This window comes from Vipera berus (assembly GCF_964194415.1).
Source record: "Vipera berus genome assembly, chromosome: W".
In the NCBI taxonomy this organism is placed as follows: domain Eukaryota; kingdom Metazoa; phylum Chordata; class Lepidosauria; order Squamata; family Viperidae; genus Vipera; species Vipera berus.
Genome location: NC_138210.1, coordinates 54796235 through 54936674, shown reverse-complemented (window position 1 = coordinate 54936674; position 140440 = coordinate 54796235). Strand labels below are relative to the sequence as shown.

Sequence of the window (140440 nt, the reverse complement as noted above, 5' to 3'; positions counted from 1 at the left end):
TTATTTATTTACTTATTTATTCATTCAATTTCTATAGCTGCCCAACTCAACCAAGTGACGCTGGGCAGCTTACAGTTCTAAAATTCTAAAACAATTAAAACAATTTAAAAGACATTAAAACAATAGCATGTTGCTTAAGCCTCGGTGGGCCCCAGGCAAGGTTACACCCATCCATCTGGATGGTTTTTTACCACAACCAGTAGCCCTTAAGCCCTAATTTCAAATTTGCATTTGGATAATGATCCCAAGGACACACACCCATTTGTCAATGTGGAAGGGAGGAGGGAGGAATAGCACTAGTAGTTGTGCCACTGGACTTGCCAAAGGCTACTGGAATGAGAGCAGAGTACAATACTGACTCTTGGCACACTCTGATCTGAGTTAGTGGGCATTCCTTAAGTATTTTTTATTATGATGATCAAAAGCTTTGCCTCCCAGCAAGATGAACAGGAAATGGCAGTGACTAAGCATGGAGCAATGAAGTTGCTAATGAAGGTTACCAGGATGGTTTTCAATTGTTCTAACATCTCAGCAGAAATGAGGGTTGCCAGAGTAGCTTAAATTTCTAACAAGGAGACCTCTCCTGGGTCCTTTAAAAGGTCTTCTACTGCTTTGTATTAGCTTAGATAGGTAAGCATCTGAGAAGACCTGCTCAGGTTCTGGGGCAAAGGCTGAGGAAGTTCTTAATAAATTTTTCCCAACCTGGAGCTCTGCAGAGTTGGTATACAGTGCTTGGTATACAGTGCTGCAGTTCCTATCAATCCCAAGCACACTGCTGGCTGGAGATGATGAAATTTATAACCCAATACACCTAGAGGTCACCAAGCTGAAGAAGGAAACAATGAAATCTATGAGCCATGTTCCCAAATTTCATCAGATCTTGACTTCCAAAGTATTCTACAAACAGCAGTTGTCACTGCTGAAAAATTAAATAAAGGGGGGGAGAGATGCTGCCTAGGGAACAATTAGATAAGAGATGGCATAACCCTTGGCTGCATAACAGGTCGAAAAAGAAAACGGGAAAAAAGAACTCCTTATCCTAAACGTGGTAAAAGAAGAGGGAAATTTGTACTTTCGGACTTGCAACATTCTGCTAATGTAGCCTTACAATAAAGTAAAATTAGTTCATCTGGACATATTTTTTTTTGTCTAGACTACCTGGGAAGGCTGACAGCTTTTGTCTGGAGGTTGAGTCATGGCAACTGGACTTCTTTTCCTTTTTTTTTTTTGGTTTGAAACATTTCTCTGCTTATTCAAGTAGTGTATTCTGTCTTCTTCTTAAGCTCCTTAGATAAGCAGCAAAATGTTTGAAACAAAAAAAAAACCCCAAACCCGCCCAGTTGCTAAGACTCAACTTCCAGACAGCCCTACCTGGGTGACTGAGAATCTTCACCAACATACTGACAGCGATCTGACTATAGCAGAGCTCTCCAAACTTGGCAACTAAGGCTTGTGGACTTCAACTTCCAAAATTCCCCAGCCAGCCAGAATTCCCCAGCCAGGCTGAGGAATTCTGGGAGTTGAAGTCCACAAGTCTTAAAGTTGCAAAGTTGGATGATGCCTGGATTATAGGAACAATAGCCCTGCTGATGAAGTATCTCCTCCATCTAATTTTATCGTAGCTGCTCTGAACCCCTAAAAAGGCAATGCTGTTTTATTTATTTTTTATTTAATTAGATTTTTATACCGCCCTATTCCTGAAGGACTCAGGGCGGTTTACAGGGCAGCATAAAATACAATATAAAGATAATATAAAATTAAAATAAATTAAATTAATTAAGCCCAACAATTAAAACAATATATAAAAAGCTAAAACCCCTTCAGTCCAGGCCTGATAGATCGAAAAACCAGGTTTTCAGGTTTTAGCCAAGTGTGTTGCACAAATCCAACACAGTCAGTTTCTGGTTCGGTGTTACCATGCCAACTCTGAAAACTGGATTCATTGGGAAGGGTCTGTGCTACAAACCAGTCGTAAAGTTGCCAAGGTTGGAGACCCCTGCTATAAACAATTCTCTTATCTATTCCAATGTGTGATAATTCTCCAGATAACATTTAGAAGTTTTTTTTTTTCTCCCAGATCCTAAATATTTACTAAACAAAAGTGTTTTATCACACTTCTTCTGGGGAATAGGGCACACACTGAGATCTTCTGTGATACTGAAAACCAAGGCTAGTTTTCATAGAGTGGATCTCACCAGCAGAAGTAACCAGAAGGAATCAGATTTATTTATTTATTTTTATTTTAATCCCATTTATATCCCGCCCTTCTCCAAAGACTCAGGGCGGCTTACAATTTAAGCACAAACCAATGTGCTTAGCAATAATCAGAATCAGATTCCATCACAGGGGTACCTCTATCGGGCAATGCCTTGGACAATGCTTAGTCTATCATTTGGGTAGAGCTGGTCCCAGAAATTTTGTCGTTTATTTCTTTAGCCAAGCTGGTATTAAGATATACTTTTTTTTCCCCTTACACACTTACCTTCCTGAGTCACTCATGATGTCAGCAACTTTAACTGAAATTCACACCACAGCCTTTTCAAAGGAAGAGAAGAAAATCAGCAGTCTCTCCAAGTACAGTTGGCTTTTGTCTCACAGCTAAAAGCACAGCAGCCAATCCCTGTTGTCCCACTGCAAGAGCATTATGGTGTCAACATTCAAAATAAAACCAAACTCAAACCACAGTACCAAAAGGTCCAAATAGAAAGTCAATAGGTTTTTGCTTTGGGGGGGGGATCATTTTCTGTTCAGTGCTGTGTCCCCAATCTTTACCTGCCCAGTCCATTTGATCTGGACTGAAGTTGCCTAAATAATATTCATGGGAAATTCAATCTGGGAACTGCAAGATTTGGTGAAGCATTTTGCATCGTAGCTTGGTGTAGTGGTTAAGGCACCAGGCTAGAAAGCAGGAGACTGTGAGTTCAAATCCCACCTTAGCCATGAAAGGCGACTAGGTAAATTAGGGGCAGTCCCTCCCTCTCTCAGCCCAACCCACCTCACAGGGTTGTTATTGTGGGGAAAATAGGAGGAGGAAGGTGTGTTAGATATGTTCACGACCTTGGAGTTATTTGTAAAAATAATAAAGGGGAGATACGAATAAATAAAAATAAAAATAAATAAATCAGTTCTTCATATCAGAGGACTAACATGCTACTTAAATTTAAATCCAAGACTTTTTCCCCTGGAAAATTCTGATTTCAGGTGCCCAATCTGAGGAAAACAGGAAATGCCAGTGCCAAAAAGATATATTGTTCGTTTCCACATTCTTTAATGTCTTCATTAACTGATCAGTTGTATTGATTTATGGGCTAGTTACGTTTCTTCAGTTACATTTCTACATGCTATTTTATACTCCAAAAGGCTCAAGGTGCCTTATACGGCTTTCCTTTTAACTTCACCACAGTTCTGGATGGCAGGTTAGGTTGAGAAATTGTACCTGGCTTGACTTTACACAATGAATGAAACTCTGAGCTTGGTTTTGGTCAGCTTTGGTCAAATATAGCTTCAGTTCACACAACAGGCCAATCCATAACATAATTTGCTTGGTTTCAAGTTGATGCATTTGACTGAAGCATTGCACTTTGTAAACAATAGTTCACAGTTGAATTTGTACAAACCCAGCTAATAGGTTGTTTGTTGTTCCCAAAAACATGATGAAAGACACCCCATAGCTTAACATAACAGTTCATTTAGCAGTACTGCTGGTGTGGGGCCTGGCCCAAAATTACTGTTGCCTAGGAAACACAGGAAAACAGATTACTTAAAATAGCCTTTTATTTGTCCCCAGAATAAAGTAACACTACTCTACTTTACTAACAGATAATTAATTCCTCATTGCTGGACTCCATTAGATCATCCTTTTGTGACTTGAACCTTCTGAGTTTGTTGGTGTGCAGTTCCCATGAGGAGTAAACATTGGAGTCCAACACATTTAAAGTTCACCCATTTTGGAAATGCCACACATTAAACCAGTGTTTCCCAACTCCAGCAAGTTTAAAATATGGGACTTCAGTTCCCAGAATCCTCTATGCAGCATTTGTGGATGTCAACTCCCAGAATCCCCTGGCCAATATGTGGACTTCAGTTCCCCAAATCTAGCATCATGTTGGCTGGAGAATTCCAGAAATTGAAGTTTAGATATCTTAAATTTGCCAAGGTTGGAAAGCAGTGCCTCAAGCAACAGTAATAGTACTGAATAAAAAGCAGTCAAAGATTTATTTTAAAAGCTCACTCTAAACTATCATTTGATTGTTTGTACATTAACTGATGAAACCATTGTAGCCCGGTTGTACACCAAGATGAAAAACTGTAAGCTATGCTTACAAAACTATAAAACATGATTTCAAAATCACAGCTTCTTTTGCACCAACATGCAAAACTGTAAACCGTAGTGTAGAAATCAGAGTTGATAAAGTTCACGTAATCAGGCAGCCAAAACAAACAAATTGTACAAAGGCTTAACACGAAATGAAGTTGATCCATTAAGGAAAAATTTACCAGCATAACTTTTCAATGCAAAAGTTACCTATGAGGATTTTAATCCATATCAGAGTATCTGGAAAGTATGTAACTAAGATCTGTTTCTCACCACACCCACTCTTAGTTTATCAGGCCAACCCCTGTTGTCTTTGGGGGAGAAGGTAGTAAAAACAGTCAGCTTGCTGCATGTATGTATTATCTATTTACTAGTGAGGAAGCCTGCAAAGGTATCAGTAGACCTTTGCAATTGTGTCTTTAATGGTGTCATTTAGCAATAAACTGTGAGTATTCTAACAACTAGCCACCATTTAGCAGTGGTGGCTCAGTGGTTAGAACGCAGTACTGCAGGCTAATTCTGCTGACTGCCAACTGCCAGCAGTTCGATCCGCACAGGTTCAAGGTTGACTCAGCCTTCCAAGGTCAGTAAAATGACCTAGATTGTTGGGGGCAATAGGCTGATTCTGCAAACCACTTAGAGAGGGCTGTACAGTCCTATGAAGCGGTATATAAGTCTAAGTGCTATTGCTATTTAAAACATGGTTAAAAACAAGGCTGAATTAGATACGTTTGTTGTTATAGAAATGGTTAGTATATATACTAAGTATGTAAAAGTGAACGTTGAGGCTGTATTTTATCTGTACTGAAAAAGTTGGAAGTTAATGGGTTTTTTTTCTTCTTTTTTCCCCTCACAGCACACTTCCCTTTTCCCCACTTTCCCCTTCCCCATGTCCCTTTTATCTTTGTTTTCATTGTATTTTATATTACGATAATTTCAACAAAAACCATATGTATGCACACAATGTGCTGCAAATAAGAAAACAATGCATCAGGCGCTTTCTGGAAGGGTGTGTACTTTTGTGCGCCTGCCTGTTAAAGAAAGGAAAATAACTTAGCACTGCTGCTTCCTAAGAATCTTGTAAATTGCCACACCTCTTCATGACACGGGGTGACAACTTTGTTTATTAAAGGTGGGTTTCTTCAATGGCTGACCAATCCCTTGTTTTATAGCACAAGTATTCTTTGGGGAAAGAGAAATTTGCACCAGGTGCTTTGGGCTAAAAGCCTGAAGTAAAGGCTTAAAATACTCTTTACTTGAGGCAAGGAGAGAAAAGGGAGCTGCATAAAAGATCCAGCCACGGATTTGTCCACACAGATCTAGCAACTATGACCAATAATCAATATAGAAGTGCTGGTGATGATGGGAAATGTTGATTTTTTTTCCCCAGTTAGGTGATATTTTGGGTTTCAGGTTCAGGGTGGAGAAAGGCCACTGCTGAACCATCTACCTACCCTTTCTTCTGCTAGCTATCCAAATGAGATGGATTTTAAAGAACAGCGAACCGTCTTTCCTGTCCTTGAGCAGCCTTAGGGATAAAGGTTCAAAGGTGGCTGTGGTGTACAGGTGGTCCTCAACTTAACAGCTGTTCATTTAGCGACAGTTCAAAGGTACAACGGCACTGAAAAAAAGTGACTTAGGACCGCTTTTCACACTTACGACAATTGCAACATCCCCATGGTCACGTGATCAAAATTCAGACGCTTGGCAACTCGTGTTTATGACGGTTGCGGTGTCCCGGGGTGATGGGATCCCCTTTTGTGACTTTCCGACACGCAAAGTCAATGGGGAAGCCAGATTCACTTAGCAACCATGTCATTAACATAAGAACTGCAGGGATTCACTTTAACAGCTGTGGCAAGATTCACTTAACAAATGTTTCACTTAGCAACATAAATTTTGGGCTCAGTTGTGCGCCTACGTCAAGGACATCCCGTACTTTCAATGACACAGAGGCTACATCTTTCTCTGGCATGCAAGGTAATAAAAAGCATAGAATGGTAATCCTTGGACCAAAGGAGGCTTGAATCATTGCTAAACCGTGGTTAGATATTAGTTCTTTATCAGGAGTTGTGGATATTATGCCCAAAACCTATCCTTCATTTTGAACATGCCCCTAATCCTAGGATGGTTGTAATGAACCCACAAAAGTAACAAAACCCCTTTGACCACTCAGTGTGGACTTTCCCAACGTATATTTACTACAGTTTTGCTCTCCATATTTAGTTTTAGTTCCTATTGCCAGTAGTCCTCTCACTTACAACCATTCTTTTAGTGACCATTCAGAGTTACAACGGCACTGAAGAAAGTGTCTTATGACCATTTTTCACACTTACGACTATTGCAGCATCCTCATGGTCATGTGATCATAATTCAAATGCATACCGATTGGCATGTATTTATGACGGTTGCAGCGTCCCGGGGTCATGTGATCATTTTTTGCGAACTTCTGACAAGTAAAGTCAATGGGGAAGCCAGATTCACTTAACAACCGTATCACTAACTTAACAACTGCAGTGATTCACTTAACAACTGTGGCAAGAAAGACTGTAAAATGAGTAAAAACACACTTAACAACTGTCTCAGTTACCAACAGAAATGTTGGGCTCAATTGCGGTTGTAAGTCGAGGACTATCTGTATCTTCCTTCAGGGAATTTAAGGCTACAGTATGCATTGTGGTGTTACTCCCCAATCTTGTCTCTTAGCCTCTTTTCTCATTTTTCAAATGGACGTCCTGCCTTTTGGCCAACATGGGTGCAAACAAAGCAGTACGCAATGTGGGAACTCCAAGTACTCCCATTTATCAGGAGCACTTTTTTCTGTTCCTTGTTCAAACGCACAATGCCATGCACACACACTTTCTCTGAGCTTTAAGGATCTGTCATTTTTCTACGTGCAAATTGTCGGTCTTTGTAGTGGGTTCAGTTCCAGCTCCAGGGTTTTAGAAATAATCTGTTCAAAAGGGCAGATAGGAGCAAGACTATACCCTGTAGTAGTGTGATTGTGACTGAATTAGAACTTTCCGCAGCCTCAATCAAGAGAGGACATTAGGAGCTCCTGACCAGCTCAGTCCCCACCTTACACAATGAATTATCAGACTGCAACAATCACACTTCATTTCAACCTTTCTTTGAGCTCCTGGTTGCTCAACTTCAGAGTCAGCTTTTGATTAAGTTTCCATGATTCAAGTGCAGGGAAGGCAGAGTATTATCCTCGAATGTGGAATGGACAAACGGTGAACACAGAACCTTTTTTTAGCTGAGTGGCCCTTGGTGGGTGCTCTCTGAGCTTGGCAGTTTCCATGCAGATGTTTCATTACCCAAAAGATGTTACCTAGTTTGGGTAATGAAACGCCTACAAAAAAAACCCCAACCAAGCTCAGAAAGTACCAAGGATGCCTCATGTCGACCCTGAGCTACAAATATTCTCCTTTTTCGGTAACTCTTCAAGCTATAATCGCTAACCCCTGATAGCACTCTTCCCACAGTTTTGCAGCAGAGAACATCCCAAAACCACACAGTACATTTAAAACAAAAACAAAAAACCCCAAAACTCAGGGAAAAAGGGACATCTTGGCTGATATATATGATATGATCACATGACTCCTGCCTTGAGCAAGGGGTTGGATTAGAAGACCTCCAAGGTCCCTTCCAGCCCTGATTCTTTATGGCCTCAGCCTTCCTCCTGCCTCCCTATCCCACCCTTATTTGGGCATCATTAGTCTCTCCATTATGGCTCACAATCCCACTAGATATATGAAGCGCTACCCTTGGCTTCTGAAGCCATGTCTACTTCTGTTGAAATGTTGATGACTCTGATCAGTTTTCCTCAGATCTGACGCCCTCCAGAAAGATAGGCGATGTACTCAAATCTGCACTTTTCAACTACTTGGAAGCACGGGGTGAAGGAAAACTACTCTGGTCTCAGTTCAAAGCCCAGATTCCGGAAACTGCTCTTCTGTTATTCCCAGTTTTAATACTCAGAAAAATACCATCGAGGTCCCTGGAAGTGGTGGTGAGGTTTCTAACCACCTCACTCTGTTCCCCAAATCTCCCTTCACTATGAGAGATTCACAAAGAGGTCCTTTTGGTCATATCCATCAGACCTATCCCAAGGAATTTATCTTGGACATCCCCAATATTATTGGAATTACTTACTGCGCAAAACTCTGGTCTTCTCAGCTCTTAGGTTCTGCTTCTATCATTTCTCCTAGGAACATTTGACTGGCATGTAGAAATTATGAACTACTTGTATGACTTGAGAGACTTACTGGTCCTTTCACAAGCAAACCTCCCAGTTGGGCCACACCCCTTTGCATACCTGGACAGCTAGTAGAAGCTTAGTTGCTGAGGTGAATTAAGTTACACTCTCTCTGGCACAGAAACTACTTGAAACACAACTTAAAATGCAGGAAGGGGTGGGCCACTTCTAAATGGCAAATTTCCTGCATGGGTTAGCATACCACTTGAAAACAGATACTGTAGTGATCTGCAGATTTCACAAGCAGAGATTCTGTAATATAGAAATATATATATATAAATACATGCACATTGGAGAGCTGTACTCCCAGCACTTGTCTTAATCAGAATAAGGCGGGAAGGGATCTTGGAGGTCTTCTAGTCCAACCCCCTGCTCAGGCAGGAAACCCTATACCATTTCAGACAAGTGGCTGTCCTGTCTCTTCTTAAAAATCTCCAGTGATGAAGCACCCACAACGTCTGAAGGCAAGTTAGTCAGCTGGTTAATTGTTGTCACTGCTAGGAAGTTTCTTCTTAACTCCAGGTTGGTTCTCTCCTTCATTAGTTTCCATCCATTGTTTCTTGTCTTGCCTCCTACACATCACAACACACCTGAAAATGCAGTCACAGTGCGTGGTGGGTTTTTTAATACATCCCATGGAGTTTGTGAAACAGGAAGCTATCACTTCAAATACAGTGTCCTGTACTTTGTATTAAATCATGGGATGACTAACCAAGGACAAAAGAACAGATCTTCTAGGTTCTTCCTCTGCAATAAAGATGAATTGGTGCACGCAGCAGACATAAATTAGCTTTCCTCACTTAGGCCACGCGGAAAGGTAGGCTTCCTTTAGAGCTGTTGGCATAGTTTTCTTCTTCCAGGTTGCTGTTGAAATTTCTCATTAATCCGAGTGGTCTCCAGTCCTTCTTCCCACAAAAGTTCTTTTATAGCTCCCTTAAAAATGTGTCAATGAGATTTTTAATGATCTTTCTGCCTTCTTTTATAACATGCAATAGACACTGATGCCAGACAAGCAAGTTGTTATGAGAAATGGTGAGATGACCTTTGTATCTTATGGTCATGAGGTTCTAAGGCAGGGGTGTCAAACTCGCAGCGTAAGGTATCGTGACTTTTTTTCCCATTGCTGGCAGTTTGACACCTCTGTACTAAGGAATACTGAAAGGCCATTGTCTGGGGATGGGGGGAAGGAGCAAGTAGCTGAAGAGAGAGAAACATGAATTCCTTTGGTATAGATCAGAAAGAGCCATCTACCAATAGCTATTTATCCCTAGGGGTAGGCAACCTTGGCTTTTTTATGACTCGTGGACTTCAACTCCCAGAATTCCTGAGCCAGCCATGCTGAGGGGAAAGGGAGAGGTTTCCAAGCTGAGCTATGCTGGCTCAGGAATTCTGGGAGTTGAAGTCCATGAGTCATAAAAGAGCCAAGGTTGCCTACCCCTGCGCCCTAGGCCAAAAGAAGGTTTGAGGTAGAAGATCCAGCCCTGCAGCTAGGCAGATAAGAGCAGTGGCCTGCTTGAACCAGAGTCTCCATTGTACATTGTGTAGGGCTCCTGGTTGGATATGCACAACAATCATCACACTAAATAAAATGAAGGAGAACTGCTCCTTCTCATCCTGTAACAAAAGATTAGCTGTTCGGCACTTCAGCACACGGGTGTTTCCACTCATTCAGTTTTGAGTATGAATACAAACACAAAATATTTTTTTTAATGTAATAAAAGAGGCACAGTTCCCATTCTGTTTATTCGTAATGCAGCTATTTCCAGATTAGTCTATTATTAGATGCCAAGGCTGGAGAAGCAAGTCAGACTGCTTATCCCTCCAGGTCTCTAATACCTACTGTGCTGGGAGATGGCTCTTTGCGGCACACTTCCAATTGCAGAGAGGCAAAGATTACATCTGGAGATTTCAGCATGTAAATCAAGTCTCTGCTAAAAGCAGACTTTTTCTTTTGTTTTTGTTGTTAGTTGCGAAGTCATGTCCGACCCATCGCGACCCCATGGACAATGTTCCTCCAGGCCTTCCTGTCCTCTACCATCTTCTGGAGTCCATTGAAGCTCACGCCTACTGCTTCAGTGACTCCATCCAGCCACCTCATTCTCTGTCGTCCCCTTCTTCTCTTGCCCTCAATCTTTCCCAACATGAGGCTCTTCTCCAGTGAGTCCTTCCTTCTCATTAGGTGGCCAAAGTATTTGAGTTTCAGCTTCAGGATCTGGCCTTCTAAACAGCAGTCAGGGTTGATCTCCTCTAGGACTGACTGGTTTGATCACCTTGCAGTCCAAGGGACTCGCAGGAGTCTTCTCCAGCACCAGAGTTCAAAGGCCCCAATTTACTGCATCGTCTTTTAAGATTTTGAATAGCTCAGTTGGAATACGATCACCTCCACTAGCTTTGTTGTTGCTCAGTTTTTCTAAGGCCTTCACATTCTAGGATGTCTGGCTCGAGGTCAGTGACCACCTCATCGTGTTTATCAGGGAAGCTAAGCTCATTCTTGTATAGTTCTTCTATGTAATTTTGCCACCTCTTCTTAATCTCTTCTGCCTTTGTTAGGTCCCTGCCATTTTGGTCCTTTGTCATGCCCATTTTTGCATGAAATGTTCCCTTCATCTCTCCAATTTTCTTGAAGAGATCTCTGGTCCTCCTTATTCTATTATTTTCTTTTATTTCTTTGCACTGTTCATTTAAGAAGGCATTCTTAACTCTTCTAGCTATTCTCTGGAATTCTGCATTCAGTGGGCGTATCTTTCTTTTTCTCCCTTGCCTTTCGCTTCCCTCCTGTCCTCAGGTATTTGCAAAGCTTCCTCAGACAGCCATTTTGCTTTCTTGCATTTCTTTTTCTTTGGGATGGTTTTGGTTGCTACTTCTTGTACAACGTTGCGAACCTCCGTCCATAGTTCTTCAGGCACTCTGTCCATCAGATCTAATTCCTTAAATCTATTTGTCACCTCTATTGTATATTTGTCAGGAATATGATTTAGTTCATACCTGAGTGGCCTAGTGCTTTTCCCTACTTTCTTCAGTTTAAGCCTAAACTTTGCAACAAGAAGCTCATGGTCTGAGCCACAGTCAGCTCCTGGTCTTGTTTTTACTGACTGCATAGAGTTTCTCCATCTTTGGCTGCAGAGCACATAGTCAATCTGATTTCTGTGTTGACCGTCTGGTGATGTCCATGTGTAGAGCCGTCTCTTGGGTTGTTGAAAAAGAGTGTTTGCTATGACCATCGTATTCTCTTGACAAAATTCTATCAGCCTGTGCCCTGCTTCATTTTGTACTCCAAGGCCAAACTTGCCTGTTATTCTGGTTATCTTTTGGCTTCCTACTTTAGCATTCCAATCCCTCATGATGATAAGAACATCATTTTTTGGTGTTAGTTCTATAAGGTACTATAGGGCTTCATAGAACTGGTCAATTTCATCCTCTTCAGCACCGGTGGTTGGGGCATAGACTTGGACTACTGTGATATTGAATGGTTTGCCTTGGATTCGAACTGAGATCATTCTGTCGTTTTGAGGATTATATCCCAGTATTGCTTTTCCTACTCTTTTATTGACTATGAAGGCTACTCCATTTCTTCTTAGGGCTTCTTGCCCGCAGTAGTATACCTGATGGTCATCTGAATTAAATTCACCCATTCCTGTCCATTTTAGTTTGCCGATTCCTAAGATGTCGATGTTCAGTCTTGTCATCTCTTGTTTGACCATGTCCAGCTTTCCTTGATTCATGGATCTTACACTCCAGGTTCCAATGGAGAAAAAAATCTTTACAGCATCGGACTTTCTTTTCACCACCAGACACATCCACACCTGAGCGTCCTTTCGGCTTTGGTCCAGTCGCTTCATTCTTTCTGGCACTACTAGTACTAGCCCTCTGCTCTTCCCCAGTAGCATATTGGACGCCTTCCGACCTGAGGGGCTCATCTTCCAGCGTCATATCATTTTGCCTTTTGGTACTGTCCATGGGGTTTTCAAGGCAAAGATACTGGAGTGGGTTGCCATTTCCTTCTCCAGTGGATCACGTTTTGCCAGAACTCTCTACTATGACCTGTCCGTCTTGGGTGGCCCTGCACGGCATAGCTCATAGCTTCATTGAATTACGCAAGCCCCTTTGCCACGACAAGGCAGTAATCCATGAAGAGGAGACTTTTTCTACTTCCCTTTTTTATAGTAATTTTATTAAAAATAACAATTAAAAAGAGAAAAACTAATACAAAATAAAAAAAATAAAAGGATAAAAAATAGAAAGCACAGAAAAATAGGAAAAAAAAGAATATAATAAAGAATAAGAAAATAAAGAAATGACTTCCCTTCGAGTACTGTATAAACAATTTTAGTGACTTAATCACCTCCCAAAATAAAACAAATAATTTCTTCCCATATCCCATCTCTTATCTATAAACAAAATCCTTAAAGTGTCATCATTTTAGTTCTGAGCAGCAAAAGTCCTTTGAAGGTTAAATGTTATCTATTTTAACCTTGATCAAATAAGCCAATTTTATATTGCTTTTCTTTTTTAAAACAATCTTGATCTTTGCTCCTTTCAAATGTCCTAAACTTTTATTTCATTTTTTTCTTCTCACAAAATACTTCAAAGTTTTAACAAGCTTCTTTTGTAAACCCAATACAGGAAAATTGTCCAGGCCACTCTCTTGATTTGTATCTATCAGAAATGAAAAATCAGGTCCACATGTGAAGATTCAAATTAAATGATTTATTACTAAAAGCCTATGGACAGGAATCTTCTCAAATAATAGCCAGCACCCGGTTAGGGATAAAGGCCAATGGCATTTGGGAGGGTGGTGGCAGTTGTAATGATGTAATGTAATGATTCTAAACTGATGCCTCTTTTAATCCCTTCGACTCTGCCAGTTCTTCTCCTAAAATATCCCTTTTCGTTATTAAGATATCAGATGGGTTTCTTCTGTATGTTCATTGTAGCATCTTTTTCCTTATCATTCTTAAATCTGTCGTTTTTAAATCCACTTTCAGGTTAGTGTCAATCTTATGAGTCAATCTAGAGGCAGACACTTTTAAAATTGACTTCTGAGTCCATATCCTTCAATAGTCAAATGTTTAAATATTTTGCTTCATTCTGTATTAGTAAGTCAAACTGAAGTCTTCTTTACTTGTAATCTTCAGCTTCTTCTGGTTCCCCTTATTGTTTAGAGTTTTTTTATCACTTTTTAAAAACAGAATTCAAAACAAAAAACATTTCCCCACAGGAAGGATTCTTATAATTAATTCTAAAATCCTATTTTAAACATATCTAGACCCTTAATCCATTACTTTCCAAAATCAAAGTTCTAATCACCCTTTTTTGTAGAATAGAATAGAATAGAATAGAATAGAATAGAATAGAATAGAATAGAATAGAATAGAATAGAATAGAATAGAATAGAATAGAATAGAATAGAATATCAGACTTGGAAGGGACCTTGGAGGTCTTCTAGTCCAACCCCCTGCTTAGGCAGGAAACCCCATACCATTTCAGACAAACGGTTGTCCAATCTATTCTTAAAAACTTCCAGTGTTGGAGCATTCACAACTTCCAGAGGCAAGTTATTTCATTTATTAATTGTTCTAACTATCAGGAAATTTCTTCTTAGTTCTAGGTTGCTTCTCTCCTTGATTAGTTTCCATCCATTGCTTCTTGTCCTGCCTTCAGGTGCTTTGCAGAAGAGCTTGACTCCCTCTTCTTTGTGGGTACCCCTGAGATATTGGAACACTGCTATCACGTCACCCCTAGTCCTTCTTTTCATTAAACTAGACATACCCAATTTCAGCAACCGTTCTTTGTATGTTTTAGTCTCCAGTCCCCTGATCATTTTTGTTGCTCTTCTCTGCACCCTTTCTAGAGTCTTGACTTCTTTTTTAACATTGTGGTGACCAAAACTGGATGCAGTATTCCAAGTGTGGCCTTACCAAGGCATTATAAAGTGGTATTAATGCTTCACATGATCTTGATTCTCTCCCCGTTAATGCAACCTAGCACTGTGTTGGCTTTTTTGGCAGCTGTAGCACATTGCTGGCTCACATTTAAGTAATTGTCCACTAAGACTCCAAGATCCCTCTCACAGTTACTATTGAGTCAGGTACCACCTATACTGTGCCTGTGCATTTGGTTTTTCTTGCCTAAATGTAGAACCTTACTGTTTTCATCATTGAATTTCATTTTGTTAGATAGCGCCCAATGTTCAAGTCTGTCAAGATCCTTCCGTATCTTAAGCCTATATTCTGGAGTGTTGGCTATTTCTGCCAGCTTGGTGTCATCTGCAAATTTGATGAGTTCCCCATCTATCTATCTATAGAAAAATGTGGGTTAGATAGCATCACCACCAGATGGATTCGTAGCTGGGTGACAGGCCGTACTCAGCGTGTGGTCCTCAATGGAACTGCATCTACATGGAAGGAAGTGTGTAGTGGGGTACCCCAGGGCTCTGTTCTGGGCCCAGTGCTCTTCAACATCTTCATCAACGATTTGGATGAGGGGATAGATGGGGAACTCATCAAATTTGCAGATGACACCAAGCTGGCAGGAATAGCCAATACTCCAGAAGACAGGCTTAAGATACAGGAGGATCTGGACAGACTCGAACACTGGGCACTATCTAACAAAATAAAATTCAATTGTGAAAAAAGTAAGGTTCTACATTTAGACAGGAAAAATCAAATGCACAGGTATAGCATAGGTGGTACCTTGCTCGATAGTAGTAACTATGAGAGAGATCTCGGAGTCCTAGTGAACAATCACTTAAATATGAGCTAGCAGTGTGCTGCAGCTGCCAAAAAAGCCAACACAGTGCTAGGCTGCATTAACAGAGGGATAGAATCAAGATCACGTGAAGTACTAATACCACTTTACAATGCCTTGGTAAGGCCACACCTGGAATACTGCATCCAGTCTTGGTCACCATGATGTAAAAAAGATGTCGAGACTCTAGAAAGTGTACAGAGAAGAGCAACAAAGATGATTGGGGGACTGGAGGCTAAAACATATAGGGAACGGTTGCTGGAATTGGGTATGTGTAGTTTAATGAAGAGAAGGGTGAGGGGTGACATGATAGCAGTGTCTCAGGAGTTGCCACAAAGAAGAGGGAGCCAAGCTATTCTCCAAAGCACCTGAAAGCAGGACAAGAAGCAACGGATGGAAACTAGTCAAGGAGAGAAGCAACCTAGAACTAAGGAGAAACTTCCTGACAGTTAGAACAATTAATCAGTGGAACAACATGCCTCCAGAAGTGGTGAATGCTCCAACACTGGAAGTTTTTAAGAAGAGACTGCACAGCCATTTGTCTGAAATGGTATAGGGTTTCCTGCCTTAGCAGGGGGTTGGACTAGATGACCTCCAAGGTCCCTTCCAACTACTACTACTACTACTTCTTCTTCTTCTTCTTCTTCTTCTTCTTCTTCTTCTTCTTCTTCTTCTTCTTCTTCTTCTTATTATTATTATTATTATTATTATTATTATTATTATTATTATTATTATCTCCTTGTCCAAATCATTGATGAAGATGTTGAAGAGCACTGGGCCCAGAACAGAGTCTTGGAGAACCCCACTGCATACTTCCTTCCATGTAAATTCAGTTCCATTGAGGAACTGCGGTTGGTCAGCCAGTTATGAACCCATCTGGTGGTGATGCTGTCTAACCCACATTTTTCTATCTTATCTAGTAGTAGGTTATTTCAAAAGTAAAAAAAAGTTAAAAGTCCTTAAACATATATTTAAATTTTCTTTCACTAAGTATTGCTGAAAACCAACCTAGTGCTGTAAAACTTGTTAACTTGAAGGTTCCTAATAACAGAAAGTTAACAATGTCCAAAAGCGATTAGAAAAGGAAGTATACAAATTCAGCCTCCTTTTACAAAGGAAGAAATCATACTTTCGTGGATATGGTTGTAGTATTTTTAAAGAGATCTGATACGAGAGATGGGAGACACAATAAATCTCACCAGACAGAACTTTTAGTAGGACTGGAAAAAAATAATCTTTATAACCCAGAACGCTGCTGTATTTATTCTGGAGTTCAAACGTCTACATATTTCTGTACCCAGACTCTTAGCATAGGAGACATCTATATTAAATATGTAGTAAACCATCTTCAGTTTTAATTAGCCTATTATTTTAAAAATATGTAGCTTTTATTAAGTTGTTCCATATAACATTAACTAAGAATGCACTTCCTCGCATAGCAGAGTATTGACAGGGATTTTGAAAAAAACAAAAACAAATTCAGGGAGCAAAATTTGCTGCCACTTTTTATTTTAAAATGATCGTACAATCTGTGTCCCTCCGAACCACTTAAAATTATTATTCAGCACTAATATTTGGGGAAGTTAAAAATATTATATCAATCAAGGCCGACCAACCTTGGCAACTTTAAGAGTTGTGGACTTCAACTCCCAAGAATTCCACAGTCAATCGCGCCAGCAGTGGAATTCTGGGAGTTGAAGTCTACAGGTCTTAAGTTGCCAAGGTTGGACACCTCTGATATAAATGGACTCGTGTTCATGAAAATACTGAATCTTTAATTACCCCCACCTTTTAGGGTCTATCTATGGCCAAGGGCTGATAGCATAATATTGTAAGCCCCACCCCCAAGGGAGCTTTGGCTACTCTGCAGTTTTAACAAACACAAGATCTGTTCTGAAACCAAATTTGCCTGTTAAGTGATTGCTACCACCTTAAAGATGATTCCTTGCTCCTAAGCCGGGTCTGTCCAACTGGCAGTCTGTGGGCGGCACGCAGCCCTGGATAGCTAGTAATGCAGCCCCACAAGATCTTAAAAAATAAAGGAAGTTTGTTATTTATATATATCAAGCATATGTTTTATACGGCTAGTCCTTGACATATAACAATTCGTTTAGTGATCGTTCAAAGTTACAATGGCACCAAAAAAGGTGACTTATGACTTGTTTTATCACACAACCGTTGCAGCATCCCCATGGTCACGTGATCGAACTTCAGATGCTTGGCAACTGGTTCGTGACAGTTACGTGTCCCCTGGGTCACGTGATCGCCTGCAACCTTCTGAGAAGCAAAATCAATGGGGAAGCCAGATTCACTTAACAACTTGCGTCACTAACTTAACAACCGTGGCAAGAAAGGTCATAAAACGGGGCACAACTCATTGAAAAACTGTCTAGCTTAGCAACAAAAGTTGGGGCTGAATTGTGGTCGTAAGTCAAGGACTACTTGTATGCAGCCCAAGACAATTCAGATGAGCCAAAAGGTGGACACAACTGCTCTAAATCTTGCAATAAGGCACATACATGCCAATAAAAAGAAAAATGCAAAAGCCAAGCCTCTTGGCTTCTGGGAACTGGAAATGGGAGGATGCCATCTCTGTCATGCCCAGAGGGATGTCGAACTGTCATGAGTCATTCCTGGCCAGGGGCCACACCTAGCTGTGACATCTTGGCTGTTCTTGAAATGTGTCCAGAAAAGGAAGTGAATAAGGAAGGATGGGGCCAACCCTAACCACTAATTTTAGACCTAGAACGAGCTTTAAGAGGTCACTGAGTCATCTCTAAATCAGCTTCCAGTCTAACAAATTGTCTTGTAATTGTCCCGAGGGTGAAGTGACAAGGGCTGCGCTATATTAAGCCAGAAGGCTTAACGCACAACAAACAAATTAGAGAAGCCTCTTTCGAGTTGGGTTCAGGTCAAGGCCACGAAATCTTCAGATGTGGAGAAGGTGGGATGGATTTATAGTACTGTATACCAATAACTTTGAAACTATGTTGGGAAGACCTCCTGAGGCCTTGAAAGGAAGAATCTCAATATTAGGAGCAACTATGGCCACAGCTGTGTAGCACATCCAAGCAACGATCTTCTTCAACGGCAACTCGAGTTACCACATGCCGAAAATACCTCTGACTATGGAGCCTTTGTAGAACCACTAATAGGTGTGTCCTCCATGGTTTTTATCTAACTCGGGTGGGCAATTATGGCAACTCTGACTTGTGGACTCCAATTCCCAGAATTCCTGAGCCAGCATGGCTGGCTCAGGAATTCTGGAAGTTGGAGTCCATAGGTTGTAAAATGGCCCTAACTGCCCACCCTGATCTAACTCAATTGTAACCCTCTACCTTTTCAGAAATTGAAGTCCAACACAACTGGGGAGCACATTGCTGAGGAAGGACCACCTACAGCTCTTGTATCCCTACTTTCAGACAGGTATTACGTAACTGATGGGAGAAAAGGCAGCATTCAGACACCAATTTTTAAATTTTGTTTATTATATTCAAACACGGTCATTTCGATTCCCGGTTCTTTAAAACAATGGCAGCTGCGCTGCTGAATAAACAAGTACAATATAGAGACTTCTTTGGAAAAAAAATACTCATGCGATATTGCACATTTAAGTTTCTCTGCATTTTTCTTCTGGTTTTTGTTGGCAATGCAGCCATATAGAAAATACTTCTGTTATGTACAGGTATTTATGGAGGGAGGTGTGGGGGGAGTCCCTGGACGAGGGCAGGTGGAGGGAAGAAAAGTGGGGAATCGGAAGAAGGGGCCATGGCAGAAAAGGAAGGGATTATTTATTTTGGCAAAGGAATCTTGGCTCATGATAGCGCAGGAAAAACACGCACACACGCACGCACGCACGCACACACACACGAACAGGTTTTTCAGGGTAGTACTTTGGACCCGTTTTTTTTTCCTCTTGGAATTACTTCTAGCCCTCAGTTTCACTTTGAAGTACTTCTAGCCCTCAGTTTCAACATTGAAAAGTATTGGATTGCATGCGTGCAGGAAGCAAAATATGGGACAGCCGCTAAGCTGGAGCTCCAGATTACTTCTGGGAGACAAATGGTGCCCAGGGAGCTAGAAAAATGAAAGGTCAAGGAAGCACAGCTCCTGGAGAAGCAGGAGTGAAGGCTGGCAACTTAGGTAACCATGTCAAGTGTGGGCTTTGGCTGTGGCCTCGCTTATTGGCTTCAAACCTCACGGTGACAGTGCCAGCATCATCACCAAGCTGGGGGGTTGGCAGAAGGCTGTGGTCCAAACGGCGGGAGGAAGGAAGGAAGGAAGGAAGGAAGGAAGGAAGGAAGGAAGGAAGGAAGGAAGGAAGGAAGGAAGGAAGGAAGGAAGAGGCAGGTTTCCTTTGGCCTGAGTTAGGTGCACTTCTGGGGGAAAAAAAATCCACCTAACTTTATGGACATTCAAAGACCAGAGAGGGGACAACGCAATCTTTGCACCCGAGGGTTAAGGTGCAAAGAGAAAAGAGCAGAACCTCCACGGCGCTGCTGCCTCTCTCACCCCGCCATTGACATTCGTCGTCATCCTCACAGCTAATCAGGCACGACTCCCAAGCCTCCCCTGGTGAGTGACCAAGGGATCTCTCACAGCTTGGCCCCGGCCGAGACTGCCGTGGATCGCTGCTGCAATCCGTCTGCTCACTTCCTTTTAGCTCGGCAAAGACCAGAGGCCACCCTCCATCCCATCCATTAATGCTTGCCGGCCTCTGGCGGCATTTGCTAGTCAGGATGTGTGCCGCCGACGGAAGAACGCTGGGACTCGCGACCCGAGACGTTTCTTCCACCCAACGGCATGGCCACTGCTGGGTAACCTGTCTCTTGGGCCGCCAAGCTTAACCGTAAGGACCTGGTTTGTCAAGAAGGCCTGTTAATAATCCCATTTCCCCACAGCAACAATGCTGGCCACCCCGCTCCTAAGGGTTCCCAGAAAGACTGGTTCCTATCATCCCTGTGCCCCTTGTTCCCTGGAGGAAAAGCAGCAAAGAGCATCACTCAAGGAAGCCACAAAATAAATACTGTCTCTGGGAAGGGGGAAGGGCTGGGGGGAGGAGAAGCAGGCGTCGAGACAAACTTCTGGGGAAAACAAATCGTTGGTGGGGCCTATGCGGCCAAGCCTCAGAACAGCCCGCGTCTGGAGTGTCTGGGTGGTGAGAGGAAGGGGACCAACCCTATCCTCCATGTATTTCTCCTGTCCCTGCTCAGGATATCTTGGTACATGTGGTGGTGGTGGCGGTGGTGGGGTGTGTGGAGGAAGGTCCCTGCTTCAGACAGAAGCCGGGGGACAGTGACAGCAAATGGTGGTCACTTGGAGAGCTTGCTGATCACACGGATAAGAGCGGCGTTTTCGTCTTTAAGACGCTGGTTGTCGGCCTTCAGATCTGACACAGCCTGTGAGGGGAAAGGCAGATACAAAGTCAAACGCCCAAAGGCACCTCTTTCGGCTACAGGTAGTCCTCGACTTACAACCATTCGTTTAATGACTGACAACAGCAGTGAAATAAGTGACTCGGGACTTGCTCTTCACACTTACAACTGTCGCAGCATCCCCGCGGTCACGTGACCGAAATTCACATGGCAACTGGCGTGTCTTTTATGAGGGTTAAAAGGAAGGTGGGAATCATGTGCTGATCACCCTTTTGCAACCTTCTGACCAGACAAGTCAGCGGGGGAAGCTAGACGTTGGTTCACTTAGCAACCGTCATGCTAAATGAAGAACTGAAGCGATTCACTTAACTGGGGGAAGAAAGGTCTGAAAATGGGGCAAAGCTCACTTAACGACCGTCCTGTTTAGCAACAGAGATTCTGGGCTCAATTGTGGTCGTAAGCCGAGGACTACCTGTATTGCAAACCTACTTCCTCCCCGCCACCTCCTCCTCCTTCCTTGCTCCCAGCCAGAGGAGCAGCTCCCTTCAGCAAGAGAAGAGTCACCTTCAATTCTTCCTCCAGCTCAGCGGCTTTCCTTTCCAACGCTCGACGCTCCTGGTTTGGGGAGAGATGGAAGGTGGGACAAAGAGATGGAAGTAAGAGGGGATGCAGGAAAGGAATCCTAAGCATGCAATTCTGCTGAGTGGGGAGAAATCAACCTCTGTAGAATAAAACTGGGTAAGTTTAATGTTGTGCCGTTTAGAATTCCTACAGGCCACATATACTGGTCAAGGAACTGCTCTCCTTCTAGGGGAGATGCAAATAACCTAGATTAGACATGTCAAACACAAGGCCCGGGGGGGGGGATCCGGCCCGCCTAGTGGTTTCATGAGGCCCACGAAGCCATCCTGGAAACAGTGAGGGAACGGCCCCCACTACCTTGGCCCTGGCCCAGAGACCCTCCTTCTGCCAGAGACCCTCAGATCTGTCCCACTCCTGCCCAGGCCCCCATAGGCACCCTTGATGCGAACGATGTAGAGCTGGCCATGCCCACCCAGTAAGCCATACGCACTCTGGCCACGCCCACCCAGTAGGCCCCGCCCACCATGGCCATACCCACCCGGCCCCCTTGAGGGCAATTGCAATGCTGATGCAGCCCTCAGTGAAATTGAGTTTGACACCCCTGATTCCTAGATTAAAAGCGTACACTCTTTCCTTGAAACCCCAACCTTCAGAACGGGTAAAAATGCCCAGTCAGTTACTGTCCTCTCCTCAACAGCATAGTTGCCTCACTGACAGGCTTCTCCCCAAAGGTGGCATCAACCTGTTTGATCGGTCAGTTCTGGCAAGGCAGGAGAGGGGAAGGAATAGGGAGGGAGGGAGGAACAAATACTTACAAATCTCTCTAGTTCTAGAAGAGCCGGTCGTTCAGCAAAGCGCTCCTGCCTCTGGCCGAACCAAAAAAAAAAAGACTCAAAATCATTTCTGTGCTTTACTTTTTAAACATTTATGTCCCTCCCCCTTGCAGATCTGAAGACAGGGTACGACTGGTAAAATAATAATAAACCATACAATACAGCAATACGCAACCTAGGGAATGGACCGAGATGCCCTATGCACGGTTACCCACGCCCCCGTCAATTCTCGTCTGGATTACTGCAATGCTCTTTACATGGGGCTGCCCTTGAAGAGCACCTGGAGGCTTCAGCTGGTGCAGAATGCGGCCGCGCGGGTGCTTATGGGAGTATCTCGGTACTCCCATGTTACACCACTCCTGCGCGAGCTGCATTGGCTTCCGGTTGCCCTCCGGGTGCGATTCAAGGTGCTGATAATCACCTTTAAAGCCCTACATGGCTTAAACCCGGGGTACTTGCGAGACCACCTGCTGCCATTGTCAACCTCCCATCGCCTGGTTCGCTCCCACAGAGTCGGCCTCCTCAGGGTGCCGTTGGCCAGGCAATGCCGGCTGGCGACCCCCAGGAGGAGAGCCTTCTCTGTGGGCACGCCGACCCTCTGGAATGATTTGCCCCCGGAGCTGCGGACGGCCCCTGACCTTCGATCCTTCCGCCGTGACCTGAAGACCTGGTGGTTCCAACAAGCGGGCCTGGACTGACTACGTTTTTAATTAGCTTTTTACTGGTTTTTAAATTGTCATATAATTATTGTATTTATTGTTTAATTCTTCTTTAAATTTTCTATTTTATGTTTTTAATTTTTATTGTTGTGCGCCACCCTGAGTCCTTAGGGAGAAGGGCGGCATATAAATTTAAATAGATAGATAGATAGATAGATAGATAGATAGATAGATAGATAGATAGATAGATAGATAGATAGATAGATAGATAGATAGATAAAGACAGGAACGTGAACCTCAGGGACAGAAGTGGTTTATCATTGAGGCTGGGGGTGGGGTGGGGGCATCGCTGAAAATCCAGACATGCGCCTCATCCGAAGATCACACTCTACAAGCGAGTTCACAGATGGAAAGGCTGGATTAATGTCGCCTGGACTAGGAGGAGGGCTACGCATCCATTTCTAGTAAACCATTTTACATCTGTCGGTTCTTAAGTCACTTCCTTAAGATACCCACAGGTGAGCCAGAATTGCAAACACTGGGAGAAACAGCAGTCAATCAAGATTACTCAGTACAGTTACTGAGATTTTTTTAAAAAAATTCATTCCAGATTAATTGCAAAGATGGAAATCTAAAGCAAATACACGCTAAAGCTATGTATTTTATTTCTTTGTTAACTTTATAGCTGACCTTTCATTCTGGAGGTCAAATAACGTAATGGCCTGTAAGAATGATGGGCGGGGAGGGGAGGGGGAGAGGAGATGCTGCCTAGGGAGTAGTTAGATAAGAGGGAGCATAGCCCACAGCTGCACAGTGGGTAGAGCAAGGGACCCTCCTTGTGTTACTAAACGTGACCGCGGGAGAACTGTACTTTCAGACTTGCATGAGATTTTGTTAACGGAGCTTTTTAATTAAGTGGTATCAGATTATCTGGCCTGTTTCCTTTCTGGTCTACCTGGTAGGCTGAAAAGGAGGCATATACGGCAGGGCTTTTCAACCAGTGGTACGGGGACCACCTGTGGTACATTGGCACCTGGCAGGTGGTACGCGACCATCCTAGAAAAATGGTAGCGGGGGGAGGGAAGGAGCTGAACCGGTGGCAGCACCGCACAAGCCTGAGTGAGAGATGGCTGGAGTTGCAGGGCTGTCAGGGCTCAGGGGAAGCGCCAGGATCAGTGCCAGGCTCCAACTGGAGCTCGGCGCTGATCCTGGTGCTTCTGAGCCCAGAAGAAGCGCCGATCAGCTGGAATGTTGCAGCATCTCCAGGGTCTTGTGATTTACATTCAGATGCTTGGCAACTGATTTATGACGGTCACAGTGTCCCAGGGCCATGTGAAGTGACCAAAACCTGCTGCAACCACCCAGCAGATGGGGGGGGGGAGAGAATAAAAACCAAACATACCCCCACCCCACCCCCACTGCCAATCCTCAGCAGAAATGCTCACAACAACCTCGGACAGGAGGAATAGTGCCACCAGGTGGGCAGGCAGGTGTCTTGCTCGGCTGTGGCTTGGGGGGGCACTTTTTTCAGTGCCATTGTAACTTCAAACAGTCACTAAGTGAACTGTTGTAAGTCGAGGACTACCTGTACTTCATCACTTTTTTCCTTTTTTTTGTCATCAAGTTTTTGACACCTTGCTAGGCAACTGGTGGTACTCGGATGTTGCCATATCCTAAAAGTGGTGCAATGGGTGAAAAGGTTGAAAAGCCCTGATATACGGTGTTCCCTCCTCCTATTTTTTGCCCACAACAACCCTAAGAGGTAGACAGCAAGAGATTGTGAGTTCAAGCTTTGCCTTCCTTAGCTGTGAAAGCCAGCTGGATGACTTTGGACTAGTCACTCTCTCTCTCAAGTCCAACTTACTTCGGAGGGTTATTGTGGTGCGGCAAATAGGGAGGAAGGTGTGTTGTGCATGTTCGCAGCCTTGAGTTATTTCTACAAATAATAAAGGTGGGCTATAAATAAAGTAAAATAACTGGCCCGGATACCTAGAGAACGTCTGTTGCGTAGGGTGGACCCGAGTATACCCTGCTCCTGATCCTAGATCTTAAGCACATCGCCCCACATTCTGTATCCCAATACCTCTAAAGTAGATTTTGGCTCTACGTTCTCTCCAATCTTCACCAGCGTTGCCTGCTAAGGTTCTCAGTCCCAATACGCCTCTTCGGTCCTCCCCTTCCCCCTTCCATCCAGCTCCCCCACGAAGGGGCCCGCCTTGCCCTGCCCCCTACGTACCTGGGTCACTCTTTCCAGCTCCAGCTTAATCTGCGTGAGTTGGAGCTGCGCCTCCTGCAACTGTTCCTTCAGCTTTTCATTCTCAATCAAGAGATCTTCATACAGCTTAGAGACGCACGCGGGAGGGTGGAAGGAAAAGAAAAAGGAGGCAATGAGAAAGATGAGCCAAGTGCAAGATACGCCCCCCCCTTCCTTTGCAGCTGCTTTTTTTTTTGCCTGCCCCGGTGAGGGCAAAACCCTCCTTCTCCAAGCACTAACTTTCTTGTAATAACTGTCCGGTTCTTCTCTGCAGCCCGAAGGCGCGCTGTTCCCTCTCTGGCAGCCCGGAGGGGCCGTCCGGTTTGGCAGAAGGCTGTTTAAGTGATCGCTGAAAAGAAGCAGCAGAAGGAGGTGGTGAGCATTGCCCTCTGCTGGCTCCTTTGCATGATGCAATAATAATAACAATAACAACAACAATAATAATAACAATAACAATAATAATAATAATAATACAATAATAATAATAATAATAATAATAATAATAATAACAACAACAACAACAACAACAATAATAATAATACAACAAAACAACCATCATCATCATCATCGTACAGTTGATTGATATCGCTCTACCAGGAGATGCCAGAGTCGAAGAAAAAGAACTGGGGAAAATTACGAAATACCGCGACCTGCCCATCGAAACTGCGCGATTATGGATGAAACGCGTAACAGTGATGCTACCCATTGTCATCGGGGCACTGGGAACTAGGTCCAAAAACTTTGCAAAACGCATCAAGAAACTGCAGCTTCCTGCAGTAATAACTCCAGCAAAGCGACAAAAAACTACGCTACTCGGAACATCTTACATTTTAAGGAGGTACCTGGGGTTGATACCTAGGATGCGGGCAGCAACCCGTGTCAACCATCAGTGCCAGTCAACTTGAGTGTTCAGTTGACTGAGTTTCATGTTTAATGAATAAAAGTTATAACAACAACAACAATTTAGGTAGGCACGATATTAACTTGGAGAAAAAGATTGGAAAGGAAAACATAAAAGACCAGTGGTGCTTTAGCAAAACAACAACAACATGTGCCGGTTTCATGTGTTAATGCAGAAATGGGGTTTCTTCCAGCCTGGGACGAGGCTGCTGAGGTTGTAGCCAATGGCAAACCTAACATTGTTGGAATAAAACAGGCTTCAGGAGGGGACAAAATGGAAGAAGCATTGTGGAGGGGGAAGGGCGGGGAGGGTTAGGGTTAGGGTTAGACTGAAGAAGTTACTTGGAGAAGCAGTGAAGCATTTCAGACCAACAAGAAAAGAAGTCCTGGTGCTGTGACACAATTTCCAGAAAGTGCAATCACGTGTAGGCAGCCCTGGACTGTGTAGTTGCCCAAGCCTCCCTCGGAGGCTAAAATGCTTGATCCGTGTTGTGTATCTGGATGCGTTGAGAGAGAGAGCGTTGTTAAAAGCACTCATTTCACTATGGAATTCCCACACACACACACTCACACACAATGCTTCTTCCACTTTGTCCCCACCTGAAGCTTGTTTCATTCCAGCAATGTTAGGTTTGTCATTGGCTACAATCTCAGCAGCCTCGTCCCAGGCTAGAAAAAAACCATTTCTTCCAGACTCAACTTCCAGACAACTCTATCTGGATGGCTGAGAATCTTTTATCCATATAGTGCTCACAGTTCGTTGCTCCACTACAGGGCAATGATGGTGAATCTTTCACACGTGGGTCACGGGTCACACGCCATGTCAATTTTGGTGACATGCCAGGCCTCTAGACCAGGGGTCTTCAATCCCCGGTCCATGCACCGGTACTGGGCCGCGGCATGCCAACAACTGGTCCGCACAAACAAGCAAAGCCCCATCCATGGGATGCAGGCAGCACACAAAACCATGCACTCTCCGGTCCATGGAAAAACTTTTCTCCGTGGCACTGGTCCCTGGTGCTCAAAAGGTTGGGGATCTCTGCTCTCTGGAAGTTGTGCAAGAGGGCCTTGCTCTCACACGGCCTCCGGAGCCTCTGAAAAGCATGCGAGAACGGATGTGATTTCCCCGCTTTTTGGAAGATAAAGGTAAAGGTTAAGGTTCCCCCGCACATGCGTGCTAGTCGTTTCCAACTCTAGGGGCCGGTGCTCATCTCCGTTTCAAAGCCGAAGAGCCAGCGCTTGTCCGAGGACGTCTCCGTGGTCATGTGGCCAGCATGACTAGACACCAAAGGCGCACGGAACGCTGTTACCTTCCCACCGTAGTGGTCCCTATTTTTCTATTTGCATTTTTACGTGCTTTTGAACTGCTCGGTTGGCAGAAGCTGGGACGAGTAACAGGCGCTCACTCTGCTACGCGGCACTTGGGATTCGACCCGCCAAACTGCCGACCTTCTGATCGACAAGCTCAGCGTCCTAACCCACTGAGCCACCGCGTCCCTACAAGGCCACAAAATACAAGATACAAGGCCACAAAAGAGCCTTTTCTGAAATGTCCAGGCCTCGTGCAATCCAGAGCTGCCTTGGATAGGCGTTTTGAAAAATATTTATAATGACAGCATGCATGTATTTATTTACTAAATAATAAATGTAAATAATTTATTACTTTGATATGAGTTCTCTTTTGTCCAGGGGTGTGTCTGTGTGTGTGTGTGTGTGAGAGAGAGAGAGAGAGAGAGAGACAGAGGGAGAGAGGGGGGGGAGAGGGAAAGAGGGAAAGGGAGGGAGGGGGGAGAGGGAGGGAGAGAGGGGGGAGGGGGAGAGAGGGAGAGAGAGAGGGAGGGAGAGAGGGGGAGAGGGAAAGAGGGAGAGGGAAAGAGAGGGAGAGGAAGGGAGGGGGAGAGAGGGAAAGAGAAAGGGAGGGAGAGAGGGGGAGAGGGAAAGGGAAGGAGGGACAGGGAGAGGGAGGGGAAGAGGAAAAGAGGGAGAGGGAGGGAGGGGGAAAGAGGGAGAGGGGGAGAGGGGGAGGGGGAGAGAAAGAGGGAGGGAGGGGGAGAGAAAGAGGGAGGGGGAAAGGGAGAGGAAAAGAGGGAGAGAGAGGGAGAGACAGGGAAAGAGGGAGAAGGAGAGGGAAAGGGAGGAAGAGGGGGAGAGAGAGGGGGAGAGAGGAAGGGAGGGAGAGGTAGAGGGAGTGGGAGAGAGAGAGAGAGGGAGAGGGAGAGAGAGAGAGAGAGGAGAGAGGAGAGGGTGAGAGGGAGAGGGAAAGGGAGGGAGGGAGAGGGAGAGGGAGAAAGGGGGAGAGGAAAAGAGGGAGAGGGAGGGGGGAGAGAGGGAGAAGAAGAGGGAGAGAGAGAGAGAGAGAGGCCAGCAGAGTCACGTAAGTGTTTTCTGAATTTGTGACATGCTCAGCCCATATAGAGGAATCTACCTGCTATGTACAGATGGATCTTCATTGTGGACTTGCTCAGTGTCTTCGTCTTCCTCCCCCTAGAAGCAGGAGGAAGAAAAAATGTGGTTGACAGGTTCTCACCATCAACGTGGGTGCACGTAAAAGGCATCCGCCACCTTCTCTGTAACCTCCTATCTGTGTCCTGAACTCCGCCCTCCCTCCAGTGCACCAGCCTGCTCTTCTGCTGCCCTTCTCCTTCACCTCTGAGTTTCCTCCCAGACCAGTGATGCGCCTCTCTCGCCGGCCTTTCCTGCGGTCTCGGATAGCCAGTCTGTTCCGAAGGTCTGTATCCAGCTCAGAGCCAGCCTTATCAACTTCCGTTCCTGCAGTTTAAAAAAACAAAACAAAACAAAAAAACAAAAAACAAAAGACGAGACGGGCAGCTGAGTTTGGGCTGTCCGCCTCCCGAGTTCCGAGGGTCAAGAACGCGGCGTGGAGGAGACGAAAGCTTTAAAGACCTCCTTGAGATGACACTGTGCAAAGACGGGGAGAGAATGAAATGAGTCAGGATCGAAGGAGATGAAGGAGCTAGGAGTGCCAGTCCACAGTGAAACATGTCAAGCAAGCAAAAAACTGAAAACGAAGGAGGAAAAAGAAAGTAAGAAAGAAAGAAAGAAAGAAAGAAAGAAAGAAAGAAAGAAAGAAAGAAAGAAAGAAAGAAAGAAAGAAAGAAAGAAAGAAAGAAAGAAAGAAAGAAAGAAAGAAAGACAATATTCACCTGAATACAAGGGTTACCTTTCTGGAGCTGCGAATTCACCACTAACGGATTCACAGTATAAACGGAAGAACTGTCTGAACTGAGGAGCCGGAACCGCCTAGCAGAGTCCTGAATGAGGTGTTGGGAGAATGAAGTTAGGGAGAGTCAGAAGGAAGATCAATGACAAACCTGCTTTGCCCTGGCTCAAGGCAACAGGGCCGCATTTCGTAGTGGGCCAAACTAAAGCTTGGGGTGAACTGAAAAGGGTGGTGTGGTGAGTCTCCCTACTTCACAGGACGTGCCAAAATACATCAGATCCTCAACTCAGCCCGGTGCTGGCAGAGACGCACGAGGAAAGACAAGACACAGTGAAAGCCAGGAGTCGTCACCTCCCTCTCCATCCCGTCACAAAGCGTTTACTGTCCTGCTCGGCCTGGAGACGGCCAGTTGCGTCTTTCTTTCAGAGGCCCTTGGCAAGGATCTGCATCCTGAGCAGTAGGCATGTATACCTGTAATCCCACCCCCACCCACCCCCCACCCCCGGCCTTAGATCAGGCCTCATCTTTTCCCTGATCCATTTATCACTAGATCAGATTCTCTCCTGCCCGGGACTTTTTTTTTTTTTACAATGCTGGAGGGGCTGGAATACAACCCATCCGCCTCAAAGGATCCCTACCGTGGTCTCCTGAGATTGCTGTTCCCCCTCTTTCTCCCGTTTTTCCTCCTCCTTGTTCCTTTGTTCTGAAGGAGTTTTGGAATCGCCGGTCCAGCCCATGGTCTTCTCAGCCTCCTTGAGGTCCGTAAGGGTTACTCCCTAAAATGGGCGCAGGGAGGCAAAAGAAGGGGGAAAAAAAAGGGCGGGGGGAGAAGGAGGACATGAAGATGGAGAGAGAGAGAGAGAGAGAGAGAGAGAGAAGGGGAAAATGTATCCATCAGAAAAATACCTTACCCTTCAGAAGATGCTGATGGGATTGTGGCCGATGGACAGCAAAACTCTTTGTCAGGCGTTGAGTTAAGGGCAAGAAAGCAGTTGCACCCCAACCTGTGTGGCATCACCTTCAAGCCAGGTTGTGGTGGCTTTTTGTGTGCGTTGTTTTTTTTTGCACCAACTCTTACCTGTGTGGAACGCCTGGATTGTCTCATGAGCCTAGAACGGGCTTTTCTTTGGGATTCAGATTCTTCATCTCGCACTGGTGTCTGGTATGACCTAGCAGGATGACCCTGGTGGTTAGGCAGCACATAAAGGTTTTTCCTCATGCTTTCTATAGCTTCGAGGGGCCCCCGGTTAGTTCCTGCCAAGCCTCGTAGAGCTGTTGCATTGGCAGGACGTCGGGATAGGGAAGGGGAAGGGGAAGGGGAAGGGGAAGTAAAGTAAAGTAAAGTAAAGTAAAGTAAAGTAAAGTAAAGTAAAGGAAAGTAAAGGAAAGGAAAGGAAAGGAAAGGAAAGGAAAGGAAAGGAAAGGAAAGGAAAGGAAAGGAAAGGAAAGGAAAGGAAAGGAGGAATGAAATGTAAGAGGGGGAGGAGAAAAGGCAGCTGGCAGAGCCCTTTTAATTTTGCCAAACTCAACAGGACAGAGACAGCTATCAAGATGGCCTACAGGTAGCATCCTGTATGGAGCATGGAGCACAACATAGAATAAGCTGTCCTTCATCTATTAGACCCAACAATAAGACAAGATCAAACAGACACTGGGCGTAGGTGTCTGGCCAGATTCTCTCCCGTTGACACCATGAAGTGGACGCCTGTGTATCCGTGGCAAAAGTCAATAATAATACAAGCAACTCACAGAAGATCAGGATAAGAACTGCATCAACAGAGACCAGCCTATTTGCCTTTCAGGATCACCCATCTACCATGGCCCTAAGTGCTTTCCGTACTGCCTGCCCCTGGGCCAGCCAACCCTCACCTTCGGCGGTCCCGGGGATCCATGCTAGAGCTGATGGTAGTGGAAGAGAGGGGCTGGTGTGGGGCAGGGGCTGTATCTATCTTCATCTGAAGGCCACCTTCTAAGTTTCTGCGGGGAACGAGCAAGAAGACAGAAAGAGAAAAAAGAGAAAGAGAAAGAGAGAGAGAGAGAGAGAGAGAGAGAGAGAGAGAGAGAGAGAGAGAGAGAGAGAGAGAGAGAGCGCACGCGCAAGAGAATATTTAGAGAGGCTTCCTTAACTTCTGTGAGACTACATGACACCAATCCACTGCTCTCTAAAATTCAGGCTAATGGTCCCTTGGAAGGTCTTGTCTGCCTTAATTTTGATGCAATGTTCCCCCCTCCCCTTCCGAAACCTTGCCGCTTCAGCAAAAATATCTTAACAAACTTTCTGCCCCCCCCCCTTTTTTTTTGCAAAGGCGCAACAGTATTGCTAGGTTTTTTTTAACTGCAAACGGTAAAAAGCAAACTGCTATAGCACCTTGTTCAAAGTCGATAAGGGTGCTCTTAAAAAGACCGAATAAATTGACTAAAATTGTGACGCTCACCGGAAAGCACAACAGCTTCGCTTCCCCAAATATTCCTTCTCTTCCAGTGAATCTTGGGAATCTTATTTTCCCATTCCCTGCTCTGAAACTAAAAGCAGACCCAACGGATCCTATCGCTTAACCCGAAGATCTTCCAATACAAGGAGAAACTTTCCAGAAGTTCCTTCAAAACTCTCAGGAGCCGTAGCCAATACGGCCAATGGCTGGCGATAGCTGGAGTGGAAACCTAACATCTGGAGGATCAAAGATCGCCTAATCCATGTTAGTTTAGTAGTGGGTTTCTCCACTCAAGAACATCAAGAGATGCACCCTCACTAGAGCAGTGTTTCCCAACCTTGGTCACTTGAAGATGTGTGGACTTCAACTCCCAGAATACCCTAGTCAGCTATGCTGAGTGGGGAATTCTGGGAGTTGAAGTCCACACATCTTCAAGTGGCCAAGGTTGGGAAACACTGCACTAGAGGATGAGAAACGAGGCGAATATCCAGCCTGCCTGGGAAAAGCCAACTGCCCTGTCTCAGCTAACCAGCTTCACGTCTGAACAAGATTCCAATCTAGGCCTCTCAAGTCAAAGCGTGCTCTTTTAGTTTATCCATGGTGGATTTTACTCACGCGCGCCGGGGATCCCGGTGGGGTTCTGTGTCTGGGAGGGCAAATATCCGGCGAGTGGGGGTTGGGATTACTCGTGCCAGGCGTGGCTCTTTGTTCTGTAAAAGAAGATGGAAAAAGGAAAGAAGGTATAGATGTGACAGACAGCTGTTCCACTGTTACTTTCTACTCCGGCTAGGAATATGGGGGGGAGGGTGCTCAGAAGCTAGATTCAGGAGGCTTTGGGGTGCCCACTAATGTGAGCCTTGCGTTTCTGTAAAAGGGAGAGTGTGAGCATCTCTCCCTTGATGCTAGAGCAGACATGTCAAACCCGCCACGTCACAGGACGTCGTGCAACGTATCGGGGACGGTTTTGCCATTGCCGGCAATGGGGCGGGCGCGGCTTCCCGATGACGTGTCTGGCCCGCGGCGCCCCCCCCTCCCGGCAGTTTTGACACCCCCTGTGGTAGAGGAACTGCTAAGGATGGAGAAGGACAAAAAAGCTTCGACACTGCCTCTCTAACACAGGGTAGCTGTGGCCCAGACAGAACAAGAAAAAAAATTGTTAAAAAGAGGGGGGAAAGAGCAGAGGCGGAAGGAAAACTCGATGTGATTCCCACCAGAGGCTGTTGGTGCCCTTAGGCATGCACTTCCCTTTACACTTCCATGGCTCTCAAGCTAAGCAACCCCAACACACACACACACACACACACACACACACACAGACACATACACACTTACTTAACCCTCCCCTGCCCAAGCAAAGCAAAGCTAGCAAGCAAGGAATCCAGCCACCCTCTCTGAGGCTCCTACCGGGTCACCAGGTGGCTCAGAAGCTGTGTTCCTATTGGCTAACCATGGGCCAATGGGATTCTTGCTCCACTTCTTCAAGAGCTCCTGGATGTCTTGCTGCAGGGAATACAGGCAATGACAGGATCGGGAGGGAGAGGGCGGGAAAGACAAAGAAAAGAAAAAGAGGGCACAGCAGAGACATACTGGTGGCAAAATTCGGTCTCCTGAATCCCCCACGCTGAAAAGCCGCCCCCCCCCCACTGGAGGGAAACAAACAAACCCCCACCAGAGCTCACAGACAGTGCAAAGCTGCTAGATCTGAGGTAGGAGAGAAGGGAATAAAATAGAAAGCAAAGAGAAAAAAGGAAGCTCTGCTTTTAAAGGGGACTACTTCCGGCTCAAGGGATGACACGAGGGCGTCTGCTCTCCTAAGCTTTGCTCGCTTTCTTGCAGACGTTTCGTTACCCAGCACTGATGACATTTCCTAGTTAGGGGGATGAAACGTCTGCAAGAAAAAAACGAGCAAAGCTTAGAAGAGCACCAAGGACCCCACCACACACCTCGTGTTCTGCTTTTGACCAAAAGAAAAAAGAAAAAAGAAAAAAGAAAAGAAAAAAAGAGCTAAACGTGAAACTGAGATTCAGCTGCGGTTGTCTCCTTTGGCTTTGTTGGCATCGTGGAAAAATATATATATATATGCAAAGATGATCTGCACCCGACCAAGGCTGGGTCCACTTAAACCTTCAGAAACGATACCGATAAGGCCGGCTTTTGAAAACTTAACGCAAGGCAGCATCGTCTGGCATGTTCTCAGGGCAGTTCACAGTTCACAAAGAGAGGTGGGCGAAGTGTGGCACGGCAGAATTTTCCCATCCTAAAATAACCCATCCTGACCTTAGAACAGGTAATTTCAACTGTTTCAGACCTGATCCATTCTAAGCCAGGACCAGGCGGTCATTTTGCACCTAGGGGGCTGTAACGCTAAGGGACTGACAGGGTATTGTCACTAGAAGGAGTAGGGTACATTTTCTTGCTCTTTCTTCAAGCGTGTACAATCTACTGGGGTTTTAACTATTTTGATATTTTAGAGGTTTTGTGTTTGTTTTTTTAAATGTAACAAGCCGCTCTTTGGTCAGCCAGCATAGCTGGCTGGGCAATTCTGGGAGTTGAAGTCCACAAGTTGCCAAGGTAGGAGACCCCTGCTTTAGAAGGCTGAAGGTTGCTCACTCATTATCTAGTCCAGGGGTCTTCAAACTTGGCCCTTTTATGACTTGTGGACTTCAACTCCCAGAATTCCTCAGCCAGCCATGAGGAATTCTGGGAGTTGAAGTCCACAAGTCATAAAAGGGCCAAGTTTGAAGACCCCTGCTCTAGTCCAGCAGCTTCCAGCCTTTTCTATACCCCGTACCGCTAGAACGCTTCCGATATGTTCTCGCGCCCCTTACAAAAGTTTGAAATAACGGCAACAAATTATGCATATACCACTATAATTTTGAAAAGCCCTGGTATATTGGTCCCGCACCCACTAGGGGTGCAAGCACCCCTGCTTGGGAACCCCTGATCTAGTTAACATCATCTCCTCTAAGCTTTGCAGAAGCTTTCCAAAGATCAGAAAGTTCCCGCTCCTCAACCTTTATTTTATTTTAAATACAGGTAGTCCTCAACTTACGATCCCAACTGAGCCCAATATTTCTGTTGCTAAGTGACACAGTTGTTAGCTGAGTTTTGCCCCATTTTATGACCTCTCGTGCCACAGCTGTTAAGTGAATCCCTTCAGTTGTTAAGTTAGTAACACGGCTGTTAAGTGAATCTGGCTTCCCCATTGACTTTGCTAGTCAGAAGGTCGCAAAGCATGATCATGTGATCCAGGGACACTGCGGCTGTCGTAAACATGACTCAGTTGCCAAGGGTCTGAATTTTGATCACGTGACCAGGGGGATGTTGCAACGGTCATATGTGGTGAAAAATGGTCATAAGTCGCTTTTTTTCAGTGTCGTTATAACTCTGAACACTCACCAAACGAAATGTTGTAAACCGAGGACTACCTGTAGTGGAAATGCCAAATATTGCCCACAAGCAAGAGATCTCCTGCACCAGAGCTGCAGCATCTGTCAGCTTTACAGATAGTCCTCGACTTACAACAGTCAAGAAATTCTGGGCTCAATTGTGGTCGCACATTGAGGACCATCTGTACTTTCTCTCCATTAGATATGAAAGTGCTCTATCCTGGCGAGCCGAGTTGTCCTTCTCCTCCTCCTCCTCCTGAGTGACATTTCTGCAATTGCTGTTCATGGGTTTTCAAGAATAAAAGCGAGATCGTTCTACCAAAACCAGTGGGAAGTGGCAAATGAGAAAGTCCTGATGTCCATGACATACCCATTACAAAATGGCTGGCTTGCATACAGTTCTACCTAGGATCACCATAGGTCAGGGGTAGGCAATCTTGGCTCTTTTATGACTCGTGGACTTCCAGAATTCATGAGCCAGCCAAGCTGAGGGGAAAGGGAGAGGTTTCCAAGCTGAGCCATGCTGGCTCAGGAATTCTGGGAGTTGAAGTCCATGAGTCATAAAAGAGCCAAGGTTGCCTACCCCTGCCATAGGTCTACATCTTTTGTCTGAAAATTAAGATCATTTGCTGGTGCCTTACTCCGCATACTTTCTTCTTCACAGATGCCTCCATGATGAAATACTCTCCTTAAATCTGACTCAGTGTATAGCTAATTGAGTTTTTAAAGATCAGGTTAAATCTTGTCTTTTTTGCCCAGAATTATGAGATAAAATGGTGGCTGGATGGAGTCACTGAAGCAGTAGGCGTGAGCCTAAATGGACTCCAGAAGATGGTAGAGGACAGGAAGGCCTGGAGCAACGTTGTCCATGGGGTTGCGATGGGTTGGACATGACTTCGCAACTAACAACAACAACGAGATAAAATCTAGAGCTACTTTAGCTTTTTATCTGCGGTTGTGGGCTCGTTTGGCCTATTTATTTGTTTCCTTTGATGTTACCTCCTTTTTAAATTGTAAATCAACCTTCACTCAGCCTTCCATCCTTCTGAGGTAAAATGGGGATCCACACTGTTGGGGGCAATATGCTGGTATTTGTAAACCCCTCACAGAATGCTGTAAAGCCCTATGAAGCAGTACATAAGTCTAAGTACTGCTGCTATTGCTTTAAGGAGATCAATCAATCAGAATAGAGCTGGAAGGGACCTTGGAGGTCTTCTAGTCCAACCCCCTGCTCTAGCAGGAAAACCTATACAATTTGAGACAAGTGGCTGTCCAGTGTCTTCTCAAATACAGCCAGTGATGAATCACCTACAACTAATGAAGGCAAGCTGTTCCACTGGTTCAGGGGTTAGGGAACCTTGGCTCTTTTATGACTTGTGGACTTCAATACTCAGAATTCCTGAACTATGCTATGCTGACTCAGGAATTCTGGGAGTTGAAATCCACAAGTCATAAAAGAGCCAAGGTTCCTCTGCACTGGTTAATTAACAGAGCCTTGGTGGAGCAGTGGGCTAATGCCTCCTTAAGTAACACCAGCTGCCTGCAATTAGTGCAGGTTCGCATCCCACCAGGCTCAAGGTTGACTCAGCCTTCCATCCTTCCGAGGTAGGTAAAATGAGGACCCAGATTGTTGGGGGCAATAAGCTGACTTTGTAATAATGCCGCTTGGGGGGGGAAAGCCCTAATAAGCAGGCATATACATAGAATGAAGGCTATTGCTAAGCACATTGATTTGTGCTTCTTAGATTGTAAGCCGCCCTGAGTCTTCGGAGAAGGGTGGGATATAAATGGGATTTTAAAAAAAATTATCCCCCCCCTCCCAGGTTAGGAAGTTTCTCCTTAATTCCAGGTTGCTTCTCTCCTTGATCACTTTCCATCGTTTTCTGTCCCACCCTTTGGTGTTTTGGAAAATAAACTGACCTCCTTTTCTTTGGGGCAGCCCCTCAAATACTGGAATAATGCTATCATGTCACCCCTTAGTCCTTCTTTTCTCTAGGCCAGGGGTAGGCAACCTCGGCTCTTTTATGACTCATGGACTTCAACTCCCAGAATTCCTGAGCCGGCTGGCTCAGGAATTCTGGGAGTTGAAGTCCATGAGTCATAAAAGAGCCGAGGTTGCCTACCCCTGCTCTAGGCTATCCATACACAGTTCCTTCAACCATTCTTCGCTAGATCCGTAGTTAACAAAGCTCCCCTCATCCATGATCTGATCGAGGAGGAATGTGCGGATCTAGCGTGCATCACGGAAACTTGGTTGGGTTCGGAGGGAGGGGTGCCTCTCACCGAGTTATGCCCGCCAGGTTTCCGGGTGCTGCACCAGCCACGGGCTCAGGGCAGGGGCGGTGGGGTGGCAGTGGTTATTCGGGAGACTTTGTGTCCCCGGGAGGCCACCATTGTCCAGATGGCCGGGAGTGAATCCCTCCTCTTGAGATGTGGCCCTCGGGTTCAGTTGGGCTTGTTGCTTACATACCTGGCGCCCAGCTGTGTGGCAACAGCCCTGCCTGAGCTGCTCGATACCCTCTCAGGGTTGGCGGTGGAGTTCCCCAGGCTTATAGTCCTGGGTGACTTCAACCTGCCGTCACTGGGAGGGTCGTCGGAGTTAGCTCGGGAGTTCATGGCCTCCATGACAGCCATGGGCCTGACCCAGGTTATGGAGGGCCCAACTCATGAGGGGGATCATACTCTCGACCTGGTGTTCCTGTCTGGACAGTGGTTGGATGATCTGGGGGGGGGTGTTCCCCGTCCATCACCCCTCTGTCATGGTCAGATCACCACCTCCTGAGGCTGGTTTTCCGTCATGCCACCCCCCGCCGCTGGGCGGCGGAACCAACCAGGTGGTTCCGCCCCAGGCGCCTAATGGACCCGGATCGGTTCCAGAGGGCGCTTGGGCCTATACCTATCACCCTTACCCACAGCCCAGTCGATGCTCTGGTGGAGGCCTGGGAAACGGCTGCCACCAGGGCACTTGACTGCGTTGTACCCATGCGACCTCTGACCCGGCGCAGATCCCGTTGGGCCCCATGGTTCTCTGTGGAGCTCCGGGAGATGAAGCGTCGGAGACGAGGTCTAGAGAGCGGTTGGAGGTCCAGCCGATCCGAATCCGACCGATTGCAGTTAAGAACCTTTATAAGGTCTTATCTTGCGGCGATAAGGACGGCGAAGTCTAACTACTTTGCCGCCCTTATCGCGTCCGCAGATAATCGCCCGGCCGCCCTGTTTAGGGTGACTCGCTCCCTCCTTAATCAGGAGGTGAGAGAGGATCCCTTGCAGGGACGAGCCGAGGAGTTTAGTCATCATCTGGCGGACAAAATTGCTCGGATCCGGACCGGCCTGGACTCTGACTGGGCAGAGTCTGATGTGGAGGAATCAGGCGGTCTTGAGCACGTTATCTGGACTGAGTTCGACCCTGTTTCCCCTGATGATGTGGACAGGATCATGGGGAGACTGAGCACCACCACCTGTTTGTTGGATCCGTGCCCCTCCTGGCTAGCTTATGCGGCTCGGGAGGGAACACGAGGCTGGTTCCATGCAGTAATAACTGCTTCTTTGAAGGAGGGTGTCTTCCCTGCCGCCTTGAAGGAGGCGGTGGTGAGACCCCTTCTCAAGAAGCCTGCTTTGGACCCGGCTGCTTTAAACAACTATCGTCCAGTCTCCAACCTTCGCTTTCTGGCGAAGGTTGTTGAGAGTGTGGTGGCGCACCAGCTCCCTCTGTTCCTGGAGGAAACTGATTATCTGGACCCGTACCAATCGGGCTTCAGGCCCGGACACAGCACGGAGACGGCATTGGTCGCGCTGGTGAATGATCTCTGGAGGGCAAGGGACAGGGGTTGCTCCTCTGTCCTGGTCCTATTAGATCTCTCAGCGGCTTTCAATACCATCGACCATGGTATCCTGCTGCGGCATCTCAGGGGGTTGGGAGTGGGAGGCACCGTTCTACGGTGGTTCTCCTCCTACCTTCAGGGCCGCTCGCAGTCGGTGTTGACAGGAGGGCAGAGATCCGCCCCGAGGCCTCTCATTTGTGGAGTTCCTCAGGGGTCGGTTCTCTCGCCTCTCCTGTTCAACATCTATATGAAGCCGCTGGGCGAGATCATTCGTGGTTTCGGGGTGGGGTGTCACCAGTACGCTGATGATACCCAACTTTTTCTTTCCACCCCGAACCAACCCAGTGATGCCCTCTCCGTGATGTCCCGGTGCCTGGAGGCGGTTCAGGTCTGGATGGGGAGAAACAGGCTTCGTCTCAATCCCGCCAAGACTGAGTGGCTGTGCATATCGGCATCTTGGGTTAACCAAGTTATTCCACCTCTAACGATGGGGGGTGAGGTGTTACCCCCCGTTGATAGGGCTCGCAACATGGGCGTCCTCCTGGATTCACGGCTCAATTTTGAAGATCACATAGGAGCCGTGACCAGGGGGGCTTTTGCACAGGTTCGCCTGGTGCGCCAGTTGCGTCCCTATCTGGACCGAGACGCCCTACGCACAGTTACTCATGCGCTTGTGACCTCCCGTTTGGACTACTGTAACGCTCTCTACATGGGGCTGCCCTTGAAGACCACTCGGAGGCTTCAACTGGTGCAGAATGCGGCCGCGCGAGTTGTAATGGGGGTTTCCCGATACTCCCATGTAACACCTCTACTCCGCGAGCTGCATTGGCTTCCGGTTGCCCTCCGGGTGAAATTCAAGGTGCTGGTTATTACCTATAAAGCCCTACATGGCCTGGGTCCGGGGTACTTGAGGGAACACCTGCTGCCGGCTTCAAACGCCCTTCGCCCAGTGCGCTCCCACAGGGAGGGTCTGCTCAGGGTTCCGCCGGTAAGAGATTGCCGGCGGGTGACACCCAGGGATAGGGCCTTCTCAGTGGGAGCGCCTGCCCTCTGGAACCAGCTGCCAGTGGAGCTGAGGACTGCCCCCGACCTCCGATCATTCCGCCGGGGCCTGAAGACCTGGCTCTTTGAGCTCTCGGGCCCAGGCTGAGGAGAAAATTATTTTAATTGGGGTTTTTAATAGTACAGGGTTGGTTTAATCTTTTTTAAATTGGTTTTTAACTTTTGTATGGTTGATTTTTAACTCCCTGTAAACCGCCCTGAGTCCTCAGGGAAAGGGCGGTATATAAATGCAATAAAATAAATAAAAAATAAAATATGTTTTAGCCTCCAGGCCTTTAATCATCGTAGTTGCTCTTCTCTGCACTTTTTTTTTTAAAAAAAGTCATCTAAACTGATGAGAAAGGGGGGAAATGAAACAAAAACCCAATCTGTCCAATATGTGCCTGATCCTTTTACCAACTCTTCCCCACAAACTGAAGGATCTTCCCCTGACTGGATTCAGATGAGACCAAAAAAGGCTACTGTTCAAATACGTGACGGTACTAGGGACAGTTGTGCTGCCTGGAGACCAGAACACTTGGCACCCCTCTCCTGGTTCCTCGTATGAAGAGAGAGCAATCCAAGGCTTTCCCATTTCTTGATGCCACCCTCCTCCACACCTGACTGCAGCAGGCTAGCTTAAGAGGTGCAGGGTGGGCCAAGTCTTACAAAGGTGTTTCCAACAACAGGTGGCTGCCCTCAATTCTCAGAATCAACCACCTGAGACAAATGATATATATTTTAACCGAATGGTGAGGCTGGCCATGCCTGACCTGCCCCAATGGACTTGGTCTCCGCCCAACTCACCTTCTCTTCTGTATCAAGCCGGGGACTGGATGCTGAGCGCTTGATGCCGCTGCCCCCCTTGGGGACCCCTTCATCCAGCTTGGCATCCTGCAATACTCCAAAGCTGCTTGTTTTGCGCAGACTCTGTCTCCATGTGGCCGGAGCTGGCAAACTCCCTGGCTCTGTGATGCGGCCGGGACCTCCAGACAACTGGTGGAGAGGAACAGAAGAGGAAGGGGTAAAGCAGAAAGGGATAAACAGAAGAAGCGGAGAGAAAAGGAAGGGAAGCGAAGGGGAGTCAGGATGGATGAAGGGAATTTTCACTCGGGGGAAAGGAGCAGGGGTGGGCAACCTTGGCTCTTTTACGGCTCGTGGACTTCAACTCCCAGAATTCCTGAGCCAGCATGACTCAGCATGGAAACCTCTCCCTTCCCCTCAGCATGGCTGGCTCAGGAATTCTGGGAGTTGAAGTCCACGAGTAGTAAAAGAGCCAAGGTTGCCTACCCCTGGGCTGGACCAAGGAATTCAAGACCTGAATAACTGAGAATTCCTTAAGACTTGGGGCCTCCAAACCTGGCGACTTTTAAGACTTGTGGACTTCAACTCCCAGAATTCCTCAGCCAGCCATTGGAGACCCCTGCCTTAAGAGAAGAAACAAGCCCAAAATTCTGGTTTGAAATAGATACATCAGATTATTAACTTGGTAATAAAGTGGCAACTTTTCGTTTTCTTCTCTCTCTCTCTCTCCCTCTCTCTCTCTCTCTCTCTCTCTCTCTCTCTCTCTCTCTCTCTCTCTCTCTCTCTCTCTCTCTCTCTCTCTCTCTCTCGGAATTACAGGAGAAGCAGTGCTGTGGGCATGAAACTTTGGGTGCCAACCTGAGAACAAACAGAATTTGTTGGGTTTCAAGGCAAGAGCAGGAGTACTTCCAGTCAGCTAGCTATGGGCTCTGATTTTTTTTGTCTCCAAAGCAGGTGGTGTAAGAAAAGCTCAAAGCATCAGAAAACCCTTTTATCACCTGAAAGCTTTTAGAGATTACCAAGGAATAGCCACTTGGCACATCCTCAGATGTTCCAGAGCACTGACTAAACACGGCGGTAGGATTTCAGGCTGAACTATACCTCAGGTGAAAGGAGCCAGGACTGCAGTCTTCTCAAAGCAGCTCTTCCCGGAAACATCTCTCTTAAAACATGCTTCCAGACACCTGCCTGTTGAGATGAAGACTACCACCAACCAACCGCCCAATCTTCAGAAAGGCCTGAAAATCTTTTATATTTGGCAGAATGCATGAGTCCTGGCAGTTCCTGGTTGCTTAGTTAGCTAGATAAGATCTGTGGATGAGTTTTGTCATTTGTATTGCACTGTAAACTGCTTCAAGTCCCTCTGGGCACTGTAAAAATTATTGTTTGTATAAACAAACAAAGGGGGAAATAATGAAGGAATTACCCTAGTACAGGGGTCCCCAACCTTGGCAACTTTAAGACCTGTGGACTTCTGGAAGTTGAAGTCCACAGGTCTTAAAGTTGCCACGGTTGGGGACCCCTGCCCTAGTGTATATATATAAGCAGCTGCTTAAAATAGGATTTAGAAGCAAACAGTCCTGGGGTTGTTAGCAAGCAACCTCTCAAGCAGGGCTGCCCAATATGCCGTTTACATAAATACAAACACAGCATAAAGGACCACCGAGAACCTCAAGGCTGCCCCAGTGTCTTGCCAGAAGCCCTCTCCCACTTCTGACAGTCCAGCGTCTTTGCGAGACGAGGCGATCTCTTCCTCTCATGCCATCACCAAGCCCTGGCCAACGTAAACTCCAAAATGGAAGAGCTAATGCTCGTGGTGTCAAGAAGAGCTGGCCAGACTCACAATCAGCACAGGCTTTCAAAATGCCGTCAGGGCGGAGGGAGAAGCAAGTCCTGGAAAGCTGCCTCCATGCATTGCTACATTTTTCAGGAAGTTTCAGGAAAAATGGTGTGTGCTGCTCATTTCCCAGGCTCTCCCTTCTGGAAGAACTTCACCTTGGGTTGATGGGATTCCCTTGTCTGCTTCGCACAGATATTACAGCCCAGCTCTATAATTCACTATGATCTGGATATCTCTAGAATTCACTATGATCTGGATATCCTGTCACCAGAGCGGGCAATCTTCCTGCCCGCCCCATCAAGAGTTACATTCCTTCAAAAGTAATGATGGAGAATGCCAATGGCAAGCAGAAGACGGGACCAACGTGCTTCCCTCTTTGTCCTTCCCCCTCCCCAGTTGTGTTATCTGTAACAAGCTGTTTTCTCTCCTTTCCCTCTACCTTCTTCCAGAGAAGGGACAAACTGCTTTGGGCTTTAGAACTCAAACTCAGGGTCCTTGCAGCCCAAGGCCAACCTCCCTACTGAAGTACTACTTGACCCCAGCAGCTTATAATCTTAGCGGCCCTCTTCATTTCCTCCCTTGGGCGTCTTTAAGCTGTTAAACCATTTTCTCTTCCCAAATGCTAGCATTCTTATAATGCACAGATAAAGTAAAAACGCAGCTCCCCACAGTGCGCAGAGAGGAAACTGCAGCCTTATCAACAGCCCCGCATCCTGTTTCACACAGTAGCCAGGAGATGCTTGCAGAATCTTCCCAGAGTGGCATTATCAGTATTTTCCTTTAATCTTATGCACACCAAAGGGATGAACAGCCAAGAGAACAGCAGGCTGGGGTTCCGGTGAAAAAGCTTCTCTCCATTCCACTCAGTCGCTGACCGACTCGGCCACCCACACCTCGGTTGAAGATTAAGAATTTTAAGCCCCACTTTGGGCTTCCTGGAGGCAACCACACAAAAGGCACACCCCTCTTGGCTCCTTCGTCATTCATTTAGCTGGGACACTCACAGCAGCCGTTTGTCCCTTCTGGGGCACCAGAATGATCCCTGTTTTACGCAAGCGTCGTCTCCACGTGGAAGGCCCCAGAGGGTTTGGGATAGGCAGCAGAGGCAAAGTGAAGGCAAACTGTGGCTGGAGCGAGCAGGTGGAATGAGAAAGCAAGGAGGAAGAAGGAGATGCATTTCACAATGGATGGAAGACACAGGAACAAATGTCAAAACAGGGAAGAGGGGGGGAAAAAACAGAAAGTTCAAGGTATTTTATACAGCGCAGATAAGAGATGACATGCAACAGGATGGGGAACAGAGGCAGAGGACCAACAGGAACGGAAAGGCCTCTTTGCAAATGTAGTCCCTAAGACTTGCTTGTGGCAGCATCCCAAGCAGGGGGAAAGTCGGAAGGAAGCAAAAAAGGGCTAATCAAGCATGCTAGATGAAGGCACGTTTAAAAAAAAAGTGCATTAAGTTGAATTTATCACACGCTTTGTGCAAAAGAGCAAGCAACCACGGAGAACTGATGGAGGGCTGGAAGAAAAGAAAAGGGTGACATTTCTAAGGGGAAGATTCTTTCCTATTTAGAGGTGGGCTAGACCAAGTGCAGGACTACTAAGGTCTCTATTTCCTACGTCTTCTGTGAAATTAAGAGTTCAGGGGCTCCTTTTGCAAAGAAAAACTTTGTGGAAAACTTTGCTGAGTATTTGAAAGTTATAAAGGTAAAGGTTCCCCCGCACATGCGTGCTAGTCGTTTCCGACTCTAGGGGCTGGTGCTCATCTCCGTTTCAAAGCCAAAGAGCCAGCGCTTGTCCAAGGACGACTCCGTGGTCATGTGGCCGGCATGACTAGACGCCAAAGGCGCACGGAACGCTGTTACCTTCCCACCGTAGTGGTCCCTATTTTTCTACTTGCATTTTTTACGTGCTTTCAAACTGCTAGGTGGGCAGAAGCTGGGACGAGGAACAGGCGCTCACTCTGTTACGCGGCACTCGTGATTCGACCCGCCAAACTGCCGACCTTCTGATCGACAAGCTCAGCATCCTAACCCACTGAGCCACCGCGTCCCTTCTTGAAAGTTATACAACTCATCAAACATAACCAGCCAAGGCACAGTATTTAGGCCCTGCTAGCCTCAGCCGTGCTACTTACCTCCTTGAGGAAAGTTTTTTCTGGACAGAAATGTTGCCAATGAAATTCCTCTACAGCAGGCATGTCCAACACGCAGCCAGCGGGCCGAATGCGGCCCGCGCAGGCCACACCCACCCCAGCTCCCACAAGGGCAAAAAAGCATCCCGATACATCACAGTACAGATGCGACTGGGCTTAACACCCCTGCTGTACAGATAGTTCTTAATTTACTACCAATTGCTTAGCTACCATTCAAAATTATGCAGGACCCTGAGAAAGGGACTTAAAGCCCAGATTCAAAATTCTGACGTCCGCCCCCGCTTCCATGGTTACATGACTAGATTTTGGATGCTTGGCAATTGGCCCACATTTACGGCCATTTGCAGTGTCACGTGTCCTTGAATCATGACATTTTTGCTGGAAACTGCAAAAAAAACCCTTCCCTTTTCCAGCAAATACCCCACAGAGTTTGCTTAATGACCACAGAGTTTGCTTTACAAGTGCCACGTTCGCTTTATGACCACCCCAAAAGAAAGGTAATAAAATCAGGTGTGATCATGTGGTAATCTGCTTTAGAACCATCACAACTTACGACTCTAAACTGCTGGCTCCATTGTGATCATAATTCGAGGACTACTGTACTTGTACTCTGAAATGGTACAGTCCAGGGTCTATGGAGATTCCCAGTCATCCAGGTCACGGTTGTCCCACAGGTGCTTTTTCAAGAGGCAACTGGACTTTCTTGTTTTTCTTTGAAGACATTTCGCTTCTCATCCAAGGAGCTTCTTCAGCTCTGCCTGGATGGTGGGGAATGGAAGGATTTATATTCCTTGCAGACAGCTGGTCATTTGCATTCTTTTGGAGAGTCACTGAGGCCACTTGGAGCTGAAGAAGCTTCTTCTCATCCAGTCAAAGCTGAAGAAGCCTCTTGGATAAGAAGCGAAACGTCTTCGAAGAAAAACAAGGAAGTCCAGTTGCCTCCTGAAAAAAACACCTTTGTCACAGTCCAGTATTATTCTGCTGTAATATGCAGCCTGTGCTCAGGGGGACATGAATACTAGCCACCTGCAATCCCCATATTAAGTGGCATGAATGAACTGGGATGGCAAAGGGACTGGAACCCTTGCAGGGTTTGTCACCCTCTTATCTTGGGCTCTAGTAAAACCGTTGGATTTCAGCTACATCACAGCATCTGCGATGATCCTGCCCGGAACCACAACTGGAGAAGGAAATTGAGAGACAGTGGAGAGAGGAAGTTCAAAAACACCTGACTTCCTTGGCCACCACAAAGTCTTGCCTTACCTTTGGGCCAAGAGGACACGGAGAGAGAGGCCTAATGGGAGTCACGGACACTCCGTTCACTGCACTGCTGTCTGCTGGGGGAGCAGCCTTCACTTCTGCAAGAGATGGGGGGAAGCAATTAGCAACTAGCCCATTGTGACCTCTTAAGATCAGAACCAGGGCCTTGGCTGCTGCATTTCCCCCACCTCCCCCTCACCATTGGACTCTGGCGTTTCATCCCCCTCCGAAGCCGAACTGGTCTCCTCTTCACCCACAGCAATGGTACCCAAGGTCTTCCGCTCCTTTGACTGGTCTTGGACCGAGATTTTTTCTTTGCTGCTCATGCGACACACGGAGCTCCTAGAAGAATCCAAGCAAGAGAGAGACGGGAGAAGAAGCTGGTAAGATCTCACTCGCTTACCCTACCGCAGATCTATATTACAAATTATGTACGTACGGGTGATCCTCGACTTACAACGATTGTTTGGTGACCATTTAAAGTTCCAGCGGCGTTGGGAAAAAAAGTGATTTCTGACTTTTCTGATTTTTCACACTTATGACCATTTCGGCATCCTCACGGTCACGTGACCAAAATTTGGATGCTTGGCAACTGAGCCACTGACTCATATTTACGATTGTCCCGGGGTCACGTTATCAACGTTTGCGACCTTCTCATAAGAAAAGTCAATGGGGACGCCAGATTCGCTTAACAGCCGCGTCACTAACTTAACAGCTCCAGTTATTCATTTAACAACTGTGGCAAGAAAGGTTGTAACATAGGACATTTTCTTAACAAATGTTTGGCTTAGCAACAGAAATTTTGGGTCCAGTTACAGTCATAAGTTGAGGACTACCTGTATTTAGCCCAAACTAAAGAACATGGTAAGATGATAACTCCAAGCCACCCCTAGTTCTATCTCTTCCATTTTCATAGTTTTCACTGGGTTCAAGTTACAACTTGGTGATGTAGGTAACACTTTGTGGCTTCCTAGTGCTTGGCCGGCATGTTCTACTACAATGATTTAGGCCTGGAATAATTTAGTGACTACCCTAGAGAAGGAATGATTATTTGTTTACTTATTTGTTTAAATATATTAGCTGCCCAACTCCAATTGCTACGATATGAATTTCTGTCCTTGAGTTAATATACTTTTTTTAATTTTCTAATATGGATTTCAGGCTATTTAAGAAGCTGCCAACCAGTCTAGATCCAAGAACATAAAAGGTGGTCCTCATTTAACAACCACTCAATTCATCCAGTGACTGTTCAAACCTGTGACGGAGCGAGTGATAGCTGTGGCTGATCCTCCTACTTTGACAGTCACTCCTGCGGTTATGTGCTTGCAATCTGGGTGTCCTCACCCAGCTTGCAGTTTCAACATTGCAGCATGCCATAGTCGTGTGATCACCGTTTGCAAGCTTGACAGCTTTCCAGAAGCAAAGTCAATGGGGAAGCCAGCAGGAAGTCATAAATGGCGACCACACGATACCCTTGCCTTGTTAACCGACAGTGATTCAGACAGCATCCAGAAATGCTGGAATTTCCATTGCTAAGTCAGGTGTGGCATGACATTGCTTAGTAACAAAAATCCCAGTCCCAAATTGCTGTCAGTAATCAATGACTAGTTGTATTCATGTGTGCTCAATGCTGAAAATGCGACGTATTTCAAGAACAGTAACATCACATATGTTAACTCCAATTGTGATGGTGAGGAAGCACTTGCATGCCTTATACCAGGGGTAGGCAACCTTGGCTCTTTTATGGCTGGCTCAGGGATTCTGGGAGTTGACGTCCGTGAGTCATAAAAGAGCCAAGGTTGCCTATCCCTGCCTTATACCAATGTTTCTCAACTTTGGCAACTATAAGCGGTGTGAACTTCAATTCCCAGCATTGCTGTCTGGAGATTTCTGGGAGTTGAAGTCCACACAGCTTAAATCTGACAAGGTTGAGAAAAACTGTCTTACGCTCTACAATGTTTCCTACGGCAGAAGCCATTTTGGAGAAAATGGCACCCTAGTCCAGGTTTGAACATTCATAAACTGGCCAACAATCTGCTTACAAATCCCAAACCCCTCTATGATGTCCCAGCATGTGCCCAACGAAGTCCGACTCCGAGCACGACAGCAGACGGTTTTTGCTAGGAGATGTTCTTTCCGGATAACAAGACATTTGTAATTTGCACAGGCTCAACATATAACCACAAACAGAAAGACCAATCTGACAGTTGCAATTTCAAACCATAAACATTTCTGCGGCAAACGCTTGTCAAACTTGCTGTACATCAAATAAAGATTCCTCCCTCCAAACTTGTCTTGCCACTTTTTGCTGGAGGTGTGATGGCGTGGATTTCACATATCTGATTCCAGGGGTTAAAAAAAACCACACCTAGATTAAAACCTTAAATTACAAATGTCTGAAAGCAAAGGCTGAGGGAGTTAGGTGGAACTGAAGACTTGGTATTTTCCATAACAGTACAGTATCTAATAATACTCTAGCGCTGACCTCCGATGTTTGCTTGTGTACGAGGGGGCCTGTTCCAAACTGGTGTCAATCACAGCCTGCCGATGGGCTTCCTTTTTGCTGCGCAACTGAAGGATAAAAACGGGAGAGAAGCAAATCAAAACTTTTATTCCACTTAACGCAATGCAGCCTTCATCGTTTTTTGTTTGGGTGGAATGTGACAAAATCTGCTCCTCTGTATGCGAAATACCAGAGGGGCAAACAACCTTTTCAGCAGCTACTGCTCTCTTGGACTGGTCAAGACCAAGGACAGTAGCAAATTATTGTGATTCACACCAAAAAGGCAATAGGAATCAAGCTGAAACGGTGACAGCTAAGTTTAGAGAAGTGCTCACCTCTTTGAAAAGATAGGTCCGTTAAGTAGCATTTCAGCGCAGTGCAAAAGACTATCTGCCCTCTGCAGTATGATACTTGGAAGCAGAGGAGAAGTCCTATGAGCAACATCTAGAAAGATGTGCCAGATCTCAACCAACCACTAACTTCCCTAACTAGTATCCTCTTCCAGATGTGTTGGAAAACAGCCAGCACGGCCCTTGTGCTTTGGTGTTGTAGGGTTGTAATGTATGATCCTGCAAACCTCTCGGCCCAACTCCCCTGGTTGTTGTGGGGAAAAGAGGAAGAAGAAAAAGGAATATGTTCCCTATCTTATTTATAGAAATAATAAAGGCAGGTTTTTTTTAAAAAAAAATACTGCTTTTTTTAGTGAGCCATGGTGGCACAGTGGTTAGAATGCTGTATTGCAGACTAACCCTGGCCCACTGCCAGGAGTTCGATCCTAACCAGCTCGAGGTTGACTCCATTTTGCCTTCCGTCCTTCCAAGTTTGGTAAAATGAGGAGCCGGATTGTTGGGGGCAAAATGCTGACTCTGTAAACCACGCAGAGGACTGCAGAGCTGTATATAAGTCTAACTGCTATTGCTAATACTATTTTTCATAAGATGGCGGCCACTGGAGGAATATCAATCTGGGCCATCCCCAGAGGCTTTGACTTGCAGTACCTCTGTGCTATAAGTTAACTGTAGAAGGCCCCAAGTCAGTCCTTAATCTTCAGCCCATGACTCCTACGGGCGGGGAAGGAGCAAAAGAAAACAGGGGAAACTCACCCCCCCATTCCACTGGTTTCTCATCACATTCTCCCCTCCCTTTCCCCCCCTCCCCGCCCCCCCCAGTCAGATGCATTTTTTTTGCAGCTAAAAAAAAGGGCTGCAAATGCTTTGGCTTTTATAGTTCAGAAGGTGGGCCAGGCCCTTGAACTCTGGGTCCCTTTCAGATGCAGCTTCACCCCCTCCACACACCTCTTCCCCTCCTGTCTTTGATTGGGCCAGGCTGCTCCTTCAACTGGTTCTCACAGGGAAAACTTCCAAGTCGAATTAGGAAAAGGAAGAAGGCAAAGAAAGTGCCTTTCGGCTTTGCAAAAGGACTTGCGAGGGCTGATCTGGTTCCAATCCACAGCTGGGAAGGGCAGAAAGCTGACAGGCAAGAGGGAGGCCCATCCTGCTTGCATTCCCTGGGGAACCAGCCCTTTTCTCTCTCTTTCTCTCTCTCTCTCTCTCTTCCCTCCTCCTCCCCCCCACCCCCCCTGTCCCCACCCCACCCTACCAGTGAAGCTTTTTGCCTGAAACAGATGAAGAGGGAGGCTGACTGGCTTCCCCAGATCAGCCGCCTCTTAAGAGGCCCACCCTGCAGTTTCAGAAACGCAACCCTCAGGCTGGCAAAACTCAAGTTGACAGGCATGCTGGCCTCCCTCTGTGACCTTCTGCCCTGAGGGTCATCCGTATTTCTTTAGCCTTCCAGCTCGCCCCACTTCTTGAGGGCCAGGCAAAAAGGCAATGGAAGAAAGACGAGTTCGGGTGGGGCGTCTCCTTATGTGTCAGTTAAATAACAAATGCATCCCAATGCTTAAAAAAAAAACATTCACCCACATCAACCAAATGTCCAAAACTGTTACATAAAGCAAATGCAGGTTTTCTGGTTGCCTGATCTGTGCAATAGATAGACACACACACACACAAACACACAAACACACACAGAACAAATTAGCATTTCTTAGTAATGGATTATGGTATATTTAGGACAAAGTACACATTGGCATAGGCAAGCTTACGCAGCTGGCCTTTAAAAAAATAAGATTAAAGTCTCAGCAATATATAATGATTGTCAAATTTAACTAAAGCATGATTTAAAAAAAAAACCAAGCTGTGGTAGTTAAGGCAACTCTGATATATCAATGCGCAGGCAAATGCACAAATTTTACATTAGAGCTTAAAACCCATCAGGCAAGGCACCAACTGAAAATGTTTTACAATCACAGGACACCACAAAAAAGAACTTATTCTATTCAGACAATTTTGGTATAAAATCAATCTGTTAGCCACATCTGACCTGATCTTCTCCATCCCCTCAAGGGTTTATCATCTTATATATATGTTCAGGGCCAAAGGCCTTTGAAGGGAGCTTACATAAAAAACATAAAAATCACATCTTTAAGGAATCTCTATAATTAGATCATTATTGGGATAAATTGTATCAGCAAGCATGTAACTGTAAGAAATCTGAAATGAACGACTGCAAAGAAAGGCAGCTAAAACAATGTGGAATAAATAAGTCCTTTAAAACTGAATTCTGCCATCGAGGGGCTGAAAAAAGTTAGTTCTGATTCAAAATGCATTTATTGGTTTTGCAACTATTATAAGCCCTGCATCCTTAAGGGCTCCTGATAGTTAACAATGAGCATAAAAGATCCAAAAGAAACACAATGCACACAAATACAACAATAGAAGCTGGAGCAATTAAATAAATAAATGAATAAACCACCACAGATCAAGCATGGCTGGATGGAGAATTCTGGGAATTGAAGTCCACCCATCTTAAAAGTTGCCAAGTTTAGGAAACGTTGGACTAAGCCATTCCACCAATTCTCCAAGTGCGGTCTAAAAAAGCTGTTTTAACACATTTTTGGAATATTATTAGGATGGGAGCTAATCTAACTTCTGGAGGGGAATGACATCACTGGGGAAAAAAACAAAAACCCAGCTGTCTCCTCATATTACAATTACGTAATTACTAGCAGATTCTCTAGAAATACACATACCAAATGGGATCATTTCTGGTTGGAAAAGACAGTCCCATCAGCCAAGTTGTCAAGCTGTTAGAAGCCAACGCAGCAACAAGGTTACATGACTATGGCACTTCTTACCTGCCGGCAAAGGGCAGTTTCCAAGTGGTCTTCAAAGGCAAATCTTGTGCAAATCACAGTGTAGTAGACTGGATGTGTAAAAAGAGTGCAATTTATCTTTACCAGCTCCTCCCAGTACAGGTAGGGATGTAACCGGCACAAGCTGGGCAAAACTCCCTGGTTATGTCCTTCCTCTGTCAATGGATCAATAGCAGTGGGGACATAAGAGACCCCCATCCCCCCCCAAAGTTATGGGGCTTCATGAATCTAGAATTAACCAGTGGAATTGAAAAACAGCCTCTCTGATCCACACTGATAAGAGAAGTCTCCCAGCGGTTTCACCTATTTCATCAATTTCGTTTCTTAACACGCGGCTAAATTTTGTTACACCGTATGTAAAACCAAGACATGCTCTGTGACTGCCTCAACGGCCTAATTTTAATCTCACATTGTTGATATATTATTTGAAATGGAAACTCTTTAATTGTTTTCTTCGCTCAGAGACTTCCGGTCAGTGATCGTAAGAAAAGAGAAGCTTGGGGGGGGGGGAGAAGAGCTGGGATCATCCCACGGGGAGAATCTTCTCAACTCGGCCCCCAAACCACCCTTTTTGCAAGATCTCCTGCAGAGGTCTTCTCTCCTAAAAAAAGTCTTCCAAACCCTGAAGAATCCCACACAGAAAGGGGCCTAAGCACCAGATCTTCAGATGTTAGAAACTTTCTGTACAAATGCAAAAGTCTATCACAATGCTCTTCTGTATCCACAACAAAAAATGGAATTGGCAAAAAAAAAAAAGCTTCCAACAACCCATCACTCACATCATTTTGTTTATGCTGCAGCTCTTCCAGCAGTGACAAAGTACCTTCATCTGCGAGATCGAAGGGACGCTGGCCCTGTGGGAGAAAAGAAAGAAAATCGGGGTGGGTGGGGGAAAGAAGAGGCGTCACAGCAGAATTGCCTCAAAACTCTACCAGCCAGCAAAAAGAAGATAAAAAATAAAATGGGCATTGTTCTCCTTCTCCTTTGAATTGTTAACAGAAATATAGCCTGACTAAACCAAGTACAGGAAAAAAGATCAAGTGACATGAGGAAAGCTATACCAAAGACTGGTCTAATTTTCAGAGTGCTCCTATCTGCTAGCTTACAGCCATTGTAGTTGTCAGTAAAGAAACAAGTCAGTTTAGTTTAGGACAGGGGTAGGCAACCTTGGCTCTTTTATGACTTGCGGACTTCAACTCCCAGAATTCCTGAGCCAGCCGTGCTGAGGGGAAAGGGAGAAGTTTCCAAGCTGAGCCATGCTGGCTCAGGAATTCTGGGAGTTGAAGTCCACGAGTCATAAAAGAGCCAAGGTTGTCTACCCCTGGTTTAGGGGGACTTGGTGTGTGTGTGTGTGTGTGTTTGTAGAGAGTGAAGTTTGGGATGTTGGGTGGGAATTTCTAAAGGATGAAATGCATGCCTTTACAGCCCTTGTTTTGATCCTTCAGCTTTTCTGTAAATGGAAAAAACTCCCCACAGGGATGTTCTTGCCTTTGAGAAAAAAAATGGAGTCCAGAGTTCAGCCTGAAACTTAAGAGGTTTAAAAAGAGAGAGAGAGAAAGAGAAAGCATGAGCAAGAGAGAGAAGGTAAATGTGTGGCCTCTCTAGGACATTCTCCTTTGCCAGACTCCATTACTACTCTACTTCAATCCGGTGCAGTTGGTCTTTAATGAATTTCTGCCAGAGAGGTGAGCATATATGCTCAATTTCAGATTTTTCCATCCCACATCTCCCTGATCCTTTCGATATTTTCTGCTCTGTGCAACTTTCAGTTGATCAATCAGGCAGAAATGAGGTCATCCTTTTCCTTTAGAAAAAGCCAAAAGAAGGCGGGCCAGGGAGGGGCCGTGGATGCAAAGCACGTTTTCTGTCCAGAGGCCCTGCAACTGGCAATGATTGATTCCCCTCCACTGGTCCCATTGGAAGGACTTTTTTTTTAAACAAAACAAAACAGGGAAGAGAAGTGGGATAGCGACTATGTTCCACCCCCAACCCCCACCATGCTGCCAGGAGTGTGGGAGTTTTGCGGAGGTTTTGTGTGAGCACACTTCATGCTTACTGATGCAACTGGCCTGCCGGAAGCCTAAAGAACCATCCCAAAGAGACAGGAGTGCCCTATGGTCATAATTAACAGAATGTCAGAGTTGGAAGGGACTTCGGAGGTCTTCTAGTCCAACCCACTGCTCAAGCAGGAAACCCTGTACCATCTCAGACAAGAGCCTTGGTGGAGCAGCGGGCTAATGCCTCCTTAAGTAACACCAGCTGCAAGCAATTAGTGCAGGTTCGAGTCCCACCAGGCTCAAGGTTGACTCAGCCTTCCATCCTTCCGAGGTAGGTAAAATGAGGACCCAGATTGTTGGGGGCAATTAAGCTGACTTTGTAATAATGCCACTTGGGGGGGGGGGGGCGAAAGCCCTAATAAGCAGGCATATACATAGAATGAAGGCTACTGCTAAGCTTGTAAGCCGCCCTGAGTCTTCGGAGAAGGGCGGGATATAAATGGAATTAAAATAAAAATAAAATAAATAAATGGTTGTCCAATCTCTTCTTAAAATCCTCCAGTATTGGAGCACCCACCACTTCTGTAGGCGTCGTTCCACTGGATACATATCTCGGATATATAATCAACAAGTAGCAAGAAACAGTTGGAAGGGATATGCCTCTTCTGCAATGAACACCCGACGTACTGTACCTACCAGAACGATTAAAACAGTTGCTTCCGCTGTACTCCAGTTCATATGGATGTAATAATTAACTGACTGATCTTTTTTTTTAATGAGCTGGTCATGTTTCTGTGTTATTTCTTTCTTTAGCAAATTTAAATGGCTCCCCAACTCACAGATGATGGCTCCAGGTGGCTTCCAATTATTAAAAATCTACAACATTGCCTCCCTCCCTCTTTTTTGTTTGCTTCCTTAAGGTATTTAGTAAGCCTTGTTAAATATAGCATGATGTTAAAACAAATGGAGCGGCCATCTAATTTTCTCCTCCCCTAGTAATGTTTTCCCTACCTGACAACAGATAAATTTTGAGAAGGGGAGCTTGCCTTATACTAAAGCACAGATCTATCTAACCCAGGGGCCTTCAAACTTGGCCCTTTGATGACTTGCGGACTTCAACTCCCAGAATTCCTCAGTCAAGCACGCTGGCTGAGGAATTCTGGGCGTTGAAGTCCACCAGTCATCAAAGGGCCAAGTTTGAAGAGCCCTGATCTAACCCCACATGGCTCTTTATTCCAGCTGGCAGTATCTTTTGCTGGCTGATCTCAGATAGAAAAAGTTTGATGGCCACCTGGAGTCAATCAAATCTAATACCCTGCTCCATGCAGAAATCCAAGTTAAAACATTCCAGACAGAGACTTCACCTGAACAAGCATCTGCCGTGAATGTGAGCTCCCCATTCGTCGTCTCTTGTGGTTAGGAGTTTCTCTCCAATGGGAGATGCAATTTTTCCATACCCCGCTATCTGCCCCTCAGCCAGCTTCTCTTACCACATTGTTGAGAGCCTCCATGTCGCAGAAGTGCTCAGCCAAAAGCCGGCAGGCCTCCTCCACTCCCCAGTGAGCGGCTGCATGTAGGGGTGCCCAGCCATCTTTGTCCTGCACATTGGTGTCATAGCCAGCTTGCAAGAGCAGCCTGCAACAGAGCAAAGCAAGGCAGGGTTAAAGGTTCTGGGGCTCCCTTGTTCCTGGAAGAACAGAACTGGGTTGTGGCAGAACACACGGGGCACATCAGAGGCAAACTGGACAGAGAGGATTCTACAAATAAAAGGACCAAAGGAAACCAGAATTCAGGTTTCCAAGTTACCCACAACTGTCAGGGGCAGATCCCAATGGAAAAACATCCACATTTTTGAGCTGAGGTAGGATTTTCTTTTGAACAAGAAGTGTGGTTAGTGAAGGAAAAGCCAGGTAGGGGTGGGAGTTAAGACCCCAGGTGGTTCGCTAACAAAAAAAAGAGTAAAGTGAGGAGTGGGATTTATTGGAACTCCTTTCCCCACCTTTCTTTTTCCTTTTCAAAAGAGAAACCCCAGGTTCCAATACTTCCATGTCGGAAGCACCAAAGTGCTTCCATAGTGAAAGGATTTGCCGCTGACATCAGCGTTGCCTGGGAAACAGACTGTTGGGGGCTCTTTCACATCCCCATGAAGTTGCCCACTGAAGTGGCACCCACTGATCTACTTGCAGTTGCCCACTTTTGAACTGCTGGGTCAGCAGTAACTACAGCAGAGTTCCCCAACCTTTCCGGCTTGGTGGACCGGAAGGAAAGGGAGCAGCAGGAAATTACACGCATGTGCAGCCTGAACGTGCATTCGCAAATGGGCACATGCATGATGGTGGCGCTAGAGTGCACGCACATGTGCATGTGGAAATGGGGCTGCTAGTGCCCGCGGAGCGGTGCTACCGTGAGTGGGGTGGGGCTCACCAGCTATTCCTGGGGCCCGACGCCCAACAGGCTGCATCCCTGTGCTGGGCCGCGGACCATAGGTTGGAGACCCCTGAGCTAGAGCATGTGACGGGAGCTCACCCTGTCCCATACCAGCAACAGGTCTCGAACGCAAGGCTGCCGACAGTCAGCCCAGCGTTCTAATCTCATGAGCCACTCCTCAGAATCCCAGGTTAAAGAAAAAGAGCTGAGATCCAAGATCTCTTGACCCAAAGGTGCCTTTTTTCAGGGGGCAACTGGACTTCCTTGTTTTTCTTTGAAGACATTTTGCTTCTCATCCAAGAAGCTTCTTCAGCTCTGAGAGGATGGTGGGGAATGGAAGGATTTATATTCCTTGCAGACAGCTGGTCATTTGCATTTCTTTTTTAGAGAGCTGTTGAGGCCATTTGGAGATTTACCTGTGTCCTCAGGGTCACCTGAGTAGTGCAACTGGGTGTGGCGCTTTCTTGGCTCAGCACGCCCAGCTGTCTGCAAGGACTATAAATCCTTCCATTCCCCACCATCCAGTCAGAGCCGAAGAAGCTTCTTGGATGAGAAGCGAAACGTCTTCAAAGAAAAACAAGAAAGTCCAGTTGCCTGCTGGGGGGGGGGGGGAAAAAAAGCACCTTTGGAACAACCAGCATCTGGATGACTGAGAACCTCCATAGACAAGATCTGGTGATTTCCCTTTTTTTGCTTGAAGAAGGTGAGAGATGGCTAGGTGGGGACTGACCTCTGCTTGGCTTTCCTTTTTCCATAAGCCCTGCCTGGGCTTGGCTGAGTGGATGGGGTCAGAAAACCAGTCCTCCCCAAAATTCTGCTTGGGGGTGGGGGGAAGAGAGGGCTAGGAGATCCAATGACTTGTGCTTTTGTCCCTCCAAACACAACTGGGAAAAGGCAGAAGAGGCTGCCGTTTTCTCCTCCAAAAAGCAATTAACAATCCATACCGGTTAAGGGTGAGGTGACCCAGAGGCAAGAGTTGCTCAGGAAACGGGAGACTCTCACCTCATGACCTCGACGTAGCCTTTAGCAGCAGCCACATGGAGGGCGGTGGCCCCAGTTTTGGGGTGAGGCTCATCAGATATTTTGCCAGCATTCAGCCAATGGCGAGCATCGCGAAGCATCAGCTCTTCTTCCTCCCGCTTGGCTACTTCTACATCTACCCCTGAAAGCAAAGGAAATGGTGACGTGAAGCGGCCGAAAAATTCTGAATGGATGTGCCCACACTATAGTGTAGAAAACTCACACGTAATACTTTAAAAAAAAATATGAAATCATAGCAATCGGATCTTTGGAACTTTTCTTTCCATCTCAGGAAGAAAAGAAAAAAAAAAAGCTGGAATCGCATCATAGGGGCCAGCACGTATTTTGTGATCCGCACTTTTTATTACACATGCGTGCAACGCAACTCTTCATATTCTCTGGATTCAAATGCAAAATGGATGTCGCAGTCCACACATAAAGAATTCATGCTAATAATTTGGGGAAGTTATAACCAGCAGCAACAGCAATGCAGCTCTGAAGAGGGAAAACATTTACCAGACGTAAGTTTAGCCTATTTCTGTTCTCTCTATATATGTACTTTTATATACAGGAATGTGTATATAAAAGAATCCAACAGATCAATTTTTACAGCTAGGTAGTCTAAACAAAGCCACTATGGGTAGCCCTCGATTTACAACGGTTCATTTAGCGACTGTTCCAAGTTACAATGGTCCTGAAAAAAGTGATTTATGACTGTTTTTCACACTTACTACCGTTGCAGCATCCCCATGATCATGTGGTCAAAATTCAGAAACTTGGCAACTGCCTCATATTTATGAGGGTTGCAGTGTCCTGGGGTCATGGGATCCACTTGGCGATCTCCTGACAAGCAAACTCAATGGGGAAGCCAGATTCACTTAACAACTGTGTTAACTAACTTAACACCTGCAGTGATTCGCTTAAGGATGCTGGCCAGAAAAATTGTAAAATGGGGCAAAACTCAATTAACAAATGTCTCACTTAGTAACAGAAAATTTGGGCTCCATAGTGGTCATAAGTTGAGGACTACCTGTAGTGTGTCCTTTTTTTTAACGGTGAAAACTTCAAACAGTTGCCCTCTTTCCATAGCCAATTAGCTGGAGAACCCGCTAATGGGTCATTAGAGGAAGCAGAGCTGCATCTATTGTGGCTCCATGTGTCTCTTACCTCGTTTCTCAATTTCTGCTCGCAGCAAGGCCTCCACGTTGTCAGCCTCAGCAATGTCCAGTGGCACGTCCCCATCACTATTCACCGCAGCAATGTTGGCACCGTGGTCCAAGAGGTATCTGGGCCAGACAGTTAAGCCCAGTCAGATCCATGGGCCACCCAGCCCCATATCAGGCCTACAATCTCTACAACTCAGCAGAAAAGGGCCATCTGGTTGTCATAACCAGCTTCCTGCAAAGCTTAATTCGGATAACCTAGTCTGCTGGGGTGTCAAATACAAAGTTCAAAGACTGTAAACTTTAAGACCTATACGCTGACTCGTCTCCTTAGGCAAAACTCCCCCTCTCATTCCACTGAAGATGAATGTCAAGAGGACACAGTCAAATTTTGCAAGTTTCCTTGCAACCTCCGACACTAAATGCAGCCAAGACTCTTCCTCTTTTAAAAAAATATTGCCTAAGGTTACAGTCCTCTAAACACATCCAGCATCTTTCACTGAGCGTGAAATGTACCAGCTATGATCAGCAGACAGAGCATCTCTTGAAGTTTCTACAGCTGGAGAATCCAATGTAATAGTAGAGTAAATGCCTGAACTAGCTCAGTGACCAAGTGGAGGGTGTGAAAGGACACACTGCACTCACCTGCATCAAGAAGGAACTGTAAGGCCGGCTGAGAATTCTGATGTTCTAGGACAGAGGTCCCCAACCCCCGGTCCGTGGACTGGTACCAGGCCGCTGCATGACAGCAACCAGGCCGCACAAACAAGCAAAGCCCCATCTGTGGGATGCAGGCAGCACACAAAACCACACACACTCTGGTCCGTGGAAAAACCTTTCTCCACAGAACCGGTCCCTGGTGCCCAAAAGGTTGGGGACCTAGGAGCTTTAGGCAAAAAAATGCACAAATCCTCACCCAGCCCAAACTCACTGTGCAATTTCAATGTAGCCACAGGAGGCAGTGACGTGCAGCGGAGTCCAGCCTTCATTGTCTGCCTGGTTTATATCAGCTCCATTTTCCACCAGAAATTCAACCACTTCCATGTTTTCATCAATGCAGGCCTGGAAGAACCAGAAGCTTCATTATCAAACAAATCCAACCCAAACTTTCTCTCATTTGTAATACAAAAGTCTTCACCTGCCTTAGGAGAAAAGCCAATTCCAAGTTCCCCTCATCAAATTCATCACCCTCCATTCCTTCCCCAGTGCCACAAACACGTACCCCATAGTAGCACGTCAGTGATTGGGCCATGCAGGGTGGACGATGGTTAAAATGGCAACCCTTGAACGGGGAAACAGAACACTGTAAACAGGTAGTAGACTTTACACTAGACTATAGAGAATAGGACTGAAAAACCAAAGTCCCTGGGAATTTTTTAATCTTTCGTCTTGCTTTCAGTGCACCTGGTGACCGAAAATGTTATCCCAACTGGGCAGGGGTCAAGTGCATTTGACAGGAAAATAAACAAGGTTTTCAAGTAATAAGAAGATTGTGGCAGAGGCACAATTACACAGTAGGCCACAGAATAAAATCTCTGGCACAGAACATTTGGATGAAAAAGTGCAACAGGCTTCTAAGATGGGAACGAAATACCGTATATACTTGAGTATAAGCCAACTCGAGTATAAGCCGAGACCCCTAATTTTACCCCCCAAAACTGGAAAAAGTTATTGACTCGAGTATAAGCCGAGGCTGGGAAACGCAGCAGCTGGAGGCTGGATCCCCCGAAAGACGTCTCTGCTGAGATGAGAGAACGGGGTGGCAAGCCGCCGAGAGAATGGGGCGGTGGAGTGCTCCGCCGAGAGAATGGGGCGGCTTGCTGTTCTCTCGGTGCAGCACGGCAGAGGCTGGATCTCGCGAAAGAAGTCTCTGCCGAGAGAATGGGCGGCAAGCCTCCACCACCCCATTCTCTCAGCGGAGCGCTCCAACGCCTCATTCTCTCGCTCAGCGGAGACTTCTTTCGGGGGATGCAGCCTCTGTCACCCCCTTCTCTCAGCTGGGCAGCTGAGAGAAAGGGGCGGCAGAGGCTGGATCCCCCGAAAGAAGTCTTCGCCGAGAAAATGGGCGCTGAGACGAGAGAATGAGACGTTGGAGCGCTCCACCGCCCCATTCTCTCGTTTCAGCAGAGACTTCTTTCGGGGGATGCAGCCTCTGTCACCCCCTTCTCTCAGCTGGGCAGCTGAGAGAAGGGGGCGGCAGAGGCTGGATCCCCCGAAAGAAGTCTTCGCCGAGAAAATGGGCGCTGAAACGAGAGAATGGGGCAGTGGAGCGCTCCGACGTCTCATTCTCTCGTCTCAGCGCCCATTTTCTCGGCGAAGACGTCTTTCGGGGGATCCAGCCTCTGCCGCCCCCTTCTCTCAGCTGCCCAGGCAGCTGAGAGAAGGGGCGGCAGAGGCTGCATCCCCCGAAAGAAGTCTCCGCTGAGCGAGAGAATGAGGCATTGGAGCGCTCCGCGAAGTATGGGGCGGTGGAAGCTTGCCGCCCATTTTCTCGGCGAAGACTTCTTTCGGGGGATCCAGAAAGGGGCGGCAGAGACTGGATCCCCCGAAAGAAGTCTTCGCCGAGAAAATGGGCGGCAAGCTTCCACCGTCCCATACTTCGCGGAGCGCTCCACCGCCTCATTCTCTCGTCTCAGCGGAGACTTCTTTCGGGGGATCCAGCCTCTGTCACCCCCTTCTCTCAGCTGGGCAGCTGAGAGAAAGGGGCGGCAGAGGCTGGATCCCCCGAAAGAAGTCTTCGCCGAGAAAATGGGTGGCAAGCCTCCACCACCCCATTCTCTCAGCGGAGCGCTCCAACGCCTCATTCTCTCGCTCAGCGGAGACTTCTTTCGGGGGATGCAGCCTCTGTCACCCCCTTCTCTCAGCTGGGCAGCTGAGAGAAAGGGGCGGCAGAGGCTGGATCCCCCGAAAGAAGTCTTCACCGAGAAAATGGGCGCTGAGACGAGAGAATGAGACGTTGGAGCGCTCCAACGCCTCATTCTCTCGTCTCAGCGCCCATTTTCTCGGCGAAGACTTCTTTCGGGGGATGCAGCCTCTGTCACCCCCTTCTCTCAGCTGGGCAGCTGAGAGAAGGGGGCGGCAGAGGCTGGATCCCCCGAAAGAAGTCTTCGCCGAGAAAATGGGCGCTGAGACGAGAGAATGAGGCGTTGGAGCGCTCCACCGCCCCATTCTCTCGTTTCAGCGGAGACTTCTTTCGGGGGATGCAGCCTCTGCCGCCCCCTTCTCTCAGCTGCCTGGGCAGCTGAGAGAAGGGGGCGGCAGAGGCTGGATCCCCCGAAAGAAGTCTTCGCCGAGAAAATGGGCGCTGAGACGAGAGAATGAGACGTTGGAGCGCTCCACCGCCCCATTCTCTCGTTTCAGCGGAGACTTCTTTTGGGGGATCCAGCCTCTGCCGCCCCCTTCTCTCAGCTGCCCAGCTGAGAGAAGGGGGTGACAGAGGCTGCATCCCCCGAAAGAAGTCTCCGCTGAAACGAGAGAATGGGGCGGTGGAGCGCTCCAACGTCTCATTCTCTCGTCTCAGCGGAGACTTCTTTCGGGGGATCCAGCCTCTGTCACCCCCTTCTCTCAGCTGGGCAGCTGAGAGAAAGGGGCGGCAGAGGCTGGATCCCCCGAAAGAAGTCTTCGCCGAGAAAATGGGTGGCAAGCTTCCACCGCCCCATTCTCTCAGCGGAGGCTTGCAGAGGTGGCGGCGGAGCTGCGCACGCAGCTCTCCAAACCGCCGCCGCCCGTTTGGAGAGCTGCTGCCTTCGTCCATGTTTGATGAAAGCAGCAGCTCTCCAAACTGGGGGGTGGAAGTTCTTTTTTTTTTGTTCACTGGAGTATAAGCCGAAGTGGATTTTTCAGCCCAAAAAGTGGGCTGAAAAATTCGGCTTATACTTAAGTATATACGGTATGTGGGCTATTGGGAAGGAGCCTTGAGAAGGTAATCTAAGCGAGCGATGGAAACTCTTGTGGTTCTCCAGAGATTTTTCTGAACAACCCCTAATAAAACCAGCCAGAATGCCCAAAGGAGAGAGATGCTAGGACTGTTTTTGAGAACAAAAGAACTACCAGTTTTCCATCCCTGCCCTAAACTCAACTAATAGACCCGAAACCAAAACTGGAACCAATAAAGGTAGTCCTTGATTTATGACCACAGTCGGGATCAGAATAAGGGTTGTTGAGCAGTCACGTCACTGTTTTACCCAGTGACTGAAGGCTTGGCACTCCCAGTTGTGGTCATTAAGTGATCTCATGATTCATTAAATGGATGGAATTCCAAGAAAGGAGAATTTTGGGGGGGCGGTAGGGGACGTTCTGGGAAGCTCTGTTCGGGATGCACACGAGTGTCTTTTGGCTCAGGAGCTAAAAATCCTCCCTGCCAAAATCCAGGATTTTCATCTCTTTTCGTCACTTGACGGGAAAGTAGCCTTTCGTTAACTCAACTATCATTAAGCAAACAATCGTTAAGTCTAGGGCTACCTGTATGTCCAGGTGAGGAGATCTGGAGGCTAAAGGGGACCTTTAGATAAATTAAAATACAACATCCATTATTCCTAGGGAAAACCTGTAAGGCATCTGAAAAATATCAGATTGGGAACATCTATACTACTGAAGCACAGCTTGTACTTACAGGGGAAGGGAAGTTACTACTCCAACTATTAAAGGTCAAGGTAAAGGTTCCCCCGCACATGCGTGCTAGTCGTTTCCAACTCTAGGGGCCGGTGTTCATCTCCGTTTCAAAGCCGAAGAGCCAGCGCTTGTCCGAGGACGTCTCTGTGGTCATGTGGTCAAATTTTGCCTTGTAAACCGCCCTGAGTCCTTCGGGAGTAGGACGGTATATAAACCAAATAAATAAATAAATAAATGACTAGACGCCAAAGGCGCACGGAACGCTGTTACCTTCCCACCGGAGTGGTCCCTATTTTTCTACTTGCATTTTTACATGCTTTCAAACTGCTAGGTTGGCAGAAGCTGGGATGAGTAACAGGCGCTCACTCTGCTACGTGGCACTCGGGATTTGACCCACCAAACTGCCGACCTTCTGATCGACTCCAACTATTGCCATCATACAATTATAAGATTTTCTTTAAAAAAATAATCATGTGCACATGCAACTGGAGGGTTTATCTCAGGTCTGATGTCTACCCAAAACTTGACATGGCCATCTGGAGATGCTTTTCCTTTCCAAAGGCATCCTCTTGATCTAACTTCTAGTCACAAGGAGCTAGAATAGCTAGAACAGAATTCTTCAACCTACCAAACTTCTCAATCCACCTGTGTAGTGCTGGCAAAGAAAACTTAACACTTTATTTCTAGCGGTAAGATATGAGTGGATAGGCAACAGATATGATCACTTAGTTTCCAAGGAAAGCTATATCATGCAGTGTTATGTTGTGCCCAAAACACAATGAAGCAAAACTATTATTTACTTATTTATATAACTTGTAGGTCATCATCTGCCAATGATTCCAGCAGCTTACAATTAAAAGGTTAAAACAAAAAAAGACAAAAAGGAGATAATGAGCAACCTAAAGTCAACATATAACCATCTAGCAGCGGCTTAACCTTCACCCTTCCCCAAAGCCTGGAAAAGTCAGGTCTTTGATGGCTTCTTAAATATCATCAGAAAGGAAACTTTTGATTTTTTTTTAATCCCATTTATATCCCGCCCTTCTCCGAAGACTCAGGGCGGCTTACAATCTAAAGCACAAATCAATGTGCTTAGCAATAGCCTTCATCCTATGTATATGCCTGCTTATTAGGGCTTTCGGGGGGCCCCAAGCGGCATTATTACAAAGTCAGCTTATTGCCCCCAACAATCTGGGTCCTCCTTGATTTTTTTTTCTTGAAACCAGGACAAAAAGTCATGGTTTCAAGGTTGCTTTGAAGTCCAGCCCACTGATTTGGATTTAATAGCAAACCATGTTTGATCCGATTTGATTATGTGTCATCAAGTAGGAGCCCCATGGATAGATCACATTGATTGATCTTACCGGGTTGGGGCATCATGTGTAGGAAGCTGCACTCTGAGATAACAATGGCTTGGATGAAAAGGCAAACTCTGGTTTATGGCAAAGAGGAAGTATTTCAGTCTGTAAAAGTGAGGGGGAGAAAGCAGGGAAAACACATGAAGAGCTTTTATTATTTAGTGTCAAACCTTGGCAACTTTTAAGACTTGTGGACTTCAACTCCCAGAATTCTGAGAAGGGAATTCCATAAGTCTGTTGCCTAGGGAACAACGCTAGCTGGGGAATTCTGGGAGCTGAAGTCCACAAGTTTTAAAAGTTGCCAAGGCTGGACATCTCTGATTTAGATGGAAAGCCATAGTTTGATATTATGTGCAAAGGAATTGCCGGTGATACTTTTTTTTTTAGTGCTAAATCTCAAAAACGGCTCCTTTTGCATCTCACACCAGATACGCTGCAAGTTGGTATATATGTCAAAAAATAATCACCTGCCAAAACTAGGAGGTGGGGGTGGGAGAGGGTTGAAGAGAAAGAGAAGGAAGAAAATTGGACCAGTAAATCTTTGATGTCTTTTATAACGCCTGGAAAATGCAGCCGTGCTACTTTTCTTCTTTCAGGCACAAAAGACGTCAGAACTGAAGGCAGCTGCTTTTGCTCATTGCTTTCATCTGCCTTTAATAACAGGTTTTGGATTTACAGTCAACCCATGCAAAATAAAACTGACTGAGGCAATAACACCAGATGGGTGTATGATATCAAAGAGCCACGGAAGAGGAGACGTTCTTCAAAAAAAAAAGAGAGAGAGAGAGAGAGAGAGGGGAGAGAGAGAGAGAGAGGGGAGAGAGAGAGAGAGAGAGAGAGAGAGAGAGAGAGAGAGAGAGAAACTTAAGGATGCCGAGGCAGGGGGAATGGATATAGAGGACCCTCTAAGAAGGCAGTCAAGGAGAGAGGGTCTCAGGGCTCCTATGAGCCTCAACAGATTGCTTCGCACCCGTGAAAGCATCGTTGTCCACTGTGCCTTTTTTGGTGTTCTCCGATTTCCAGCAACTTCCCGAGGACATGAACACGTTTGCTGAATGCGTCAATCCAGGCCACCATCCCGGCAAGGAATAAGCGGAGTAGCCATCGCACGAACAGTCGTGCATTTTTGCCTGCTTCCAAAGCATTGCGCCTCTCACACCTATTCCTACAGGTAGTCCTCGACTTACAAGAGTTTGTTTAGTGACCATTCAAGGTTACCACGGCATTGAAAAAAAAGTGACTTATGACCATTTTTTTCAGACTCATGATCGCTGCAGCATCCCCATGACCCTGGGGTCAAGGTTCACAGACACTCGGCAACCGAGTCATATTTGTGACGGCTGCAGGGTCACGTGATGATCACTTTCGCCACCTTCTGACAAGAAAAGTCGATGGAGAAACCAGATTCACTCGACAACCCTGTGGCTAAGTCAGGGGTAGGCAACCTCGGCTCTTTTATGACTCATGGACTTCAACTCCCAGAATTCAGTTCTGACGTCCTTTGTGAATTCTGGGAGTTGAAGTCCGTGAGTCATAAAACAGGGCTTTTCAACCAGTGGTACGGGTACCACCTGTGGTACATTGGCCCCTGGCAGGTGGTACGCGACCATCCTAGAAAAGTGGTAGCGGGGGAGGGGAATGAGCTGAACCGGTGGCAGCACCGCAGAAGCCTGAGCGAGAGACGGCTGGAGCTGCAAGGCTGTCAGGGCTCAGTGGAAGCGCCAGGATCAGCACCAGGCTCCAGCTGGAACTCGGCGCTTATCCTGGTGCTTCTGCTGAGCCCAGAAGAAGCGCCGATCAGCTGGAATGTTGCAGCATGTGATTTACATTCAGATGCTTGGCAAATGATTCACATTTATGAGGGTCACAGTGTCCCAGGGTCATGTGAAGTGACCAAACCTTGTTCCAACCGCCCAGCAGGGGGGGAATAAAAACCAAACACCCTCCCCACCCCACCCCCACTGCCAATCCTCAACAGAAATGCTCACAACAATGAAAACCTCGGACAGGAGAAAGAGCGCAGCCGGGCAGGCAGGCAGGTGTCTTGCTCGGCTGTGGCTTGGGGGGGGGTCACTTTTTTCAGTGCCATTGTAACTTGGAACAGTCACTAAGCAAACTGTTGTAAGTTGAGGACTACCTGCACTTCATCACTTTTTTCCTTTTTTGGGGGGGGTGGTCAGGTTTTTGACACCTTGCCAGGCGACTGGTGGTACTTGGATGTTGTACAATGGGTGAAAAGGTTGAAAAGCCCTGTCATAAAAGAGCCGAGGTTGCCTACTTCTGGGCTAAGTTAATAACTGCAGTGATTCCCTCAACAATTGTGACAAGAAAGATCCTAAAATGAGGCAAAAATTCACTTAACAGTTGTCTCACGTAGCAACATAAATTTTGGGCTCCATTGTGGTTGTAAGTCAAGGACTACCTGTATTTCTCTAGGGCCAGTTTCAACCAGGCCACAGATAGAAGTTCCAAGTTTTGAAACCGAGAGTTTATACCAGGGGTGCCAAACTGCTGGCCCGCAGGTCGGATGCGTCACAAGGTAACAGCGCCCACCCCATTGCTGGCAATAGGGAAAAAGTTGCAATGTGTCGCACGACGTCACGAAGTTTGACATGTCTGGTTTGTACAAACACAAGTCTAGGTAGCGCTCCCAGATCTAGGCTGCAAAAATCCAGATGGCCCTTAGATGAGAGCAAATGATTACAGATTTCTGTTCATCTCTGCAGCCATTTAATAGTCTTCCAGATTTTTTGATACCTCCCAGCCAAGCTATATGGTAGAGAAAGAAAAATATTAAGCAATTTCAAAAATAATTACATCGTATCATAAGCATACTGTACCTATGCATAAGCATACTGTACCTATGCATTCCCCACTGAGGTGACCTAATCGGTACATAATGCTATCCCAGAACGGCTGGGTTTACACACCATGGCCAAAACAAGCCACATTATATCATGGCTGTCAGTTCACAGAAAATAATCCTGGCCAGGGGGGTCACTAATCCTATTCATTTCAGTTTTTTTCCTCAAAATATAACTAGCTCAGCTGGCTGGACCTGCTGCTTAAATGTTCTGGGCTTTCAGTCACCATTTATTTCACTGGAAAAGGTAGAGATACAGGTTGGATAAAAGGGTTGTTACTGAATGCTTATGGAGTTGGATCTAGGACAGCAGTTAGTTAAGGAATTAGTTAAGTATTCAGATGACACAGCAATCCTCCAGAATCCCAGTTTACACAAACTAAGAAACAAATAAGTCCAGAATACTTCCACTGGCTCCTACCTTCAACAGGTGTGTCTAACCCACAAATGACCCCATTTATAATTTATTAGTGTCATCCAAATTGGTGAAAGGAGCCAAATCCCCTTGCCTTGAACTGCAAAAGAACAAAACATAGGGTGTGGTTTGTCAGCCACAAGTGCAAGGCGCCAGCAAAAGTGATTGGAGAATGCTGGCAAACTCAGGCTCATTGTATCATAGGAAATAAAGTTTTTTTTAAAAAAAAGCAGAGCAGTATTAACATTCCTGACAGATTGCAGCAATATCTGCAGCTTGATGCTGATAAACACAGATTACAGAACACACATTTATTTTGTGCACTGCATATGGCTTAAAGTAGACTCTAAAATACAATACCAGGTTGTCAAGTAACACAATTCAGCTATCAGTTTCACACTTTCAAAAAAACATGAACAACCAATGACAAATTTAATTTAAACCAGACATTTAAATCAGATTTCCTGTTGGTTGATTTAAAACATGAATTAAAGTGTGATTTAAATCAATCCACCCTGCTAGGCACATTCCATTTTAAATAAAATGCCGCCCTGAGTCTTCGGAGAAGGGCGGGATATAAATGGGATTTAAAAAAAAAATTCTATGCTAAGAAAACAAGAGTGCTGTAATATAAGCAACTTGGATTGTGGAAAGTCAGTGCAACAATTTGTGCACTGCCATTGTGCAGATTTTGAACACGTTTGTATTGTATCATACATTTGTTTTGTCACAAATGGGAAGGCAGAGGTTTGTAGACTATTCCTTCATAAATTCAACTCTATATTCCTAGGTTTACGTATGAGCAATTTACAACACAGAGACACCTGGTGTACCTTGATAAGATCTTGACTTCTCCTAATTTTTGATACAAGTGGTCCTTGCCTTAGTTACACGGGTCCTAGACTTATGATGGTCCCCATGCTTACAACCATTACAGTATCCACACGGTCCCACAATTAAAATTCAGGTGATTGGCAACCAACATCTATTTATTCCAGTTATGACTTTCTCAGGGGCTTCCAACAAGCAAAGTCAATGTGGGGGGGAGGCCAGATTTGCTTAACTGTGTGATTCTCTTAACAACCATGGCAAAAAGGTAATAAATCAGGCACGACTCATTAAAAAACTTCACTGCTTGGCAACCGTAGTTCAGGTCTCAGTTGCTGTTTTTTGGTTAAGGACTACCTGTATCACACTGCTTGCCTTTCACAAATTACTAGACTAGTTAGTTATGTTGGGTAACAGGACAGGTGGACTGCCTGGAAAAGGAAGTCGCCCAAGACAGCTTAGCTGGAGCTAAATGCCAGATGCCACTTCTTCCAAGATTTCCTGAAGGTAAGAAAACCATGGGCTGTTTTTCGAGAACGTGGATTCAGATTATTTCTACCCAGACATAAGACTCCATTACCACAAAAAGAACTTATCTTCTGCGGTTACTCTCATCTGAGTCAAAAAGATCAGTTTTAGAAATCAGGATATGACTTTTTAAAAGAGTCCTACTGGATGAGGTGGCACAGGAGGGTAAGGAGGGGAGATGCTGACTGTTTCACAAGCCAAGTGAGGACCAACAGTAGTAGTAGCCTCTGCTCAGAAGGCCAAGATTTAATTCCCACCATACGAGAACAATTTACTTTGGTTGTAAAAACATTCCTCAGAAACATTCTTGAACTGAACCTGCCATAAAGCCACCCCAGGTCTCCTTCTTAGGCCCTGCTTCCATCTAACCAGCCCAGGAAGCGCATGTCCATTTGAACAGTTGAGACTATGAGTAATGGCAACAACACTCTTGAAGAGATGAGGATCCCAGGCTTGGTTATGGCCATGTGCCAAGACTTTCTCTCATGAACCACCCACCTGCAAAATGCCCCAGCCTCAGGGAAATCATGTATTTTTAGAAGAACGTTCTTGTTTACTTGCCTGTTCCAAAGACTGCAGCATCTAAATATATATAGTTCCCCCTCATAAATGGAAATGTTTGCAACCTGACAAATGTTGTAACATCTGAATTCTGATTAAACCAGAATCCTTTCAAATCTCCCATCACATTGCAAAACTCTACTGAATACTAAAGCATCTCAGCACTGAGAGGATAACACTCATGTCAGTATTTATTCAAAAATACAAGGACTCGCAAAAATACAAGGACCAAAGGGGGAGGGGGGTGGAATCACAAGCTTTGTTTAAATTGTAACCACACTGACTATGTATTCAATAAATACTGTATGGCAGGCAGGTCAAACTCGCGGCGTCACGTGACGTCGCACGACGTATCGGAACTTTTCCCCATTGCCGAAAATGGGATGGGCGCGGTTTCTCCGTGACGCTCCGGCCCGCGGGCCGGGAGTTTGACACCCCTACCGTATGAGTTCACAGGTTCTCAGATTTTTAATCTTTTAAAATTCTCAGTTGAAGCTAGACCTACTCCTTCTCCAAAACAGAAGGGACACACTGCCTTTAAAAAAAAAGCCAAATATCCAACCATCGGTCTCAAACCTGCCCACTATTCTGAGTATTTATGGCTACACTTTGGAAACTGGTTCTATGCATAATTCCCAGGCTTTTTTTCCCCCCAGAATCAAGGGAAACTGAAGAAACGGGCCTCATTCTGCAACGTATTTCCAGATGTTCACAGGCCATGTGCTCCTACAACCTTTCTAAATTTTGCTTTGCCGAAAGTCAGAGGGCAAACCTGACACAAAGAATAAGCATTCAGGGCTTCTGGCAATTCGTGGCAAGGAGAAAGCCCCTGGGCTCTGAGAGTAACTATAGATCCCAAGCCAGTCATGGGAACAGTTGGAAAACTGGTTGCAGCTCCACGAAGAAGCACTAAATGACTACCTTAACAGGGCCAAATGGCCCCCTGCCCAGGGCTGTATGGTAGGTTCACCTTTTGTGTTCACTGCTTAGAACAGGGCTCGGCTCTTTTATGACTTGTGGACTTCAACTCCCAGAATTCCTGAGCCAACATGGCTCAGCTTGGAAACCTGTGTCTTTCCCCTCAGCATGGCTGACTCAGGAATTCTGGGAGTTGAAGTCCATGAGTCATAAAAGAGCCAAAATTGCCTATCCCTGGCTTAGAAGATGAGCATTGCTTGCCTTTTTAATAACAGGAGAACTGGTAAAGCTATGCAGAGCAGCTTCTTTTGAAAAATTGAGATTTTTCCAGGCTCCATACACACACACACACACACACACACACACACACACACACACACACCATTGCCTTTTGGATGTGGCCTTCAAGCTTCCCCACAGGGTTGTCCTGAATTGTAATTTTTAATTTGGCCCTAGGGGAAAGTTAAAAATCATTAGCTTTCTCCTGGTTTCTTTCACTTTGTCACCTCTTCTACCATCTTTGTGTTGTGTGATATTATCTGACAATAATATCAATTGTGGCCCTCCGCTCAATTTTTTTAAAAAAGGGAGGCACATCCCGGCAGAGTAAAACAGGCATCCATTTATCTATTAATGCTCTTGTTTAAGCTAGCCCTATGCATAAAACAGAGGTAGAAGTGATTTCAAAGGTCATTAAATCTACCTATCCCCATCCCATATACAGCAACTACCATACTTTTGACCGGTGATCGTCCAAGTAAAAAAAAAAAGGATTGAGGCATTCTTCCTAGCATTTATCTTCCTTTTCTATATTTTAAATCTCTTAATCAGTTCCAGCCTTCTGCAGCTGACTTCCCCAATGTGACACTTTCCAGCTATGATGCAACTTTGCAAAGTTCCCAGTCCCCATGCATCGGGAGGCCACCAGTTTTGCGGTTAGCTGAACTAGAGGAGAGGCCTTCAGTTTATCTCAAGATGGCAATTCTATCACCTCCAAACAGTCTCTTGCTTATGCTGAATAATCCAGGGAATGCCGCTAAGGCTGGGGTTCCCGAAAGCAGGCACACCAGAGGCAACATTCAAATTTTCCAGAACACTGAAGAAAACATAAACATTTGATGCAATGTACAAAAAACATCAGCATTCCCCAATTTCTTCTGTATCTTTAATCCTTCCCTTCGTTATCGAAAGAAAAAGTGGCCTACAGTTAGTCCTCAACTTACAACAGTTCATTTAGTAAGCGTTCAAAGTTACAACAGCACTGAAAAAAGTGACTTATGACCAGTTTTCATACTTATGAGCTTTGTGGCATCCCCACGATCACGTGATCAAAATTCAGATGCTTGGCAACTGAGTCGTATTTATGACAGTTGAAGTGTACTGGGGTCATGGGATCAATCGCCTTTTGCAACCTCCTGACAAAGTCAATGAGGAAACCAACCCAATTCACTTAATAACTCTGTTATTAACTTAACAACTGCAGCGATTCACTTAACAACTGTGGCAAGAAAGGTCATAAAATGGAGCAAAACTCACTTAACAAATCTCTCACCCAGCCACAGAAATTCTGGACTCAATTGTGGTCGTAAGTCAAGGCCTACCTGTACTTGGTTCTTATCTCATTTTCTTTTTACAATAGTCTGAAGACAGAAAGAAAAAGACCAGGTCAATGTCACCCAATGAGCTTGATGGCTGGGTGAAGATCTGAAGTCTCCAAAGATAATGCGCAGCACCAATCAATCTGCCAGCTTGGGCAAGCCTTTCTTAACCGTTCTACCTTTAAATGGCAGACTGCAACTTTTTTTTATTATTTTATTTTCTTCTTAAAATGATCAGATGTAATGTAAGAGGGTTAGGAAAAGGCACACATCACAAGATTAGGCATCAGGTCCCACAAAAAGAACAATTTTAGCCTTGAGAGGACTGAGGGGGGGGTGGATATCGTAGCACTCCTCAAGTACCTGAAAGCATGCTTCACAAAACCCTTTTCTCATCCCAAAGTGCAGGATGTGGAATAACGGGGTTCAAGTCTCAGCTTGATAGCCTCTAGATCACAATATCATGTCATGGCCCAACCAAGCGCTTCCTCACGACTCCCACCCCTGCCAATTACTGGCCTTAAAGTCTGGAACAGTAAAACCTGACAGGGGAAGAAAGAAGAAACCAGTCCTCCCCAACTACCTAGCCAGTTTGACAAATTGGTATCTGGAGATGGCGGGAGGATGGGGAACAGGGCGAGAAGCCAACTTGCTTCAAGAAAATGAAGTAATGGAAAATTTCACAGGAGTGAAATTAAAGGGGGGGGGGAGGAATGGGTTAGGGGGGGAAAAAACATACAGAAGAGACAGCTGCCCCAGTGCCTTCTAATGAGAAACCCAGGGAAAAGAGATTTATTTTAGGCATAACAACTTTTCCTTGCCTGTGATGGGAACTTGGTGGAGGAATCCAAAACAAACTGCAATCCGATGAGCCAGTTGCTTCCTTCCCAGTGCTTTTTTTTTTGTAAAAGAAAAAGGTGCCGGAACTCACACATGTCATATAACCCACCTTGCCCTCCCTACAAGGTTCCATCCCAAAAAAAAGGTGCCGGAACTCTGTTCTGAGGGTTCTATGAGAAAAAAAGCCCTGCTCCTTCCTAAATGTATACCCAATAGAGACAATTATGTTTCTGGATCGCTTTGATAAGATACTCAGTTCTAACCAGGCTAGTCCTAGTATTGATTGCTGAACCCGCCCTGGCCGGGTGCAACGGGAGAATATTCAGACCTGCGATCCATTTCAGTGCAGTGCAGGTCACAGATATAAAGATTGATGGTTAAATTTGGTGGTTACCAGCCTCGGTTGTCAAGAAGCAAGATAACTGTACCTCCTGCCACTGGAAATAAAACCAGATATCCAACCAGTCAGAATGTATGATCGAGCGTTCTTCAGTCCATCAGCAAGGTGAAGACTTAGGGCGGCATTAAACACACTTGCGATCGCAAGCATTGTTGGCCAGAGCGGGATTGTGTTGCTCTCCCCTCACTCAGAAAGATTATATTTTACCATTGGGTTTGAAACAGCAATTGTAACTTGACCATTCAAGAAACAAGAAGGAGGACCAACAGAAGAGAATATTTGTAGCTCAGAGTTGAACTGTAACCTCATCAGTGCTAGACCTGACATCAACTAGCATCGGTGATGTTACCTAATTTGATAATGAAACATCTGCAACCACCAACCTCAGAGAGCACCAAGAAAGAGGACCTTGAGGAAAAGGGGGGATTGTAGGAGTTTGAAGCATGGTCTGCAAACCATGTTCACAAAAAGAATGACTAGCCACTTTTGAACAGAACAACAGTTAATATTCTAAAGCAGACATGCCAAACTTGCGACATCACGTGATGTCACGCAACGTATCGGGATGGTTTTGCCATTGCCGGCAATGGGGTGGGCGCGGCTTCCAGATGATGCGTCCGGCCCGGGGCTGGCAGTTTGATACCCCTCTTCTAAAGAAACCTAGCTTGCCATGAATAAAGTCAGCAGAGAACAGCTGGATTCATTTATCATAGTAAAACGTTTTCTTTGAGTTAGTACATTGTGTGAAAACAACCACACCAGTAGCAATGAAGTATATATTTTATCGGTTGTAGCTTTTTCAACATGCCATGATTAAGGAACCACTGGCATGAAAATTCAGCATTCATTCATCCTTTAGTCCTCTTACTAGTGGTGAAACTCAACTAAAAGGAAAGACTTGCCATAATGTCCAAACTTGGAATATACCAGTGTTTAATTCTGTATAAGCCAGAGTTAAGTTCAGACATTACAATAAGCTTTCATTTCCATACCTTATATCAGCGGCCCCCAACCTTTTGGGCACCACGGACCGGTTCTGTGGAGAGAGGTTTTTCCGTGGACCAGAGGGGGCATGGGGACTGTGTGTGTGTGTGTGTGTGTGTGTATTAGCAGGATAAAGCTGTGAGGAATGATCACTAGCTTGATATACTACGTAAATATGTCTCATAAAAGGAGACCAGCACATACACAGCAGTTCATTTGGTTGCTTGCAATCAATTCCAGTTGACCAGAAAAGAAAGCAAAGAGAATTTTTTGGCTTCAACTTTGCTACAAAAGACTAATACAGTTATATGTAAGATTGGGGAAAACCTTGGGACAGTAAAGTAACACGTGCTTATGTACAAGACTGATATAATAGGAAGTTAGACAAATACAGTAATATAATGAACTGGCTAAGCATTAAAGGCCTCCTGTTTCTAATTCATATTTTCTCGACTGACCGTTTTTCAGGACCTGCCAAACGGCATCTTCTTTAGCCATCGTGAAAACAGCAAGTGCTGCAGGGAAAGGCAGAAACTCTTTTACTCAGAAAGCCTTTGGGTTTACTACACTATGGGAAGCCAATCCTACCGGATTACATAATCTGCACCAAGCCACGATAAGACATTTGGCTCAGCACACTCAGCCTTTGAAATTACAAGTTGGCAGTTGGACGGTTCCAATGTTCTGCAGTGGTGGTAATTAAAATGTGGTGTAAAGGCAGATAGATCCTTTCCACTCTTTCAGGGTCTGTGTAGGAACACATTGAGGACCCTCCAATGCAGAGCCTTAGATGACATTGTTTGATCTTTCAAGGATGAAAGCAGAATGAATCACTTGTCCTTTCTGTGTGGAAAGTGACTTATAAAACCAAGAGGAAATGAGGAATTGCATTCCAAGAGCCTAGGATTCGTCTAAATCCCGAAACATCTCCAGCAATGGGATCGCTACAGACAGCCAGTTTGGGGTAGTAAGGGTAAGGGGCTGGCAAGAGATAGCCAAGAGATTATGAGTTTTAATTCCACTTTAGGCATAAAAGGCAGCTCAGTGACTTTAACCAGTCCCTCTCTCTCAGTCTAACTCACCTCACAGGATTGTTATTGTGGGAAAATAGGAGGAGGAGGAGGAGATATGTTCACTGTATAACAAAGTAATAAAGGCAGGATAAAAATCTAACAGACAAACAGGCCTGGAAAGTTTTTTTCTTCTTCAAGTGCTGGAAGACATCAACCCAGAGTTCTCATTTGAGGGACAAACAACCAGGCTCAAATTATCTTACTTCAGGCACATTATGAACCAGCTCTCTGGAAAAAGCTCTAAACGATGGGAAAGGTGGAAGAAAAGAGAAGATGACAACAGCCAGCAGCAAAGTGGACAGACTCAGTTGTGGTGGTGATGTCACCAGCAGGCTGGAAAGAATAGGCTAGGGCTACATTGTCATGGAGAACATCTGTCTGTGATCGCTAGGAGTTGAAAAAGACTTGATGGAACATAATCACTGGAAGACAAGATACTAGGGCAGTTATTAAATCAGACATAAAAGAATGCCCCCTTAGGTTGCCAGGTGACCAAGAAATGATTTTGCCCATCGCTTTTTGGGTAAATCACTGTAGGCAACTACCCTGCACCAAAATAACATTTTCTTTCAAACCGCTACGGCAGAGGAACATGCCTTCATTTTCATTCTGCACGTGCAGCCTGCATACATTATTCATTAGCCAAGCTGGAGTTGCCATCACTTTGCAAAGCCGAGCAGCCGCCTGGCTAATAAAACTCCCAATTGCCAACTTGGGATGCCAAATAGGTGCCAGGATGGGGACGGCTTTTAAACAGCAGCAGCTCCTCAGGGGAAGGAAGACTAGATTATTCCTCTAGATATGGGTCACGTAAAGACCACTACTACAGCCCAGGCTGGGAAATACCCCATTTTGGGGAAACGGGTTACAAAGCCCATCATCCACCCCAGAGCCGAGTCCAGAGATCAGCGATTCCCAGTGCACGAAGCAGCTTTGCAAACTCTCCTCACAAGGAGCTGACCCTGGCATGAAAGGCGCCCCTGCTATTCCGCCCCGAGACAAAGACACTCTGTACAAGCTCAGAGAAACCCTTTCCTTGGGACCCGCTCCGCGGGCGTATGCTCAGTCAGGACGAAAGAAGAGAGCGGAGAAGCGGGAGGCGGACGGCGGGGTTCCCTTTGGCATTCGTGGCTACCTGGTGGAGAGCGCTGATGCCGTCCGCGTTGGTTCCGTTCACGGCGGCCGGGTCGGCCCGGAGCATCTCCCGCGCCGCTTCCAGCTCGGCGCCGGCGCAGCAGGCCAAGAACTCGGCGGCCGCGTCGAAACGGACCGCGCGCGGGCGGCCGCCGGAGCCCATCCCTGGCGCCGCGAGAGACAGCGCTTCGTCCGCGGACGCCGGCAACCCAGCCGGAGCGGCTGAAGGCGCGGAGTCGGCGGGAGGCGGGGTCGGGAGAAGAGCGGCGGCGGCGGCGGCCGCCTCGGCTTCGGCCCAGGCACGGAGTTGTTCCCGCCGCCGCGCTCGGGCGCCTTCTCCCTCGGAGAGGGAGAGCAGCGGCGCCGCCATTTTCTTCCTCTGCTGCAGCCGCAGCCGCCGCCGCCAGCCCGGCTGGGCGGCCCTCCCGGCCCAGCTGCTCGGTTAGGCTGAAAAATCAGCCGGAGAAACGCCTCTCGGCTTCCGTATCCAGACAGGAAAGAAAGGTGGGGGGAGCCAGATGAAGCCGGGGGAGGGAGGAAAGAGCTTGCGGGGCATGACGGGAAATGGAGTCCTAGTTCCGCTATTTTCCTCCTCCCCTCCCCACGGTGTGACGGGAGTGACTAACTCTTCGTTTTCCTATAACTTTAAATCATAACTTTCCGTGAAAGCGGAACAAGCGACTTTAAAACTTTATTCTTTAAATACACGTCACATGCTTTTCCAGCCCTTTCCTTTGGAGCAGAATCCCCCCTTAAGAACTGTATCACCATTGTTCATGATCTCCATTTCCTATCTCTATGGAACGTTCCTTTTTCTTTTCTTTTCTTTTCTTTTTTTTTAAAGGATGCTTAATAGCCTGCCGGCTATTGTTATTCTTCTCTCCCGCAAGTGCTCCTGGGAGATGAAGTCCATAAGAAGTAAGACAAGTTTCAGTAGTATCTTTATAAAAACGCTCTAATTCCGGCGGGAGATTTTGAGCTAATTTCCTACCGAGTCGTTTACAATTTCCACAGTCGTTTAGAATGGAAAACCCTTCTAAAGGTTCTCCGAAGATGGGACGGAGTTGAATGTCTCTATGGGCCCTCGCCTAAATATTTTTTGACAGAGACTCTGCAGGGTGATGTCATCGAATACCCATAGAACTGGAAAAAGTATAGCATCGGTGCTTTTTATTGTCTATGGTTGCTCCCTCTAAGCGAGCAAACTACAGGTATTCCTCAATTTACGACCACAATTGAGCCCAAAATTTATATTGCTAAGTGACAAATTTATTAAGTGAGTTCTGCCCCATTTTACAACTTTGCTGATCACAGTTAAGTAAATCACTGCACTTGTTAAATTCGTAACACAGTTGTTAAGTGAATCTGGTTTCCCCATTGACATTGCTTGTCAGAAGGCTGCAAAAGGGGGCTGCGTGACCCTTGGGACACTGCAACCGTCATAAATGTGAGTCAAGTTGTCAAGTATCTGAATGTAAATCACGTGACCATGGAGATGCTGCAACGGTTATAAGTTTGAAAAATGGTCATGTCACTTTTTCCAGTGCCACTGTAACTTAAAACAATCACTAAGTGAATTGTTGTAAGTTGAAGACTACCTGTATATTGTTTACTTACACTATATAAATATAATAGTATATTATTTATACTATAAATTTTTATAAAGATACCAAGGGAACTGACCAGTGTGAAGCTAATATTTCTGGGCTGCTCATTTTAAACCATTGGGGGACCTCAAAGAGAGCTTTCTTTTCTGTTCAGTATCTCTTTGTCCTCCTCTAATTTCCAGATTTTGGGAGTTTAGTTGTTTCCTAAATTTTAAATAATCTCTGTTCTTCTATATTTATGCAGTTCCTAGTCTGTTTTCCTTTGCTTTTTCCTTTTTTTCTCCATATACACAAATATTTCCACACATATAGTTAAAAACTATTTTGTATGAAGCCTAAGACAACTACTTTTAATTTATATAAGCTACCCAGCAATCGCAAGCAAGAAAGACAGAGTGAATCTGACCCACCATGGGTTAGTTTTGAGCCTACAAAGTGGCTATATGGCAGTAAAGCACCAGTACTAATACTTTCCCCCTCATATTGCTTCCATGGATGGTCATGCAACAGCACTATTTAAGATAGTGCTTCTCAACCTTGGAAACTTTAAGATGTGTGGACTTCAACTTAGTGCTCCAGCCAGCTGGGTGGGTCTGTCAAGAGTGAAAATCATGCTAACTTCATAAACCCTATAAACTTGGACTTTTATCAGGATACTTGGGCATTCTGGGAGTTGAAATCCATGCATCTTAAAGTTGCAAAGGTTGAAAAACACTGATTCAGGATGACTCTCCACATTGGAAAGAAATGGGCAAGAAGACTTCCCAGGAGACTCATGGGACGTTTTCACACAACCTTTTGCTAATAAAGTCAATCACAAATTGCCCAAGTCTTGATTCTTTGTGGGCCAGTTCTGAAGCAACAATTGTAAAGAGTCTTGTGCTATTACCTGGGACTCCTCTCCATCCATGGATTGAATCAAGTGAATAAGGGACCTTTTACATAAGTTCTGCTGGTTGTGATCCAGATCATGACCCTCACTTTTTTAAGGGATTGATAAGCTGGATCTGAAAGGTGATCCTTGTCTTGTTACGAGAGAGCATGATGCCAGTAACCTTGAAAGTGGAATTCCATAGATGGCATTGTAACATCAGGTACCACTTCACATCAGTATAAAAATGAAGGTGAAGGCAGGGTGTAATTAACAGCCACATCTCCCCTCTCCCTGTTTTTTTAATTATTATTATTTCTTTCGGATTTTTAACCATTTGCTGGATGTATTTTCACATTCAACAAATTTATGCTCTTTTGTAATCTTGTTTTCTGATAAGTATTATCTTAATATGGGTTTGGGACACACAAAGCAGAAGTAAGCAAGCTTTTGATGGCTCAGGGACTGTTCTTAATTTTGTAGGTGGAGAGGTGTCTAGAGATGGCAGAAGGATGGTTCCAAATAGACAATGTCATATCATAAATATTGATGGGATTAATATTTGATTTTTGAGGGGGAGGGAGGCTAGAGAGGATCCTTCCTTCCTCCCTCCCTCCCTCCCTCCCTCCCTCCCTCCCTCCCTCCCTTCCTTCCTTCCTTCCTTCCTTCCTTCCTTCCTTCCTTCGCCATTTTTGTTGTTTTCCACTGCTAGAAAAGAGTGCCTCTGTGTTGGAGAGGTTATAATTGGAATGCGATCCAGAGGCCTCAAATTGGAGCTTTGAGATCTTAGACAACTTTGGGATGATAAAATGTTCACTCCTGATATAAACAAAAGAAGAAGAAAAAAACAAAAGAAGAGGTCTGCTGCTGCTGCTGTTGTAAACAGAACCTCTAAGACACTGTTTCTCAACTTTAAGCATGTTGGCTGGGGAATTCTGGGAGTTGAAGTCCATGTATCTTGAATCTGCTGAGGTTGAGAAACACTGCTGTAAATGATACTGCATCTCCACCAGAAGTCAGAAGAGGATCAGTTTCACAAAAAGATGTTGCTGAAGCTGGGCTGAAAAAATGTGTGCAGGTAGGTCAATACACTTTCCCAATTCCCATCACTTTACAACTTTAACCTCTCCTCCCCCCCATTTCTTTGAACAATTAAAGAATTATTTGGTTCCATTTCTACCAATCATTGATATCAGAAAAAAATTGAATTGCTGGAGAGATTTCATGAAGAAGAGAGGTTGATTTATTGTGTGGCTTGTGGCACAAGACTGGTCAGAGACGCACATGACAAGGAGTCAGGGAGTGGGACAGGAAAGCATTCAATTCAACACAAAACAACACAAGGAAAGAAAGGATGAGATGTAATCAGCAGTCACTTCTGTTGCCAGGGAGATTTTCAGATTGGGCTCCACATGCTGAGTTGATTCCCTTTTACTTCCAGCGACCACCAAGCCTGGTTTTTCCAGCAACCTTTTTGCTGTGAAGGAGAATACACACACACACACACACACACATTACAATATGTGGTTATTAACAGCAAACATTTTTGTACAATATTCACACATTTTTTTGTGTGTAAAATTCAAACCAAAATTCTAATATATGAATATGCATTTATTCATGAAAGTTGTAGAACAGAAGATGGCTTTGCATTTAAGATGATTCCCACACAAGAAAAGTAGAAGAAAAAAGTATAAACACACACACACACACACACACACACACACACACACACACACACACACACATTGCAATACCTGGCTTCCCTGCCATGTTGAAACAGTAAATATATAAATAATTCAATTTATAAAAAGAACTGATCCTTTATATATCCGACTATTATATCTCATATATACTGCACAATAATCGATTTTCATACACTGCACACACAAATACAAGCATTCAAGTTTCCATTCTTTCTTTAGCAAAACAGAAGAAGGGAAGGGAGGGAGGGAGAAGAGGGAGCAAAGAAATAGTTATACTGAAAAGAAAAGGGAAATAAGAGAACAAGAGATGGGAGAGGAGCAGTGGCGTAGCGTGGGGGGTGCAGGGGGGGGCCAGCCGCACCAGGCGCAACATCTGGGGGGCGCGCTCGCACTCGCAGCTCTCTGCCCCTGCCTGGCTCACTCACTCTCACTGCAGTGCTGGCTGTGCGAATCCGATCCGAGCCGCCGGGTCGCCGCCCACTGTGGAGGGGGGGGTGGTGCCAGGCGTGCGGTGCGGGTTAGGGGGCGCAAATTACTTGCCTTGCCCCGGGTGCTGACAACCCACGCTACGCCACTGGAGAGGAGGCAAGAGCAATGGGAAAACCCAGTTTAACCATTATACTAAGGGTTAAAATTCACCAGGCAAGCTGTGCCTCCCAAATCATTGGTGACCACTAATTTGCAAAGAGACTCATGTTCAAAATTATGTCTGCTGCCTTTTTCACCTCTACTTATTGGTGCTCACTTTTAATATTTTTTTCTTCTCATAATATAATATTCTCTCTTCCATACACAAATACTTTGAAGGGGAAAAACATCTTCCTATTGGATAAATAAAGGTAAAGGGAGTCCCTGCAGATTTTATTCCGCTAATCATTACCAACTAAAGGAGGGCATTTGCTCATCTCCATTTCAAGGCCATTGAGCCAGCTCTGTCCGAAGACATTTTGGCACTCATGTGGCCAGCATGACCTCCCAGAGAGCTGTTACCTTCCCACTTAAGTGGTACCCATTTATCTGCTTGCATTTGCATGTTTTCAAACTGCTAGGTTGGCAGGAGCTCAGGTCTCAAACCTGGACTGCCTGCTTTCCAACCAACAAGCCCAGTATCTTAACTGCTGAGCCATGACAACACTCTATTGGATAAATGCAAAAATGCATATATTTAGTGGAGCTAATAGGGAGTATGATAGGGAAAATGCATTAGAATGTTGGAGTCATCTCTCTCTTTTTAAACAGTAAAATGAATCAAAATAACTTAATAATTCAAATGCAGCTTCATTCACATCACCATGATGGGGACCTTGAAATTTAAACACCCATATTTTACAAAATTTGAAACATCTGAATTAGAACAAAGTAATCTGTTCATTTCCCCCCTGAACCCTAGGGCAAACTTTCCTAATTCAGGGCTTTCGGTTTGCGCACGTGGCGCTTCCAGATGCGCAGGAACAGTCCGCTTCCTGCCGTCCGTTCTTTCTTTTTTGGAGGACCCTGAAAAGGGTCGAAAATTGCCCTGGAGGGGCGAATACCACGAGGAGGCCTTCCCTGTGATTGCAGAAGGGCGGCAGCCCTCTGCTTGAATCCAGGACAGCTCCTTTGGCCTGAAGAAGAAGACCGGCCATAAAGATGGCTGATCATTAAGCCGCTCCCTGCTGAAAGCCAAAAGCACTACCTAGCACCAAGAAGCAATCTGGAGGACTTGGGTGAAACTTTACCTTTTTTACTCCCTTAACTATTTTCTTGTGGGACTTTCCTGAAAATTTCTTTCCCCATTTTTTGAAAAAACGGTGAATATTTACTCCGGGAACAAATCTTAAAGCCTTAAAGAAAATCAAGTAATTCAGCAAAGAAATTAAGTAATTTTATCTCTATTTACTAAAAAGCTCCTATTTTTTGGTGGGGATCTACTACCCTATTTCCTTTCCAAGCTGTGAATTAAGGAAAAAAAATTGGACTAATGCTACAAAAGTTTTATATTAACTTGGAAAAAAAAGAAAATTTTTACATTGCATTCTATATGCTATTGATGACATCTTGTGGCGAAACCTGGTACAGCAAGTAAATTTTTCTCCTGTTGTGAGAGCTGATTGAATAACAGAGCTGTCCTTGACATTACTTTTAAAGATAAGTGTGGGAACACCTGGCACTGAAAACAACTCTTTTGGAGGTGGATAATCTTTGACTATTATTAAAATAGCCTCCATGGAAGATTTAGCTGCAAACAACAACAAAATGGATGAATATATCCCATCACTTGCTTATGAACTGATACTGGACACGATTTTGACAATGACAGGGCAAATTAAAGCCAAACTGCAAGAAAAATCTGACAACTTAAAGCCACCAAATCAAATTCTGACCTTAAATGAGGAAATGATAATCCAAGAGCAAATAGAAGAAGTGGAAATGAACACTAAAATAGGAGATTTTAAAGAATAAATGCAACCTACAAAGAATCTTAAAGTCCAAATTTCAATGTCAAGTACAAAACTTACAACTCAAAAAGCAATGGCACCTGAAGAAAGCAATATTAAGAGTGAAGACACTAAAGGCCTTCAAATATACTATATTGAGAATTCAACTGACAACCATAACACCAGCTACTACTTTCTACCTAATCCAAATGGAATTGGAAGAAGAAAAAGACGTGACTGATCTAATGACAACTATATTACATCAATCATGAAAAACTGAATTATTAAAGCAAAACTTCAGTGGTTACAAAGGGGACACTTTCTTTGCAAAACTGACATTTGGATATTCTCCCTGGATTCAAATAAGGGGTATAGGATGAAAGGGAGATACATTTGAGAATTTAAAGATGCCAAAAGGGAAACCTGATTGGCACAAAAGGAAAGCAAGAGTTAGATTTAAAAAACTGAACTTGTTTCTTTTTGGGGGTTCCTAAAGATAGAGTATAAAAATACCTTTCAATGGATTAAGGGGAATCTCTAAAAAATATAACTGATTTTACATTTAGGTTTTAGATCTGTAAGGGAATACAAAAGTAAGCTTTTAGAATATAATTCTGAACTATTTTATAGAATTTGGAATGATATATCAAAAGATAGTATTTTAACAATTGATGTACGGTTAAGACGACTTATAGAATATATTAGTTGTTACTTTTGAACTATATTATAGAATCTAGAACTTTATATACAAAAGATAGTATTTTAATAATTGGTGAACGGTTAAGACAAAAATATCTTTTTAATAATTGGTGATTTGTTAAGATGAAAATTAGACTTTAATGGTAAAACATAAGAATGTTTTGTAATGAACAATGTAAGTTTTGTAGACAAGAGAAATATTCTTTATTGAAATAGGGAATTGTGGGTTACCCAAAAATTAAGCTTTCTTTAGTATATTATAGGCTATTCTAGAATATTCTATTGCAATTAGATAAAATTTAAAAACAGGATATTGATATGTATTAGTGAAAATATATTGGAAAATTTTGTTAATTGACTAGGTTACAACTAGAAATGTATTAACTTGACTATTTTGACTATGTGATAACTAAGGGAATCAGAGAGGGAATCCCTGTTGATGCAACCTGAACTATTTACAACTTGTTATTTGTTATTTTGACTACCCAACCACCGTATTGCTTCACAAATACATGTATATGTAAATATTAAAAAAATCAATAAAACTTGTATATAAAAAAAACTTTCCTAATTCAGCTTTCTTCAATAGGTTGGAGTAAACTAGAGTTTCTCATCCTTGTTGGCATAAAGATGCATGGACTTCAACTCCCAGAATTTCCCACTCAGCTTGAACCTGACAAGGTTGAGAAATGGTGGACTAAAGTAACATAGTCTTCAGTCAACATTAAGGGGAGGAACAATGTTTAATTACAGCATCCAGCAATGTGACTCTTGGAGGGTAACCAAAAAGATAATTTTTCTCATGCCCAAACAATCAGAAGGAGGTTGGCAAGATGAGTCCAATAGCTGATAGGAAGTTAAGTTTTCCTCCTGAGTTTTGTGTAGGTAGCAGTTCCAAAAAGTCTTAGAGCTAATAGGCTCTGTTATGCCTATTTGTGACTATGGAAAAAGTGCCATTGATTAGTCTGTAAGAAACATGGAAAATAAAAGAAAAAGAAAAAAGAAAGCATAGCAATCAAAGCACATGGTAGTCTAGAAATTCTGTAGTTTGTCGTGGGACACAACAGGCAATGTCTAGTTTGGCTTATCTATTCCTACATTAGAAATATTGGCTTTCCACTGGTGAAAATACATAAAAATAAGGGGAAGGGTTCTTGAGTTAGAAAAGAGGTTGGGTTAGTGTTGTTCCCAGTCACACACAGGTTACTCACAACTTCTGGGCGTGGCTAATGCGGTTGTACAGAAGATTGATCTGGAGGGGGAAGACAAAAACAAATAGAATGGAAGTTACGTTAATATGATGTCAGCATCACAGAAGGCTCCATCTTTAAGAATAACTTTGGCTTTTAATGTTCCCTTTTTATGTAAGCAACTACAGTATAAATAGTTCACCATGCTTACTCAGTAATGTGTCCAAGTAATTCATTTTTTTTGACACAGCTTATGACAAATTTAGCTAAGACTGACATTTAGAGCAGAAGCTGGATAGATACTAATGTGCTTGCAGATATCAAAAAGATTATTGGTATCATAACGGGCTGGCCAGGTGACAGGATACTTCCATATTTAGATACTTTGGTCCTTCTAGCACATGGACGATGGTGGTCTTGATTGTAGCCTTGACATACAACAGAGAGTAGTACAAGTTATCCTAGACTTATGACTACCATTGAGCCCACAACAACAAATTTCTGGTGCTAAGCGAAACATTTGCTAAGCGAGTTGTGCCCCATTTTACAACCTTTCTTGTCACAGTTGTTAAATAAATCCCTCAACTCGTTAAGTTAATAACATGATTGTTAAGTGGATCTGGTTACCCATTGACTTTGCTTGCTAGAAAGTTACAAACGATCCCAGCACGCTGGGACCGTCATAAATATGAGTCAGTTGCCGAGTAGCTGAATTTTGATCATGTGACCATGGGAATTAAAGCAATGGTCATAAGTGTGAAAAATGTTTGTAAGTCGAGAACGACCTGTATTTAGACTCTCTTTTGACTTTCTAAAACAGTTCCTTATTCCACATGTTCTGTTCTCCAACAGGCCGTGTCCTTCTGTATACAGGCAGTCCTTGATTTACAACCACTTTTTTAGTGACCATTCGAAGTTACAACAGCATAAAAACCCGAGACTTATGACTATTTTTCCTACTTATGACCTTGGCAGCATCACCTGGTCACATGCTTAAAATTCAGATGCTTGGCAACTGATTCATATTTATGACCGTTGTAGTGTGTCAAGGTCGTGTGATCACCTTTTGCGATCTTCTGACAGAAAAAGTCAATGGGGAAGCCAGATTCATTTAACAACCGTGTTAATTAATTTAACAACTGGAGAAAATTCACTTGACACCAATGGGAAGAAAGGTCGTAATATGGGGCAAAACTCACTCAACAACTATCTTGCTTAGCAATAGAAATTTTGGGTTCAACTGTGGTTGTTAGTTGAGGATTACATGTACTTCCTTTATATAGGGGTAGGCAATCTCAGCTCTTTTATGACTCGTGGACTTCAACTCCAAGAATTCCTGAGCCAGCATGGCTCAGCTTGAAAACCTATCTCTTTCCCCTCAGCATGGCTGGCTCAGGAATTCTGGGAGTTGAAGTCCACGAGTCATAAAAGAGCCAAGGTTGCCTACCCCCTGCCCTAGAAACACTCCAGTTACTTTATTCCATGGAAAGGGATTATAGGGGAAGAAGTGACATCTCTGAAACTTTCTTAACCGTTTCAAAATTTCATTACATATATACCAGCACCGAAAAAGAAGATTTTTTTAAAAGCAACAAATAACTTAAATATTTGGGCTATTTATATCAGGATACCAGAAGGGTGTGATTAATCACTCTCTAAGAATGATTAACAAAATTTTACATTAGGATTAAGAGGCCCCAAACGTTGAATCTAGAACATGCAGCATTGGGGAAAGGTAGAAATTAAAAGATGAGAAAGATTTCCATTCTCTACCAAGAAATGCTATTAACGTGGGAGAAACATATAACTTTCTGGCATTTCATGATGCCCCTCTGAATATGTTGTTTTAGATCTAACAGCTTCTCCAAAACTGGAGGAGGCCAAAACTGTTTTCATCCTTCTAACCCACCCCCCACAACCCCTTGTCTTCTTACCTCGTATTTTTGACGTCTGAGTTTCTCCATCAGATCAAACTTCTCCGATTCTAGATGATGGATCCAATCATGGAGCTCCTTAGCCTTTTCCCTGGAGACACAGGAAAATATGATCCTCTGTTGTGCCACAGCAGCCTACAGCCTAGGTCTCCTATCCACCCCACCCTAGGAAAGCAATCACACAGAGTTCTCCTCTGGGTCCCACCTCAGCTGTTGCTCGCTTAGGTTCTCTATGTTCAAAGGTTTTCGTCGCTCTGTTAAGATCCGTATCTTCATTTCGCGCCCAGTCTGTCGCTTTCCACGTTTTTGCTCTGCCTGAAAAATAAAATAACAGGGTAACAAGAGTTGGAAGGTACTTTGGAGGTCTTCTAGTCCAACTCTCTGCTTGAGCAGGAAACCCTATACCATTTCAGTCAAATGATTGTCCAATCTCTTCTTAAAAACTTCCAGTGTTGGGAGCACCCACAACTTCTGGAGGCAGGCTGTTCCACTGGTTGATTGTTCTAACAGTCAGGAAATTTCTCCTTAGTTGTAGGTTGCTTTTCTCCTTGTTTAGTTTCCATCTGTTGCTTTTTGTCCTGCCTTTGGGTGCTTTGGAGAATCGGTTGATGCCTTCTCGTTTGTGGCAGCCCCTGAGATATTGGAACTCTGCTATCATGTCACCCCTCGTCTTTCTCTTCATTAAACTAGACACACCCAATTCCAGCAACCGTTCCTTATATGTTTTAGCCTCCAGTCCCCTAATCATCTTTGTTGCTCTTCTATGCTCTTTCTAGAGTCTCAACATATTTTTTACATTGTGGAGACCAAAACTGGAGGGAGTGTTCCAGGTGGAGCCTTACCAAGGCATTGTAAAGTGGTTTTAACACTGCACGCGATCTTGATTCTATCCCACTGCAGAACAAAAAGGAACAAGCCAGAATGGTCCAGGATAATGATGGGTTGGGTGGAATGCTGGACAAGGCTGCCTTCTGGTCAAGCAAGCCCCAGGGCCTTGCCTAATGCCACTCCAGCTACCTGCCTTGCTTTGCCACCAACCTTCTGAGGGGAGAGCAAACCAAGGCATGCACTTCTTCTTTCTCTTTCGACTTGCTGCCAGTACCTGCCCAAGGCTGCTAGTCTATTGTTCAAGATAGTCATTGCCCCCCCCATGAACTGAAGCGTTCATTGTTATGGGACTCCAACCGTGCAGCAGCACCACTGAGAAGAGATCAGGTCTGGAATCAGAAGCCAGTTGTTTTTCTACTTTTCATAAGTTCGCTTATGTAGAACTTTGTCTGAGATGCAGCTGCTTGCCTTTTTTTTTTTTAAAAAAAAAAGATTATTAAATCTCACGTTGACATTGTCTCATAAGCTCATGCCAGAGTAGCCTTAGTATATAAGATCTCAGGGGTACCTTTGCCAAAAGTCACACAATGGTGTCCATTTCTTGAAATGGTAGTTTACTTCTCTGACACTATTATAATATACATTACGTTGCATTACGTTTCTGTTGGGCACCAGGAGAATAAGATCGGGGTTCTACTCCCCATCGTTGTTGTTAGTTGCAAAGTCGTATCCGACCCATCGCAACCCCATGGAAAATGTTCCTCCAGGCCTTCCTGTCCTCTACCATCTTCTGGAGTCCATTTAAGCTCATGCCTACTGCTTAAGTGACTCCATCCAGCCACCTCATTCTCTGTCGTCCCCTTCTTCTCTTGCCCTCAATCTTGCCCAGCATTAGGTTCTTCTCCAGTGAGTCCTTCCTTCTCATTAGGTGGCCAAAGTATTTGAGTTTTAGCTTCAGGATCTGGCCTTCTAAAGAGCAGTCAGGGTTGATCTCCTCTAGGACTGACCGGTTTGATCGCCTTGCAGTCCAAGGGACTCGCAGGAGTCTTCTCCAGCACCATTGTTCAAAGGACTCGATTCTTTGGCGCTCAGCCTCTCTTATGGTCCAACTTTCACAGCCATACATTGCAACTGGGAAAACCATGGCCTTGACTATATGCACTTTTGTTAGCATCGTATCATCCCCATCATATCATCTATCAAATCAAAACCACTTGATGACGCCCACCATAACAGACAGAACATTTTTATGGGATTACACTTTGCAGTAAAGGGTTCATGTGCAGCTTCATCTTGATGCCTCCTTCTGAAAGAATGAAATGAAACTGAAGTTCCCCACCCAAGTGAAGCCACCACAAGCTTACCTTGATCAGGTATCCACCAAAGTGAGCTCCCATGTTGGAGAGCACTTTCTTCTTCTTAGCGTCATCTTCAGCTCTTTTCTTGGCCTCTTCTTCCTCTTTCCTCATCTTTTCTTCCTGGAAAGGAAGACACCATGGAGAACATTATCCCTGCTCCCTCTCGGGAGGAATCCCCAATGTGCTCCTTCTTTATCAGACGAAAAACTATGGAGACTCCAGGCTATGCGAGGATTTCCAAAAATCCTTAGTGTGGCCTTCCAAAACTTTCCTTGAATTGTCAGCAAATGGGTCAGTCTTAACCCAGCAGCTGGGGGAATGATTTAAAATACCCATAGTAATCATATTCACTGAATTGTATTTCATTGGTTTAATTACATTTAAATTAAAATTATATATTCTCTTCTTTTCCATTTCTTAAGTCTTATCTCAGTTACCAGATTGTAACAGGACAATGAAAAGCCAAGTAGGGCTCTTGTTTTGAAATGTTCCCACCAAGGATATTCAACTATTGTTGTCTGGTTAGGAATGTTTGAAGAATTTTAGCTCTGACAATTCACATACAAAATGCCCGGATTCACAGGCTCACAAAGAGATTGGAGCATGTGAATGTTTTCATATATTTTTGAGTGCAGAGAAGGGCATGCAAGTAGACATAACGGTGAGATAGAGATGTCTGTGGGAACAGCCTACCTTCCTTCCAAAATAAAAAATAATTGGCCCTACACAAAAATCACAAAGCAAAACTGCAGCAACCAATTTTAAGGCTGTCTCCAACATGTGGCACCGCTAAACAGCTGCTATGGCCCTAAAGGTAAAGGTAAAGGTTCCCCCGCACATGCTTGCTAGTTGTTTCCAACTCTAGGGGCCGGTGCTCATCTCCATTTCAAAGCCGAAGAGCCAGCGCTTGTCCGAGGACGTCTCCGTGGTCATGTGGCCGGCATGACTAGACGCCAAAGGCGCACGAAACGCTGTTACCTTCCCACCGTAGTGGTCCCTATTTTTCTACTTGCATTTTTACGTGCTTTCGAACTGCTAGGTTGGCAGAAGCTGGGACGAGTAACAGGCGCTCACTCTGCTACGTGGCACTCGGGATTCGACCCGCGAAACGTCCGACCTTCTGATCGACAAGCGCAGCGTCCTAACCCACTGAGCCACCACGTCCCTTTTACTAGAGCCAATCAAAATGACAGATTTCTCACAATGCATTTAGCGCAGCATTACGCAAGGCACTGTAGGAAACCGAAACAGATTGGGCCACTAAGAATCCACTCAGATGTGTAGCTGTCCCTTCCACTCAAGAGACCTCAACTGCCAGCTAAATACTAGGGAATGCTCCTCAGTTAGCTTTCAGATTCCGTTTCTCCCCTTCATTCAGTGAAATATGCTAAAATTTGTACCTACTCTCTTCCTAGCTCCATCTTTTTTTTAAAAAAAAACATTGTTAAAATAGTGAAATAAAAATATTGATACAGAATAGTGAGGCTGCCTGTTAGAATTTTTGCCAGATTTTAGGTTTGATTGTCCAAGGCACTGAGCCCTGGAGGAAAAGACCTCAGATCTCGTAAAAATGCTAGCCAACCCCATAGTTCTTGAGATTGTTCTCCCCCAATGGGGCAGAGGGAAGGCATGGGCCACCCAACACACCCGGGGGGGCGGCACACTGTCTCCCCAGCACTCCACTTAACGACCCATGTGGTCACTTCATTATTGCAACTGGGAGAGTCAGGATTGTGGTTAATGGAGTGAAGCCCAGTTGTGTTTGTAAGAGGAGGACTACATGTAGAGGTCTAAGAGAGCAACACCAGATCATATGTGTTTAAAAACCTTCACATTTCTTCCCTCACCAACATAAGAAATCTACTCCTACAGATCTGGAATAATATTTTCCCATGGATTAATTTCATTTTTAAATCATAAGTAGGTGTCACCATTTTAAACACTAGTTGATTTTTTTTTACCAAAATTGGATATTCTGATACTTCTTTCTCCCAGTCGCCTGGTGCGCGCACACCTCTTCGAACGGGCAGTGGTGTGCGCGCACCTCTCTAAATGGAGAGTGGCACCGCCCGTTCCGAGGTGCGCGCGCACCTTTCTGAAGGGCGGAGGTGCGTGCGCACCTCTCCAAATTGCCGCCGTCCCGTTCGGAGACCTGCCGCGTTCGCCTGGCACGCTCCCCCCCCTCCCCAGGCCTAGACAGGGCTTGGATGTCCGTGCGAGTGCGCACGGGGGTGACAGTTCCCGCAAGAAGGCTGCGCTGAGCATTACCCAGTTGCCCTAGAAACCAGCAAAAAAGAGGTTGCCGGCCTGGCCGGTCGGAGAAGGAGGAGGGGTGGGAGAGGGGAGCGATTTGCCCGCAGTCTTTGCGAAGTAGCAGCTTTAGCCGCAGCTTCGCCGGAAGAAACCGACGGGCCCGCTAAAGTGCTTGGCGACCTTTGAGTGCGGGGAGGTGGGGTGAAGAAACCCGACACCGCCTCTGGTCCGGCTTCTCGGGCTCTCTCTCTCTCGAGGGGGGGACGATCTCGCTGTGCCTCCCACTCTAAGGACCAGCCGGGCAGGGCCACGCAGGTAAGCCCTCCTCCCTCCCTGGTAAAAAAAAAGAAATGCAGCAAGGAGGTGCCAGGGGCGGACCTTCGGCATCTTCCCTCTCGTTCCTCCCCCCCCGACCGTCCCCCGCTCCCAGTGGATCGAGGCTGGAAAGGAGGGAGCCACAGTCTGGACGTCGTGTAAGGAATAAAGGCGCGTCTGAGAGACAGTCGGGGGTCCTGTAGCTGGCACTAGTGGGGAACTTGTTGTGCTTCATAAGTGCTTGTCCCCTTCTTACTTCCGATCGTCGCAGCGTTGTTGTTAAGTAATAGTGCTGCTAATGTTATTATCCCATTCCTCCTGGCATTGCACTTGGCCTGGGCTGCATCCCGCAACGAGCAGGTGTCTTGCTCTGACAAGAATCTGGGCTGTGGTGATGCAGTGAGACTGACCTTTCAGGCTTTAGGTGTCTGTCTGCACCATTCTCTCTTGAGGAGAAATTGCATCGCTTTTTTATGGTGGTTCGGAGACCTGCTGCGTTCGTCAAACATGGACGAACGCGGCAGGTCTCCGGACGGGACGGCGGCAGCGGCTTGGGAGAGGTGCGCGCGCACTCTCCAAACCGCCACCGTCCCGTTTGCACAGCTGCCGCATTCAGGAATCCGGACGGGACGGCAGCGGCGGCTTGGGGGAGGTGCACGCGCACTCTCCAAACCGCCGCCATCCCGTTTGCACAGCTGCCACGTTCGTCCATGTTTGACGAATGCGGCAGGTCTCCAGACGGGACGGCGGCAGCTTGGGAGAGGTGCACACGCACTCTCCAAACCGCCGCCGTCCTGTTTGCACAGCTGCCGCGTCCGTCCATGTTTGACGAACGCGGCAGGTCTCCGGACGGGACGGCGGCGGCGGCTTGGGGGAGGTGCACGCGCACTCTCCAAACCGCCGCCATCCCGTTTGCACAGCTGCCACGTTCGTCCATGTTTGACGAATGCGGCAGGTCTCCAGACGGGACGGCGGCAGCTTGGGAGAGGTGCACACGCACTCTCCAAACCGCCGCCGTCCTGTTTGCACAGCTGCCGCGTTCGTCCATGTTTGACGAACGCGGCAGGTCTCCGGACGGGACGGCGGCGGCGGCTTGGGGGAGGTGCACGCGCACTCTCCAAACCGCCGCCATCCCGTTTGCACAGCTGCCACGTTCGTCCATGTTTGACGAACGCGGCAGGTCTCCGGACGGGACGGCGGCGGCTTGGGAGAGGTGCGCGCGCACTCTCCACACCGCCGCCGTCCCGTTTGCACAGCTGCCACGTTCAGGTCTCCGGACGGGACGGCGGCGGCGGCTTGGGGGAGGTGCGCGCGCACTCTCCAAACCGCCACCATCCCGTTTGCACAGCTGCCGCGTTCAGGTCTCCAGATGGGACGGCGGCGGCGGCTTGGGGTAGGTGCGCGCGCACTCTCCAAACCACCGCCGTCCCATTTGCACAGCTGCCGCGTTCAGGTCTCCAGATGGGACGGCGGCGGCGGCTTGGGGGAGGTGCGCGCGCACTCTCCAAACCGCCACCATCCCGTTTGCACAGCTGCCGCGTTCGTCCATGTTTGACGAACGCGGCAGGTCTCCGGACGGGACGGCGGCGGCTTGGGAGAGGTGCGCGCGCACTGTCCAAACCGCCGCCATCCCATTCGGAGACCTGCCGCGTTCATCCATGTTTGACGAACGCGGCAGGTCTCCGAATGGGATGGCGCGCACCTTTCCAAAGGGGAGACCCGTCGCCACGCAGGTGCCTCCCATTTTGCGCATGTGCAAAATGTTTTTTGCGCATGCGCGTGAGTGGACGCACGCGCGCACACTTTTTGCGGCTCCCACTTTTTTGTTTGTGTGATGGAACTGGTTCTGAGTGGCTCTTTTCCTTTTTCCGGTTGCCGACCCCTGCCCTAGATCAACAACAAAACCAATATACAGCTAACTTTCACTTTACGTTTTCATATCTTATAAAATCAAACTCTTGGTTCCCATTCTAGTGCAGCATCTTCTAAAGCAGGGGTCCCCAACATGAGTGGCAGTTGAGCACACATGTGCGCGCACACAGCTCAACTTGCATGAGCGACAAGCCGGCATGCACCCATGCAACCCAACTTGTGCAAGGGGCAGGCTGGCATACACACAAATGCAACCTGGTCTGCCACTTGCACGGCCCGATTCCCTTCTCCCCAACTGCCAGGCTGTCAAGCCATAAAGGCTGGGGGCCTCCAACCTTCAGATCACAGTTCTAAAGAATGTAAAATTACAGATACCTCCGAGTTTGTTAAGCATCTGGGCCAGGGGTAGGCAACCTTGGCTTTTTTATGACTCGTGGACTTCAACTCCCAGAATTCCTGAGCCAGCATGGCTCAGCTTGGAAACCTCTCCCTTTCCCCTCAGCATGGCTGGCTCAGGAATTCTGGGAGTTGAAGTCCACGAGTCATAAAAGAGCCAAGGTTGCCTACCCCCGATCTGGGCTATACTGTTTAGTTAATACGTTTGCATTACATTGTCAAGCATGTATTGAAGGCAATTCAAACTCAGAAAACAATCTTTCAAAATCTTTAAAATAACTAAAAATAAACCAATTTAAATTGTTAATTCCTTGTTTTAGCACAGGCGTTCCAATAAAACACCTTCCTGGCTATTTTCAGACTTCAGTTAGATCACAGTGTTGACTTTTCATGATTCAGAGTCAAATTGCAGTTTCTCACTTATTGATCACCAAATATACTAGTTGATTTAAAAGGAAGCTGAAAATGAAGAGCCTAAATTAATAAATTTAAGACCTTAATACCTGCTGAGATTTCAAAGGTTTTAAACTGTTGAGTTCTTGGTGTTCTCTGAGCTTGATTGTTTGCTTGCAGACGTCTCATTACCCAACTAGGTGACATCATCAGTGCATCGTCAACAGTTTTATACCCTCTCCTGCTTCATCTTAAAATAGGGGTCTTCACACTTGGCCCTTTTATGACTTGTGGACTTCAACTCCCAGAATACCTCAGCCAGGCACGCTGGCTGAGGAATTCTGGGAATTGAAGTCCACAAGTCATAAAAGGGCCAAGTTTGAAGACCCCTGTCCTAAAAGATTATGATACTTACAGCAAGCTTGGCCTGCCGCTCACGTTCTTTCTCAGTGCGGACTCGTACTTGTTCGGCACGCTCTGCCCTACGATGTTCCTGTCAAAGGACACAAACGATGACTCTGTGGCATTCAGTAAGGTGAATTCATCAAAGCCAATTTCAGCCAAGGGTAAGAGGATATATTCCCCACTCCCTTCCTTTCAGAAAATGGTGGGGCTCTATTGGCACATGAAAGCACGCTATGTACAGGTGGCCCTCCACTTGAGACTGTAATGGAGCCTGGAATGTCTGTCACGACGGGTCATAAGTCAAGGCACCTACGTGATTGAACTCAATGTTTGTGGTGATCATTAAGTGAATGCTAGTTTTGTTAAGTGAATGTGGTGGTCAATAAGCAAATGTTGCAGTCGTTAAATGAATCAGTGTATTTCTAGAAGCATTTTTTCTGGAAAGTGACCGAAGAGGCCAGAAACTGGCAAAAAAAAAAATATCTTACAAATCATGGTCATGTGATTGTAGAATGCTGCAAATGGTTGTAAAGGTGAATCAGTGTTCTAGTGGTCAAAATGGGGTAATGTCAGTGGTGGGATTCAGCCAGTTCACACCACTTCGGCAGAAGCGGTAGCTAATTTTTTGTTGCCCAGGCCCAGAATGGACTTCCGGAAGCAGTATCCACACAGAGAACCAGTTGTTCACATACAGTATTTGAATCCCACCACTGGGTAATGTGACCACATGGGGGTGTACAGCCACCAGAACTCTGAAACCAGGTCGTAAATAACTTTTGGGAAGTCTATTGTAACTTCAAATGGTCACTAAGTGACCAGTGATTAAATAATAATCATCTATATTTGAGAATTTCTCACATCTAGGTTTTCAAAAGAACAGCTTCCTCTCTCACCTGCTTCACCACATGCCACTGGACATATGATTTTTGGTTTTTGGAAACCTCTATCTGAGAAATGTAATTCCAAATAAATGCAGGTTTTGCTCATAATTTCAGGAATGATTACACTTAATTATCCGGGAATGCAACTACGGATAGTCCCCGATTTACAACCATTCATTTAGCAGCCGTTTGAAGATACAACAGCATTGGAAAAAGTGACTTCTGACTGTTCCTCACACATATGACCAATGCAACCTCCTCGCGGCCATGTGATCAAAATTTGGGTGCCTGGCCAGTAGCACATATTTATGGTGGTTGCAATGTTTTGGGGTCATGGGATGGCCATCTGCTACCTTTCCCAGCTGGCTTCTGGCAGCAGAGCCAATGGGAGAAGCTGGATTCGCTTAATGACTATAGGTAGTCCTCGACATACGGCAGTTCGTTTAGTGACCGTTCAAAGTTACAAACAGCACTGAAAAATGTGATTTATGACCATTTTTCACAGTTACGACCTTTGCAGCATCCCCATGGTCCAATGATCAAAATTCGGATGCTTGGCAACTGGTTCATATTTATGACGGTTGCAGTCTCCCAGGGTCACGTGATCCCCTTTTGCAGCCTTCTGACAAGCAGAGTCAGTGGGGAAGCCAGATTCACTTAACAAACATGTTATTAACTTATCAACAGCAGTGATTCACTTAACAACTATGGCAAGAAAGGTCATAAAATGGGGCAAAACTCACTTAACAAATGTTTCCCTTAACGACAGAAAAAATGGGCTCAATGGTGGTCGTAAGGACTACCTGTATGTGATTCACTTAATAACTGCATTGGTTTGCTTAACAACCATCCAAAAAGGTCATACAAACGGTCATGTCTCACTTAACAACCAGCTTGCTTAGCAACAGAAATTCTGGTCCCAATTGTGGTTGTAAGCCGAGGACTAACTGTATCTTTTATCTTTTGGATTCAACTTGCATCATGGTGCCTAATCAGCCACCAGGTGGCAGTGAAAAGCAACATTTTGTTCCCTTGGAAAATTACAATTACAAAGACAGTTCTACTTATTATAGTTGGCAGAGATGGAAAATTACAATAGAAAAAAAAAACAAAATAGGAAATTAATCGGGCAATAGAGGTAGTCCTCAACTTACAACAGTTCGTTTAGTGACCATTACAACGGCACGGAAAAGTGTGTGCAACCTTCTCACTAGCCAAGTCAGTGGGGAAGCCAGATTCACATAACAACCTGGTTACTAAACTGCTGGGATTCACTTAACCACTGTGGCAAGAAAGGTCGTAAAACAGGGCAAAACTCCCTTGACAATCTTTTACTTAACAACAAAAAGTTTGGGCCCAATTGTGGTCATCAGTCGAGGAGTACCTCTATACGAGCTGAGAATAAAGGGAGGAAAATAAATGGAGGCTAAACTGTAAAGGATGAGCCATTTTAGTGCAGAGGTGAAGGCACCTGGCTGGAAGCCAGGAGGCTGTGAGTTCTAATCCTGCCTTAAACAGAAAGTCAGTTGGGTGACCTTGGGCCAGTCATTCTCTCTCAGCTCTAGGAAGGAGGGAACGGCAAGCCTCTTTTGAGAAAAAAAATATATATTCTAAGAAAAGTGCAAGGACTAGTCCAGGCAGTGGCCAAAAGTCAATGCTGCTTTGAAGACACAAATCATCCTAAAATATATTCTGAAAAAGGTTTCATGTAAATGAAAATATAAAAAAACTTACCCAAACGCACAACCCTCTCAACAACCTCCCTCCCTCCCCCCGAAAAAAACAACAACACCGGGATAAAACCAGTGACAGTAATAGAAGGCCATCCACTATAAACCTATTGCTAAGCACATTGTGCTTTAGATTGTAAGCCGCCCTGAGTCTTCGGAGAAGGGCGGGATATAAATGGGATTTAAAAAAAAAATCTATAGAAAGCTTTCCTCTCGCGAGCAATGCATTCAAAGAACAATGGCAGCCTGGTTGACTTAGGGGACCTTTGGGCTTGCCAGTAATTGAGCTGTTTGGTGTAGCAGTTCAAGCACTGGATTAGGAGTGGGAGAAACCCCCAGTGCTAGCCCTGCTTTAAATAAAGAAGCTTAGCTGGGAAATTGATGGTCACAAAATCACATGAAGCATCAGTGCCGCTTTATAAATCCTTAGTTAAGACCACAGCTGGAATATTGCATCCAGTTTTGGTCACCACCTTGCAAAAAAAGATGTTGAGACTTTGGGAAAAGTGCAAGGAAGAGCAACTAAGATGATTAAGGGCCTGGGGACAAAAGACCAGTTGCAGGAATTGGGTATGGCCAGTCTAGAGAAAAGAAGGACTAAGGGGGACATGATAGCGGTATTCCAGTATTTGAGGGGCTGCCCCAAAGAAGAGGGGGCCGGCTTATTTTCCAAAGCACCAGAAGGCAAGACAAGAATCAATGAATGGAAACTAACCAAGGAGAGAAGCAACGTGGAATTAAGGAAAAACTTCCTAACAGTGAGGACAATTAACCAGTGGAACAAGCTTCCCTTCAGAAGTTGTGGGTGCTTCATCACTGGAGGTTTTTAAGAAGAGACTGGACAGCCACCCGTCTGAAATGGTATAGGGCCGTGGTGGCGAACCTATGGCACGCGTGCCACAGGTGGCACCCCAGTCCTAGGCCTTCAGCTGGGTTTTATAAAACCTTTTCGCTTTAGGCCTCCGCCGCTGTGTGCTAAAAAAAAAATTCAATCAATCAATCAATGAATTTAACTTCTCAAGGGAAAAAAAAGATCTCGCAAAGTTGGAATTGATTGATTGAACTTTTCAGTCCCACCCTGTCTGCTGTTACCACCACAGCCATGCCCACCGAATGGGCCACACCCACCGGGGACCCGACGATACATACAAGTGGGTTTGGGGTTGCAGTTTGGGCATTCGGTCTCTAAAAGGTTTGCCATCACTGGTATAGGGTCTCTCCTGCTTGAGCCAAGGGGTTGGACTGGAAGACCTCCAAGGTCCCTTCCAGCCCTATTTTGATTGACTGACTAACTTCCTTTAAAGTACTCTGAAGCTGCCTAGCCAAAGGTGGAGGAAGGAAAGAAGGAAAGTCTGGTCAAAGGGAAGATTGAAACAATGGCAACAGGCAAACGAGAGAGGGGCATTGGTGACATAACAAGAGCTGGAAATGAACCAGAGATGGGGTGGGGGGAGAGAGAGGAGCAAAATCGGGCTGGATTCTGGAGAGACCAGATAAGGAAAGGAAGTAGGAAGACTGGAGCTAGTTAGGAAGGAAGGAGTTAGGAAGCGAGGAGTTAGGAAGGAAGGAGAGGGCTGCCGCGAATAATGGGTGGAAGGTTAAGAAGGGTGAGAGGATCCACTGGAGAAGGAGCAAAGAAAAGTGAGTTGGTGGGGGGAGGTGTCTTGGGGGAGAGTATAAATCTGGGGGTTGGGTATACAGGTAGTCCTCAACTTACAACCATTCGCTTAGTGACCTTCAAAGTTACAACAGCCCGGAAAAAAGCGGCTTATGATTGTTTTGCGTGCTTACGACCATTGCAGCGTCCCTGTGATCCCCTAATCAAAAATCAGGCGCTTGGCAACTGACAAGTGTTTTGTGATGGCTGCGCCATCCCAGGGTCACGGGAAGCCCCATTTGGGACCTCCCCAGCAAGCAGAGACAATGGAGGAAGCCAGGTTCACTTCATGACTTCATCACTTCGTGATTCACTTAACAACTGCAGAGATGTGTTTAACGGCTGTGGGAAAAAGGCCGTAAGATGAGGCACGGCTCACTTTCACAATTGCCTTGCTTAGCAACTGAAATTTTGGTCTCAGTTGTGATCGTAAGCTGAGGACCACCTGTCGTCGCTATAAAAGAGCCAATTTGGCGTAGCGGTTAAAGACATCAGGCTATAAACTGGAAGACCACGTCCGGCTTAAGGCACAAAGCCAGCTGGGTGATCTTAGGCCAGCCGTTGTGCCTTAGCCCTAGGCCAGGGTTAGGCAACCTTGGCCCTTTTATGACTCGTGGACTTCAACTCCCAGAATTCCTGAGCCAGCATGGCTCAGCTTGGAAACCTCTCCCTTTCCCCTCAGCATGGCTGGCTCAGGAATTCTGGGAGTTGATGTCCACGAGTCATAAAAGAGCCAAGGTTGCCTACCCCTGCCCTTAGGGCCAAGGCAACAGCAAGCCTCCTCTGAAAATCTTGCCAAAAAAAGCTGGACACGTCCACATGGATGCCGGATCTCAACACTGACTCACACACATAAAACAAAAAAGCTGACCTCACCCTGGCAGTTCCTGTAGCCTACAAGCTTAAATACATAAAAGAATTTTATGTAGTTCAGGTAGCGATAGCTTTGTTAGCTTTTAAGGTGCCACAAGGCTTCTTCTTGCCTAAATCAATGTGCCTTCGGTTCAATCTGTCTGCCAATATTTGGTTTCTTTACTGCAAATTCAATACGTAATGTGCAAACACAGCCTGGATAGAGGCACATTTAGGGTGTGTGTCTGTGTGTGTGTGTGTGCCATGCTTATGTGTCCGTGGAGGGCCAGCCATGGAGGAACTCCAGGGGTTGCACAGCTGTGCTGGGGATGCTGGGGTTAAGTAGGAGCGACATCAACGTGGCAGTGATTTGTCCCATTCTGTTCTAGATGCCTACCTCGGCTTGGAACTGGGTTTTTTTAGACTTCAAAGCCTAAAGGGGGGAGACAAGGAGTCCTGGGGGCTTGCTGGATCAGCTTCAGCCAGAATAGGATCATTAGCTTCAACACTCCTGGAATCACACAGTCTCCAGCACTATCATCCCTAGATGCCCTTGCCTCTCTCTTGGCTTTAAGCCTATCGAAGACAAGGATTAGGGGGAGAGATGATAACTGCCTTCCAGTGCTTGGAAGAATGCTGCTACTGTCACAGAGAAGAGGAGACTGACCTATTCTCCAAAGCATCAGAGGGCTGGACAAAGAAGCAATGGGGGGGAAGCTTCCTAAAGAGAAGTAAGGAGAAATGTTCTGACAGTGAGAACAATTAATCAGTGGAATAGCTTGTGGATGCTCCATCACTGGAGGTTTTTAAAAATAAACTGGACGACCATTTGACCAGGATGGTATAAAGTCACCTGCCTTGAGCAAGGGGTTGGACTAGAAGACCTCTGAGATCCCTTCCAGCCCTGTGAGTTTATGTTCTATGTTCTGCTTGCTCCTCCCCTTTCAAGGACTGGTCCAACAGGCCATTACACCACCCTGCCCCAGGGCCTGCTAAAATGGCCAAGTCCTCAAGGCTTTGCAGAACCACGGTGGGGTCATCCTGTATGTAGTGACGATGGTCTTAGAAAAAGTGAGTTATTATGATCCATCCCTGTGATGGCGCAATCACAATTCAGGTGCTTAGCACTGAATTGCTCCCATATATGAAGGTTGCAGCATCTTCTGGTCACCTGATCGTGATTTGACACCTCTCCAGCCTCCTTCCAAAATGCAAAGTCAATTGGGGAACCCAAGTTGCTTAACGACTGCAGGATTCCCTCAACAACCATAAGATTTGCTTAACAACTGCGATAAAAAATGGTAGTAAAGTCAGGTCTGGTCATGTAATGACTCACTTAATGACCACATCATTTCGTTACCAAAATTCTAGTCTCAGCTGTGGTTGTAAATCAAGGACTACCTCTACTTTTGTATGTATGTAATTCTGTAACATATATATTTGGCCTGAGAGTGTAGATGTGAATATTCATGTATGAAAGAGCAAGGCAGTTGTATTCGACAAGGAGATTACAGTGAACAATTGGAAATTTTACATAAATGATGAAAAACTGGAGTACATAGGCAGGGATAAGCTTTTATTCAAGAAAATTATGGATAGAGAAATTGAAAGATGTACAAACCCTGGCCAAAGGATAATGGATGATACATGGTCTATGTGAGCTGTGCATATTTCTCAAGCAGTTATAAGGTGCTTCTTCCACTTTATTACATGGAAGTGCAAGGTGAACACATCAAGAGAAGTGGAAAAGAAAGCTGGCATGGAGTTCTTAAGAGGTATGTGAAGCAGAACAAGAAGTAAAGTCAAGAATGAATTGGTGCTGAATTAATGTGGACTGGACAGAAAAATATCCAGTCCATATTAGTACAGAAAAAAGTGAATATGCAAGAACTGTACTGATGTGGTTTGGTCACACAGAGACAATGAATGAGATTCAGATTGCAAACCAAGTACATGAAAGAACAGCAAATAGATTTTTTTAAAAAAATGGGAAGACTGAGAAAGTCATGGCTGGATAGAACGATTTCATATTTATAACAAAAAAGATGAATTTAAAGAACAAAAGACGGTGTATGAATTGGAGCACAGACACGGTGGAAACTGTTGTGACTCAGGGCCAGCCTGTGGGTCCGACAGCCGGCTCCGATGTATCGGATGACTCAGATGAGGGGGAGGAGGGAAACGAACCGGCTGATGATGGTTTGGAGGCTTTGCAGAGCCCTCAGCCGGGGACCTCTTCTCAGCTGCGTGAGCCCGAGAGTGCGGAGGAAGATGACCCACAGCTGGCCCTGTTCAAGGACGCCCGACGCAGGAGGCAGTCGAGCAGGAACAAACAAAGAAAGGCTGCGGGACTCCTCGGGAGGAGGCACAGGGAGACCACGCCCTGAGCTCTCTATAAAAGGAGTGTTTGGGGAGGGGCTGGTTGCTGAAAGCAAACTGTTCTGAACCAGCCCTCTTCTGGCCTTGTAATAAGGCAAACCCCTATTCAGAAAGAAGAGACTGGAGAGCGTCCAAGGCTAAAAGGCATCTGCCAAGATTTATTACGCAGTTAACAAAAACACTAGAGCTTGTCTTCTCAAGCGGAAAAGTTGCTTTCAGCCACCCACCCCTTATTACTACGATGGAGCAGCTTCTTGCCGAGAATGCCCAGCTCACCCAGCAACTCACTTTGCTGGCAGCTCAGGTGGCTCAACTGCAAGCTCAGGTACATGCTGCACCCCCACCCAGGAGGAAATGTCAGCTAGCTATGCCGGATAAATTTGCTGGTAATCCAGAACTGTTTCCTGCCTTCCTGGGACAATGCCAGCTTTTTATCAGCGTGAGAGCAGCTGATTTCCCCACTGACCGAGATAAGGTGGGATTCGTGTTGAGCCTTCTGTCGGGAGATGCAGCTCGTTGGGGCACGCCTCTGTTGGCACAGCCTAGCCCTTTGTTGGATAACTTTGGGGGGTTTTGTGACCATATGCGCCTCATGTACGAGGACCCGATTAAGGCGCAGACTGCCACCCGACGCCTGAAAGCTTTGAGGCAGGGTCAGCGCCCTCTACAGGCCTATATCAGCGATTTCCGGCTGCTTAGCCAGGATTCCGCCTGGAATGAGGCTGCGCTCGTGGATGCCTTTCAGGATGGCTTGTCAGAGGAGATGTTGGATGAGCTGGCCCGCGTGGACATTCCCTCAGATCTGAATGGGCTGATCCATCTTTGTCTGCGGATCGATGCCCGGCTGCTGCAGCGAAAGAGTCGCCGTGCCACCCCACAGACCCCTGCCGCCCCTGTTGTGCGTGAGCCCCCAGTCCAGAGGGAGGAGCCAATGGAGCTGGGTGCCGCCCGGTCCCGTCTATCGGTGACGGAAATGGACAGACGACGATCGGGGGGGTTGTGTTTTTACTGTGGGGACCCTGGACATTTGGCTGCTTCTTGCCCAAAGAAGCGTCAGCGGGCATCAGTGACCAAGCCGGCCCCGAGAAAGTCCCCTGCTTTGCTGTCGGGAAACGGCCCGAGCCCGATCTAGACGGTGTGATAGATCGGGCGACCCACCACGACCACGCCGAGCGACGCCATTCCGACGGTGCCTGTGAACCTCCACGGCATTTGATTTTGGAGGCACGTCTGATCCTTCCTGGCAAGCCAGAGGGGATTCCGGTTCATGCCTTAATTGACTCTGGGGCTACCACTAACTTCATGGACTCGGCCTTCGTGGCCAAATGGGCTGTTCCTCAGTGTCCGGTGGATCCGCCCATGCTAGTGGAGACTATTGATGGTCGAGTGCTCCTGTCCGGGCCTATTACGGCCGCCACGCAACCAGTGTGTATGGCCATCAGTTCCCATGTGGAGGCCATCCAGTTCTACATCACTTCGGATCTGCACTTCCCCGTGGTCCTGGGACTGGCGTGGCTCCGGGCGCATGATCCACAGATCTATTGGTCTCAGAACTTGGTCACCTTCCCAAGTTTGCAGTGCGTGGACCACACCCGCCATATCTGTGCCGGCCAGGTGGAGGGCTCCTCAGGGGTTTCCTTGCCTCCCGAACTGTCCGACTTTGCTGATGTGTTCAGCGAGTCAGAGGCGGACCAATTACCCCCGCACAGGCCCTATGACTGTTCCATTGATCTAGTTCCTGATGCGCCTCTCCCAGTGGGGCGTTTGTATTCCATGTCGGAGCCCGAGTTGGCTGCATTGCGGGACTTCTTGACAAAGAATTTGGCTCGTGGTTTCATCCGGCCCTCGTCCTCGCCAGTGTCTGCGCCCGTGCTCTTCGTCAAAAAGAAGTCGGGCGAGTTACGGCTCTGCTGTGACTACCGGAAACTCAATGCCATCACGGTGCGTAACCGCTACCCGCTGCCCCTCATCCCCGAGCTCTTGGACCGACTCCGGGAGGCTAAGATCTTCACGAAACTGGACCTGCATGGAGCTTACAACCTCGTCAGGGTTCGGCCGGGTGATGAGTGGAAGACGGCGTTTGGTACTCGCTATGGACATTTCGAGTACACGGTGATGCCGTTTGGCCTGACCAACGCCCCCGCTGTGTTTCAGCATTTTATGAACGACATCTTTCGAGATCTGTTGGACCAGTTTGTCGTGATTTACCTGGACGACATCCTGATTTACTCCCCGTCGCGTGAAGCGCATCATCAGCATCTCCGTCAGGTCCTGCAGCGCCTCCGGAAACATCGGCTGTTTGCCAAGTTGGAGAAGTGCCAGTTTTACCAGGTGACCATCGATTTCTTGGGTCACCGCATTTCTCCTGAGGGCATCGCCATGGAACCGAGTAAAGTTGAGTCGTTGCAGAGTTGGCAACCCCCACGTCGCGTGAAGGATGTTCAGCGACTTCTTGGATTTGCCAACTACTATCGAACATTCATTCCTGGCTTTGCTGCCTTGACAGCCCCCCTTACCCGGCTCCTGCAGAAGAAGACTCGGTTCCAGTGGAACGCCCCCAAACAACAGGCGTTCCAAGCTTTGAAGGACGCCTTCATGAAGGAGCCCATCTTGAAGCATCCTGACCCGCAACGGCCGTTTGTCGTGGAGGCGGACGCCTCCGACATTGCCATTGGGGCCGTGTTACTCCAGGCAACGACGCCCAGCGGTACCCTTTTCCCTTGCGCGTATCACTCTCGGAATTTGAACCAACGCCAGATCCGGTGGTCCCTCTTCTTTGCGAGGTTTGACTTCCGGGTGCGGTACATACCAAGCGGGCACAACCAGAGAGCGGATGCTCTGTCCAGGAAGCCCGAGTACACCCGAGTGGAAGACAAGCTTCCGCCCAGGACAGTGATCCCCGTCGAGTCTTTTGCTGCGGTGCGGGAGCCGGTGGATATACGGGCTCGGATCCGGGAGGCGCAGCAGCAGGAGGCGTGGGTGGCTCAGCGGAAGGAAGAGGTGGGGCCAGATTCGCCTTGGTCGGTCACGGATGGACTCCTGTATTATCGTGACCGGCTCTATGTTCCAGGAGGGCCACTCAGGGGACTCGTCCTCAGCCAGTGTCATGATAACCCGGCTGCGGGGCATTTTGGCCTGTTCAAGACTCTGAACCTGGTCTCCCGTACCTTCTGGTGGCCCCGAGTCCGACACGATGTCCAGTCTTATGTCACCTCCTGCGTCCCATGCAGGCAGGCCAAGTCAGCGACAGGGGCCCCGCCTGGTTTACTGCAGCCTTTGCCAACGCCCAAGAGACCCTGGGGGGCTGTGTCCATGGACTTTCTGACGGATCTACCCCCATCCTCCGGCTTCACGACAGTGTTTGTGGTGGTGGACATGTTGACCAAGATGGTGCACTTCATCCCCTGTCGCGGCTTACCGTCAGCTCGCGCCACTAGTCGCATGTTCATCCAACAGGTGTTCCGGCTGCACGGCCTTCCCGATAGGGTCGTCTCCGATAGGGGGACCCAGTTTACAGCCCGCTTCTGGCAGGAGTTGATGCGGGCGTTGGACATTAAGGTTTGCCTCTCGTCCGCGCATCATCCTCAGACCGACGGGGGTACCGAGAAGGTCATCGGCATCTTAGAGCAGTATCTGCGCTGCTATGTTAACCTGCAGCAGGACAATTGGGTGGACTATTTGGCCATAGCCGAGTTTGCCTTTAACAACTCGCAGCACACCTCCACGCAGATGACACCGTTCTTGGCCAACGTGGGTTATCACCCCAGGTTTTTCCCCCTTTCTCCCGTGGACTCACCGGAGCCGGCAGCGAACGAATTCATGGCGGAATTACAGGCGATCCATCGGTTGGTGCGACGGCAGCTGGAGAAGGCCAAGGCCGACTACAAGAGGTTCGCCGATCGGTCGAGAAGGGATACGCCTCCATTATCGGTGGGGGATCGGGTCTGGCTGTCCACCAGGAACCTACCATCCACTCGGCCGGCGAGGAAGCTGGACCACCGTTACCTTGGACCGTTCCCAGTCGAGGCCGTCATCAACCCGGTCGCCTATCGTTTAACTCTGCCACGTTCCCTGCGCGTGCACCCCGTCTTCCATCGGTCCTTGTTGGTCCCCGAACAACCGGCTTGTCCACTTCGCCAAGCGGAACCTCCCCCATCAGGACCTGGTGATGGCGACAGCACCCCCGAGTACGAGGTCGCCAGCATCAGGGATTCCCGCTGGCTGAAAGGTCGCTTCCAGTACCTGATCGAGTGGAAAGGGTACGGGCCGGAGGACTTCACATGGGAAGACGCGACTGCCGTTCATGCCCCTGCGTTGGTGACTGCTTTTCACGAACAGTTCCCATCCCGACCGCATCCGGATCGGCAGACCCGGGGGAAGGGCCCTGCGGTGCGGGATAGTGTTGTGACTCAGGGCCAGCCTGTGGGTCCGACAGCCGGCTCCGATGTATCGGATGACTCAGATGAGGGGGAGGAGGGAAACGAACCGGCTGATGATGGTTTGGAGGCTTTGCAGAGCCCTCAGCCGGGGACCTCTTCTCAGCTGCGTGAGCCCGAGAGTGCGGAGGAAGATGACCCACAGCTGGCCCTGTTCAAGGACGCCCGACGCAGGAGGCAGTCGAGCAGGAACAAACAAAGAAAGGCTGCGGGACTCCTCGGGAGGAGGCACAGGGAGACCACGCCCTGAGCTCTCTATAAAAGGAGTGTTTGGGGAGGGGCTGGTTGCTGAAAGCAACTTTTCCGCTTGAGAAGACAAGCTCTAGTGTTTTTGTTAACTGCGTAATAAATCTTGGCAGATGCCTTTTAGCCTTGGACGCTCTCCAGTCTCTTCTTTCTGAATAGGGGTTTGCCTTATTACAAGGCCAGAAGAGGGCTGGTTCAGAACAGAAACAGGGATGATTTGCAAGGAGGGAATATTATGGCACTATGCAAAACCTTTTCACAGTTTGGATAATACTGATACAGTTTGTGTCTGCCTGTCTGTCTGACATATTTTAAAGGAAGTGTTTCCCAACCTTGGCAACTTTAAGATAAGTGGACTTCAACTCCCAGAATCCTCCAGTCAAGCATGGTCCCTAGACAAGACAGGAAGCTCTAGAAGACATATTATGTCGTGGGCTCTGATGAGCAGGAACGAGAACACGCAGAGGAGTACAGATGAACACATACTTTATTTAAGCAGAAACTGTACTGAGAGATTGGATTCACCCTGCCTCAATATATATAGCCAGGCCCTATGGTATTAACCAATTGGATTGAAGCTATACTTGCCACCCAAAGTTGACCAATAGCAGGACTGAAAAGCCCAGTACATAACAAGACCGGACTTTGGGTTTCTGTTGCTTACTCCTGGAAATATTTACCAAATGCCAAGAAACCATTCAGAATTTTATCTAGTGGTAGGCAGCCCAGAAAAATGAACTAAGTCAAACCGATATGTAAAAGGATAACATGGCCACCACTTTAGCATCAAGTTACACACAAAACCATGCTGGTTGGAACTCACAATCCTTGACATGAGGCCCACAAGTTCTTCCTCTTCTTTTTTCCTCTGCTCAAAGTGTACGTCAATGAGAGTTTGCAGTTCCAGGAGGTCTTTCTCCATACGCTTGCGGTGGATGTCCTGTTTGCCACCATCAGAAAGAAAAAGAGATTATAAAGAGTGAACAGTATGCCCTTCTAATATCTCTGAAGGACATTGTCGCCTGTTTATGCTTTCCAAACTACTCCATCTGAAAGAATGACATTCATTGGCAATAGTTGTAGATATGAAGGACTATGGGGAGCACACAAACTCATGTAAAAAAGATTATGAATGATTAAGAAAATACTCACATCAAAATCCACTCTCTCTCCCTCGGGGATTTTTGGAGGAGCTAACTGTGGAACCACTGGCCTTTGTTTGGGAGAGCACAGACCAAGAAAGAAGAATATTGTTAAACTGAAGTGTTCTTTTGGGTATCACAATCCCACCTCCCCAACTATAACATCTTCAGATAAATTCTTTCTCAACTATTGCATTATATTGATTGGTGAACAGAACCGAGACAAGTTGAATTATATTGAACACAATCAAGACAAGTTTTACAGAAAGTATACAACTATGCTTATTACAGGTGGTCTTCTGTAATTTGTGGCCGTTGTTCACACTCAGGACCGTTGCGGTATCCCCATGGTCATGTGATCAAAATTCAGGTGCCTGGCAACCGGCACGTATTTATGCCCGTTGCACCTGTTCCAGAGTCGTGGGATCACCATTGTAACGAATGGTTGCAAGTGCTGTAATCATAACTTCTGATTGCAAGATAGCAACACAGAGGAAAAATGGGATTTCGCTACAGAAAGACACAGGAGCTGAGAAAGGTGGAGAAAAATGATTGCAAGTCTAACGGAGTGGAACCGCTTACTCTTCCCCCTTCTTACCTCGGTCTGGGACGTTCTTCCTCTGTGAGAAACAGAAGACAGAAAGACGATTATTAGATGCAGAGAAAGAAGAAAAACTTTGGATTGCGAAAGACTTGTCAGAGGTGATGCAGGAAACTGAGGGAAACTGAATTATGCATAACCCTAACAAAGGATGGCATTCATTTCTACACATTCATAACAAGGGGCCAATTAAGCGGCTGGAGATGTTGAATTCTCCTAGCTAGATCTGTATTTCGATAAAGTGACTTTTCTGCATTGGTCTGAATCGGAGACTGCTGGGCTGGATAGGCAGTCTTCACATTATTGTCATCATCTGCTGGGCTTCTTACCTAATCTGGGCACCCAGTATTTTGACCAGTGCTGGGGTGGACAACCTATCCTCTTCCAATTGTTGCACCAACACCAGTAAGCCCGAATAGGACAACGCCAACTCACCGCAACCTACTCACTGCAGCCCACTCACCCACGGCCAATTCGCCATGAGACATTTCAACGAATACAAAAGTTATATTAATTTCAATGGAACCATGGCCTACTAATAAAATAAAAATAAATGTCAATCCAGAAATACAAGCGTTACAATAATTTTGACAAAAACCAATAACAAAAGTAACTGAACGACACAATTAACACAGCGTTGAATTGTCCCATGGTGAGTTGTCCTGCAGTGAGTTGGCCACAGCGAGTTGTCCGGTGGCAAGTTGGCCTTGGCGAGATGGCCGCGACAAGTTGTCCTAAACCCCCCAGTAAGCCAGGACAGTGGTGAGGGTTGCTGGAAATTATAGTTTGATGCAACCGGAGAGATCAAAATTGCCATCATCATTGGCCTTCTATAGGGCTGCTTACGTAAAGTGAAATCATTCTGTCATTTAAATAGCTACTGGTATTTAACCTCTCTTAGCGTATAGCTCCCTCCTCTGTCCCCCAAAAGTGGTTTGGAAACTTTGATTTGAAAACAGCCTAGAGATGAGCACTAAATCTAAGCCAAACCCCAGAAGTTGCTACATGGAGATAGATAGGTACCAAACAAAATACAGTTTTCATGATCTGACATTGGTTTGATCACAGCCATGTCTATAGGTACTGAAAAATATCTACTGCCACCATTTGGGCTTCAATATGTTGCTTCCCTTATAGACATGAGAGGGTTATGCATGTTCTCAGATATATAGATACATAGCGAGAACACACTGCTACACACTACATGCATGTATCCAGAACATACATAGCACACAGACAGCATCAGAGGAGCACAGATGTATCTCTATAAAATATACCTGCCAGGCCTGTTCTTTTAGAAACCTGAATAAATCCTTTTCTTTTGGGGATGTGGATGGGTGGGGAGGAGGAAATACAGGTAGTCCTTGACTTACAACTATCCATTTAAAGTTACAACAGCACTGAAAAAAGTGACTTGTGACCATTTTTCACACAACTGTGGCAACATCCCCTTTGTCACATAATCAAAATTCAGACACTTGGCAGCTGGAATATATTTACGATGGTTGCAGTAACGTGGGGTCACGTGATGATCTTTCGTGACCACCTGTCAAGCAAAGTCAATGGGGAAGCCAGATTCATTTAACAACTGCAGTGTTATTAACAACTGAAGTGATTCACTTAACTGTGGCAAGAAAGGGGGTAAAATGGGGCAAAAGTCATTTAACAACTATCTTGCTTAGTAATGGAAATTCTGGGCTCAACTGTGGTCATAAATCGAGGACTACCTGTACCTTGGAGGAGGTGGAGTAAGAGCAGTGAGTGCATTTTTGGTGGACAAGGCCAAGAGGCCAATGGCTTTAGAATGGGCAGATGAAGAAACAAGATGGCAGAGAGGAATGTCATTTCAAATCCATTCAACACTTTACAACTTTCTTTTACCACTGTGAATTCATTCACCCCTACGTCCATTTCTACAAGTCCCATTCTCTACTCTGCCTCCAGTGCTACTTTCTCTATGAGGAACTCTCCCTAGAGGCCACTAGCAATGGCAAATAAATTAGCACATTATGGATTTTGTTAGTTCTTATTTCAAGCAATGACCCCTTATGTAGAATTAAACTAGATTTTTTTTCCTGGTATGCAAGCTTTTTACTTACAGGGAGGTGCTTATCTAGGGAGCACTAAAGAGCACAATCCGCTAAGTAGACTTACATGAAGGTGTATAACCTTCTCTATCACTTACTTATATAAAGCGGACCACTATTGTTTGTCTCTTGGCTATTCTTGGAGACACTGTATATACTTACAAATAAATTGAGAATTTTAGGTGCCAACACCCCCCCCCCCCAAATTGGGTTTGACATAACTATGGATGGGTTTATTATTATATATGGTAATATTTTTTAAAAGTACCCATATATCTTGCATATACTCATGTATAAGCCCTTCCATAGATAAGCTGATCCTCAATTTTTTAAACAAAATAGCGAGAAAAATGGCTAATCCATAGATTGCCCACAGAGAAGCCAATTGTGAAAATTAAAATATACAAACATTTTCAGGGTTGCCTTATCTCTGTGATGTACATCTTTCACGGTGTTATGGTTAAAAATTCAAAGGTCAGCCTATCTGCAAAGGGGCTTATATACAGTGGGTTAGGATGCTGAGCTTGTCGATCAGAAGGTTGGCAGTTTGGCGGGTCGAATCCCGAGTGCCGCGTAGCAGAGTGTGCGCCTGTTACTCGTCCCAGCTTCTGCCAACCTAGCAGTTCGAAAGCACATAAAAAATGCAAGTAGAAAAATAGGGACCACTACAGTGGGAAGGTAACAGCGCTCCATGCGCCTTTGGTGTCTAGTCATGCCGGCCACATGACCACGGAGACGTCCTCGGACAAGCGCTGGCTCTTTGGCTTTGAAACGGAGATGAGCACTGGCCCCTAGAGTCGGAAACGACTAGCATGCATGTGCGGGGGAACCTTTACCTTTACCTATGGTACATTAGGACCATAAGTTTCCCAGGACAGGATTGCTACAAGTATCAACCACCAATAGTCCCCTGCTCAAAGCATGGGAAGTAGAAAGCAAGGTTTTTGTTAAGCTCTAGAAAAGTCAGGAGTAAAAGAAGTCAGTTTTAAACCCAAGAGCATGGAAGCCTGGGGTCTCAGCTGTCAAAAAGCAATCAGTGTTTGAAGTGGCTTCAGTTGCAGCACCACAGTAAAGTTTGTGACTATGGTACCCTGAATTTGGACCAGCCAAGGAGAGCCCGTCAGCTGGTGCCTTCTATCCAGCCTGTCCGGTACCTGAGACCATGATTCAGATGGAATGGAGGGAAATGATTGTATCTTGGCTTCCCCAAGGAGTTTTACCCACCCACCCCCTTCCCAAGAGGGAGTAAACATAGTGAAGGATAAATGTACCTGGCTCGGGAGCCTGGTCAGGTTCTTCAGCTACTGCAAACAACATAAATCGCAGAGACAAGAGGTTGGAAAACAAATATTGGGCAGGGAGAGGAGGAAGCAAGAAGAGGGAAGGAAGTGGTAGAGACCAAATCCAGGAGAAAAAGGAAAAAGTAGTTAAATCAATCCATCTGTGGGCCACTTTCCCCAAACTGGTGCACCCCAGATGGGTCAGATTCAAGCTTCCCATTGAATTAAGAGCCAGAAAAGCTGAAGATGATGAATGCTGGAGTCTGATCCATCTCAAGGACGCCAGGTTGGGAAAGACTTCATTTAAAGATGGAGGATTAGCCGAAGGAAGGAAAGCCATCCGTTGTATTATGGATAGAGATTTTACTGGGAGCAATCATGGATATTTCCTTCCCCACCATGACCATTCCTTTTACATTCCAAAGGCCTCAGATAAAATGCTGGGACCTTTTTTCTGGTGGAGGGGTGGGGAAGGAGGGGCAGAATCAAGGAAGTGCTTATAGGAGTCTGAAGATTCTGTTATCATTTAAGATAGGGTTTTCCAATCTTGTCAACTTTAAGACGGGTGGACCAACTCCCAGAATTGGCTGTGGACGACCCCTGACCTTCGGTCCTTCTGCCGTGACCTGAAGACGTGGTTGTTCCAACAAGCGGGCCTGGACTGACTACGGTTTTAATTAGCTTTTTACTGGTTTTTAAATTGTCATATAATTATTGTATTTATTGTTTAATTCTTTTTTAAATTTTCTATTTTATGTTTTTAATTTTTATTGTTGTGCGCCGCCCTGAGTCCTTATTAGGGAGAAGGGCGGCATATAATATTTCATTAAATAAATAAATAAATAAATAAATAAATAAATAAATAAATAAATAAATAAATAAGTCCACACATCCTAAAGTTCACAAGGTTGGGAATCCTTGATTTAAGAAATCAAGCTTGTGTTTCTTTGCAGATTTCAAATTGTCTGTTTTCAAACTTGACTGCCTTTTCAAGAAACCTTTCCATATCCCTAGGGACCAGAATATTATAAAGGAACTTTGAACATTGGTTGTTAGCCCACAATTCACTTGGCCAAGGCAATATGGCGCCATGTTCTGGTGCTGAAGCAATTGGAAAAGCCTTCCAGAACATTAAAAAGCATGATTGTGCCAATTCCACATTATAAAAGGAAAATAGAAGTAACAAACACACTAACTTCCATAACTGATTTTTCCCCACCCCAACATTCTCAGGACGCAGTTGCATAAACTTCCACATATGCTGGAGTCACAATCACATAAGCAGCAGATCACGCCAGCTGGCCCAGCAAAGACTTTTGAGGAAAGCACATTCCTGAGAAAGGCAGAGCCTTTAAATGTGGGTGTATATTTGTGGCTGAGTGTGTGTGTGTGTGTGTGAAATGTTGCCTGAAAATTTCCCCAAACTGAATCCATGCTTCCTTTGTCTGCTCCTGTCTTGGTGGCAGCTTTGACTTGAGACCATCTTACTTTGAATTAATGCCAGCCAATCAAATATCATACAGCAAAATGTAGCCAATCAGCATTGGTTGTGCCATACTGTCACGAAGGGGAAATTGTCCTCCTTCAGAGAAGAGAAGAATAAAAAGATTGATTCAAAAGCTTCTTCTCCTTGTTCAGATTGAAGGCATTAATTCGCCCTTTGAGCTATTATCATTTTACTGATTTACTTTCTACATTTTTGGACTCCCTGACTCTCAAACATTAAAAGAGGACCCAATCCTTAAGGAATACAACAAATGTTTGCAGATTTCTGGGCTCTGCACAGACTGAAAATGTTGTGCGTTGTTCAAAATGATCCAAGATTGCTCAAAATCACCCAAAGAGCACACTCAGATGTTGTTTCTGGATACCAAAAGGTGAAGAAAGACGTGTTGCAAAATAATCAGATGTTAGAATCTGTTAAATCGAAAGAGAAAAGCAAAAAGCAAAAAAAGAAGAAAGGAAAAATGTTTCAAGGGTGAATCAAACAGCTTCAAGCACGTAAGTGAGGGAATACAGATCATAAAAATAATATTGGATTTTAAAATTTGTAGTGGATCTACAACCTTCCTCAATCTGAAAAACCTGGGAGACTGTTGTAATTCCAAATATTCCCCTTCAGTCCCATTGGAATGGAGCCCTATCTTCCAGATCTTATTTACTATGTCCCACTCCTTTCAGGAAGAAAGGGAATTGGCAGGGGGGGAAAAGAGCAGGTTAGGATTTGCCAGTCCCATTGATGATCCTTATCGTTTCCCAGAGTCTCTGTTTCCAATCACTGGATTCTCTCCAAATAATTTGTGACAAAGCCTGACAGATGTTCCCCATCTTGGTGCTGCCAGAATAAGGAGAAATTGTCACTTGAACATTACGGCAACCTATCTTACTCGGAATGAGATAGAAGCAACCTCAGGGGAATCAGTTGCAGAGGCATGAATGGGACAACCATGACCTGGATGATTGAAAACCTCCATAGACGTTTACTCCATGGTTAAGCACAACTGTGGACCTGATCGTTGTCTCACCTTCTTCTTCTTCTTCTTCTTCTTCTCCAGCAGCATGTTCCTCTTCTTGATGAAAGAAAGAGAAAGAGAGTGAGACAGATATGGGAGATGTTATTAAATTAGCAGATGAGGAAGAGATTTGGTGATCAACAACTGTGGAGTATTTTGAGTTTGCTAATAATTACAAATTGGTTTAATAAACAAGGCTTATATTTGATTCTACACGTCACAACAGCAGCAAGAATAACCTTTGCGCAATATTGGAAAAATGAAGGAGTATCACCAGAGGAAGAAATAATTAAAAAAATATTTGAATGGGCAGAGATGGATAGATTAACTATGAAATTGAAAGATAAAGAAGAAACAGAATATTACCAAATCTGGGATTCATTCTACAAATGGCTAGAGGAAAGAACCAAGGATTAGGATTGATTATGTATTAGCGCTTTTGAATCCAGACAGCATGCTGGTTGAAAAATTAACATATGTATGTAATAAAAAAAGCTAATAAAATCTTTAAAATTAATAATAATTACAAATTGGAAAAGATTTGGAAATAGCTATAGTTAATATTTCCAATGATGGCCTATCTTTGAACACAGGGACATAATACAGGTAGTTCTTGACTTACAAACATTTGTTTAGTGACTGTTCAAAGTTACAACATCACTGAAAAAAGTGACCTATGACCTCATACTTACAACTGTTGCAACACCCCCATGGTTAAAATTCAAAGTTTGGTGTTTGGCAATGGACATATATGAACCATAGTGGCGCAGTGGTTAGAATGTAGTACGGCAGGCTAACTCTGCTGATTGCCAGGAGTTCGATCCTGACCGGCTCAAGGTTGACTCAGCCTTTCATCCTTCCGAGGTCAGTAAAATGGGGACCCAGATTGTTGGGGGGCAATAGGCTGACTCTGTAAACCACTCAGAGAGGGCTGTAAACAACTGTGGAGCAGTATATGAGTCTAAGTGCCATTGTTATGTATTTACAATGGTTGCAGCATCCCAGGGACAGATGATCACAATTTGCAACCTTCCCAGTCAGCTTCCAAAAAGCAAAGTCATTCAGGAAAACCAGATTAGTCGAAAACCGCATGATTCAATTAATAATTGCAGTGATTCACTTAAAAACCGTGGGGGGGAAAAAAGGTTGTAAAATTGGCCCAAGGGTGCTTTTTTCAAAGAAATGAAGAAGCTTCTTGGATGAGAAGGGAAATGTCTTCAAGGAAAAACAAAGAAAGTCCAGTTGCCTTTTGAAAAATCACCTTCGGGACACCCATGATCTGGATGACTGGGAATCCCCATAGATGTTGTAAAATTGGATACAACTCACGTAATTACTGCCTTGCTTAGCAACAGAAATTCTGGTCCCAGTTGCAGTTATAAGTTGAGGAGTACTTGTAACTTGCAGGACTACCTGTAACCACAGCATCACGTGTGATCACATCGGTCCAAGGGGGAACATGTGTTGCAAGAGAAACGTTTATCACGATGCAAGGTTTGCCCCTTTATCTACTTGAATTTGATACTGTGGTGCAAACAGGGAAGAGCAAAGCTTTAACTGAGGCATCACAACACCCATTTCTTCCTTTTGGCATCAATATGGTTAGAGACAGATGCTTAAGCATGTGACCTGTCAAAGTCTCAAGGGTGGCCTTGGAGCCTTTCCAAATTCACAGCTGCCTGTTAATTTTCAATGGGACAGATCTAGAAAATGTTTGGATGCATTGGAAAAGTCTTCATTTAACGTATTTAATTTATTTTAATAAACTTTAAAGGTAAAAGTAAAGGTTCCCCCGCACATGCGTGCTAGTCGTTTCCGACTCTAGGGGCCGGTGCTCATCTCCGTTTCAAAGCCGAAGAGCCATTGCTTGTCCGAGGACGTCTCCGTGGTCATGTGGCCGGCATGACTAGACGCCAAAGGCACACGGAACGCTGTTACCTTCCCACTGTAGTGGTCCCTATTTTTCTACTTGCATTTTTACGTGTTTTCGAACTGCTAGGTTGGCAGAAGCTGGGACGAGTAACAGGCGCTCACTCTGTTATGCGGCACTCGGGATTCGACCCGCCAAACTGCCGACCTTCTGATCGACAAGCTCAGCGTCCTAACCCACTGAGCCACCGCGTCCCTTAATAATAAACTTTACATTAACTTAAATTAGATTTTTGCCCTGGTCTTATCCATTTTCTGGTTTTGACCACTTTTAGGGAGTGTGGACCTTGTCCCCCAAATATTATGAACCCTTCCTTTACACTATTTTCCTTCCTGCCAGAGAAATAGAGTTTTTTATTGGCCAAGTGTGACTGGACACACAAGGAATTTGTCTCTGGTGCATAAGCTCTTACTGTACATGCAAGCAACAGGTGATAAATCATGATCATAATCATAATACAATCATCTTGAAACATAAGATACAACGTTCAATGATATTCATAAGATACTAAATAAAAACAATCAGCATAAATCATGAGCTACAAAAAAAAAGTGATAGTCTTAAGATGCCATGGGGGAAAAAAACTATTTTTGTGTCTAGTTGTTTTTTTATTTATTTAAATTTGCTTTAGATAAATAAATAAATAAATAAATAAATAAATAAATAAATAAAGGATTAGAAATAAAAAAGACTTGCCTTTTTTCTTTTGCTGTAGCAAGAATGCTTTAAATTTTAAGGGGGTAGAAAGGGGGGGGGAAAGCAATATTGTCATGGATGCCTACAAATCAGCAACAGTTTTGCTTTATTTTTATTTATGTATTGGATTTATTAAGGCCAGCCAACTCCATTAAGATGCTAGCACTCTGAAGCTTTTCTCTCAAAGGAGTTGACATTGTTATACAGTGACAGACAAAAATTCCACGAGGAAAATAAATAAGGAGATATTAAGGCTGGATTTCATGATGAAAAGGAGGTGAGTAAACTGGGCCATTGGTCTTCATGTGGATATTCATTACTCTAAATCAGGGGTAGGCAACCTTGGCTCTTTTATGACTCGTGGGCTTCAACTCCCAGAATTCCTGAGCCAGCATGGCTCTGTATGGAAACCTCTCCATTTCTCCTCAGCATGGCTGGCTCAGGAATTCTGGGAGTTGAAGTCCACGAGTCATAAAAGAGCCGAGGTTGCCTACCCCTGCCCTAAATGAATAACAATGACAGCTTTCTGATACTTAATACACCTTTAAGAAAACCAGAGGAAAAACAGGCTATCATTACAACTATGCATTTTTTTAAAAAAAAAGAAAAAGAAAGAAGCTGAAAAACTATTTCTAGCATTGAGAGAGTGACCATGGGTGGATCAGAAATTTCTTACCTTCCTGCTGCTCCCTGGGAAGTAGAAATCACAGTTGGCAGAGAAAGAGACAAAGAGAATGAGAGAAATTGAGATAAATATGAGTAAATCCTTCATTTATAAAACTGTAGGCACATTGACTGTAGATAACTAAAAAATGTTGAAAGAGCATCAGCACAACAATAGCATTTAGGCTCGTATACTGCCCCATAGCGCTTTATAGCACTCTCTGGTTGATTTACAATGTAGAAGCATTGTTTGCATGTTGCCCCCAACTATCTGGATCTTCATTTCACCGACCTCCGAAGGGTGGAAGGCTGAGTCAACCTTGAGCCCTGTCAGGATCGAACTCCAGGCTGTGGGCAAAGTTTACCTGCAATGCTGCACTTTAACCACAGCTCCTCTAGGGCTCATTAACAGAAATAGATATGAAACTACTTTAATATGTACGAGTCCCTCTCAATTAGGTTATGAATGCAGTTTTGTAAAGAGTGGAGAGTTTTTAAGAGCTCCTAATCCTTTCAGAGAAGTCCTCCAGGTTGGTTGGAGACACGGGAAGGCTCAGATGTGGGTCTCTGCGCAACACCTTACAACAGGATTGAAAAAAGTAACTAACGGCTGGTCCTCGCACTTACAACCATTGCAGCATCCCTACCACCACATGATCACAATTCAGGCACTTGGCAACCAGTGTACATTTATAACAGCTGCAGTGTCCTGGGATCGCACGATTGCCCTTTTCAACCTTCCCAGCCAAATTTCGCCAAGCAAAGTCAATGGGGCAAACTGGATTAGCTTAATGACCAGACGGTTAACTTAAAAACTGCAGTGGTTTGCTTAACAACTATGGCAAAAATCATAAGTTTAGACAAAATTCGCTTAACAAAAGCTGTGCTTAGCAACAGAAATTCTGGTCCCCATTATAGTCATAAGTCTCGGACTACCTGTAGTTCAATTGTCGACTCCTGCTTGCCCTATATATTTCTCTTCGATGCACAGTGTCTAGCAATGCTCCCCAGAATAAGATGAATAGAGATAGGAAGCCAAACAAAATGAAGGTGAATGTTTGGGAAGGGAGGTAAAGAAAATGGGAACTATTTTTTCCCCTTTTCTTACATTTCCCTGTTTTGGGAGATAAGTAATTTGTTTAATTAGGGATCGGTTACAAACAGTGAGGGTCGGGTCTGCTTTGTCCACCCCCCTGAAGCTTTGCACCGGCACACCACAGGGCTGCGTGCTTAGCCCCTACCTGTACTCTTTATACACTTATGACTGTGTATCATCTGACCCATCCACTGCAATAATTAAGTTCGCAGATGATACGACTGTGGTGGGTCTTATTACAGGTGAGGATGAGACAGCATACAGGGCAGAGGTACAAAAACTATCCATGTGGTGTAGTAAGAACAACTTGCACCTAAACATTGGCAAGACGAAAGAGATGGTGTTAGACTTCCGGAGAAAAAAGGAGGAACCTGCCCCACTTTACATTGGGGAGGACTGTATGGAGAGAGTTTCCTCCTTTAAATTTCTGGGAGTCTACCTCTGTGAAGATCTGACCTGGAAAGTTAACACAACCCAGGTGGCTAGAAAGGCCCAACAGAGGCTTCACTTTCTAAGGGTCTTGCGGAAGAACAGGGTAGAACAACGGCTAATGACCCTCTTTTACCGGTCTACTATAGAGAGCGTCCTCTCGTATGGTATTGTGGTTTGGTATGCTGGTCTGACAGCCGCGGACAGGAAAGTATTACAGAGGGTGGTGAGCACAGCACAAGACATTGTGAGCTGTTCCCTGACACCACTGGATGACATCGCCAGGGCTCGTTGCCTTGGAAGAGTGAGGAAAATTCTCAAGGATGACTCACACCCTGGACGGTATCTCTTTACTCTCCTACCATCGGGTAGAAGATATAGGAATATAGCCAGCTGTACCAACAGGCTGAAAAATAGCTTTTATCCGTGGGCTGTTAGGCTTTTAAATGGGACATAATCTCTGTGAACTTATGCAGAATTGACTTGGGAGGCCGGTGTGTGGTGTAGTTGGTTCACATGGTGTGGTAGGATGGAGGGTTTGTTGTCACTGTGTGTTGGGGACAGAGAGCACGGGGGGGAGGCTCAGCTAATCTCAATGTACACATGTTGTACTTTGACAATAAAGGTTTATTATTTAATTTACTTAATTAATTTACTTAAAAAGTAACTTTGTTTAATTCTCTAAAAACATTTTGCTGGGTATATATGCTGGGAAAAAACAAATAAGTAAAGCTGATTTCAAGGCCCTTACATTAAATAAACTTTTCAGCTATTGTATCTGCTTCACATGTTTTTGGACAAATCAACAATCTATTTGCAATCCATCAACCTGAAACACTAACAAATGCATATTTCAAAGTTTAAAGCTGCAGTTTCAAGTCAGCACACTTTAAAATACGAATCACATTATTGATTCTGAAGGAGAATCTAATGTAAACTAAGCATATGCCCCAATTCTTCTAAAAATCCCCAAATCCAATAATAATCCCATCACAGAGTGTCATTAATAAATCACAGAAGGAGAATTTATCTGGGAGAACTTGAAAATGCCCCAGACTTTGTACATATTTAATTATACTTTTGGGATTGGATGTTGATCTACTTACTCCTCATATTCAACTTCTTCATCAGACATGGTGGAAGTTGTTAGGTTTTATCTAGAAAGAAATAGATAAGCCGTATGTTGTTGTTGTTGTTTTTTTGTTTCTTTGCAGGTAAGAAAGATTGTGGAATTAAATCTCAGATATTAGCTCTGACAAACGTCTATGGAAAGGCTATTAATAAACCACTTTCATTGCCATAATTATAATAATCACAGTCACCTCTATTTTTAGCACTGCTATTATGTTCACATTAAGCACATTGTCTCAGTTTAAAGCAGACTTAATCACAGCAATAATGAAATAGTTAATAATGGCATGCTTAACCCCCCCAGGCCGGTGCCTGTTGCTCTAGGCTCTGACTGAGAGCTCATTCTAAATCCATGTGGAATCCTTTGGCCTTTTATGGTATGGATTGTAGTCAGAGCCAGTAACCAGACAAAGAAGGACTATGTTCAAAGACAGCAGGCTGTGTTTGTGGGAACAAGGTTAGGGAAGATAATAGTTTCCATCTCAATCTATTTTTAATGTCTCCCATTGCTGAGCTTGCTCAAAAGGTAGTACAATGAAGGAACCTAGCCAACCTAGAGAAGAGGAACAAAGATGATTAGGAGGCTGGAGGCTAAAACATATAAGGAACGGTTGCTGGAATTGGGTATGTCTAGTTTAATGAAGAGAAGGACGAGGGGTGATGTGATAGCAGTGTTCCAATATCTCAGGGGCTGCCATAAAGAAGAGGGAGTCAAGCTATTCTCCAAAGCACCTGAAGGCAGGGCACGAAGCAACGAATGGAAACTAGTCAAGGAGAGAAGCTACCTAGAACTAAGGAGGAACTTCCTGGCAGTTAGAACAATTAATCAGTAGAAGAACCTGCCTCCAGAAGCTGTGAATGCTCCAACACTGGAAGTTTTTAAGAAGGGATTGGACAACCATTTGTCCGAGATGGTATAGGGCAGGGGTGTCAAACACAATTTCATTGAGGGCCACATCAGCATTGTGGTTGCCCTCAGGGGGCCAGGTGGGTGTGGCCTACTGGGTGGGCGTGGCCAGAGTGCATACGGCCTACTGGGTGGGCGTGGCTAGCTCTACATCGTTCGCATCAAGGGTGCCTATGGGGGCCTGGGCAGGAGTGGGACAGATCTGAGGGTCTCTGGCGGAAGGAGGGTCTCTGGGCCAGGGCCAAGGCAGTGGGGGCCGTTCCCTCACTGTTTCCAGGATGGCTTCGCGGGCCGCATGAAACCACTTCGCGGGCCGGATCTGGCCCCCGGGCCTTGTGTTTGACATGTCTGGTATAGGGTTTCCTGCCTGAGCAGGGGGTTGGACTAGTAGACCTCCAAGGTCCCTTCCAACTCTGTTATTCTGTAACATGAGCATAAGATTTATGGGAAAAGGAGACCAGCATATCTGGAGGAAACTAGGTTTAGTTGGCTATTAGAATAGAATTGGATGCTTCGTAGGAGAAAATCTGGGAATGTAACTCCACCTTTCTTTTTACTGAATGGGGTTATTTTTTTTTCCACACGAGGCTTCCATTGCCCCTATTTTCATTTATATCTTGCCCTTTCTTTACAGCAAGGGCGCACAACCATTTTTGGACCTGGGGCCACGTTGAGCTTTTTAAGTACAGTTGCAGGTTGGAGGCTAAAGGTCAAAATGAGGAAGGACCAGAACAAAAATAGAGTATTTTATTTAAATTGAATGAGAATTTCACTGATATTGTACTTAATAGCTTCCTCTTTGTTGCATTAAAGATTACCTTTCAAGAGCAGATACTGAACAGAGTTGTCATTATCGGAGAGAATTTTTGCGATAAAAATGAATGTATTGCCATACTTACCTGGCAGGGGAGATACCTTGATCATGAAAAATGAATGTATTGCCTATTGTATTTCTATTTCAAACAATACCTATTTTGATAACTGACGTACTATTTAACTGCTGACTCAACTTTCCCCTTTTACCATGCCAGCAAATGTTTGAGGTAGATTAGACAGAAAAATTGGAATTGGTTCAAACCTAGCCAGCAAGTAATGTGGCCATGTTGAGCTTTGAACCTGATTTCTTCCTAATAACTAGACTATGATGGCTACGTAGTGCAAATGTTCCTCTTAGTTTACTTGGCAGAATTACACAATGTCCCATTACAAGATTAAAGGGCTTATCAACCTGGCTTAATTTTCTTGGGCACCTTCCAACAAATAGCTTATCTTTATAAAGAGGCAAAATTTTCCATTCCCGATGGTCTTCACCTTGCAGCCAAGGAAATGGAAGACAAGAGTTTTTATCCTAGGCCTGTGGATACTTGGAAAATCTTTTGGAATAAGTGATTTGGATCCCATGGATGTGCAACACATCTGCATTTTTTAAAATGTGTTGCTATAATGACAGAGAGCTGCTGGGTTTTTGCAAAGTCGGAAAGCACACAATGAGGCCTCCAAATCATTCTTGCAAAGAATATCACTTTTTATACCAGAAAGAAAATGTACATAAAGAAACTTTTTACCAAAAAATTATTGCAAACAAATGTAGCTAATATAGGAATAAAGAAGTATGTACTGTAATGTAAATTGTATCCCAAGTGTTGAGAATATTGAGAATCCATCCCAGTCTGTGTGATTCAATTATCTTAGATATCAATGACTCCGTAACAAAGTTTTAAATAAAATACAGTGTCTCTGTAATATAGCAATATAATATGTAACAACTCTACCCAGAGAATAGACACTGCATTTATTGTACTAGAGTTAGCAGCTTCTGAACAATATCAAAACTTTTAGCAATATAAAAAAATTAAAATTGTTGAACTTAATTACGGCAGCAAGACTTTTAGTAGGTCAATATTGGAAGAAGGAGGAACTGCCGACTATAGAAGAATGGACTTTAAAAGTTTCTGACCTGGCGGAAATGACAAAGATATCGGTTTATTTGAAAGACCATTCGCAACAACGTTATATTACGGAGTGGAAAAAGTGGATTGATTACATCCAGAACAAATATGGGACCAAAAAGTTTCACTTAGCATTTGCATAAGTTTTGATGTGATAATAGTTGCTTGTAGTCATTTTATATGAGCTAGAGTGCGATAGACCTAATAATTTATTGTTGTTAGCATATGGTTGTTTATGATTGCTTTTACTTTTATACCTTGTATTTAGCTCTGGGAAGTCGGGGATGGGGAGGGGGGAAGGGGAGGGGGGAGGGTTAGGAAGGGTTGGGTAGGGGGTGGGGGGAGGGGTTGTTAAAGATAAAATGTATTGAAAAACTTTTCAATAAAAAAAATTAAAATAGAAAAAGATTTAGAATATGTACATTTTACTAGGAGGGCCTGAATTTGCTATAATTATCCAGGAAAGGTATAAAACATTGACTTATCTGAGTGCTTTGGCAATGTTCACACAACACATCCATCCATGGTTTACTGGGCTACAGTTTAGTGACTTAATTGTCTGGGTTTCCATCATAAACTAGCCACTCCAGCTAGATTTTCAAAATCTAGCATCGAGGCACAAATAGCTGGCCCTCATTTAGCTTAATAGCCTAGGCTGGCTGAGGAATTCTGGGAGTTGAAGTCCACAAGTCATAAAAGGGCTAAGTTTGAAGACCCCTGGCCTAGGCAAATGATGAACAATTTATGTAAACTTTGGGTCATAAATCTTTGGGTTTGGCAGCAGGGTCATCCAAAAGAAATTTTGACTGAGTATAATCTTGGGGCCAGGGCAAAAGATCAATACAATACAAATAGGACAGGACTTCAAATGGATACTGGTAACTGCTGTATCTTTCCTTTCTTTGACCCCCCCTCCTCGGATGCCCCCAATTAAAGTCCATAACTATGAGCCAAGAAAATGAAAATAATAGAAAACATTTAGCCCATATATAATTTCCCTCATCTAAAAAAAGACAAAAGTTGTCTTTATGGAGCTGGACAAAATATACCATAGAGTAAGAAAATAGAACGAAATATTGGAAGATCTACTAACTAAAGGACCAATGTTGTACATTTAAGCTCCAGGGAGAACGTTTAGATGGTAAGTTGTCCATTTTCCAATTGGTTATGTATAAATAAAATTAAAGTTAAACTAGTCTCAATAGGTTTTTTTTAAAATGGTACTGAATTGAAAAATTGCTGGTTGGCTACCCTTCTGTAGTGTCCCAGGTCTCCTTGAAGAGGCTCCATTTAGGATTGAACTGGGGGTGAGAATAGAAATCATCTACTCCCCAAGTTCCCCCTTCCCAATTTACTTTGCATCTTAGTTTGTCTTGGAGGTACTGAACCTGTCTTATATTAAGGTACAATTGTGAAAACCAAAAAAGGATGAAGGTCCAAGATGAACCCAAAAGCTTTATAATTGATCAGGGATTGAAACTTACAAGAGTTTCCCCAGATAGGATTCACATAGGAAATGTCATCAGTTATCCTTATTTGTCTTTTGACAGCCTAGTGAAGGTTTGTATTTTCCACCACTCAAACTTCTATGTCCCTTCATCCTTCAAACTCTGATCTGCCCTAGAATTGAGCAAAGTTCACTCAGGGCCTCCAGGAAGGATACTACAGATTTTGGATTTGTACAAAAGAGCAGCTGGGGCCACCTTTCTCCACCCTTCTCACACAACTTTTTGGACTTCATTTGACACAGCCAAAGTGGGCGGGGCATGTTGTGCTCTCATTGGAAACAGCTGTTGTAAAAGGTCAGACATACTTTGGACCTGCTATTGTTTCTCAGTTTCCAGTTTGAATCTGCTTCCTCTCTGCTAGATCTTTAAATAACTTTGACCATGCTGGGGTGGCATCTGTGTAACTTGCCAGTCCAGAAGCATTGTGTCCTGCTACTGTTTAGTCGACCCCTAAGATGGGGTTCAATAACTTGCCAAGTGAGCTGAACTATGTAATGGAGGCTTTTCTTAAAATAGTAATATAATCGTAGTGTTGTAAGGGCTTAAATGGATCCTTGAAAAATCATGTCACATTTCTCTGGTCCAGTGTTAAATACATTTTCTTCCTGAACGTAAGGGTGGGGTGGGGCCTCTGAATTATTATTTCCTTGTCTGGCAAGGGAGTTGACAATCCAAATATATGTTGGATTGTCATAATGCATAAAGGTAAGCAATTCTCTCTCCTGCTGATTTCCTTTCAGACAAAGTTAGCCAAAAGCTAAGAGAATTTGATTCTACTTTATAGTGTCTATACAATTTAGGGAATAGAAGGCATCCAATTCAACTCTTAAACCTAATTCAGGTACACTGCAATGCTGAATTTGGTTTCTGAGAATTAAATCCTACTGAATTCAATGGCCATCTTTTCCTGTAAATACATAGGTTTGCATCCTTATCTAGAGTAGGGTTCTCAGGGCTTTTTTTGTCATAGAACGCTCAGAACGGAGTTCTGGCACCTTTTTTGGATGGAACCTTGTATGGTAGGCAAGGTTGTATGACATGTGTGAGTTCCAGCACCTTTTTCTTTTACAAAAAAAAGCACTGAGGGTTCTACAAGAACTTGACGGGGTTCAGTGAGAAACAAAGGGCAAAACAACAACGATGAATTCACTCAAACATAGCCAAATCTTCTACTATGGCTTCACCTCTCTCTTTTTTAACCAACAGTCTGAAAAAGTATGAAGATCATAATTTCTCTTTTTCTTTCTCTCTTTTGCCTAACTACAGAGGAAACATGGCCCATTGATTCCTTTCCCCCTGCTATTTCCTTGTGATGGTGCTTTCACCACTTCCCTAATTCCCAAGTGTGATAGGCTTTCAATCCATGAATTCATTTTGCTGCATATTTTGGGCAAAATATTTCATTCATCACATTCAGATTTACTTTCTGTTTTTAAAATCATGATTCACTGAAACCTTAAAAGGAAGATCTGCACAGAAGGTCAAGCCATACAATGTCTGCCTTAATATATTGCGTTGCTGCCTGCAAATCAATCAACCACAACTTGGCTTAGTGATATATGGGAATCCAGCTATTATCTCAACAAGGCCATCATATTAATGCTAGCTACTTCCCCTCTTGCAATGGAGAGGACTTTGAGGGTCACAAGCATCCCCACTGTCACATAGCAACTCTTAGGTCCTACAGTTCTGTGGCTAACATTGGCAGAAGATTGTCCAAGATGTCTGATTAGTAAGCTTTTGCTTCAGCCTATAGTCAAATGAGCACCTGTTACTCGTCCCAGCTTCTGCCAACCTAGCAGTTCGAAAGCACGTAAAAATGCAAGTAGAAAAATAGGGACCACAATGGTGGGAAGGTAACAGCGTTCCGTGCGCCTTTGGCGTCTAGTCATGCCGGCCACATGACCACGGAGACGTCCTCGGACAAGTGCTGGCTCTTCGGCTTTGAAACGGAGATGAGCACCGGCCCCTAGAGTTGGAAATGACTAGCACGCATGTGCGGGGAAACTTTTACCTTTACCTTTATAGTCAAATGCAGTCAATATGCTTAAGTTATGGTTTATTGTGCGATGAGAAATTAAGCAATTGGGATAACTCAGTAGAGCCAAAATTCAATCAACCGTGGATGGTATGGAGAAAAAAAAAATCAACCTGAGTTGGGATTCTATACATTCTGAGCTGGGAATTACCCTTATTGGCCTTTAAGTAGACACACACTTTTCATCAATATGTGGAGATGAGCCTGATACTAAGACCACTCAATACTTCACATATGAAAATTGAGGGATGTATTTATTTATTTCTCACATTTCTACACTGCCCATCTCACCCAAGTGGCCCTAGGGAATGATTCAATTCGTATGGGGAAAATCAGTGACTTTAAATCAGTCCCCATGGACAGTGACCTAGTCTCCAAAACTTCATGACTGGGTTCAAACAACAGGGAAAACTAGATTAAAAATGGAGCGATCATATTGAAACCTAATTAAAAACAAAACCACAATTAACCTTTTGTGTCTTGTGGGAACTTACGTTGCATACATTTATTCTTCAATCATTTATGTGATGTTGACTCCATTTTCATATATTGTGTCTGAGTGTTTGTGTGTGGGGTGGGGGTGGGGGGGAAATGCCGGGAGAAAAAAGTTATATATGAAGCACAAATCTCTGAAATTATGCTACTATTGTTCAAAATGTCCTAATGTATTTCAACGATCCTGCACTTTGGGGGGGGGGGGGGAAGCTGTCTTGCAAAGAATGTCTAATTTCTGTGCATGGATATTTCTCTGTACATATTCAGGATGACTTTAGTCTTTCATTATTCAGTTTGATTGTCCCCAGAGCAATAATGAAAGAAAATCAAGAGGCAAACAAATTCAGTTTGGAACATAATTCCTAACTAGCTTTGTGGGGGAGATAGAAATCTTAGGATTTTGGGTGGAATTTGAGAAGGAGGTTCAGCTGTGAACTATATTAGGCATTTTAACTGACCTGGACTGTCATTGAATGGAAAAGCACTTGCAGCAAATGTGGAGGCCACACATTTGGCTCCAGGCTCAGTCAAAAGGAATTTTGGGATTGCTGTGATACATTATACAAAAGGTTGAATCTTTGAAGGCTAGCTGTTGCAGTTAGTGCACTAGGCAAAATGAACTCAGGAACTGCAGGTATATGATGATAGGATTTTTTCTGTTTTTTAACTGGCTCTTCATTTGTTTCTGGGTCTGATCCAAGCACTGGTTTTAACTTCTAAATCCTTGTGTATTTAAAGCCCAGCTCTGCAGTTGGACAACCATGTGCTCCAGCATGTCCAGTCATAATGCTCTAGTCTAGGAGGTACCACAGTCACTACCCTACTTGGCATTATTATTTACAGAGACATCTAATGGAAGTAAGTAAGTAAGTAAGTAAGTAAGTAAGTAAGTAAGGAAGGAAGGAAGGAAGGAAGGAAGGAAGGAAGGAAGGAAGCTGAAGCACCAGTCTCAAGTTTAATCTGTTTTTCATATAAGGCCTGTGGATCTCAGGAAGATCCCAGAGGAATTTTTTGGGGGAGGGGGAAACAAATGATGGTTGGTTGCATTCCTGTGGAAGTAGACCATTTGCTCAGGAAAAACAAAATGAGATAATGGAAAATATCTTAGCTTGAGACACTGTGGGGAGGCTGTGAAAGCAATAGAAGGGAGAGAGGAAAAATGGGAGACTGAAGGCAGGTCCTTTGGGAGCATGGAGTCTGGAAGAAGCATGTCAAGTCATTGATAGAAACTCCCAAGTCTTGATGAACTCCTTATAAATGAGGTTGGGAAATTCCTCAAAGTGAACCCAGATGAGTAAGGAAAATCCATTCCTGAAATCTGCATCGCTTTTTCTTCCTTGATCTTGCCCAGCTTTGTGAGCCTGGACACTAAAAAGCTGGAGAACAACACCTTTACGAGTTGACATCTGGTAAATCTACTTAGGATTGTCCAGCTCTCATGCCAGCCATGTTGGGAGTGCCCATAACATGCTTGCCACATTCCAAGCTTGTCATTGCGCCTATAGATTTGAGGGACCTCTTTTTCTAAATCTGGGGTATTCAATCAGGGTGGCTGAAGAATTCTGGGACCTGAAGTCCCCAAGTCCAAAAGTTGCCAATGTTGGACATTCCAGTTCTAAATCGTGGAGAAATTTTATCTGGTGATTAAGAGTCGGCAACAACTTGATAGTGGATAATCCCTTCTAAAAGGTCATCTCTTCACCTATAGTATTTTTTCAAATGCTCACTCAAGATACACAGTCTTTCTCTGCCTACTTAACAGAATAACAGTTGGAAGGTACCTTGGAGGTCTTCTAGTCCAACCCCGCTGCTCAAGTAGGAAACTCTATACCATTTCAGATAAATGGTTGTACAATCCCTTCTTAAAAACCTCCAGTGTTGGAGCACCTACAGCTTCTAGAGGCAAGTCATTCCATTGATTAATTGTTCTGTCAGGAAATTTCTCCTTAGTGCTAGTCCGTGTTCTTAGCTCTTGCCTTCACATTTGCGTGAGTTAATGATGAAAAGACTTTTTCAGTGGCACATTCCTTGGAAACATGTAATGGAAAATGCCCCTTAGAAATATACGCCAGGTGCCAAGCATTGTTTTCCTGCTGCCCCAGATTTTTTCCACTTCGTTTTAATAATTTAATAAGAGGTTATTAAGATTTTCCTCTTTGACTTTATGGTAGGTGGTTTCCCTAGAGCTCTGCTAACTCGGTTATTTTCTGTGTTTCGTTCCCTCTATTGTTAGATTCTACGTTTAAACCAAATAACCCAATCAACTTTCACTCTCTTCTTAATTAAATTTGCACTTCCTGTAACTGTTCCTAATCGTCTTACATAATAAGTACGCATTAGAAGGCCAGAGTAGGAATTTTGGTCAGGTAAAAAAAAATAAAGGTGAATGTCTGTGCCTGGTCATTCTGTTTCACAGATTCTGCATTGTAAACATTTTACACATTTAGTTGAGTAGTGGCAGAAAATCCAGATTAATGAGTAGAAGAGACAGAACTGAACACTGAAATCAAATTCAGTTAGGAGGCCATTCCCACCGCAGAGCAGCTAAGCAGCTACCTGTCGGAGAAGGAATGGAGACTGCAGCTGGGTGCTACTTAAATCTGGAAGGAAGGAAGGAAGGAAGGAAGGAAGGAAGGAAGGAAGGAAGGGGTCCAAGGTAGCCTAAGGCAATGTCTTGAGCTTATTATAAAGACCCACATTGTCTTTTTCAAGTCCAAAGTTACATCTTCCCAAACCATCCCAGCATCTGTTCCTTCCAGTTAGGTAGAGGTTCCTGCACCCCAAGCATGCAGATCAAATGTCACCCCACACAGGCACCCAGAGGCATTGCTAGGTCCTCACATGTTGGTTCCTCCCCCCACCCCAACCATCCTCACCTGGGAGCAGAAAGGTCAAAGATCTTGCTGGCTCTCTGAGCACACACTGGCTTCTCCAGGAGCAGGGGTAGCATGGCAGCTTGGGAGCCCTTATAATGAGGTAACCAGATACCTCTCTCTCTTCCTCCCCACTGGCCCCACATCCCTGGTGTGGGATGCTGTGATTTGTTGAGAGGAAAATGACAACGGGTGTGAGGTTGATCCCTGCATTCCCGGGACAGAATGTGCAGGATCGTAAAGGAACAAAAGAAGCTCCTGAAAACTGAGATTGTTCTCCTCGGAAACAGGCGGTGAGGAAACCCTTTTTAAATGCTCCAACATCTGAAGTTCTGCTACTTTTAAACATGGATGTATCTACCAAATTTTTCTACCCACGGCTGATCCCCTGCTTAAGCCAGAAATAAGGTTGAGTTCTTAGTAAGGTTCTAGATTTAATAGTTCTACTTTTTCTTTTTCTTTTCACGCTTTCACTGATGTTTGTTACAAAATACAAAGAAAACCAAAGATTATAAAATAATAGGGGAAGGTGAAGAGAAAGGGAAAGGTGGGCAGGTTAAGAAAAAAAAAAAGCAACGACTTCCAACTTTTTTTAGGGCAGTTAAATACAAAATACAGGTAGTCCCACGATTTACAACAGTTCACTTAGTGACTGTTCGAAGTTACAATGGCACTGGGAAAAGTGACTTATGACCATTTTTCACACTTATGACCGTTGCAGCATCCCCATGGCCACGTGGTTTACATTTGCATGCTTGGCAACTGACTCCCATTTATGATGGTTGCAGTGTCCCGGGTTCATGTGATCCGCTTTTGCAATCTTCTGACAAGCAAAATCAATGGGGAAGCCAGATTTACTTAGCAACCCTGTTACTAATTTAAAAAACTGCAGTGATTCACTTAACAAATGTGGCCGGGAAAGTTGTAAAATGGGACAAAACTCACTTAACAAATTCCTCATACAGCAACATAAATTTGGGGCCCAATTGTGATCATACGTTGAGGACTACCTATACAGTTACGACCTCAAATGTTTGCTTTCTTTTTTTTTCTTTTTTTTTGTCTACTTTATATAAGCGTGTGGAGGTTTTTATCATCTTCTTTAAAATTTTCAATAAGAACTCTATATAAACAATTAATTTATGATGATTATAGATAACATCTGGCTTCCAAGGCTAATTTGAAGAGGAAAAAAAAGTTCGTTTTGCAACGGTCTAGAGAAAGATAAGAATAGAATAGAATAGAATAGAATAGAATAGAATAGAATAGAATAGAATAGAATAGAATAGAATAGAATAGAATAGAATAGAATAGAATAGAATAGAATAGAATAGAATAGAATAGAATAGAATAGAATAGAATAACAGAGTTGGAAGGGATCTTGGAGGTTGTCTAGTCCAACCCCCCGCCCAAGCAGGAGACCCTCCACCATTTCTGAGAGACGACAGTCCAGTCTCTTCTTAAAAGCCTCCAACGATGAAGCTCCCACAACTTCTGAAGGCAAGCTGTTCCATTGGTTGATTGTTCTCACTATCAGAAAATTTCTCTTTATTTCTAGGTTGACATATTTCTAGATACGTCAGTGTGGCTGGGAATTCTGGGAGGTGTGATCTCAACACATCTAGTAACCACTTACAACTAGCGCAGTGATCCAAATTCAGATGCTTGGTAACGGACACAATGTCATGGTTCAGATGAAACCCATTAAAGAACCTCAAGGCAAGAATTCTTCCTTAAAGAACATTTTATTCAGGAAACAAAGTATCGGCACTACATAGTTGAACCCAAAACTAGATTCCCTTCCCCCAGATACAAAGCAACAAGTTGCAAGTCCCACCCCCACTAAGCAGTCATAATTCACATTCTCCAATTAGCCTGGAGCGCGGGCTCTCTCCCCAGCGCCTCAGCCCGCCAAGACGTTATCGGTTTGTGTCCTTGAGTTCCAACGGAGCTGCATTGTTATTATGGGTAGCTGAGCTCAAGCATTCTCCCCATCCCCCCTTCGACACCTGATCTCTAAACAGAAGAAAAAGCATGTTAAAAGCAAAGTAAAAATGGCTGCAATTTCCATCAGTTGTCAGAGCAGGAACATCCATTGTTACAGCTGTGGGAAGTCAGCTCCCCAGAGAAGGAAATATTAAAAGGGCAAATGCACATGTAAATCGAGGAAGGTTGCAAGCCCCCAGCTGGGAGATTAAGAAGACAAACACCTACAATCTGCATACCTCACCCAAATTCTAAGAGTCATTAGCCCAGCCCCAGGGAAGCAGGACATGAACTTTGGACATAATAGGATTAACCCATCACCATCAGAATACCAGAAAGGCACACTCAGACTCACGTCAAAAGTTCATGACACAGGAAATAGACTCAAACAGGAACAGGAAGCAGCTCCAAACAAAAGGCTCCAGAGGGTATAAAAACCCACTCCCTACACGTGCTCAGTCCTTTTTTTCCTGCCAGATCATCTTCCTGTCTGGCTCACCTCTTCAATAAACTACAACCTTCTTCCTAAGCAGTCGCCATGTTTATTCCCAGCTTGGATGGAACCATGATGAAGACTTTTCTTCCAACACAGCATTGACACACAAATTTATGAGGGTTGCAGGGGCCTGAGGTCACACAATTGCCTTTTGCGACCTTCTGACAAGCAAAGGCAATGGGGAAGCCAGATTCACTGAACAACTGTATTACTAACTTAACAGCTGCAGTGATTCACTTAACAACTGTGGCAAGGGAGATCATAAAATGGGGCAAAATTCACTTAACAACTGTCTTAGCAATAGAATTTTTGGGCTTAATTGTGGTCATACATCAAGGACTACCCATAGCTATAGGACTGGAATAGCTGGATATATGAATGTTGGTGTTTCTGCCTTTCGTATGTTGGTGAACTCTAAGTAATGTAGAGATATTTTTGTGCATGTTTCTCCAAATATGCCCCCTTTTGCTTGAGGATTTTTTGAATGCACCCAGCTTTTGCAAACACCATTTAGTCTGTCATAATTAGTATAAAAATGTTAATGAATGCATATTCTGTGCACAAAGTTCTCCATTTCTCTTCAGAAAGTGACAAACAGCCCTGCAAAGTGCAGAAATGCACACAGGTAGTCCTTGACCTAAAATTCTTAACTGGAACCAGAATTTTGGTTGTTAAGCAAGACACTTGTTAAGGGAGTCGTGCTTAATTTTTGCATCCTTTTTTCTTTTGCCACAGTTGTTAAGCTGCAATTGTTGAGGGAATCCACACGGTCATTACGTGAACCTGGCTTCTCCCATTGACTTTGCTTGTCAGAAATTGCTGGGAAAGTTGTCAGTGGTGATCACATGACCCAGTGCACATCCATTAGGTATGAACATCTGGTGGGACCACAGAAAGGCCCTTTGCGGTGGTGGCCCCTTCTCCTTGGAACATCATTATGATGGCGGCAGCAGCGGTGTGTGTGTGGGGGGGACTGTTCGATTAATATTTTCAGTAACTAGAAGTTTCTTTGATGAAATTTTCTCGTTCTTTGAAGTAACAAAGCAAGTCTCCACGGGGAATGTAGAGTTTGATAAAACTGGTTCAAACCTGCCAAGAACAAGGATTGTCATACATAGACTTGAATTTTAGTAACTTTCAAACTCATTATAATATGAGAAACTCACCTCTTGAATATGATGATGAGCGTTAACAAGATCATGCTAAGAATATGACGGGATGCTGTTTAAATGTTATATCCCATATACTAAAGTCACTGATATATTAACTGGACACGACCCAGAGATGTTGCAACCATCATAAATACATGCTGGTTGCCAAATGACCAAATTTTGATTACGTGACCCTGGGGAAGCTGCACAGTCATTAATTGCAAAGACTGATTGTAAATCAGTTTTTTTCAGTGCCACAGTAGCTAAATGAATGGTTAGGGTTAGGGTTAGAGTTAGGGCCAAGGACTAGAGTTCTAGGGCAAACTGCATAAACAGCTTTTAGCATATTATTAGTGTCTTGGTGTGTTGGCTCTAGCGATGTCTGAAATTGGACACTGAGGTCTAATCCTGGCTAGGATGCAGAGGGAGAAAAAAGAGTTTGCTTTCTTTAGCAGTATTCTTGCCTGTTATATCACTGCCCTGCTGTGGGTTGAAAGCTTATATTCAGAGGCCTTTGCAGGAAAGAGAATTGGCATCAGCGGCAAAGCAAAGAATAGAAATCCAGGCTCTCTACCTCCCACCCATTGTTCCTCTAGTGGGATGCCAATGTAACAAGAGACCTCCCAGCTGTTAGGAGAAAGATAAACTTAGCCTGCTGCATGTGTGAGACTCTCCATGTGTGTGTCAAAGGGAGAGAGATGGATAGTGTTGTGTAGCTGGTTCTTTGCAGGCATTGAGTGAGACGGGAGGTTCAAACAGCAACAGGCTTTATTGAAGGTCAGAACATAACAGAAGCAAAATAGGAGCTGCTGCACAGCTATTTATATGGTTGGTGGTGACCAATAGGTTTAAAGCAGTGGTTTCCCACCCAAAGACCTACTTAGCCAGGTGCAGACAACCAATCTAGGCCGGCCCAGCAACCATTACAAACATACACGTGAACTTAGCAATTGAACTAAGCAATTAGCAAGCAGTACAACATAAGCAAACACTTACAGCATATAAAGGCCAGTACATTACACCCCTTCCCCCTGGATGGTACACACATTCATTTGGTTACAAAATCTTGTAGGTACTTGGGGGGTCTTTGTGCTCATTCGGAGCGTCAGGTGGTTGCCGGAATCTCCCGGTCTACCGGTCTGCCTGCCGCGCTGGGTAGACCTGGCTCTGCAGTTTGGTGGAGTCAAAACAACTCGAGTCCCTTTGGCTGGCCTGTCCCAGTCGGCCCAACCCAAAGTCTAACGGTGCCGCAACATCAGCAGGGCTGCTCCTGGGTGTCGGATGACTCTCCGGCCCCTGTGGCCAAGTCAGGGGAAGCACTTTTACAGTCCTGTCCCCGTTCTCTTGTGCATGAAATGTCTCAGAGTGTACAAACTGCTCTGCTGGAGTGGTTTGGTTTTGGTTTGGTTTTATTTGATTTGTATACCGCCCTTCTCCCTAGGGACTCAGGGCGGTTCACAGGGCATATATAAATAACAATACAAAAGTTAAAAAAGATTAAACCAATGCCCAGTTAAAAAAACAATAATACAATACTAAGAACAACAATTTAAAACCCATATTCCCCCATCAGGCCAGACCAGCTAATTCAAATAAGTGGGTCTTCAGGCCGCGACGGAAGGTTCGGAGGTCTGATGACATCCGGAGCTCCACCGGCAGTTCATTCCATAATGCCGGAGCGCCCACAGAGAAGGCCCTCCCCCTGGGGGCCACCAGTCGACATTCCCTGACCGGAGGCACCCTGAGGAGGCCCTCTCTGTGGGAACGCACAGGGCGGAGGGGAGTTGACGCCGGCAGCAGGTGGTCCCTGAGGTAACCCAGACCCATGCCATGTAAGGACTTAAAGATCATAACCAAGACCTTGAACGTCACCCGGAAGACAACTGGTAACCAATGCAGCTCGCGGAGCAAAGGTGTAACATGGGAGTACCGGGAAACTCCCAAGACAACTCTCGCGGCCGCATTCTGTACCAGTTGGAGCCTCCGAGTGGTCTTCAAGGGAAGCCCCATGTAGAGAGCATTACAGTAGTCAAGGCGAGAGGTCACGAGTGCATGAGTGACCGTACACAGGGCATCCCGGTCCAGATAGGGCCGCAACTGGCGCACCAGGCGAACCTGGGCGAAAGCCCCCCTAGTCACGGCCACTATATGAGTGGGGGGTTGTGGACTCCAGGTCTGCTCCCCTTGGGAGTCCTGAGCCAATGATTGCTCAGTTAGTCACTGGCGCAACTGATCAACATGTTGGCAAATGACACTCCCATCTTCCAGGACCACCTCGTAGGAGAGAGTTCCTGATACCTTGACAACATTCGCTGCCACCCACAACTGCCCTTGCCCATAGTTCCGGGTCCAAACCTGGTCCCCCACCTGTAAATTCCTAGGTGCCTTTGGACGTGTCGTGTGGGAGGCTACTCTATCGGGGTGCAGTCTGTCCAGTTTGGTTATTAGCCTCTTGCCCCAGCAAAGCTCTGCGGGGCTCTTGCCTGTAAGTCTGCAAGGTGTAGTATGCTGGCTCAACAAGAAATTGGCCAGCCTGTGGTGCCAGTCCCCTGTAATAATGCGTTTGAGGGACTCTTTGGTTGTCCTAACCATCTGTTCTGCCTGCCCGTTCAATGATGGGTGAAAGGGAGCTGACATGGCGTGCCTTATCAGGTTGGCCCTGAGAAAGGCCTGGAATTCTGACATGGTGAACTGGGCTCCGTTGTTGGAGACTACGACGTCTGGAAGCCCATGCGTTGCAAACAGTGACCACAACACCTGGATGGTCCTTGCAGTAATCATATTGGGAATTGGAACCACCTCCAACCATTTAGAGTGGCTGTCGACCACTATTAAAAGCAACTGTCCCTGAAAGGGCCCGGCAAACTCTATGTGGATTCTTGACCATGGTGTGTGCGTTTCCTCCCATCGGTGGACAGGGTCTTGCGGCATCTCTGAACTGGACTGTTGAAACATGTAACACCCGTGTACTTGGGCCTCGATAGCTTTATCTAGCCCTGGCCACCAGAGGTAGCTCCTCACCAGTGCCTTCATCCGGACAATACCCAGATGGCCCTCATGCAGAGACTGGAGAACCCTGGGCCTAAGTGAGCTGGGGACTACGACCCTACTACCCCAAAGGATGCACCCCTTGTGAGCCGAAAGCTCATTTTTCAGACTGAAAAAACTTTAGAATTCTGGGCCCCCACTATTTTCCAGCCATCCTGTGTGAATCCAAGCCAACATGCGACTTAGGAAGTTGTCAGCTGCAGTTTCTGCAGCGACGTCTCCCACATGTAGGGGAAAGTCCGGCAACTCTTGTATGGCTAAAATGTGGGCAGCTGGAGCCGGATCTGGCTCCACGTGCAGCAAGGGCAACTTCTAAGGTCGTCTGCATGGCCCATTTCTTTGCTAGGTTTGTGAACCAGCCTGTAGTCGTAGGCTGAAAGGAAGATAGACCACCTCAACATTTGTGGCGACAGAATTTGAGGTGTCTTCTTGTCCGTTGTGAACAAGCCTAGCAAGGGCTCGTGGTCAGTAAAGACTGTGAACTGCCTCCCATATAAATAGTCATGGAACTTCTTAACCCTGGCCACAATGGCCAAGGCCTTTTTGTCAATTTGTGCATAATTGCACTCCACTGAAGACAAGGTCCTCTAATTATAGGTGATGGGTGACTGTCTCCCATCTGCTGACAAGTGACTCAGCACCCCTCCAACCCCGTATGGGGACGCATCACATGCGATGGAAACTGGCAGCTTTTCATTAAAGTGCATGAGCACCGAGTTCGAGGACAATACCTTGACTGCCTGGAAACTCCTTTCTTGGAGCTTGGTCCACTGCCATGGAGTATTTTTGTCTAAGAGCCGGTGTAGCGGCTCTGCCACTGCAACATTGTTAGGGAGGAATGAATGATAAAAGTTTAGGAGGCCCAAGAAGGCTAGAAGCTCTCCCTTGGACCTAGGGCTTGGTGCCAGCTGAATAGCTTTCAGCTTTCACTCTGCAGGATGGATGCCCTCGGCATTGATTTGAAACCCCAGGAATTCTGTAGACTGGACCCCAATCTTGCATTTGTCTCTCCTTAACCTAAGTCCCGTGGTGCAGAACTGCTGAAGGACACCTCTAAGCCGCTCAGCCAGAACTTATGTGGACTCCCCGGCAATGAGTACATCATCGAAGTAGGGGTAGACCCCCGGAATACCCTTGAGCGTGTGCTCCATGATCCCTTGAAAAATTCCTGGGGCTACACTCACCCCAAATTGAACACGCTTGACCTTGAAGGCCCCCCTGTGCGTAACAATCATTTGGGTGGCTGCCGTGGCCTCGTCCACCAGCAGCTGTTGGTAGGCCTGCACTAAATCTAATTTAGCAAACATGCAGCCTCCTTGCAACGATGCCAGAATATGGCTGACTGGGACAGGGTACGCGTGCTGCTGTAGTGCCCGGTTAATGGTACACTTGTAGTCAGCACATATTTGTACCTCTGCATTGGCCTTGAGTGGTGTAACAATGGGGGTCTCCCACTCCCCACTGTCCACGGGCTGCAAAACCCCTTGACTAACAAATTTGCCTAGGTCTGCATTGATTTTATGCTTTAACACAAACGGCACATGGCGGGGCTTAACCCGAATGGGCATGACCTGGGGATCAAGTTTAAAAGCTATCGGAGAGCCCTTGTACTCTCCCAAACCTGGGCCAAAAACATCTGTGAATTCCTTGCAGATGGAAGACAAATCTGTCATTTGAGTCCGGTGAACGCCAGTTACTTGGATGCCTAATGCATCGAACCAATTGAGCCATATGAGGCTCATACGCTGGCCATCTACCACAATAATGTCTAGTGGACCTGAAAACCCCTTGATTTTCACTGCAAAGGTGGCCTCGCCCTTGACCACCACCCTGGAATTCTGGAAATCAGTTAATAGGATATTAGATGGTCGTAGCTTGACCCATCTGTTGCTATGGCTGCAAAATGCCAAAAAGTTCCAATGGAGATGATGGACACAGAAGAGCTTGTGTCCAGTTCCATTTTACATGGAACTCCTTGAAGTTTGACCTGCAGTCACAACTTCTGTTTAAGAGATCAGTGGGCACCGGTGCAGAAAATGCTCTGGCGGCTGGAGCAGAACCCTATTCGGTGTTGCCTCGGGGCCCCGGTACCTCTCCTGAAAGTCTCGTCCAGCTGGCGGTCCCTCTGGCGACCTCGACAGATGGCGGCAATGTGGCCTGGTTTTCCACATGCCCAGCACATGGCTGTTCTGAAACGGCAATCCGTGTGTTGATGGCGGCCTCCGCAGCCCAAGCACCTCGGGAAGAGAACTGCCTTGTCAGATGGTCTCATTCCTCGTTCGTGGTGCGGCTGAATCTTGTCGACTTCATGGTCACAGTCGGTGTCTTCCAACCGTTCAGCGTCCTCGTGGTGGACGATTTCGGTAGATGCCGCACTTTTGGAGGGCCGCAATGTCTTCACGGCCCCTCTGGTGGCTTCGTCCACCATTACCTCCTTTAAGGCCTCTTGAAGTGAGAGAGTCTCCTTTGCAAAGACTTTTTGTTGGAGCTCTCTGTTCCTGAGTCCACAGACTAAGCGGTCTCTTAGTCGCTCCTCTAGGACAGAGAAATTGCAGAGTCACGATGCTTGGTGAAGCACTGCAGTGAATTCTGTCGCCGACTCGCCGGGTTGTTGTTCGCGTTGTTCAAAGGCATGCCTCCACGCTATCACCGATAACTTAGGATCAAAATGGTTGCGCAGTTTCTTCTTGAGATCAGCATACGTGATGGTTTCTAGAAGTGCCGGGGCAACCAAGTTCTCAGCAATATTGAAGGTGGCTCGGCTGCACACACAGAGGAGGGTCGCGGCCTTCAGCCCATCTTCACTGATTTGATTTGCACGCAGGTACTTCTCTACGTGGGAAATGTAGAACGACCATCTCTCTGGGTGCATCACGTTGAACTCTTCAAGCTTTCCGACCTTCGCCATGGTGAAAAGTCTTTGCGGCTTATGTCTCACGTTACCTCATGCTGCTGGCTTCTGTGTGGGCCCTGGGATGGATCCTAAGGGTGGGGTGGTCTCCAGCGTGACTTGATAGGCAGACCAAGGGGTGGGGGAATGCTGTTCCCTACCAGGCTCTGTGCTGGTCTCACCTCCTAGTGACTTCAGGTTCTTATGATGAAGCAGCACATCCCACCCTCATTGCCAGTGTTGTGTAGCCATTTCTTTGCAGGCATTGAGCGAGATGAAAGGTTCAAACAGCAACAGGCTTTATTGAAGGTCAGAACATAACAGAAGCAAAATAGGAGCTGCTGTGCAGCTATTTATACCATTGGCCGATAGGTGGTGACCAATAGGTTTAAAGCATGGTTTCCCGCCCAAAGACCTACTTAGCCAGCTGGAGACAACCAGTCTAGGCCGGCCCAGCAACCGTTACAAATATACATGTGAACTTAAGCACTTAGCAATTGAACTAAGCAATTAGCAAGCAGTACAACATAAGCAAACACTTACAGCATATAAAGGCCAGTACATTACAGATAGGACTCTGAATTTATGGGAGGGAGGCATTTTCTGATTAGAACAATGGCCCCCAACCTCTTGGGCACCAGGGACCAGTTCCAAGGAATAAGGTTTTTGAGCGGACTGGAGGGGGTGTGGTTTCACGTGCTGCCTGCATCCCATGGATGGTGCTTCGCTTGTTTGCCTGGCCCAGTTTCTGGCATGCCACTGCCAGATGCTGGTCGACGGACTGGGGGTTGGGGACCACTGGATTGGAAGACTGAGCACCCT

At 45.4% G+C, this 140440-nt stretch overlaps 3 protein-coding genes across 6 annotated transcripts in view; all 3 read right to left on the bottom strand.

Moving 5' to 3' along the window:
- Positions 1-8518, bottom strand: part of LOC308676727 (epidermal growth factor receptor kinase substrate 8-like protein 1) — a 45403-nt gene extending 36885 nt beyond the window's left edge. Inside the window, exons 1-2 of the mRNA XM_081342732.1 lie at positions 8474-8518; positions 2483-2535 (exon numbers count right to left, since the gene is read on the bottom strand). Coding sequence (XP_081198858.1) covers positions 2483-2499 — 17 coding nt within the window. The 5' untranslated portion in view covers positions 2500-2535; positions 8474-8518. The remainder of the gene's footprint in view (positions 1-2482; positions 2536-8473) is intronic.
- A 10275-nt stretch (positions 8519-18793) lies between these two features.
- On the bottom strand, positions 18794-76718 carry LOC308676222 (protein phosphatase 1 regulatory subunit 12C-like). Of its 4 annotated transcripts, none has more exons than XM_081342018.1 (22): positions 76286-76718; positions 59105-59235; positions 58178-58296; positions 56993-57152; positions 55054-55198; positions 52346-52420; positions 48335-48420; positions 46049-46191; positions 45853-45947; positions 40598-40786; positions 32944-33039; positions 32155-32249; positions 30186-30276; positions 29746-29883; positions 29108-29198; positions 28574-28695; positions 28352-28410; positions 25267-25375; positions 25009-25113; positions 22096-22146; positions 21263-21313; positions 18794-20722 (listed from the first exon to the last, which is right to left on the bottom strand). In XM_081342018.1, the coding sequence occupies exons 1-22, from the start codon at positions 76652-76654 to the stop codon at positions 20636-20638; spliced, it is 2607 nt and encodes an 868-aa protein (XP_081198144.1). In that variant the 5' UTR covers positions 76655-76718; the 3' UTR covers positions 18794-20635. The 4 variants fall into 4 exon arrangements, with proteins under 4 accessions (XP_081198144.1, XP_081198147.1, XP_081198145.1 ...); XM_081342021.1 differs by lacking the exon at positions 76286-76718 and adding an exon at positions 62786-62890; XM_081342019.1 differs by lacking the exon at positions 32944-33039.
- A 3282-nt stretch (positions 76719-80000) lies between these two features.
- Positions 80001-108940, bottom strand: LOC308676298 (troponin T, slow skeletal muscle-like; the record flags this gene model as incomplete). Its single annotated transcript, XM_081342111.1, has 10 exons — positions 80001-80239; positions 84796-84836; positions 86709-86799; positions 86914-87023; positions 88901-89014; positions 94539-94616; positions 107533-107649; positions 107862-107922; positions 108450-108471; positions 108916-108940. The coding sequence occupies 10 exons, from the start codon at positions 108938-108940 to the stop codon at positions 80194-80196; spliced, it is 705 nt and encodes a 234-aa protein (XP_081198237.1). The 3' UTR covers positions 80001-80193.
- Positions 108941-140440: the final 31500 nt, after the last annotated feature.

Bases quoted from the DNA above. Each gene is read 5' to 3' on its own strand.
- LOC308676222 (XM_081342018.1), bottom strand. From the start codon at position 76,654: ATGGCGGCGCCGCTGCTCTCCCTCTCCGAGGGAGAAGGCGCCCGAGCG. The intron at 59,236-76,285 runs GTAGCCACGAAT...TGGTTCTTCCAG, and splicing joins GCATCAGCGCTCTCCACCAG to GCCTGCATTGATGAAAACAT. The intron at 45,948-46,048 runs GTGAGGGGGAGG...CATCTCTTGCAG, and splicing joins TGAAACGCCAGAGTCCAATG to AAGTGAAGGCTGCTCCCCCA.